This window comes from Misgurnus anguillicaudatus, chromosome 17, assembly GCF_027580225.2.
Source record: "Misgurnus anguillicaudatus chromosome 17, ASM2758022v2, whole genome shotgun sequence".
Classification (NCBI taxonomy): Eukaryota; Metazoa; Chordata; class Actinopteri; order Cypriniformes; family Cobitidae; genus Misgurnus; species Misgurnus anguillicaudatus.
Window position 1 is genome coordinate 14257564 of NC_073353.2, and position 144179 is coordinate 14401742.

The following is a 144179-nucleotide window of genomic DNA, read 5'->3' on the forward strand; positions in this document are numbered from 1 at the left end:
GGTCTGTTTGTCTCAGTGTCCTCGGGTCGAGGACGGGACAGGGAAAGAGATACAGAATCCTATTAGCGTTGGGGCCGTTCACATGTAATGCAAGTGTCATACAGTATTGTGGTTTAAATCAGCTCGGTTCCAGACAGGCTAACTATTGCGGCATAAGTATATTACCCAGATGAGTTATGTGAATGCTTTGTTCAGGACAAACTAACTATTGTGGAATAAGTACATTTACTGGACATTTTATGTGAATGCTTTGTTAAAGAAGAATGTCTTTAATAAAGCGAATATGGCAGTTACCTCAAAAAGTCACTATGAACTGTACTTTCAGGTCAGATGGTATGGTTCACATCATATGAATAAGTATATACGGAGCGATCTGCTCTCCAATTACTTTTGTGCTGCCCAAATGGCTCACACGCAAATCAGTTTGCGCAGCACACATGACATTTAAACACACCAAAACAGCCATAAACTCAAGATTACGATGAAATCCATTGCCCATATCTTCCAGTTGCATCTTTTAATGATGTTATCGTACTTGGGTAGGAATCATAAAGTGTTGTGTGAGTGTAGATGAGCGGGGGAGTGAGGATGGGGGACAATCGTACTCGAGTATGGTTTGGTCTGGTAATGTACATACGCCAGTCATTCATAGAAAATACTTCAACAACTTTCAATAAGTCAGTCAGTTTCCCTGAGGTTTACACAGTTATCTCCAGTAGACAAAGGTGAAGTTCATCACATTAACTATGCGCATGTTCAGCTTACATTTGACAACCCGAAAATGTCCAGGTTTTGTTTGAACTTTTTTTATATTTTAACTGTTGTTGCCTAAAAACTTTTGGCAACTGTATCATACTTATAAATGTGCTACATGAACAAAGTCATAGATATCACACACAGCTGATTTTTTTTCAGAGGTGAACGCCCAGGCTGGCAGGCTGATAGATGTTTGACTTAAAGCCGCCCAGTGTGGTGGATGTGAGGCTATAATTGAGCAGGAATCTCCCTTTTCATGACATGATATATGGATGCACTTTACGTCTGTATAATGTACACAGTGTTGTAAACTCTGTACAAACTTTAGTTGTACATTCTTTATACAGTAAAGAATGCTATGTATCAATGCTTAACAGATCTATCGTAGCAGAATACAATGTCTGTCGTAATAAAAATGTGATTCACGTGTAACTGGATGGCACCCACTGGAAGTGTTAAAATCGTTTTCTATAAAAGTTGCTGTGATTTTGCTTTGATTTTTTTATAACTTGCTAATTAAGTTCAGTTAATTTCGGGTTCTGTGGTTTACTGGAAATGAAAACGATTGCATCAGTCTGGTTAGCAGTTTTGTCAGAGCATGACATGTCTTTCAGCGAGGCTCAATCTCTGTGTTGTGGTCTTTCACCTGGGGCCGTATGTCGGGCAGACAGAAGCATAGATTGGAATGGATAGTCCATGACTGTTACCTGTTGACTTTATCTTATAGATTGCCCTATATTATCTTAAGCTGGCAGACGTTGACTCACACACTTACGTAACCAGCCTGAGGTCATAAAAACAAAAGCGTAAGCAGGGTCCTCCATCAGATACACAGAACATCCCAAAATGTTATTGCTCAGAGGTTGCTGATTCATTACTCGGAAGACAAAGTGCAGTTATATCACAAAAAAAGCCCTTTAGGGAAGTCATGCTACTAAGCGTCTGTTTGCAATGCCTCTGGGCAGTTATTTTAGTAATGCAAGATCTTCTGGAATGGGCAAAGACAGATATCAATGTACCAGAACTTTGGTTTCTTAAGAATAAATTGTGCTAAACACACCTTTATCATTGGCAAGCACCTCGCGTGTCTCTGTATAGAGGCCCTCCCTCAGATAATTGTCAGTCTTTACTGATTAATGATTGGTTCTTTTAACTGAAAGGCGGGACTGCCGTCCCCAGAGCGGCCATATTGAGTGTTGCATTGTCCCCTATTCGTAGTAATAGGACTGCTCAAACTTCTTATAGAAGGTTTCATCGGATGCATTTGCGGTGACGCGATTATGCGTCTGGTCGGAACTTTACTTCCAGTTTCTGTTTGTTTAATTGTCTGACTAGTGTCTTAACCAGGGGTGGGCAATTCTGGTCCTGGAGGGCCACATTCCTGCAGAGTTTAGCTCAAACCCTAATCAAGCACACCAAGGCCCTCCAGGAGCAGAATTGCCCACCCCTGGTCTAAACTGAACTCTTGAACAAATACCTCGCTGAAAATAACAAATGTTTTGGTTTCCCATGTAATCTACGTGTTGTTTATTTTGCTTGTTATATAAATAAACTACTTTAAAAGGACTTTGTTGTTGTTTATTTTTTAGCTGAGTTTACCGGAAGATACATGTTTTCCATGAAAGCCGCTTGTTTATGTTGTTACTGCTGAAACCGTCTATATTCAATATCTTTGGTTTTGTTTCATTTTTTTTCTACAAAATTAAATCTTAAAAAAAGGGGTCAAATAATAAAAGTAAATTCAATTAAAAAACTGTTGACAAACTGTATAGTGTAGACAGTAGTACGCTTCTTATATAAGTATGTCAAATTATTTGGTCTTGAACAAATTTGATGAGAAATGAGTTCACATTGAAATCTCTTTTGGTATCCCAGCCTGATTTCACAAGAATTCGTACATATTTTACAAGTTGGCTAATTCGTATGAATTTGTATGAAGTAAATCGTGCAAAAACGTATAATTAACAGAAAAAAATTAAATCCCACCACTAACCCCAACGTCATAGGGGTCAACGCAAATCGTACAAAAATGTACAGATGTGGTCTTACAAATGAATATGAATTAGCCACCTCATAAAATACATACAAATTGCCATTAGATAGCGTTGGGTATCCTTGCAGTCTCTGACATTATTTAGATATCCTCTGTAACACTGAGGTATATATGTTTGTAGCAATAACCAAAAATGCATTGTATTGGTCAAAATTATCGATATTTCGGTAGTACTTTATTTTACAGTACTTGTACTTACCTTGTACATATATGGTAAATATGTTGTACTTACAGACAAATGTGTTGTACTTATACCTTTAAATATCTACATGGTAATTAAATAGTATCATTACTGTACTTTCCAGGGGTACATACTTGGTAACTCTAGATAAGTACTGGGTAATACCAGATACATACTTATAGTGTAGGTATACAGTAACTAACAAGAAACACTACTGTACTTCCAAATTAATGTACAATATAAGTTCTCCACAACAATGCATCTTATTTTATGATCTTACTAGTTAAAGGTATAGCGGAAGATTTCCGTTTTCCGGGTGGATCATCAAGACTATTGGTCATCCCAGATGTCAATCATTCTGATGATATGTTGACGTATAACCGTCGTACGTGCTCGCCTCTAGGTTCGCTTGCTGCACTTGCGCACTTTCACGTGTATGTGTGTTGTGCTACGGTTTCAACCATTCATTGAAGCTCGCGTTCTCGCTGTGTTTTTTTTTTCAAAATGTCTGAGGGTCGCAAGAGAAAAAGTGTCTACGAATTGTATGACAAGAAGAGAAAGGACTATAAAGAAAGAAACAAGACCAGAGTGTTTATGGGAGACTATTTCACACACTGGCGTGAGCTAAAAGGACAGGTTGGGCTTCCCATGCGAAGTTTCTACTGGAAAGGTATTTTGTCATGCTATTTGGAGAATCAATTTAAAATCACTGCTAGTAAAAGTTGATGTAAGCTATGATTAGCGATGCTAGCCCTGGCACAAGTCACGAACCGCACAGACACGGTAAACATGCCGACAGAAACTTGTAAACAGAGCGAAGAGAAGAACTGAGCTCTCTCTCTCTCTCTCTGTCTCGTGCACGCGTTTAACAGGCGTTCCCTCTCGGGAGTGTTGCGTGTGCATTTTTTTAAAAATATCGAGGGGCGGTTCTTTTAAATAATTCGGTAAAATCTTCCGCTATACCTTTAATATAACTTATAGTGGCATGTATACTTACCATGCTATATCTTAGGTGGTAGGTCTTGTGTCATAACTGCGTAAAATACAGCACTTTATTTACAGTCCTGTTTCCATGCAGTTACTATTGATGTACTAGTGAATGTACCCAGAATTTAATGCGTACGGTATTCAATGCTTAGGTTTAAAGGGTACAATAAATAAGAAAGATATTAAGTACAAAAATTGAACATCACTTACCATGTATATAGAATTTGTAAGTACAGTAGTGTTTCACGTTAGTTACAGAATACATACACTATATGTGCCAGTCATTAACTTACACTGGCCTGTATGTACTACACACTACCCATGTACATACAATTTGTAAGTACAGTAGTGTTTGTAATTAGTTATAATATTATGCACAATATAAGTACCTGTCATTAACCCACACTTGCCTATAAGTACGAAATACTTAATTGTACATTCATTTGTAAGTACAGTAGTGTTTCTTGTTAGTTACAGTATACCTATACTATACTGTAAGTATGCATCTGGTATTACCCAGTACTTATCTAGAGTTACATAATAACTACCAAGTATGTACCCCTGGTAAATACAATAATGATACCATTTAATTACCATGTGGATACATAAAAGTAAGTACCACACATTTGTCACATATTTACCATATATGTACAAGGTAAATATACTGTAAAATAAAGTGCTACTGATTGTTCTTTTATGCCAAAAATCATTAGAATATTATGTAAAGATCTTGTTGCATAAAAATATTTACTACTGTAAATATATCAAAACCTTTATTTTTGTGAGTAGATGCAGTGCTAAGGACTTCATTTGAACAACGTTAAAACCTTATTTATTTTTATTTCTGGTTTTGTGGTCCAGGTTCACACATAAGATTACTGGGGTGTTTTTAAGAAAAATCTGAGAAACAGTTGCCATTCATTCTCTAAAACATCACAGTGTGGAGGAAACTTCTGAGATAATTAATAGGGTATTTTCTTTTCTCATAAGGTTTTCCTGTTACATGTTATTTGGACTAACAAAGAATATTTAATAAATATAAACGTAAAAAATAAAAGTTGCTCTCGAATTAATCTCACTGCGGTCATGGCGTAATAACTGAGATCTCATCTGTTATTCTTTCTTACCCACATCCCATGATCATAACCCAGACCGTCCAGACCTCCACTGTTTCCCTTCAAACTGTTGTACCCATCCTTACTGTAATTTTATCCATTACCTAAAACATTTGCTACACATATTATCCTATAAACCATGACCGCTGTCCTGCTGAAATAGTCTTTGACTCAGGTCACAATGACATCACAAAAACATATAAACCATGCCTGACCATTCATGTAACCATGGATATAGTCAAGCCCTTCACTGAAAATGCTTAGAAAGCCTTCAGTGATCTGTGTTTAAAACTGAACCACATTTTAGGAGTATTATAGACTCAGCCAATCCACAGCTAAGCGATGTTTGATCTATAAATACACATAAAAATGAGACAAACATGTTGGGCCAAGATTCACCATCATGCAGCTGTGAGTGTGTAAATCTGTGTGTGTGTGTGTGTGTGTGTGTGTGTGTGTGTGTGTGTGTGTGTGTGTGTGTGTGTGTGTGTGTGTGTGTGTGTGTGTTGTAGACACACCCATGTTGCTACACTGTTAAAAATGAAGGTTTCTTGTCAAGCTGAATGGTTTCTTTAAGAACCTTTAACATCTACAGAAGGTACTTTGTTGTGTATAAATGTTGTACCAACTAAAAATGGTAAGAAACAAATTGCTTTTTTAAGAACCTTTCACTGAATGGTTCTTTGGGGAACCAGATATGGTTCGTCTTTGGCATCACTGTGAAGAACCTTTTAGGCATCTTTATTTTTAAGGGTGTATATAAACAATAAGACTCATATGCAACAAAGCCATGACCTTAAGGGGATAGTTCACGCAAAACTATGCTTCTCAATTGAAAGGCTGGTCGAAGGACGTTGACTTTGGAGGACGCAGCCTTCGAATTGGCGAAAAGAATTCAACTTCTGAAATTTTCAGGTAAGTAGATAATAATCTTTAAATGTTCATGTATTTATTCATTTGTTTATGTGTTCATTTTATTTAAAGAAAACTTTAAATATATATTTTAACTCAAAATAAAAAAGAATACGTTTTGGTGCAAATTGCTGCCACTGCCTGGATTGAAATTTTTACACGTGGTAATTGTGTCCCATTGGGTACATAATTTTTACATGCACAGTCGGAATCTTCACGCCCACTAGAACACAGGAAATACATCATGTAAGTAGTCAAGTGGTCAAGTGCAAAGACCACAAGTGTTGTTATTTGGACGCAGCTTGAGTCTCTGCATTACAGCTAATAAAGTTGTAAATAGCGTTAAATTTCTTGCAAAAACTGATTGGTTGGCTTCACAAGAAGTCAATATGTCACCAATATGTGATCAGGAGTCATAAGGGATTACACAGCAAAATGTCTAGTGTTAAATTAACTCTTAATTTTTACCTCTCTGTTAAAATTGGCACGTTGTAGGTGTGAGCAAAATATGCACATGAGCTGATGAAATGCAAACACTGGTCACCATGATGGTGACTTTAAACGAAACACCCAACATCTAAACCAAAATCTAAAGTTAAAGGGGTCATAGCATGACTTTTTTAATGTTTAATAATTGGGTTCCCAGTGCATCTATCAACCTAGAAAATGCAAAAAAGAACAACCAAGCAACTTTGTTTTGGTAAACCATTCTGTTCAAGCATGTGAATAATAGGTCGTTCAGATTTCGCCTGTTTTGTGATGTAGGTAGCAAGGCCAATCAGTGGCGTGTTTACCATTTTGGGGGCCCTAAACAAAGTCCAAGAACCAGGGCCCCCCATGCCCCAGCATTGCCCAAGGTTTTTCATTTGAATTGCACAACAATAATATTCAGTATATAGAATTAAGTGAGATATATATAAACCGGGTATATATTGTTTTACACTGCTTAAAATTGCAAGCAAACATTTGCCATTTTTGTGTGTCCATTAAAATGTAAATATGCTGTTGACACTGGTCATAATGATGACTCTTAATTTTGCTGTGGGGTTCAGATAAGGACAAAACAAGTTTTTAAAGTTTATAAAAGTTAATTTAAAATAAAATAATTTAGTTTTACTTACCGTTCAATCTGCTGAACACATGAAAACGAAAAACTGAAATGTGTGGGCAGAGTGTAAGTTGGGTTAACACTGGCATGATTAACTCTGTCAACTCCGAACAACAATTTGCTCTAAATATGTTACATTTACTTAGGTGTTGAATTCAACTAAAAAATGTTTAACACTAAAATTTTAATGCTTCAAATTTTGCAGTGTACTTTCGTATTGGATATATCTGCTTTTTGAACTCTTAAGGGGATCGCACACCGGCCGCGCAGCTCAGTGTATTCGAATTTCTTTAGAACGGCGCGGCGCTGCACCTTTAAGTGGCAAAAACCGTAGACTTGCATTATATGAATCACAGAGAACTGCAGTTTCTGCAAAACATCTTTTTTTATTGTTCTGCTGAAGACAAAATGTCATCAACATATCGGATGGCCTGAGGGTGAGTAAATAAACAGCAAAAAAAATTTGTGGGGGGTAAACTATCCCTTTTAATAAATATATAACTGGTCCAAAATTTTAAATCTACAATGTTAAAGCTCACGTAACACACTCTGTTTCTGCATTTCTGATGTTAATCTGGAGTACCTATAGAGTAATATTACATCCTTTATATTTCCAAAGAGTCTTTAGTTTAATCAGATTTATAAAAGAAAGATTAGCTTTACAGAATCTTTCCGATAATGTACGAAAAAATGAAGAAGGAGGAGTTACTACCGCAGGAGGAGCGAGTACGAGTCATGCAACACTATACAACACTTATAACTTATGATTCACTACATATTTGTGTCATTTATATAATATGCAAGCGCCTATTTCCAACATAAAGCAGAAGTCTTACTTACCGCGTGCAACTCGTCATGACCCGGTTGGGAAAATCCAGCACATCAAACACACAAGCAAAACTATCCTCTGCTACCCCGGATAATAAACTATATCCATTGTTTCCATAAGGCTGACTTTCTTCTCCTTACATCCAAAAACACACTTCTTCTTTCGTGCCATTGTTGAGTTTCGAAATGAAACAAAGCTGTGTCGCGTGATAAGATGTTTGCAAGCTCTAGCGCAGAGGTCTTTAACCTTTTTTAGGCCAGGGGCCCCTTAATGGATAGAGAGGTGGAGCAGGGACCCCCAGTACATGTATCAAATTAGTTTATGGATTAACATACTTTTTATGACGGTTACCTAACAAAGATATTAAAACCAAGATATTAAAACGTATAACATTTTAAATTTACTATATTAAAATGAATGCTCCCCATTTTTATCAAGTTTTATATAATTTTATACGGAAACCATCATTTCAGTCAAGTTTTTTTTTTTCATTTCTATTATTAGACTTTTAATGAATTTTTGTTGGATGACTAATTTCATTCAAAATAATAATTCATTTAAACGATATTTGAAGGCCCCCCAGTAATACCACCACGGACCCCAAGGGGCCCCGGACCCCCTGTTGAGAACCCATGCTCTAGCGTCTCCCGCTGATTGACGGGTGGGCGGGGTTTTCCGGGGGAAGTGCCCATATAAAGAAGTGATACATATACCCCTGAAACGTCAGCTGGACCTGTAATCAAAAAAAAACTTTCCGAAAATTGTACGAACCCTGGCGAAGTGCATTCGGCACAGAAATAACACGCCCAACTGCTTTTTTGACACTTTGCCTACGTTTAGCATGAGGAAACCACTCTATAACTGTCTTAATAAGTCTGAATGCTTGAAATACCATTGAATCCCCCCCTTTATGCATTGCATCCATATTGCATAAACTGTAAAAGGTTTCAGGAAGAGAAATATTGTACATTTAAAAAAATTGCTCAACAAAATGTGAGAACAGGAAAACCAAAATGCTACATTTACTCTAAGCCTGACTAAGCAGGCTCTGAGCCAAAACCACCCTTATATGAAGTATTACCCATTCCCAACCGTCTGTCTTTTGACTTTTTTTGTACAATCTGTAAAGAATTTCCCAAAGTCTGCAAAATGTCCATGACTAAAGTCAGTAATCCATTTACTCAGAGTTCTCATCCGAACACACAAACACACTCATATACACCACTGCCAGGATCAGGGTAAGTTTCTCCTTATCTTTTTCCACTCTTCCATGTCTTTCCCACCCACTGCCTAAACTTTTCTTTTTAACCCTTTAAGGACCTCCATTTCCTCCTGCCTCTCTAATTCTCACTTTCCCCTATAATTTTCCTCTCTCTTTTCATTTACCTCCCTGACTCCTTCAACTCGGTCTCTGTTTTTCTTTTCTTTCATGGGAGACATTTCTTCCTCAGTTCCTCTCCATGCAGCGCAGACGTGCAGACAGACAGGACTGCTGTGTTTCACTCATCACATGGCCCGTGTGTAATCGATTACAGAGACCAGTCTGCCTTCCTCTGTGCCAGCAATCAGCTCTTCACGCTTATATTTCATTATTTATTGAGCAAACCCGCTCTCTGCTATTCTTTCTGGGTCTACGGGCTACACTTATACACTCAAATATTTTACTACACAAACCTCAGAAGAGGTCTTGCGCTGTGGTGTGGGAAATGACAGAGGGTCTATAAACAATAATGCCAAGCAGTGACAGCCTTGGCTGCGTGCAAGTGTAAGTCATTTTGTATGGTTTCGTGTGTGCGTGTGTGTTCCTTTTCTGAGGCAAATTTGCTAAACAGTTGCAGGATTTCAACCCAAAATCTGCGTCTTATCCATCACAATTCAGTTTAATCAGACTCCATCGTATTCTAGAATCGCAATGCCCTGTGAGTATTTAAATTAAGTCACTGTCATTTCTTTAAGCACGTTAACAACTCCATTCTTTGTTAATAGGGCCTCATTGTGTTGGGGGGGCAATTGCGTTTGGGCACGGTTCGGTCCGGTTAGGTATAATATAAGTCAGTGTTAATTTTGACAGCAAATTCTGATATAGTCTTAGTCTTTTGAATAACACACAATTTAGTTTTAGTCTTATCCCTGCTGAAAAAACAGCATCAAACCAGCATGGACCAGCATGGGAATTATGTTGGTTTTGCTGGTATGACTGATGCTGGTGCTAATGCTGGTTTAGTGCTGGAATAGCTGGTGCTAATGCTGGTTTGGTGCTGGTTTAGCTGGTGCTAATGCTGGTGCTGGTTTGATGCTGGTTTAGCTGGTGTTCACTAGCAAACCAGCACCAAAACACAACATATGCTGGTCTTGCTTGTATGCTGCTTTTTTCAGCAGGGATTTTAGTCATCTAAAAATCTTTTAGTCTTAGTCTAGTTTTAGTCGACTATGGGGCGGTTTCCCAGACAGGGTTTAGGTTAATTCAGGACTGGGCCTTATTAATATTAGGTGATTTAAGACGTTTTTACAAACATACCTTACAAAAACACGACAGGTGTGCATCTTAAGACAAAACAATGTGAATGAAAAATGTTACAATTAAACAAAACAAGGTGTTTTTAAATTAAAGCAGCTCAAACATGCATTTTAGTACAGGACTAGTATAAGCCCTGTCGGGGAAACCGCTCCTAAATATCATAAGAGTTTTAATCTTAGTCTAGTCTTACGGGTTTTAGTCATTGGAAGTATCCTCAGTCTGTTATTACGGAGTGGTATTAAGGTTTGAATATGCAATACAGACACAGATTTAAAGCTGCGGTCGGCAACTTATTTGATCATATTTTTTGATCATATTCACTGAAACCAACACTATGCTCCGATAGAACAACATAAATTAGACTGTTTAAGAAAAAACCCCGCGCTTCTAGCTCCACCTGGAGCCTGTTATTTGTTTTGCAAAAATCCACCGCTCCCGGTTCATTTGGTCCAATCAGCGCAGGCTGGTTCATTTGGTCCAATCAGCGCAGGGCTGTGTAAAATCTGCCTGTCAATCACAGTACCTGCAAGCGCCACATATCCCCATCGCGCGCGTTACAATATCACGTGTATCCGCCTGAATTCATAGGTGTTTTGGTTTGAACAGCGTGATGGCGGAGAGAACTTTCAGTAACAAACTTCAGATTTCTCGGTTAACAACTAGAGCTGGAAAACAACCAATGAAAAGAAGGAAACAAAGATAGAAAGCGACTGTGACTGTAATAAAACTAGGATCAATATCGGACCGGCATTTGAAAGGAATCTACGAGATTACAAGCTGGATGCAGAGCTTGCCACATTTCTTCTCAACAGGTAATTGTGCTTTATCAACCATTGATTGTATTTCGGAGTGTTATGTAAGTAATCTAAGTATTCTTGCTAAGTATGCGTTCACAATAATACTTTTGCACACGCGCTGACGAGAACGAGCTCTGAGGGAGGTTGCTCGGAGGTAGTGGGGGAGGGACATGAAATTGTAAACATTTGGAAACTGCTCAATCCTCCAGAGTTGCCGACGGCAGCTTTAATGTTTGTTATAGAAAACACGTATTTTATGTTATTCTTAATGTCAAAAACACGGACCGTGGCTTTTTCACAAAAGATAATCTGATAAATAACCTTAGCGTGTATGTTTACCTTCGCATGTATTTCTGGATGAGTCGTCTTTACAGGCAGTCTAGTTGTCCTTTTTGTCATATTTAAAGTGTGGCCAGATTAGACGTTAGCTCTGACATTTTTGTTTAGCCATGTTTCCATCCACATGTTTTTATCCGAATTAAGTGATATCGAATGAAAAATGCGTTATGGAAACAATAAAATTCGATTGAATTTCATGAATATCGACTCAAAAGAAATACGTTCGATCTCATCGGATTTTATCTTGATCGATATATGGCTTATCCGATAAACGCTGATGGAAACGTTATTTGCCGAATAAATAATGATTTGCGATTAAGGTTTAGGTCCTTTTATGGTTGCAAAGAAGAAAAAGTTTTAGGTCATTTCCGCTCTGGTGGCACACATGGCGTGTGTCAACAAAGTCAGATGTAAGTGGACAAACGACGAGACGAGATTAATTTTAAATTTAATTTATCAGAGAAAATAATGGCTATTTTAGAGCTAAAGATCTTTGCCCGAACCCGACGGGCTCGGTCGGATTCGGGCTTCATTTCTAACATTTTACACGGGCTCGTGCTCCGCCTTTGCACGGTAGGCTAAATGAGCGGTCAAGTTCAATGCTGCTGCTGAATATAAGCGCAGGACCACGCTGAAGCCATTTACAGTGGATTTAATAATTTCCTCAACAAAAATGTAGCCTAATCTTGGTGAGTAAAGGTTTTTTAATGTATAACTTAATATTACTTAGTCTTAAATACATAATTTAGACAGAGGATATAGACTAATGTTGGCATTAATGTAAAGAAAGTGCCGAAGCAAATACCACGGAACCTTTATCTTAATTTCGTTATTCCCAAATAACCATCTTATTCAGAATGTATTATCTTAATTTAATTCGTTAAGAAATAATTGTTTTTATTGGCATGTTGGCCTATAATGTTGCATATGCCTATTTAGAACGAGATGTTACGATGTTACAGATGACTTTTTTTTCTTTGTTTCAACTTCCAAGTGACGTGTAGCCCAGTTAGTCATTAATAAATAATGTTAAAACCTGTGTAAATTACTCATTCTTGATAAAAGCTGTTTGAGTGCGCAAATTTAAATAATGTATGGCTGTAAACGAGTTCGGGCTTTTAAAAAGCTGTCAATCTAAATGTACTTTCGGGTTCGGGCTGCATTCAGTCGGGCTCCGGTCATTTCAGGCCTGATTGCAGCTCTATTTTAGATAGCAAAAATCTAAGAAATGCCATAATTTATCAGGAACTGGCGAAGGAAATGTCCAACAATGGTTATGACAAGACGTGGGACGTCCTCCGGAGTAAATGAGGCGCAAATCTGTCTAGCAAAACTTTATTCGAAAATGTTTGCTTGAATATTGTGCGATTCAGTGCGAAAATGAATGGAAACACCTTCAAATGTCTCAAATCAATTCGATATACCAATTTGATCGCAAACCAGCATGTTACGTCATTACGCACAGGTTTTTATTCGCTTTAAAGCCGTTGGATGGAAACACACTTTCACCAGCTTTATTCGCATAAGTTTTTTTACCGAACTTTAGATAATTCGATTGACAAGTGGATGGAAACTTAGCTAATGAAACATGTCTTTGGGCCGGGTGTACTGCAAAACGTTAGCGTGTTGCTAATGAGCAACGTCAACTGAAATCAGCCATAGCTGGGTAACTAAGACTGTACAACTAAATATAATGTAAACAACCTGTTGTGAAAACGAACTTTGCCTTGGCTTTTTAAAATGGCTCTGCTGCCTGCATCTGCATAGATCAACCTACCCTTTAAAGATTCGTTCTGATTGAATCTCTTCTCCATTCGTCCCTCCCTAACATTTTTGTCTTATTTTTATTCGTTGACTAAAGTATCAGTTATATTTTGTTACAGTCTTCATCATAACTGACTTTTATTTAGTTTTTGTCCGTGAAAAAGGTTCGTTGACGAATATTTTCCGTCTTTGTCAATGAAATTTACACTGATGCCCTTAAGTACTGTTTGAGCACGGCCTAAAACAACATAGAAAGCGTATGCAAGTAAACAACACTATCAGTGGGTGCAATTCAATCTCCTTTGTGTGTGGCAGTGTGTGTGTTAGATCTCATTAAGGGACGTCTGCATGTTTTTTCTTCACACCACTCTATCCAATCTCCTGTGTCTGATAACTGCTTCAGGATTTTCCGTCTGTTTTATAACTCGCCGTGGCCCTTTGGTCTGCCACAGAATTCAGCAGAGGAACATTTACATTTAACACTGAGGTGATAAACTTACTGTAAATGCTGTCAACAGTTTTACTTGTAAAATACTGAAGACATGGTTCTCCAAAATGAGGTCCTATAAAAATAGTATATAAGAGAAAAAGAAAACAAGAAATAGCTCATTTCCTAATAAGATTTCTCCTTCCCATTTGTATTACAACTAATAAAGGCACTTAAAGCAAATTTTTAAGAAGTTCCAAAATGGGCAAACCCATGACGTACTCCCGGAGAAACCCCAGCTTCCCATGAAGCAGATCCCTTAGCTGTATGTTGTGGGTGTTGAAGATGAACTTAAGCTTCCTGTATCTACACCACAAACTGAGTCACGCATAGCTTGTTATCTCTCTGTACCATATCCCCTTGGTGACTCTGAAAGCCCCCATCACACAAATACCCATCGACATCCGTCTACATCACCTCACATGAATCTTTGACCAATAAATATTCAAGTGGGATACTTTAATGATTCATCAATTTTTTAAGTTGGTCACCAAGTATTTAAGTTCTGCCAAATGTGGAAAAGCCACAGAGGTTACTGCATATGTCTGGTGAACTTCCTGTCTTGATCTCCCATAAAGCTTGTTTTTTACTCTATTTAAGATGAAGAGAGCAGTATATCAGAGATTACTTTCTATTTATATGCGTATAAGACTTTGCTTATTGCTTTATGGGCCAAATAATATACAAAATGTTTCAATGTTTTACTGTTAAATTGCACCGGAGAGTTCAAATCCTCACACAGCGTTATGTTAGCGAGACAAAGAAATAGAAGTTCTCCATTGTTTATTGGCAATTATGTATATACATGAAATTTAATAGCTTTTATGATTATCAGCCTGGGATTTAAAACCACACGTATGTTTGTTTTTAGAGGAGAAAAGCCATATGCCGTATAATCCACAGCACACAAATCTCATACATTATTCCTGAATGTTCCCTGAGGCCACATGATGAAGTTTTATTGGATGTCACATCTTTAACTTGCTCTAACAATGGTTCCATTGACTCTTGTAGATTCCACGTGGGACGCTAAATGCTAAGGCGCTAACAGGTTGGCTTTAAAGGAGTGCTAATTTATCACGTGAGTGTGTTGACATCTTTGTTCCTTGCTCAGCTTCTTGTCGGGTTGGCTTTGTCTCAAGGTCAAAGGACACTTGGAGAAAAGAACAAGAGAGGAGGAAAGAAAGAGATTCTCAAAGGTCACTTTGTATGTTAACTTGTAGCGACTCGTCTCCTGTTGAATGGATTTGAAATGTCTGTAATTACGCCGTTCTCCGGATAGGATAAGGAGCGGTGTATGTTTCCGTTCTGTCCGTCCCATGAGTACCTCATAGCTCATTTTACACATAAACATCTCCTGCGTTCTTACAGATCTGTTCTTTCTTGTTCGATTTTTAACACGAAAGGTCTTCCATTTGCATGACTTTTGCATTTGTAATCCAATATCTTATTTGAACCATTAATTCTTAAGAGCTTCTGCTTTATATTTCCTGAAAGATCTTTAGTGTTCTCCTAAATCAGGCATGGGGAAATGCACAAGTTGAGTTAATTTCTACCTATCTGGGAAACAACTTTATTTAAAGTGATCTACAGTACAGAATATTTAAGCTATACATTTAAGCAGTATGTTTATTCAGAGACTAATGCAATCCCAGCAAACATACAGTAGGTCGGACGGCAACGTCGTCTACCCCGGCCAAAAGGGGTCGCCGCAGGATGGCACGAATGTTGTACTATTGGTCCGAAATCAACGTCGTCTCCCCGTCTAAAATTAGTTGCGTCTGAACGGCACAAATGCACAACATGTCCTAAAATGCATTTATATAGATGTACGCTTGTATACATTTGTATATGTCTATATTTGAGGTTGCATGTATTCAAAATTTTATGTACGAGTTTTATATATTAACGTCCAGAAAAGGACATTTTTAGACATGCACGGACCTTGCAGAAAAGACGTGTGATTCACGGTCAGATGACGTCAAAGACGTCGGTTGGAATTTTATTTTGAAACTATGTTTCAACCATGACGGGACGTGACGGAGGGACATATTTTCAACGGTAATCAGACGTCTAAATGTTTGCTGGAATGCTTTGAATTTAATTAAAATTTTGGAATAATCCTGAGATGTTGTTTACAGTGTTTATCAACGTATGGGACAATGTACAAGCAAATAAATAAAATTCAAAGCCCAAGAGGCGGTTCACATTTTGCGTCTTTTGCATGCGCACATACATGCTCAAATAGAGAGCAACATGGTTGCGGTGCCCTTTTTTTAGGCAAATCAGCACCACAGTAGTGGTGGCTCATGACTGCTCATCCCAGGGGCGCAAATTCAAAATAAGTGTTCGGAGTGTCATGTGTGTTGCTTGCGTTTTCAAAATATGTGTTTGTTGCGTCATGTCAACCATGTGCATCACATGTTTTGTCAAAATAAGTGCCTGCTGCACACGCGTCAAAACCGTTTATGATAAAAGAGAAGCTCACGTTCACAAAATACACGCTAGACACTCACTTAACAGTAAACTCTGACTATGCACAAGATTATGCGAGTATCTGGCAAACGCGAGTGTCTCTTTTATCATAAACCCTTTAGACGCATCTGCAGCAGGCACTTATTTTGACGAGACACGTGATGCACACAGGATCACTTGAAATTACGAACCACACACATGATGGGCTACATACATGTTGCGACGAACTTCGCATCGATCGCCCTCGAAAAAAGTCACCGGCTGCCACTGCACCACAGTGAGTTGAAAATACTGAAAATATTCAGTCTTGTTTTGCCTTTAGACGCAAATTATGAACCGCCCCTAAGAGGTCATTTATACAACTACTTTTCAACAGACAATGGTAAATATTTTATGCGTTATGGTTGTTAGGTAACATGACAATGGTATTTTCTTTTAAAAATGGGTTTCACCATACATGTATGTTTAAAACACAGACTTTATTGTTTCTGTGTAAATGACATAAACGCAAATCTGCGAAAACAGGGATATAATATAAATGCGTAGTAATAAACCTACCTCGTTGTCCATCTAAACAAAACTGCTTCATGGATTTATCGTCTTAATTGTTTATATTTATTACTCTGTAAAATAATGTGTATGTGTGCAGAAATAGTGCTTCTTTACAAAGTTACAGCGCCATCTACTTGCCTGGAACACATAATGCAGTGTTTTTTGACGGTTCTGCAGATCTGTGTAAACGTGGATCTTTTTCATAATGTTGTCGAGTCTATGTGGAAACGTAAAAGAAAAGCTGTCTTGAAAATGTAGCCTAAATTTCCATTTAAAGGTCCCGTTCTTTCTGTGTTTTTGAAGCTTTGATTGTGTTTACAGTGCGCAATATAACATGTGTTCATGTTTCACGTGTAAAAAACATGGTATTTTTCACAAAATTTACTTATCTGCATATCGCTGTTTTCACTGTCCTTAAAATGGGCTGATGTCTTCCTTGTTCTATGAAGTCCCTCCTTCAGAAATACGTACTGAGTTCTGATTGTGTAATTTGTTTAGTGTGTTTTGATTCGATAGCAGCTTAGCTTGCCGTTATCTGACGTATTCCTGTGGGCGGAGGTTAGTTAAAAAAAGTGACGTCATTAATCAGCTGCCTTTTGCTTTTTGGGTTGGGCATTTACTACACAGAGCCGTAGTTCACTGACACGAGGCGAAATACCGCATTAATAATCGCGGATGAATCGCCTGCGATTATGAATGCAATATTTCCCCACCTGGCAGTGAACTTTGAGCTTTATCATTTTACAGATATTATTTATGCTATTATAGCAACATTACAGAGTTTAAAAAATGGGATCAGGAGAACGTGACCTTTAAAAAAGGGTTTCTTTATAGATGAAAAAATAAAAGCCACAAAGTCAAACAAATGCACACATCACTAATTAGGATATCATTGATTCTTTTAGAATTAGCTGTCTGTAACAGTATCACGTCAAATGTGACTGTAAACGTCTAGGTTTGTTTATGTATTACCGGAAATGTCTGTGCTGGAAAAGTTAGGACAGGAACTTGATAAGGTGGATCCCCTGTAGAGCTCGCCTAACATTTTCATCCCCTGCGGAGCAGCAATTGCAAAGAGCTTATCTAGATGTGCCCATGCTGGCCCTTGAAGTTGTGGTTAAAGCTGATGTGCCAGAAAAAAGTTTTTTTTCCCTGAGGAACAAGACTCACCCCATCTTTATCTCCTTTGGTCTTTGAGATTTGCATGTCGGAACGTGACAGATGGGTGTCAAGCTGCTTTCGTCCTTTTCTTGCCAAGATCTTCCTCTGGTGTTTATATCAAACTAAATGGGATGGTCGTCGCAGCGGAAGCTATTCCCTCAGATGGGATTGGTTTGGGTCAGCGGGTTGTTTCATGGCAAGAGAAAAGACTAAATGGAAGAAAATCTGAAGCTCTGATAATCTCATTTTAGTAAACACAGTATGAACTGAAAGTTACACTAGAACGCTTTTCACACAGACATTACGGAAAATACACGGAAAATGCATCCAGTTTTGTCCAGTATTGTTTAATTTTTGGTTTATTAACAATGCCAATGATTTTCCGGAATCTGTGTGTGCGTTCACAAGACGTGACGTGTTTAAAGTCCTGCACTTGATAGTGTTTTTCATGTTGCAATGACACTCGTGTCCTCACTGCGGCACACCCCTTACGGCCTTGTTTTTTCGTCTCATTCACACAGATGGCTTTGCATGTATCTTACGGCATTGTTACTAGGTCCTCTTTCTGTGGTTGGGTAAAATATGGACATTTTGTAGGTTAATTTGAACCCAATAGTTAGATTCTGGTTTTGGATCATGGTTTCTATCTTTTTGAAATGCAGATTCTGGTTTTAAGTACAGTAAAAATTCTAGTTTTGAGTACAGGTTCTGGTTTTGAATGCAGATTCTGGTTTTGAATGCAGATTCTGGTTCTAAATGCAGATTCTGGTTTTGAATGCAGATTCTGGTTTTAAATGCAGATTCTGGTTCTAATTGCCATGTCATAACTAAATAAAAGCGATTAAAACATCATTGGCAGTTCCTAAATCATTTTCCATCAAGACATTAACAAGCCAATATACACTTTTTGATCTTGCACACATGAAAAGAAAAACACATGCCATTCAACCAATACAAAAGTGCTTCATAATTTGAAAAGGGTACCGTAAATAAACAACAAATGTCTAAAAGACTCGATCAAAGGGTCATTAGATAGTAAGAGTACTTACACTACCACACATTGAAAGACTTAGAGTAATACACTTTGTATTTAAAGCTCACCAAATCATTGTTAATATACACATAGTTTAAACTTGATAATATGTGGGGGTTTTTTGCATTGTGGTAATTGTTTTGTGGTTCAGTGTGTTTACTAGCTTTTACCAAACAGAAATAATCCTGTTTCCTTTTGCCAGATTTGTCTTTAAACCTTCTCTGTGCTTCTTCATCCACATTTTTATTTCATTTGTATTTTAAAACCTACACAAAAAGTCGGTTGAAGTTTCTGGAGAGAGAATTGTTTATCTAAAGTATACATGTGATTGTACAGTTTGCCTTTTGCAATATGGGTCACCATAAAGGCCAAATGAATTTCCTGAGAAAATGTGGGACACCATTGCTGCTGAAATATAAGCCTGTTGATGCATTAGTAGAAATAAATGAAAAGTCAATTCAATTAATTGCAAAGTATTTACATATACACTCACCTAAAGGATTATAAGGAACACCTGTTCAATTTCTAATAAATGTAATGGTGTAATGGTGTGGGAGATGTTTTCTTGGCACACTTTAGGCCCCTTAGTGCCAATTGGGCATCGTTTAAATGCCACGGCCTACCTGAGCATTGTTTCTGACCATGTCCATCCTTTTATGCCCACCATGTACTCATCCTCAGATGGCTATTTCCAGCATGATAATGCACCATGTCTCAAAGCTCGAATTATTTCAAATTGGTTTCTTGAACATGACAGTGAGTTCACTGTACTAAAATAGCCCCCAAAGTCACCAGATCTCAACCCAATAGAGCATCTGTGGGATGTGGTGGAACGGGAGCTTCGTGCCCTGGATGTGCATCCCACAAATCTCCATCAACTGCAAGATGCTATCCTATCAATATGGGCCAACATTTCTAAAGAATGCTTTCAGCACCTTGTTGAATTAATGCCACGTAGAATTAAGGCAGTTCTGAAGGGGAAAGGGGGTCAAACACAGTATTAGTATGGTGTTCCTAATAATTTAGGCGAGTGTATATTTTTTGCTCTTTTTACAATGTTACATTGTCTCAAAAAAATTAAAAAGATTAAATATGTAGAATACATAGAATGCATAAAAATTTGGGTATAAAAACGTGAATTCAGTTTGCCGTTCATCACTCCTGTTCAAAATGCTAAAACATCTAGGACTCTCTAAAATGAAAAGAGTCCACATTAAAGCACTTCACCATGCTGGGCGATCTTTGAGGTCTAATACATTTGCAAAGCATTGTACATAAGAAACTTGTTTACATAACATAAAATCTAGAGCTGTAAAATGAATGTGGATAGAAAACCCACACTGTGATCCTCAAAGCAACAACTTTTCCTTTACAAACTCTCCATCACACCCAACACAGAGCATTCAAAAGAAATCACTTCACAAGAAAAGAAAACTTTCCATCTATGTTCCTCTTTAAATGCTCATCTATGATATCTGACAATTACTCATATTTGCCTTTCGACACTATTCAACTGATGTCAGTGTAACCATAATGCAATAAATCTTACAATAAATTGTTACATTTGTGGAAGTAAAATTGTGAATGTTTCCCTTTTCTTTGCATAGCTGCTTATTTTTCAGTTAAAAGTGAAGGTTTATAGACAGGTCAGCCTGTCAATTTAGATGATCATGCAAGTTGGAATCATTAAACTGACATTTGCAAAGTGGTGTTTCATTCAAGTATGAACTTTGTCTTAGATGTATCTTTTAAATCTGAAGAATAGAAATGGATACAACTGTTACGACATATATTAAGAGTACAGATCTGAATTAAGCCGTCTAAAACATGGTGTAATGATACGTATGAGGCAGAAGCAATTGCAGGTGAAAATATAAACAATGTTTATTAAATGTAAACAAAGAGAGAGTATTCAGAGTCAATGCGGAAGTAATCCAGTCCGGTGTTGTGGTGGGCAATGGTGACGATGACTACGGTGGAAGTTGGTGTTTTGAGTGCGACGTTGGTGGAGTGGTGAGCAGTGGTGAAATCCAGGCTGACACAGAACATCCACACGAAGACGACGACGACAATACACATCCAACTGTAACACGTAATCCAAAGCACACGAAACAACCAAGCAACACGGAGACTGAGCAAACATAAGAATCTGGCAGGGAACAGAAAGTCAGGTGAGTATATATGGAGATGATGTAATGATGAACAGCTGGAGCGAGACAATCAACACACAGGTGAATGGGATTGCTCTAATGAGCACATGGCAGGGGTAAGTGAACAACACACACACACAAACATGACACGGAGGAAAACAATGGATTTTCCTACCGTGACAGTACCCCCTCCCCTAGGAACGCCCCTCGGCGTTCCCAGCCTGCTTTACCTGTTGATTGAAATCCTCAATAAGGCGGTGATCCAGTATGTCCCGAGCAGGAACCCACCTTCTCTCCTCCTGACCGTAACCTTCCCAATCCACCAAGTACTGAAATCCGCGTCCCCTCCGTCTGGAGTCCAGAATACGGTTAACCGAATATGTGGTTTCCCCATTAACGATACGAGGCGGAGGGGGAACCGGGACAGGCGGATTAAGACGGGAAAAAATCACCGGTTTAATTTTGGAAACGTGAAAGACGGGGTGAACCCTCCTGTACGCAGGAGGAAGGCTAAGACGCACTGTTACCGGATTAATGATCTTGGTAACAGAAAACGGGCCAATAAATTTGGGAGCAAGTTTATTCGAGACGGAACGCATCGGAATATTCTGTGTTGAAATCCACACTCTTTGGCCGACGACGTATCGGGGAGGCTTCGACCGGTGGCGATCGTCCTTGGCCTTGGTGCGTGACCTTGCCTGGAGCAGAGCTCTGCGAGCTCTGGTCCAGGTGCGGTGACACCTCTGGACTAGTGCGTTTGCGGAGGGAACCGACACCTCGGATTCAGTACTGACAAAATTAGGTGGTTGGTACCCTAAACTACACTTAAATGGAGACATGCCCGTAGATGACACCGGCAGAGAATTGTGTGCGTACTCCACAATTGAGAGTTGCTGACACCAGGACGAAGGATTCTTGGAAACCAGACATCGCAACACCCTTTCGACGTCCTGATTGGCTCGCTCGGTTTGACCGTTGCTCTGGGGATGAAACCCGGACGAAAGACTAACAGTCGCCCCTAGCAATTTGCAGAACTCTCGCCAAAATTTGGACACAAACTGGGGACCCCTGTCAGAGACCACGTCTGTCGGGAGGCCATGTATACGGAAGACGTGGTCAATGACAGCTACCGCTGTTTCCTTGGCTGATGGTAAAATGGGCTCGGGAGTAGCAGTACGATCGGAACGCTCAAAAAGACGGGATAAAGCATCGGGTTTGATGTTTTTGGAACCCGGCCGGTAAGAAAGTGTCAAATCGAAACGACCGAAAAACAATGCCCACCGAGCCTGCCTGGAGTTAAGTCTTTTGGCAGTTCTAATGTATTCGAGATTCTTATGGTCCGTCCATACAATGAAAGGTACACCCGACCCTTCAAGCCAGTGACGCCATTCTTCCAGTGCTAGCTTGACCGCCAACAACTCTCAATTGCCAATGTCATAGTTAACTTCCGCAGGAGATAAACAATGAGAATAATACGCGCAAGGATGAACCTTTCCGTCTGAGGATGCGCGCTGGGACAACACTGCTCCTACCCCCACCTCTGACGCGTCGACCTCCACTATGAATTGACGTGAACGATCAGGGGTAACGAGAATGGGAGCTGAAACAAAGCAGCTTCTCAGTTTGGCAAACGCAGCCTCAGCTGCGTCTGACCACCTGAACGTCAAACCAGGGGAGGTCAAAGCGGTCAGAGGTGCGGCTAGTTGGCTGAAATTGCAAATGAAACGCCGGTAAAAATTGGCGAACCCCAGAAATCTCTGCAGGGCCTTGCGAGATTCTGGGGATGGCCAATCTACCACAGCCTTAACTTTCTCAGGATCCATGCGAACACCCTCAGTCGAAATGATGTGTCCTAAAAAAGAAACAGCCTGTGCATGAAAAACGCATTTCTCCGCCTTGACAAAAAGCCCATTCTCTAGCAACCGCAGAAGCACTCGTCGTACGTGTTGCAAATGTTCCTGGAGAGACGAAGAAAAAATCAATATGTCATCCAGGTAAACATATATGAACTGATCTACCATGTCTCGCAACACGTCATTAACGAGTGCTTGGAAGACTGCCGGCGAGTTCGTGAGACCGAAAGGCATCACGCAGTACTCAAAATGGCCACGAGGGGTGTTAAACGCAGTCTTCCATTCATCCCCCTTCCTGATGCGAACCAAATGATATGCATTACGTAAGTCCAATTTAGTGAAGACGGACGCTCCCTGCAACCTCTCGAAGGCTGAAGACATCAACGGCAAAGGATAGGTATTCTTTACCGTGATGTTGTTCAACCCTCGGTAGTCAATACAAGGTCGCAAGGATCCGTCCTTCTTCCCCACAAAAAATAACCCCGCCCCCGCTGGAGAAGAAGAAGGGCGAATGAACCCCGTTGCCAGAGAATCAGAAATATATTTCTCCATGGCCTCCATCTCCGGAACGGACAGAGAGTATAATTTGCCCTTAGGCGGAAACGTACCTGGCAATAAATCTATCATAGGGACGATGAGGAGGAAGAGAATCAGCCCGCGACTTACTGAACACCTCCTTCAGGTCGTGGTACTCCGCGGGCACGTTAGACAAATCCACTGCTTTCCCCTGAAACAGAGACTCAGACACAGAAACACAAGCAGAGACAAGACAGGACTTATGACACTCCTCGCTCCAGCTGGTAACAGAACCCAGTTTCCAGTCAATTCTTGGGTTATGGGAATGAAGCCAAGGGTGTCCAAGAACTATGGGGGAGAGAGTAGTGTCAGTAATAAAAAATGAAATAGTCTCTGTGTGGTTTCCGGAAGTGATGAGTGTGATGGGTGCTGTGGTGTACTTGATAGTGGGTAACTGATGTCCATTGAGGGCGAAGGGCGCAATCTGGTGGGTGAGTGACATGAAAGGTAACTTGAGCTTACGTGCAAGTGAGCTGTCGATGAAGTTGCCCTCCGCCCCCGAATCCAGAAGTGCGTGCCCTGAGTGCGACATAGTGGACCACCGTAGTCTCACCGGAAGGAGAGTGGATGTAGTAGAGGTCTTCTGTGCGGAGATCCCGCCCGATAGTAGCCTCTGTTTTACTATCGGGCTTGGTCTTTTACCGGGCACCTCTGACATTGGTGCCCCGGCTCGCCACAATACATACAGAGACCCAGGGATCTCCGCCGCTTCCTCTCCTCCCGGGGTAACCGAGCTCGACCCACCTGCATGGGTTCCGGATCTGAGAGACCACCGGCGGAAACTTCGTTGGACGGATCCGTAGACTCCGCTTGACGTAGGGACGGACCTTGAGTCTTCCTCTTGGCAGCGGTGGAAAGGCGTGCGTCAACCCGGATCGCCAAATCCACCAACCCGTTAAGCGACTTCGGTAACTCCGCCGTGATGATCTCTCAATGGATCCGATCCGCCAACCCATGCAGGAAATGATCCCACTGCGCTTCCTCGTTCCACCTGCACTCCGCCGCCAGGGTGCGGAACTCGATGGCATAGTCCGAGACCGACCGCTCCCCCTGCTGGAGATCCGTGAGGAGACGGGCGGCCTCCCTCCCGGCAACGGAGCGATCGAAAACCCTCCTCATCTCTTCAGCAAGCGAGGCGAACGAGGAACAACAGCTGTCTTTGTTTTCCCATACCGCCGTCCCCCAGAGGGCAGCCTTGCCTGTGAGTAGTGAGAGCGTAAACGCCACTTTCGTCTCCTCGAGAAAGAACGACCGGGGCTGTTGGGCGAAGTGTAAAGAACAATGAGAGAGAAAAGTACGGCAATAGTTGGGCTCACCAGCGTACTTCTCTGGGATAGGAAGTCTTGGTTCCGGGGTGAAGCTACCCCCTGGAGGTGAAGATGGTGCGGGCGGCATGGGTGGCGCAGTGGGAAGCGTGATGTCCGGAGATTGCTGAGAGAGCTCGGAAACCTTCGCCACCATTACCTGGACGGCCTTCCGCATATCTTCGATGGTTTTATCCTGATGATCCATAAGAGCCAGAGATCGCTGGAGAAACTCCTCCAACGCGGAGATCGGTTGACCACCTGCTGCTTCCATGTTGGCCAGATTCTTCTGTAATGATACGTATGAGGCAGAAGCAATTGCAGGTGAAAATATAAACAATGTTTATTAAATGTAAACAAAGAGAGAGTATTCAGAGTCAATGCGGAAGTAATCCAGTCCGGTGTTGTGGTGGGCAATGGTGACGATGACTACGGTGGAAGTTGGTGTTTTGAGTGCGACGTTGGTGGAGTGGTGAGCAGTGGTGAAATCCAGGCTGACACGGAACATCCACACGAACACGACGACGACAATACACATCAGACTATAACACCTAATCCAAAGCACACGAAACAACCAAGCAACACGGAGACTGAGCAAACATAAGAATCTGGCAGGGAACAGAAAGTCAGGTGAGTATATATGGAGATGATGTACTGTAATGATGAACAGCTGGAGCGAGACAATCAACACACAGGTGAATGGGATTGCTCTAATGAGCACATGGCAGGGGTAAGTGAACAACACACACACACAAACATGACACGGAGGAAAACAATGGATTTTCCTACCGTGACACATGGGAGGAACTTTTCCATTAGCTCTCCATTTAATCTTAAAATATGCTGTGGCCTCGGATTGGATTTTTCTCCAGACTGAGATGAAATTAATCAACCTAATATCTTATGGTCAATTTGAATATTTACTAAACAAATATCAGAGTAAATCAATGTGTAAATGAGTGTAAATGTTTTTAATTTGTATTATTTCATATGTATGTAACGGTGTTGGTTGTATGTTTGTTATTTGTAACTTTGTAAGTTGTAACTAAAACTGGCTATGTAAACTGAATTGTCTATCTTGGCGAGGACACTCCCGCAAAAGAGATTTTAATCTCAGTGAGTTTTTATCTCCTGGTTAAATATCTCATTTATGATTTGATTTGTAATGTAAAATTGATACAGGATTTAAACCTTAAATTTAAGGCCTGGACTTATGCTGATTAATGCTAACAAATGAATATTTACGCTGTCTGTAAATCTCTCCCAATCTCAAACACATACAAACTTAAAAACATCAAACTCAGTGCTTAAACATAACAGAGAATTTAATCTGCGAGAACCTTAGCATTATAAATTAAACAGGATGAATGTTTAGACAAAGCTTATCTTTTAGGCAAGTGGGTGAGAATTGGACCCTTAGGCCCTGTTTACACCTAGTATTAACATTCGTAGTCATACAAGACAGATTACAGTTTACACCTGGCATAACAGTAACATGGATTTCAAATGCATATCCAGTGATCTATTTATTTTATAGTTTTACATTTTACATTGTTTTGTATGGTAAAATGTCATGTTCTTACATCTGATATGGCACTAGATAGAAAAATCTATCCATCTGTGACGAGACCCAGAATTACCCACAACCATAAACCCAAAACACATTTGAATCGGTCTGTGATATCTTTGGCTGCTTCTCTGTTGGAAGAAAGAAAAACAAGAGCGATTCCCTCCCTTTCCACAACACTTCTTCTTCACTGGCACTACAGATGTGGATAAAGATTGCAGTTTTCAAAGAAAGTTAAAAAGCAAAGAAAAAAACCTGGAAAAGATCAAGCCAGTAACTTTTTTGGTAAACAATTCAATGCAAGCATGTGAAAAAATAGGTAATTGAATTTTGTCTCCCCTTGTGATGTCAGAACCCATAGTTGCATAACAACACCAACTCAACATTGGTTCATTTTTATTTATTCCAACATTTACCCAGCATGGGTTAAAATTAACCCAGCCATTTTTAGAGTGTAGATGTGATGAAAGTGTCCATCAAATGGTGAGACCCTTATATTGGATCAGTATGAGATATATAAAAATACCAAATTTTACACCAAAATCATTCATGACATGAATGTAACACAAAGGGTTTTCTTGTTTTTTTGGCATTTTGCAACCAGTTTCTATTGTAGGCTTCATCCAGATGTGCTGGTATGGAAATTCAATGGTTCAGTTTGTCAGAGCAATAAAGAACTCAACACATTTTCCTCTGTGTGCCTGTCAGTCTGCACTATTGAATTTCCAAAAGAAGGAAGTTCACTCATTACTAACACTGGAATTCCGTAGCACCATCTGGAATGACGTGCAGGTGTCTCAGGGTTTCCACTCAAATTGCACAGCAACGCTTTGGATGACATAACATTGGTAAAATGTTATTTCCACTAAGGCACCTCCTTCTTTCAGTGGCTTCTGTTGCAGGATTTCTACAGAATTATTTTTTACATCTATGGTCATTCATGGTCTATCATAAAAAAATGTACTACCAGTTTTACTAAAATGCATCTTAGGATTCTGTACAATTATCCAAATCAAGATCAAGCAATGTGCATCTGGAAAATGTTTAAGCATCAAGATGTTAGGATATAAATCTGTAAAGCTCTGTAAACTCATAAATGTAAACCAAACAAGTAATCAATAATTTTCCAGTGTACTGTGGGAGGGACACTGCATTATTTGACAGAAAACTTCATCAAATACAACAACTCAAAAACAAAAAGCTAAACATGTCACATATCTTTGGAAAGCTGAAATGCTTGTGATGCGAATTATGTAAACCATTTTAAGATACAATCAACACAGCAGGTACAATTTGTGTCCTTTTTAGTCATTTTTAAGCCTTTTCAGGAATTCTAATGGGAGTTATACACAATCTTTAAGAAATAGTTGCCAAACTTGCCATAGATCAACTTCAACCACTAACTAAGCCTCCTCTACACGGCGGACCCTGTACCGAGTCCAAAATTACTTATTATGACTTAATATAAAATATTCCTTTAATATTTAATGGTCTGTCATTGACTCAGTACCACATATGAGATACTGTTTGAAAGCTTAGAGTCTCTACTTTCTGCAGATATGCATCACTTTGACATAATTTTAAGCCATTATGTAAATATATTGCATTTATTCAACTGTATGTGGTTATGGGGACACTTCAAATATTTTAGGCGGAAATTGAATACAAAAAGAGTATTATTAAGTTAGAATAAAATAACTTTTGCATAGATTATGATAGAGAAAAAAATAATTTTCTTCTGTAAGCTGACATTTGCTGGAATCAAATAAAACTGTCTGCAGGTTGCTGGAGCACTCAGGGCCAGAGTTATACACTTTTAAATACAGACTTAAGAAAAAAAAACAATCAAAAAGTGCCTTCCTTTTTTGTGTTTAATAGTTGACACATACAACCATGTTTAGCACTTTAAACAGTTTTATGTCATTTCTAAGGGTTTCCTGTAAAATGATACAAAACTTTTATATGTTCACCTCTGCATGTGGGTACAGTATGGGAAGATTTTGAAATTGGGTAGGCCCGATCCAGGCGGAAATCCCCAAAATAGCCTTCATGCTTAAGAGGCTAAGGGACTCACAAAACTCGAAGGTAAATCCTTGCATTGCCTGTACATTATTACTTAAACGACTCACTTAAAAATGTGGTATCGGTTTATATTTAGCGCAATATTATTTCTATTGAAGATGTTCTTGTTTATGTGATAGCTATTAAAGTTCGTTCAGGATTTAAAGTAAATTTAAATGTTGCTCCAGAGTAACAATCCTGTATAAATTTCTTTGATTTGCTGAACGCGAACAGAGATATTTTGGGGAATGTTTGTGACCAAACTGATCAGAGGCCCCATTGACTTCCCCAGTATTTTTTTCTGATCAGTTGGCCACAAACATTCCTCAGGATTTCTTCCTTTGTGTTCATCTGAACAAAGAAATACATACAGATTTGTATCTACATGAGGGCGAGTTAATGATGACAGGCTTGGCTGAACTATCCCTATAGGCTAGGGGAGGATAGAGCCAAAATGCCAGCAATGATTTCCTCTCTCCCTGTAACTCCCTGTGTAGGTGTGGGTCAGGTAAGTGACCTGCCTAAATCAGATCATCTAACAGCACAGAAATAACCCGCTGTTGTTTCAGTCTGGAATGAGATTGGGATCAGTGATGATTATGGATAAAGGGTCACCTTATCATCTCAGCAGGGGCTCTGTTGAATTCACCCTGGTCTCATTTGAGCTGTTTTTCCTCTCCGCCCGTTCCTCTTTCCACAAAACATCTCTATTGTTGCAAAACGCTGTATTTGTGGTTTGTTCACTCCACCCCGAATTGTGTTGGGAAACTTTTCTTTTCTTTGGTACTTTGGTTGAAATTTATTTTTGTCCTCTGTTTATAAACTTTAAAATTCTGTTTGTGGTCATAGAGACCTGTATGTCTTTCTATAAAAAACATTTAAACTGATACATTTTGAAATTTCAACGTGTTATGAAACAACATTTCAACAAATGTCCTCCATGGAAAATGTTACATTTACTTATGTTTGGGTTCTCATAAACCACAGGTATTAAAACATAATAAAAAATGTTGTCCTTAGTTTAGACTCTCTAATTGCTGTACACACTGTAAAAATACATCACAAATTTGCATGTTGCTGCATCAAACTGACCACAAAAACATGTTATTTGGATAACTGTGACATTTGTGATGCGTACAGGTCTACCGTGTAAGAAAGTTTTGGAAATATCTGTCTAGATAAAGGTTTAGTTACACTGTAAAAATATAAAGATTTGTTGGTTCAACTTAAAAAATTAAGTTACTTGGTAGCCTTAAAATATTTTGTGTCAACTAATATTTTTAAGTTGAATTAACTTAAAACTTTTTTTATACAGTGATTATAACTATACATAAATAAATCTGAATATAACATGAGGGTTAATAAAGGCCAGGCTATAACTCACAAATCACCCTCAGATTTTATTCTGGCTTCCACAAATCTCTGGGTGTAGTGCTTTGTTGCCTTTCAGCAAAGCTTTGAGGGGAACATTTCCACCCACAAACATCATACATTTTTGTCTGTATGAGATTTTTTCTGATATGATGATCGTGTTTCACAAAAGATAAATGTCCTCTTTATGACTCAACAACTTAGTAAGCATTTGCTGTGATTTTCTAAGTGTGTTTTGGTGTAACTAGGGATACACTCCTTCATCTTTGCAACGTTTCATTTTGGTTAGCAGTCTATGGAACGGTAATTCTGAGACATCACTTAACTACAACTGGGTTGTCATAGTGATGAACCAGCGAATCTGTTCTTAGCTAGAAGTTTACAGTAAACAGCATCTGTAAATTCCAAATTTCAAGATATAATGAGTCTTCCCAGATTCTGAGTTCCTTGGCATTCGAGGAAAAATCCCATTACTTTCATTCTATATTCACCAACTTAACTTTTGGTAACTCCATAGTAAAACCAACAGAGATCACACAAACACCAGCACATGTGTGTACAGTACTGTATGTGCACACTCGTGAACACAACATAGAGATGCATACAATAATGACATCACACAGGATGTTGCTTTGGCATGATAGACAGTTTGTTTAAATAAACAAATGCCCTTCTAATGGTATCTAAGTTAAAACTTCCTCTGGTTCCTCTGGCAAGTCATTTTGTGGCTTCCTTTGCTTTTAGCCTGTGAGAGCACATCTGGCAAATTCATAGATGATAATCTATAGATGCACACAAAAATTATGTTTTCGTAGTTGTCTGTTTGGTCAGAGGAATACTGGAGGAATTTGATGAAAATCAAACCATTTTCATTTATACTTTTTTATACACAGTAGAGACTGTAGTCCACTAAACACAGTAAAAAGAAAATGTTCCTGGTCCAGGAAGTTATATCTGGTTTGATGTTTAGATTTAGTGGGGGTTGCAGGAGTTTAGTGGTGTCTGGGTTAAACTGATGGGGGTTGCAGCTGTACTCCGCCCGTGTCCTCTGGGACGATGATGTCATACTCTAGAGCGGAGATGCAGATATTAGGTTTAGACTAGCCGTTACCAAAGTCCCTTCAAGGCAAAGTTAGTTCACTTGGCCACCATCTTGGCAATGCCCCTTGTGAGACATTTTTTATCTAGTCCATAAGCATACAGTTCTACTTAAATGAGAATAGACCATCTCCAAAACCATTTTACAAGATTACATTTTAATAAAGCACATCAGCAATAAAAATGTGATTATAATGTATATTGTAACTTTTGCTTGTTTTTTCTTGTAGCTCACTTGGTACAGCATTGTGTTGCAACACAAAGATCATGGGTTTGATGCCTAAAAAACACATGTGATGTATTACTAAATACACAGATTTTATGCCTGTGAAACAGACAGTAGTAATCTCAGCGTGTTGTATAAAAAATCCTCACAGTGGGCTTAGAAACCAAAGACTATAAAAAAGTGTTTCTTCAGACTCCCACAAGACCAAATGTCATATTTTTTACACAGTCTTATGTCAAAAATGTTCTCAGTTTGTCACTTATGTCTCATTTGAGTCTGTTTTCATTTTAGGAGAGGAGAACTTAATTAAGGGGTCGTTTACACAACACCATTTTTAACTTAACTCACTGAAAGTCGTGTTATAGTCACAAAAAATGTGATTAATTTATTTGTGTCCATGGCACGAAATTCAGCTTTATTGTTCCTTAAGCATGAATGTCTTTTTCGTGTCACTCGCACACATTTCTAAATAGTTTTTCTTGTCTGTGGTGGCATGACTTTTATTTTTGTGTCATTTTTTGTATTGTTTTCTCATTTCCCCCCATTTTTAAATCATTGTTGCTTGGGGTTAGATTTGGGGTTTGGGTTAGGACGGACTTTTATGTATTGGTTTCTACATGTTTTTCTTCCGCTTTTAAAATTATTCTCGCCTGGAGTTGGGGTTAGAGATGGGGTTTGGGTTAGGATGTCTAAAAATGTAGTGATTCTGACCTCAACCCCAAGCGACAATGGTAAGAAAATAGGAAGAAAACAATGAGAAAAAACAATGCATAAAATGACACGAAAAAGAAATTCGTGTCACGGACACAAAAAAACTATTTATAGAAATTCATGCTGAGTGACAGTGTTGGGGGTAACGCATTACAAGTAACGTGCATTACGTAATAATAATATTACTTTTCTGAAGTAACGAATAAAGTAACGCATTACTTTATAAATGCAAACATAAATATTTGAGAAACATGAGTTACTTTTCAGTTTAATTTATTAGATTAAAAAAAAATTTACTGAATTAAACTGAATGTATTCATGTAAAATTATGCACTCTTTGTGCCTGAGCGGGAACAGTTTGAGTCAGAAACGGAGATGGCAGGACAGAGCTTGACATTTTTGCAATGGAAATATGCAGTTTCTGAATGCAGAATTTCTCAGTCATAAAAACACCTGCAAGGTCTGCAATTAAGAAGTAGTAACGCAAAAGTAACTTAAAAGTAACGTAAGCATTACTTTCCATGAAAAGTAACTTAGTAACGCAATTAGTTACTTTTTTTGGGGTAGTAACTTAATATTTTAATGCATTACTTTTAAAAGTAACTTTCCCCAACACTGCTGAGTGACACAAAAAAGACATAGACATTTGTTCTCAATGGCACGAAAAAAGCTGAATTTCATCCATGGACACAAATAAATTAATGCAATTTTTCGTGACTATGCACAGTTTTGAAAATGAGTTTTAAAGTGCAAGTTTTTGAGGACTGCACACTCATCTTAGTGTAAACTACAAAAGTGTGAATTCTTAAAAATTGTGATGTCTTGCACATACGTTTTTAGACATCATATAATATTGCCAACTTCTGGTTTGACATACTGTACATAATACAGGGTTTTTAGTTGTTTTGCGGTTCTGTTTGAATATGGATCTTTTATACAATGTTGTCATCTTTACATGAAAACACAATTGTAAAACAATTTTTACATCCATGTTTATCTTTATGCAAACTTACCTTTAGTTGCTTTAATGAAGCATCTGCCTCATTAAATATTAATATAAAAAATGTACTTATTCAATCTCATCTCATCACCCTAATACCGTCTCATATGTTATTTACATACATTGTTCTGATGAACACAAAGGAAGATATTTTGAGAAATTTTTGTAACCAAATCGTTTGTAAGCCCCATTCACTTCCTTAGTAGGAAAAAATAACACTATGGAAGTAAATGGGGCTCACAAACTGTTTGATTACGAACATTCCTTAAAATGTCTTTATTCGTGTTCATCAGAACAAAGAAATTTATACAGGTTCGTAACAACACAAGAGTGTGTAAATGATGCCAGAATTTTCATTTTTGGGTGAACTATCCCTTTAAGTAGCAGCTTTCACTTTTTACAGTGTATCTGCTTATATAGAAACACCACATTATTTCTCTTTCAATAATTCCCAGCTTGTTGTATTTGAAACTTCAAGCACATCTCTGCTGTCATATGTAGAGCAGAGTTTACTTAAATTTGGTCGTGCAGCTATGCACAAAAACACTGGCTTTGAGTCATTCATTGACTCATAGCAAATGTAGCCAGATGTTCTCACACATCAAAATCTCAGATCTCCTTATGGGTTCACTGCTTTACCTCACTGACTCAGCTATAGACTCAAGCTCTTTAAAATTTCTCCATTCCACCAAAAATTCCCAACAAAATTTGTTTTGCCAGCAACTACTGTTAGTGATTTAATATACTGACATCCAATTATCTGATTCATAAATAACTTCACCACTAAAGCAACATGTTAATAGAGTCATCCAAATTGAAAGCAGTAATGCTGCGGGTTAACTGAGCGTTAAGCTGTTTAAAAATGTCATTAAAACTCTGTGGACAGAACTGCTTATAAACCCCTTAAGGAGAAAGATATCTCGCATATCAGCTCATAAGCATAGATTGCACTTATCCTGGGGGAGGGGGAGAGAGACTCGTGGGCGGAGCAAAGAGGGAGTACTGGGGAGACATGTAAGAAAATAACATGAGTCAAACCAAACATCTGGCCTGCTGACAGAAATCATTGAATCATCTGTTAAGGGCCAAGCCGTCTCATGCCATCATATAAGGGATTAAACACGAATGTGTGGTGTGTTTGTAAGAAACAAATGAAGCACCGAACACAAAGTCTAATGAGGATTAAATAGGACATCTCTCAACACAGTAACGTCCATTCACAGACAGAGGAGTACAGTTTACAATGAAATGGTGATGATGACATCAGCCCTACTTTTGAATAACCTTAGGGATCAAAAATATGGACTGTCTAGATTTACCTGTAACAGAAACATAACAAGAAAAGATGTAGGACTATTTGTAAACATAATAAATATGGAAAAGGCCATTTGACATCCGAACAGAACTGAATTGTCTTTACCGTCTGTCTTATGATTTCACTTAACTTCTTTCTGAGGGGAAAATTTAACGGAGTATTACTTTATTTTACCAGCAAGAAAGTATTATTGAAGTTTGGAGTTTGTATAAGAGGATTCAGATGGGTGCCGCATCCTGTGCCAAGGAACATCTACTAACAGATCATTGTTGGATTAATAGTCATACTGTTTTTTAAGAAATACTTTGAAACAGATGCATTTCTGGTCTCTTATTAAACACTGAGGTAGACAGATACATACACTGCAAAATAATCTATTTTATACTGTGTTTTTGGACTTCTTGTCAAATACAATTATCTAAATATTCTTAAAACAGGACTGTATATAAGCAAAATAAGACAATATTATGTATTGCTTTCAAAAAATATGTGTTTTGGTGTAATACAAGGAAAAGCTGTTTGCAAAGGGGTAAGAAATAAAACAAAAGAAAAAAAACAAGATACATTTTTCTTAATCCATTGGTTAGCATATTTTTCTTATTTAAAGCTTCCCAGTTACATATATTTCGTTTGAAGGATGTTTAGATTATTGTGTTTGAAAACAAAACCAAAAAACTGAGTAAGACTTAATTTTTTGCAGTGTCACGTGTGTAAAACAGTAAGCGCATTGACCTTGCATTCGTAATTACTCTCCAACCTTTACGCAAAAGATGGGATAGGGTTTTTGTGTGGCTGACGCGTTTGTGGGGTAGATCCTCCTCCTTACTGAAGGAATGTGGAGGTAAAATAAAAGCCTTCACACATCCGAGTTCTCCGCAGAGGTGCGCAAGAGAGCAGAACGCACGGAGGGAAACTTGGAGAGGCTGTGGGAAACCCGAAATCCGCAGCGTGTAAAGTAGTGCGTCTCCTCAAGTCTTTACCCCGAAGAAGGAAGGTTTAACTACTGGTGTGCAACTTTTGTTTCATCTCGTCTGTGAAAATGTCCGGTGGTCCTTTGGGCACGGCGCTGGCAGTGACTTTGCTCGCCTGCGCTGTGCAGTGTATGCCGAAAGTAACGGGGAAACATAGGAGACAAGCGCGCGAGCCTTCGGTGTCCCAAGAAGGTAGGTTGAGGTGCTATCACGCGTTTGTCTGTTTATGTTTTGATACATTGTTGCGGTATTATGGAGTTGTAGGCGAATCATTTTAATTTTTACGCAAAGCAACTTCACTAAATGATAAATAATTTTAGGACACTGTTTGTCTTTGTGTTATCAAGAGTGAAATGAAATATTGTAGAACTCAAAAGAGTGCTTGTGCCTGTGCAGATGGATGTGTTGAAAATAGTCGCTATCATCGAGTTGGAGAGCAGTGGGAACGAAGCTATCTGGGCAGCATGTTGGTCTGCACTTGTCATGGAGCGTCTGGTATTAAGTGTAAATCAAAACCAGAAGCTGAGCTTCTCATTACCTAAAAATGAAAGAAAGTTTTCTTCCTTATTTGAAAAACATACAGTTTTCTATCAATTTTGCATAGAAATAGCAAAAACTGAAAACTGTAAGCAGTAATTAATTAAGTTTTTTTAATACCAAAACGTACACGTATGTTCACAGCTGAGGAGACCTGCTATGATAAAGTGACCGGACAGTCCTATCGAGTTGGAGAGACTTATGAAAGGCCCAAAGATGGGATGATCTGGGACTGCACATGCATTGGCTCCGGTCGAGGGAAAATCAGTTGCACCATTGCAAGTGGGTAGACTGGAACTTTCCGTCATTCTACCGTATGACAGTTTGGGAATTACACTTTTCGGAGGTTTGCTTCTGTTTACCTTCTTGGCCTCTGTTCCAGACCGCTGTCACGAGGGAGGTCAATCCTACAAGATTGGAGACACCTGGAGGAGGCCCCATGATACTGGAGACTACATGCTCGAGTGCGTCTGTTTGGGCAATGGGAAAGGAGAATGGACGTGCAAACCCGTTGGTAAGTAATGTTGATCTTGGACTTTATGTAACAGAATTGAAATTCTCGCTGCTTATTCAGTACAGATGTTAAAATATTATCTGCACTTCTTCCTAATAGCGGAGCGCTGTTATGACAACACTGCTGGTACATCTTACATGGTTGGTGAGACCTGGGAGAAGCCCTACCAAGGCTGGATGATCGTGGACTGCACCTGTCTAGGAGAAGGAAGTGGACGCATCACATGCACATCTAGAAGTAAGCAAAAAACTGCACCCTTTTGGAAAAGTGGAACAGTCCAAATCACATCTCCATCTGTTTAGCTCGATTTCACTTTAATTATTCATTTAGAAAATATGCCCAGTGCAGTTAAATCCATTGGCATCAGTACTAAGACATCAGTTAGTAGGAAAAAGGATAAACTTTTAACTTTTTTTTTTTTACTATTTCGTTAATAAGGACGAACTGCTATGTGGTTCTGATGTGTGGTTTCTCTGATTTTTTTCATGTTGTCCATTACAGACCGTTGTAATGACCAGGACACACGCACCTCTTACCGCATCGGAGACACGTGGAGCAAGACAGATTCTCGCGGACACATGTTGCAATGTTTGTGTACTGGTAACGGCCGTGGAGAGTGGAAGTGTGAGAGACACGCGTCACTGCACACCACCAGCCTGGGTAACAACCACGTTGAAGTTCTTTTTAGGGGGACAGTTTACCCGAAACAGAAAATGTTTGGTTGTTTCAATAAAATTTTCATCTTTGTTATTTCGTCCATTAGGTACGGGGTCTCGTGTGGTAACCAACGTCCAGCCCGGCGTGTTCCAGCCTCTGCCGCTACCTGAAAGCCCATTAGAGGGAACATGTGTGACGGACGCTGGCGTTTCATACTCGTTGGGCATGCGCTGGATCAAGACACAAGGCAGCAAACAGATGCTGTGTACCTGCTTGGGGAACGGCGTTAGCTGTGAAGAATGGGGTTAGAGTCTTTATTCACATTAGATCATTCTGGCAGAATTGGCAGGTGTGTTTGTTTAAGTTCAAATGCTGTGCTTATAGCTCAGTTGTTTTACATTGTGTGTAAGCAGATAGCAAGACTCAGGTGTATGGTGGAAATTCAGGCGGGCAGCCTTGTGTTTTCCCGTTTGTGTTCATGGGAAAAACGTTTCATTCCTGCATTTCTGAGGGGCGCAGTGATGGACAGCTCTGGTGTAGCACCTCGTCTGACTTTGAGAAAGATTACAAGTTCTCCTTTTGTACTGGAAAGAATGGTAAGATTAAGTTACATGACTTTTGTTGATATTAAAGAACCATAGTATTAATATTGGTTTTACTAATATGGACAAACCCAACTGTCGGTTTAAATTGACCTGGAAAGTGTCGATATCTGATGTACTGTGCGCTGAAACTTAGCATTTTGGGTAGAAAAGTGATCATTTAAAACCATTCAAAACAGTTGTGTTTCTCTATATTTTACCCAACCAATTTTTTTTTGTGCATTGCGGGGGAGGACACTACTTAAGTATTTTTACTTTCTACATAAAAGTAAATTTTTAAGTATTTGTATTTTATCAGTGTTTTTCTTTGGGAAACATACATTCCAAAGCATATTATCATAATTTTTACTTTACTACATTTCATAACTTCACATTTTTGTTTATGTTTATATTTAGGATTTAAGTACCTTACACATCTAGTATTTTTTGTACTTTAACTCAAGAAAAGTTAAAGTACACAATTTTTATATAATTAGGTATTAAATCAATTTTAAAATGCAATATAAAAGGAATACACAGTATGATTCTATGCTTTAGAATGTAGTGAACATTTTTTAGTGAAGTAAAGTAAAACATTTTCCACAGATGCTTGGAAAATTTACTTAAAATACTCAAGTAGTGTCCGCCTCTGGTGCATTGATAGTATTAAAAGATAGCTGTGATTTCCCGAACAGGGCGTATCCTTGTCCCTGACCAAAATGCATGTTTTGAGTTGCCTTAATTTAAAAACATATTGCACTGAAATATCTAAACATACATCAGTGCCTTTGTTTTTTGTCTCAAAATGCACATTAGTAATGTTTTTTGTAAGGTATGTTTGTAAAAACTACTTAAAAGTCCTAAAATAGCTAAGGCCTATTCCTGGATTAATCTAAACCAGGGGTCTCCAACGTGTTTTCCGCGTATGTTAAACAATACTAAAACGTATCAACAAGTAAAATAAAATAAAGTCAACAAGTAAAACAAAAAAGTTTTGAGTAGACTATATCAAAAAGTAGCCCTCCAGATTGTTTTATCCATTGTGGTAACCCTTGCCCACAAAAAGGTTGGAGACCTCTGAACTAAACCCTGTCTGGAAAAACTGCCCCGTAATATCTGCATACTGAATTCTGATTGAATTTTAAACTGCTTGTTTCTTACTGATGTTTTAATATCTTCATTTTCAGGTTTAATAACAACCAGAGGAGGAAACTCCAATGGTGCCTTGTGTCATTTCCCTTTCCTCTACAACGGTCGTAATTACACTGACTGCACTGCTGATGGCAGAAGAGATGGTATGAAATGGTGCGGCACCACTTATAACTTTGACGGGGAGCAGCGGTTTGGCTTCTGTCCCATGGCAGGTAAGTGCCAGTTTTACACCAGCAATAAATGTTGGAGCCAGAGAAAGGAGCGGGTTAGGATTTGACTGCAACTTGGCAGTAAGATGGAGCATTATATTGAATTATATTATTAAATCAATTTAGGTCTTAACGAAATAACTTGCTGTAAGCAAAACATTTTATTCATCAAACTTTGATGCTCCTAATCTCACCATTAGATTACAAGACGTTAGCTCGAATTTCACAGACAGGGACACAATTGTTTACCTGAAGAGTTTGGAAGCTTATGCAATAAACATCTTGATTTCAACAGGGAGCATTGCCCCCTTCTTTAAGTATATTAGAAAAAGATTGAATAGATAACAGATGTTGTTAAATACGACATCTCACAGTCTTTTCAATTACCTTGAGGTCTGTGAGGGAGGAGATCCTGATCAGTTAAGATCAGGATGTTAACAATGTGAAACAAAAGATCACTCAGCACCTAATCAGCCATATTAACATCAACACCTCATTCTGACTGAACTTTGATGGGTGATGCTGACACTGAGGTGACATTTGAGCTCGGGTGAATTCTGGGGAGTTTATTGATAGTGGAGACATGCATGAAAACATTGTGTTGCTATCCAGTGTTTATTTTGTAGGAGGTCCGTATTTTTTGTATTAACAAAAGTAAACTACTGAACGTATCTTTTGATTGTGAAAGGGAACAAATTTACGTCCGTGTCACTAAATGAAGTTGGACTGAACCAGAGTCTATCTGGCAGTGGAGTTAATTTATCTGGCTGTCCTCCAGGGCAGCTGTTCTCAGAGCAGTGTCCTCCTCCAGTCTTAACCTTGAAGCTCTTTCACCATTATCATCCTCTTTCTATGACTCTGATATACCAATCGGCTTTATCACAGTGAAAGCAAGGGCTTTTATAAACTAGCTTTATTGAAGTCAGCGGATCTTTTAACCCACCCTGATCTTTTTGGCTCCAGCAATAGTTACAAGAATAGTTCACCCAATTGTCTATGAAAACCCAGCTAAAGGCTTTTTAGTGATTTGCTGTTTTCTACATAAAATCATTCTACATAATGTAACACAAGCACATCATTTTATATTATTGGTCACACATAGACATGCATAGCTGTAGCTTACTAGTAGTATCATACGCTTTGATCGTCTGCTTTCATATGACTGATGTATGACTTCTCTATATCAACTTTATGTCTGTTAGCTCATGAGGAGGTGTGCACCGCTAGTGAGGGTGTGATGTATCGTGTGGGTGATCAGTGGGACAGACGGCACGAAGTTTTGGGTCATATGATGCGCTGCACGTGCGTCGGTAATGGACGTGGAGAATGGAGCTGCGTCGCCTACTCGCAACTCAAAGGTCAGAGGTCGCAGCTAACTGTATCTGAAGCATTGTCATTTCCTAAGATTTGGAAGTCAAGTCGCATGACTAGTAAAGGAATCCTTATGTAAACGTTATGTATGTCTTCTCATCCTCCAGACCAGTGCATTGTGGATGGTTTGACCTACGAAGTGAATCAGACTTTCACCAAACAACACGAAGAGGGCTACCTGATGAACTGCACCTGTTTCGGTCAAGGCCGTGGACGTTGGAAGTGTGACGCTATCGGTGAGAAAGTTATCTTTATTGACAGTTTGCTTTAATTACAAGATAGAGAGACATTGTGATTTGGGTTTAGGGAAGAACGCGCTGAAGAACCAGTTTGCTGTCATTTGCTTAACTGACCATTTATCCTTAAAATTGTGGCCTTAAGTTCATACAATTTAGCCTTGTTTCCAATTATTGACCATGTTACTCTGATTTACATTTGTAGATCAATGTCAGGAGCCGGAGACCAGAGTGTTTTATCAGATCGGAGATTCCTGGGACAAACTTATTCAAGGGATCCACTACAAATGTTACTGTTATGGAAATGGCATTGGAGAATTAAGCTGCGAGCCTCAACAGTCTTTCCCTGGTGAGTAAACGGGAGATATTTTATGGGGCATGTGTTCCCTCGCTGGTGCACACGCATACACGCAGTATGTGGGTCACGTTGTGTATTGCTATAAGTAGTCTTGTGGGCATGGGTGGGGAGAGGTTTAAAAGTCAAAGCTTTCCAGATGTTTGCTGAGAGCACGAGCGCTGTTTGCCTTTTCTCCCAGGTGTTTGGTTGAAGTGACGAATCGCGTTCGCTCCTTCTTGTGATCTTTACTTTTACAACTCCCAACAAATGCTCGTGTTTGAAATCAAGGATGTTGGCTTTAAGGTGCCCACACCTTGATTCGGGTGGGTCAACGTTTGCCGTCTGTCCTTTGAAGTTCTTTGGATAGGGAAAGACACGCGGCCAATTAACACAGCTGTCTCCATCACCCCAAGACCCTTTTGGCGTTGTTTGTTTGTTTTTGAGTGTTCTTCATCCTGTGACGGAATTTCGTTTGATATTCAATCTTGCAAACTTGTTGCACTTTTCGCTTGTCTTACCATCGTGCAATGATTACGTGGTTTCCATTGTTAACGGTTTACTCAGGTCTCCAAACATTTTATGAAATGAAAATGAAAACTGTGCTGTTTGTCTTAAGCCAATGGAGATTTTCGATTCACATGCAATTTTATACACTGCCCTCGTTTTGCCAAATCCAGAAGTGTGCATTAAAAACGTTTCCTCTCTGTTTCTGAGAGCTTGTTGAGGTAAGAAGTGGTTCCTTTTGCTCAATGCGAGTTTAGGCAACCCCAGAGCAATAACCCTGGGTAATGGCGCCCAGCTGTGAGATGGCTGGGAACAGTGGGGGGTTACCCTGGCGCTGGCTAGCGGAAAGTAATGCAGACTTAAGTGAGCTTTAAGTGCTGCGTACAGACTACCCAGCCAGTGGGCTGTCATGGCAATAATTGAGAGAAATGGAGACCAGATTGTAATGAAAGCCTGGGATCACAAGCAATTCGGTGACATTGCCATATGAGACTATGAGAAACTTGAAGGGAAATTCATTTTAAAGGCAGTGTAGGGAAATTGGCTGTATTCGTAATATGAAAGATTTAACACTTTAGAAATGTAACATACTGAGGTTTCCAGATTTGTTCTTGGTTTAAAAGCGTGAGACAGTAGCGGTCTTCTTTTACTTTGGTCTGAAACGGCGGTAAGAATCTCACAGAGTCATGCTAAGTTTCCCATTTGTGCATTTCTCAAAGTGAACAGGACACACCATCATGCTATAAACATTTTTTACTTGATCTTAAAACACTTTTGACATTCTGTATATACGTATCTTCTTTACTCAGAAAACATCTCACTTTGTCCTCAATATGCCAGTTGTTGTCTTTCACCTATGCAAACACTGTCTACTATATTATAACAAATATTTGATGTTTAAGCAATTTTAAAACATGGGGTTACTAGAATGATATAGTCTCGTCTAGCCAGATCTTTCACTAAACAGCATGGTCTGGTTCACATGGCAGCCCAGAGTTGCCTCTCTAAATTGGATGGGACTGTCTGAACAACAAATGGCGCTTTTCCATTGCATAGTACCCCACGATTTGGGTCGGGTCAGCTCACTTTGGGGGGCTTTTCCACTAGATACAGTACGTAGTAACTGAGCTGATACTAAAACGTTATGTGAGAACTCTGAAGATCACGGATTGGTCTAAGAGAATCGTCACTACCAGCGTCATAAAGTGATACTAAACTTGATGGTAAAGCTAACCAAGCCAAAGTGAAGTGAGCTGACCATACCTGACACGTGGGGTACTATGCAATGGAAAAGCGCCAATATAAAGTGACGTATCGTTTTTCTGTAGCCTTATAATAAAAGTCCCTTAATTGGCAAAAAAGTTTTTACGCTCGATTGAGGTGGTTTTGACTTAGAGTAAATTTTAATAATTAGAGATGGAAACACGTTTGCAGAATAAATTCTGACGTAGCGAACATTAAACCCATGGGAATGACCATCTAGCTGTTTCTGCTGATGTTGTATTTACCATATATGTGGCTCGATGTCAACTTAATGTCCTTGCTGCTAGTGCCTGTATCAACAATGCTGCATTCCTTCTTCTGTGCACAGCATTTAGTTTGGCAGTTACAAGCTGCACTGCTAATAAATGAATAACTTGCCCCATCGTGACTACATGCAGTCCTGTCTCCATGTCTTGTTTTATTTACTGTTGGTTACTAGGTTACCAATACCACCGTCATTCACTCGAACAACTTGATGGAAATGCACCTAATTCGCATTTGTTTGTTTTTTTCGTATTTGCGAATTTTGAGAAAAATCACTTCACGTTTGGATGGAAACCCAGCTTGTGAAATCTAAGTCTCTCGTAATGTAATTATGAAATAAGAACAAGCATCAAAATTAGATTTCATTAATCGCTCTCAATCTTTGACATTATCTTAGTCAGACAATATTAAAGATATCAGGGTTATATTTTCACAGAATGTTCTTTACAGCGAACCTAATAAATTAACTAGCACATCCAGTTAATTTCACCATGTAAAGCACCCAGACAAGTAAACACTACATTTCCAGGCATACTCCTTAAAAAACAAGTATGCCTTTATTTAAATAGAAGTTGCGTAAATTTAACGAATCAGATTATAGCTTTCCAGATCAGTAAAGTACTTGACAGTTTTGTTTGACAGATCCATCGATGTACAGGAAGCGTACGGATCGTAGGCATTATGGGGCGTACACAACAAACGCAAATTAAATAATTTGCGGGAGTAGATTGCATACAAAGTAAGTGCAAAGACGCAAACAGGGCGATGTGAATGACGCATATAGACGGTTTCATTGGACACACGTGCGCTTATGCGATACACGTCTGGATCCGAACTTTACTTTCGGTTTGGTTTTTTTAATGGTCTGACTAGTTGCTAAACTGATCTCTTGAACAAATGCCTCGTTGAAAATAACAGATGTTTTGGTTTCCTATGTAATCTATATGTTGTTTTTTTGCTTGTTATATAAATAGCAGAGTTTACCAGAAGTTACGCGCGGACCACGACAGTCGCTCGTTTATGTTGTTACTGCTGAAACCGTCCATAGGGTGGCGCTTTTGCCCCGAAAATGTGCTATTTGCCTCAAATGCGTCTTCCCCAGGCAAGTTTGCATCTATTTTCGTTTATTTGCATCTATTGGCGTTTTTGCATTGACTTTGTATGTAATCTACTCTCGCAAATCGTTGAATTCATGTTTGGTGTGTACGCCCCATTAGTTTTTAACAAAGAGAACAAAAACAGCTGTTATGTTTATTTTTTAGTATGTAATTAGCCTATATTATTTTTTTGCTAGTATGTATGCTAACAAATAAAATACTACCGTTTATCACATTTATTTATTTGTTTTGTTTATAAAGTAGAAAGTAACAGCTAACCAAAACACTTACAAGTGTATAAACATACATTTGTGTTGTTTGCTGTCATGCTCTCAAGCTGACTCCAGTCAGGTGGCTCTCACACTATGTATTATGGGAAATAGGCAGTTAGCAAAGGGTACACTCGCATTTTACCCGCATTCTGGGAGTGAACGAATCCCGGGATTTACTATTGTACCCCTACAAAATAGCTGACAACGTAGAGCCTAATACAGGAGATTTCGGATGAAGTAGTACACACTGTCCACAGTATCGATTATAGTTTGCAAATAAATGCAGGTTCTATGTAAATGCGATTTTATATTTTAAAGTAACCTATTTTGTGTCCTGTATGAGTGTACTGAGATATTATTATCTGTATTTATCAGGTGGTCATCGTCCAGTTCAGGTGATTATAACCGAATCTGGCAACCAGCCCAACTCTCACCCGATCCAATGGAACACTTCTCCTTCTGCACACATCACACAGTACATACTCAAATGGAGACAGGTGAGCCACTTCTGTGATGCTGTTCACTTTAGTGACCCTTTTACTTTTTAAATTCATGAGTTTTGGTTACATTGTATACAGTATGATCTTTGTCTCATTCATAAAAATTGTATGTGATTTGCGTACTGACAATTTGCTAATTTTTGAACAGAAAAACACTAATAGCCGTTGGATGGAGGTCAATATTCCAGGGCATCTGAACTCTTACACCATTGCTGGACTGAAGCCAGGAATCACCTATGAGGGTCAACTCATCAGCATTCTGCGTTTCGGACGTAGAGAAGTCACACGCTTTGACTTTACCACAAACTATGGTTCATGTAAGACAGCATTGTATCTAAAGTCTTGTTCAGTGTTTTGAAGCTCTCGCAGTTTGCCATTATTGTAGTTTTGACGACGTTTCCTCTAATTTTCCTCCCTAGTGTCACCTTTTGAGGGAGAGACCACCCAGCCCCCTCCGGTCGTGGATACCTCTGAATCTGTGACTGAGATCACATCCAGCAGTTTTGTCATCTCTTGGATGTCTGCGTCCGACACAGTGTCTGGATTCAGGATTGAATATGAGCTGAGTGAGGAGGGTGGTCAGACTGGACAGCCCATTGTTTTGGGTCAGTATATGCATCGGCGGTGTGGTTGCATTTACAACCATTGGTATTGATTTATTGATTAAAAATCTGTTGAGGTGTTTTGTTTAAGCTTGTTTTTCTGTTTCCAGACCTGCCTCATACGGCTACATCGGTGAATATTAGTGAACTTCTCCCAGGAAGGAAGTACACAGTTAATGTGTATGAAGTGACCAACCAAGGAGAACCGAATCTGATTCTTACCACTTCACAGACTACAGGTAAATCCCAGAGTGTAGTCCTTTTTTAATGTGCATGTGAACGTACACGCGCATACGTGTATACAGACGTTCGATGCATGCGCACTGCGATGACAATGCAATGCTTATTTTGGGCTACATAATAAATGCGCCTGTACGTGTATGCGCAACCTATGCATACAAAGTACGCTCGTTTATAATAATCTGGCGGTGCGCATGCATTGCGCGTTTATTATGATGATGATAAAAAATTCGCTTACAGGGACTATTCCACACATGAAAGGGTTTATAATAAAAAAGACGCTCACGTTTACTAAATACTTGCAAGACACTAACTTAACGCTAAACTCTGTTTACACATTAGATTAAGCGATTATCTGGCAAATGCGAGCATCACTTTTATCATAAACCCATTAGGCGCGTGTGCAGCAGGCACTTATTTTGACACGACGCATGATGGCCATGGTTCACATGACGCGCCGAACACACATTTTGACATGACGAGCCACACACATGACGGGCTAAATACATGTTGTGGTGATTTTTGCATCGTGTGCATTTGAAAAAGAAGTAAAGTTTTTTTCTAAGGCACATTTATAAAAGCTATTTAAATTTAGTTTGGATTGTAAGAAGTAGGCAGTGATTAATTGGTTAATATTTTCATTTGTCCTCATGGCTTTAATTTTTTCTCAGCAATAAAGTTTGTTTTAGAGCCAAAAAAGAGCATTTTTCTTTATAATAACATGCACTATAAACACTATTATTATACGGCTCATTGGAATGCTTAATTCTGACTGGCCAGTCGCGCAATTGGCAGGTTTGTTATTCCCAGATAACAATCGATCAAAACAAATAACACATGGTAACCTGGATGCTGTAAATCATTTTGACAAGTACAGTTTAATATTTCACAAAAATTAAATATAAATATGACATTATGTTTACAATAATTTGCGCCTGATCAGACTGTTTGGACTTATTTTTGCAATAACAACCGGCTGTATATTCATTATCCCTTACTTATTCATTATATACTTATTATATACTTTTTTTTGTAAAGTTAAAATGTTAAATACTAAAAGTATCTACTATTGACTATTTGCTTTATTTGACCATCCTATTTCATTTCCTCGCTTTCTGTTTTGTTTGTTTCATAGCTCCTGATGCTCCTACTGACCATGAAGTGGATAATGTGGAGGATACAGCCATTGTTATCAGTTGGTCAAAACCTCAGGCTCCTATCACGGGTAGGAATGTGCTCCTTTATTGAAACAAGACATACACAAACTACACACTAAAGGTCAGATGTTGACGGGTACATATCTTGTTTTCAGGTTATCGTGTGGTGTACACACCATCAGAAGAGGGCAGTTCTGGCAGTACTGAACTGAATTTGCCTAACACTGCCACCTCAGTGACCCTGAGTGACCTTCGGCCGGGTCGCCTCTATAACATCAGTATCTACTCTGTTGAAGAAAGTTTAGAGAGTGAACCGGTTTTTGTTCAGGTCACCACTACTGGGGAACCACTGTCAGGTACATACACTATATGTGAATCTTATGAGAAAATGACATCACAAAATTAAAAGAAATTACATTTTGCATATATTAACCCAGGTGAAAAATTATTCTATTAAAAATATACTTTATAAAAGTGTACTAAGTATATTTTCTACATTTTGTACTATTTTCGTCAGATCCAACTATAGTTAAGTGTATTCAGTTATGTATTAACTTCAACTTAACATCTATTTGACGACACTTCAAGTGTAAATAGTATACTAAAATGGAACAACTTTTTTTAAACTTTAAGTGCACTAAAATACACTACTGAAAATTAAGATTCATGAGCAATTAAGACCCTTACAGAACTGTACAATTGCATTGTATTGCTATTTTTAATGGAAATACACTTAAAAAGGCATTGCAGCGCAAATTATAGTTACTGTAGTACATTTTGTGCGTACATTAAAAGTATACTTTTAAAAAAGACATATTAAATACTCTTTAAATAAAGCACAACAAGTAGAAGCATACTTGTTTAATACTTCATGTACTCTTTTACCTGTGAAAGTAGGATTGTATTTTGTTTTTGGAGGATAAAAAATTATTTTATATATTGATAGAAGTGTATCCAGACATTTAACTTTCTTGTTGTCTTTCTAATTTATAGTTTCTAAATTCTCATTATTGTAATATCATTGTATCATAATGAAAAAAAAAATTATATGGGCATAATTAAAATTATTATTATTTTTTAGGGGTGCAAAATAACCCAAATGTCATCAACATGCAAACTATTTACATAAAAAGCAATTATAAAATATTTAAAATAATGTAACGTATTATATAATAATGTTACTATAAATTATGTAACATATTTTCTGTTTTTTTTATTTTTGCTCTACCAAAGTTTCAAGACACATCTGAAAATTATAGTCTCTATATAACAAAGAGTCTGAATTCGGATAAAACATTGTATGATGTAAGCAAACCATAAATGTCTGTTTTATTTGGAGTAGGTGTTTTGTCTGGCAGCCCAAAGACAAGATCACATTGTAGTTCACTCAGATAGCACGAGACCAAATGGCTGTTTATCCTTATAGGGTAACGTGTTGAGATTTTGGTTTTATGAGGACTGGCTGTGAGAAACCCTTAGACGTCTGACTGTTTCATACTAAATCTATCAAATCAGCAAACATTGCAACTCAGTCTGGACCTCAATGTGATGATGTCTATCTGGTATTCACTATTTAAAATTATTCTGTACTGATTCATGCGTTGCGTCATATGGAAAGTGCATAAAAAAATCAACAACCGTTCACTTGAAGTTATAAAGTTTTTGATGTCTGTTGAAACATTATAGCCGGTCTGTCTGAAAGCATGTTTTTCTGTCTGGCAGGTCAGCTGGTGGTGTCTGAATGCCTTTGCTCAGATTAGCAAGTTTAACACAACGATAAAACATAGATTGCTATGATAAGGCCTTCAAAGAGTGTGACTCAGAAGATAAATGATATGGTTATGCATATATACAATTTTAGTTTTATCTATCCACAGAGGAAGTCCCTTCTCCAACTGATCTGCAGTTCTTTGAAGTGTCTGACTCCAAAATCACAATCACTTGGACCAGTCCATCCACAGCTGTCTCCGGCTATCGTGTATCTGTAGCTGAAGTAGGTCCAGACGGACTGACAGAGAAAGAGACGCCGCTGCCAGTAACACGCAATGCTTACGCTGAGGTCATGAACCTCCGGCCTGGAACCCTGTACCGTTTCTTCATCTTTGCTCTCGTATCAGGGGGAGAAAGTGAACCACTGGTTGGGGAGCAAGCTACAAGTGAGTAGAAAAACCGATTGTACATTTTTCAAATGATATTCCTATACTATAGTAAATATGTCTTGTTTTAAGGATGTTTAGATTTGCTTTGGCTAAAGGTGAAGTTTTGCATTTCATCTCTTTATTCTCTTATTGTTGGGCACACTAACTCTCTACACTACATTTTTCTTTACAAAGCCCGATTCACCCACCAATGTCCAGTTTACTGATGTTACTGAGGACAGCGCTGTGATCCTCTGGTCTGCTCCTAGAGCTGAAATCACAGGTTACCGACTCTTCCTCACTTTTGGGGGCTCGAACCCCAAACAGCTGCGTATTCCTGCCCACCTGTCACAGTACACCCTCCTCAACCTCGTGCCAGATACTGAATACACCGCCACCCTACACGCAGAGAAAAACAATGTGCTCAGCGAGGGCTCCTTAGCCACTTTCACCACAAGTGAGTAAATCATCATTAAGATCAAGATTAAATTTAAGTTCAGTCCTATCCTGAGTTCTGCCTTCTATCCAAAAGCAACATGGTGGGATTCCAGCTTTAAATCATTTGTCAAAACTGCTGATAAGAAGTTATATGATGCTTAGTTTCTGGATATGTAAGCAGGATTTGGACCAATGAGACTAAATAATACAATACAAACCAGCGATAGAAGTATATTAGATTATTTTGTAGTTCTGAAACATATTTCCTTGTTATGATCATATCTTGTGTTGACAACAAAGTAGTAAATCAAAGCCTTGTATTTTCTGTCTTTTAGTTCATCCAATGGGAAATGCTCCTCACTTCAACACTGATGTCACAGACACTGCCATCATCATCACCTGGTCTCCTGTTCCTAAAACTGGATACAAGGTACTGTTCAAACATACCATTGATGAACAGCTATAATTCATAAATTTTAGCTGTCAAAAGTGATATCTGACACATGTGAAAGTGCTTTTAACAACTTAAGCACCTTACAACACGATTCACACTGAAACACATTTTTACACATAATTGCTCTATCAAAGACACTTTTTTATTCTGCACTTTAGTTGACTGTAAGGCCCAGCCAAGGTGGTGAAGCCCCAAGAGACGAGACTTCAGAGTCTGGTACTATCTTCATCTCAGGCCTGAAACCTGGAGTTGAGTACACATACAGTGTTCAGCCAATCATCAACGGTCATCAGCACGGCAACCCCATCACCCAACAAGTGGTCACCCGTAAGTCATAAAACATCTGCTCTTTTTTAGCAAGTTAAATAATTTTTGAGGATGTGAAAGAGAGGTTGGGCAGTTGTCAAATCCTATCTATCCTACCTATCCTGTCTTTCTCACATGTGTCAAATACAAGGCCCACGGCCCAAAGTAGGCCAGCTGCGCATTTCTATCTGTCCCGCTCAATGATATAAGATTTTAAGTTGATCTTGGCCCACTTCCATTCGGAACATGCAGCATTGCACTACGAATCCCAGCATGCACTGTGGATTGATGACCTCCTTGTCTTTCATGGGACAGCTGTGGTCCAGCACACTGTCAGTGGCTGCGTTTGAAATCTCTAAAAGGCATCAAGGCATGTCTGAATCCATTGTTTGGACTCTATTCGTGGATGTGTGCAGGAATTGTGATTAGTCAAGCCTGGTCAAGTTCGAATAAAAAAGAAAGCGGCTGCATTACAAATTTAGTGTAAATAAGGTTATATTTTCACTTTTTACACGTTTTGATTGCATTTCTAGTGAGAAATTAGTATTACATTTTTTAAATATTGGATTAGTTATCACAAAGGCCGTCTCTGTGTATATTTCAAACAGAATTCGATTACGCTGCCTGTGAAGGCTGTCAGATTGCGTTTCCCGGAGCTGCCTTCATGCCTCTGAAGTTATTGCCTCATGTGTCAGCGAGGCATCAAGTCAACTGGCTAAGGTTTTGGATGTAGACAGTGTTTCAGGAGCACCAGTGGCCCTTAATTATTAAAGACGGCTTATTCAGTCTTCATCGTGTCCAAAAAACAAACAAACTAAAAATTAAACTTCACAGGCGGATATTTCAGGAGATATAGAAAGGATTTTTTTTCTGTGTCAGTGGATGACCGATATGTTTGGCCGTATGAGATGCACGCGGACATAAATACACATTGCCTTATATCTTTTATGAGGCATACCTAGTTTTATGTTCATTTCAAGATGACCATTTAAAGTAGTGCAATGCAGTTTTTTACTTATGAGCAGTTTATGGCCTATTTTGCTCTCATAAGGGGATTTTTTTCCGATCTGACCCTCAGCCTTTAAATGGTTTTGACACCCCTGGTCTATCTGCAGCTCTTTCTCCACCTATTGATCCATTAACCAGTGTTAACAAATACAACCTTGTTGTTTACAGTGTGACCCATTTTTGTTTAAATTTCCTTGTAAATATATATAAAAAAATTGGATCCGAACTTTACTTCCGGTTTCGTTTTTTTAATGGTCTGACTAGTTGCTAAACTCATCTCTTGAACAAATGCCTCGTCGAAAATAACAAATGTTTTGGTTTCCTACGTAATCTATGTGTTGTTTTTTTGCTTGTTATATAAATAAACTACGTTTAAAGAACTTTGTTGTTATTTATTCTTAGCAGAGTTTACCGGAAGTTACGTGCAGACCACGAAAGCCGCTTTTTTATGTTGTTACTGCTGGTCTATAGGTCTTGTTTAAGGATGTTTAGATGTATTTGCTTTGGCTAAAAGTGAAGTTTTGCATTGTAGTTGCTTAATCATGGAGTCTAATAATTCTGCAATACAAAACATCTCATCTCTTTATTCCCTCTTATTGTTGGGCACACTAACTCTCTATTTTTTTTTTCACAGAGCCCGATTCACCCACCAATATCCACTTTACTAACGTTACTGGGGACAGCGCTGTGATCCTCTGGTCTGCTCCTAGAGCTGAAATCACAGGTTACCGTCTCTTCCTTACTTATGAGGGCTCGAGCCCCAGACAACTGCGTATTCCTGCCCACCTGTCACAGTACAACCTCATCAACCTCCTGCCAGATACTGAATACACCGCCACCCTACACGCAGAGAAAAACAATGTGCTCAGCAAGGGCTCCTCAGCCACTTTCACCACAAGTAAGTAAATCAGCATTGAAGAATAAATCTCAAGTTCTAGATTAAGCTTAAATTTAAGTTGCATCCTATCCTAAGTTCTTACTCCTGTCCAATAGCAGATTTCCAGCTTTAAATCATTTGTCAAAACTGCTGTGTGATGTGGCACTTTCACAGCCAATCAGAAGTTATATGCTGCTTGGTTTCTGGTTATGTAAAGCAGGATTAAGAACATATTTTCGTTCTTTCAGTTCCCCCAATAGGAAATGCTCCTCACTTCAACACTGATGTCACAGACACTGCCATCATCATCACCTGGTTGCCTGTTCCTAAAATTGGATACAAGGTACTGTTTAAACACACCAGAGTCATTGATGAACAGCTATAATCCATTGAAAAGTGATATCTGACACATGTGAAAGTTCCCTTAACAACTAGTTAAAGGAACGGTATGTAAGAAATGTACATCTATTAATCATAAAATGGCCCTGATATGTCACTAGACATTAAGAAATCATTTTCATTTCAAATACTTATATCACTGACAACAGTGGTCCGGCCAGGATATTGTCATTTAAAAAGTGGAGTTGCAGCCCTTAACTGATGTTTATGTTGTCATGTTGTGTATTGGCCACAAGTTTTGTGATTGCAATACCAGTTTTGGCCACAATCCTACATATCATTCTTTAAACTAGTACCTTACAACAGGATTCATACTGAAACACATTTTTACACATGATTACTTAATCAAGTCAAATACTTTTATTCTGTCTTGTAGTTGACCGTAAGGCCCAGCCAAGGTGGAGAAGCCCCAAGAGACGAGACTTCAGAGTCTGGTACTATCTTCATCTCAGGCCTGACACCTGGAGTTGAGTACACATACAGTGTTCAGCCGGTCATCAATGGTCATGAGCATGGCAACCCTATCACCCACCGAGTGGTCACCCGTAAGTGTTAAATATCTGCTCTTTTTTAGCGAGTTAAATAATATTTGAAGATGAGAAAGAGAGGTTGGGCAGTTGTCTTATGACCGTCTATTGTATAGCGTTTACAGTGATACCCATGTGTACATTTTCTTCAAATTATATGTAATTATCCTATATTATTTTGTTTCTCAGGTAAATCTTGTTTTAAGGATGTTTAGATATATTTGCTATGGGTAAAGGTGAAGTTTTGCATTGTAGTTGCTTAATCATGAGAGCTTTTCACACTTGAAATAGTTAACACTGGGTTATTCTAAACACCAGGTTAAAGGCGAAGTGCACAATGTTTGAAAAACGCTTTGGAAAAGGAGACGGGCCGACTACCAAAACACACTTATAGCCAATCAGCAGTAAGGAGCGATGTCTACTAAACGTCATCCTTGCCGGGTTGCATATGTGTGGGGCGGGTCTTTTAAAAGAAGGTCCAGATTCTATTGGGGTAGGGGCGTGTTTGTTTAGGTGATTTCAAATATCAACATTGGCTTTCAAACATTGTGCACTCCGCCTTTAACAGAATCCTGGGTTATCTATTTCACGTTTCACACTGTTCATACTTAACCAGGGGTTAATATATAAACCTGTGTATTCTGACGTTTCACACTGTGTGTGCATTCCTAAACCATGGGTTAACATTTTTATTTGCATATTTGTGGTGTCATGATTGGATAAAAAGCGATTTAAATAAAACTGTTGCTTTAAATAACCGCTTGTCTCGCGCTTCCATGTCAGTGACAAAACAAGTCGCAATGTAAAGCTCTCTTGGCTGTTTTAAAGGGCCGCCAACCCAGGTGTTTTCAGCAATATAAAAATATATGGTATCCCCAGAATTTGTCTGTAAAGTTTCACCACCGATCTTTCATTATATGATGTTGAACATGGCCATTTGTGGCTGCAATAAAAAACGCAAAGAAAGCTTCTGTTCCCCTCCCCGTATGCAAAGTAGGGGGTAGAGCGCTTACACATGTGCTCTGGACTACATCAAAACATGTGTCTCTGCCTTATGAGCGCGCAAGTTCAACCTTCTGCCAGAGTCTGTGAGAGGTTATGGATGGGGCATAGTTATGGATGGGGCATAATCAATGTGACCTCACATTGATAGGGGATCCCCAACAGCCTGTTTTGTGTGACTGTTGCGGTTTAAAGTGGATTACAGAAAGAAGAATAGATGGATTTGTATAATAACAGGACGTTTCTGCACACACACTGGCGACTCATTTTCTGCTAGAAACACATTTAAAAGTGCATTTTTTTTAGTTAGAGGGGCTTTAAGCTTCCTGTGAATAAATTTTTACTCCAATTCTGGTGTTTTCAGTACACAGATCATGATATGAGGTACGTGTTTCTGATTGGCTGTCTGTTGCTAAGCATTACATCATTACATTCTAACCCTGCTTTGTTTTACACTGCATGCATTTGGCAGGGTTAACTTGAAAAAAGCGGTGCTAACCCTGCTTTAGAGCAGGGTTTGACAGCCCTGTGTTAATTTCAGGGAAAACCCTGCTTCTAAATTGCATGTGTACACAAACCTTATCCTTATGATAAAAGCGGAGTTCAGAATGAAGATAACTCAAGGTTAAGCGCACTAGCGCAGTGTGAAAAGCCCTATGGAGTCTAATAATTAGCAATATAAAATATCTCATCTCTTTATTCTCTTATTGTTGGACACACTAACTCTCTACATTTTTTCTTCACAGAGCCCGATTCACCCACCAATATCCACTTCCGTAACGTTACTGGGGACAGCGCTGTGATCCTCTGGTCTGCTCCTACAGCTGAAATCACAGGTTACCGTCTCTTCATCACTTATGAGGGTTCAAGCCCCAGACAACTGCGTATTCCTGGCCACCTGTCACAGTACAACCTCATCAACCTCCTGCCAGATACTGAATACACCGCCACCCTACACGCAGAGAAAAACAATGTGCTCAGCGAGGGCTCCTCAGCCACTTTCACCACAAGTGAGTAAATCAGCATTCATATTAAGATTAAATTTAAGTTTAGTCCTATCCTGAGTTCTGCCTCCCTTTGTGACGTGGCACCTTCACAACCAATCAGAAGTTATATAATGCTTGATATCTAGTTATGTAAACAGGATTTGGACCAATGATATTTCCCTGTGAACAGGACTAAATAATACAATACAAACCCGTGATAGAAGTATATTAGATTATTTTTTAGTTCTGAAACATATTTCCTTGTCCTGATCATATCTTGTGTTTCCGTCTTTTTAGTTCATCCAATGGGAAATGTTCCTCACTTCAACACTGATGTCACAGACACTGCCATCATCATCACCTGGTCTCCTGTTCCTAAAATTGGATACAAAGTACTGTTCAAACATACCAGAGTCATTGATGAACAGCCATAATCCATTAATTTTAGGTTTAAAAAGTGATATCTGACACATGTCAAAGTGCTCTTAACAACTAGTTAAACAACATTTACAACAGGATTCATACTGAAACACATTTTTACACATGATTACTTAATCAAAGTCATTATTCTGCTCTTTAGTTGACTGTAAGGCCCAGCCAAGGTGGTGAAGCCCCAAGAGACGAGACTTCAGAGTCTGGTACTATCTTCATCTCAGGCCTGACACCTGGAGTTGAGTACACATACAGTGTTCAGCCGATCATCAACGGTCATCAGCACGGCAAACCCATCACCCAACATGTGGTCACCCGTAAGTCATAAAGCCTCTGCTCTTTTTTTAGCAAGTTAAATGTTAAATAATATTTGAGGATGTGAAAGAAAGGTTGGGTCTTATGACCGTCTATCTCATATGTGTCAAATACAAGGCCACAGGCCAAAGTAAGCCTGTTTCGTATTTGTATCTTACCCGCACAATGATCTTGGCCCACTTTCATTCAGAACGCACAGCATTGCACTACAAATCCCAGCAAGCACTGCACGAGACAGCTGTGGTCCAGCGCACTTTCAGTGTTTCAGCATATTAAATATTAAAGATGTGTAAGCTAGCTAGAGGTCAGTCAGTCAAAAAATGGCAAAAAGAAGGAAATTGTCCATGAAAGCAGGGCGTTCATGTCAGGTGCGAATTTGTACTTATTTACTTACTTGTATTTATTTTTTTCCTTAAAGAAAAAACAGAGGATTTAATGTTATATTCTTTCATTACAGCTTAATCAGTCTTGAATGTGTTAAAAAAATTAAATAATAATAATAAATTACACTTCACAGGCAGATATTTCAGGAGATAGAGAAAACTCAAAATATACTGTATTAATATCAATAAAATTATTGCAGCATAAAGCCATTTTAGAGAGAGAATTATAAATATTTGGCAATGCAGTATAAACCCAGTCTGTAACATTTTCTTTCCTTAGCTAATTTGTACTCAATAGTGTTCAAAATGTTTGTTTGCCAATGACAATAAAATTTAAAAAGGCATAATTGGGTTTATGTTTATTTCAAGATGACTTATTAAACTAGTTAAATGCAATTCTTTCCTCATGAGCACTTTTGACCTAGTTGTCTTTTAGTTTGTATTGTTAATGTAAGCATGATAAAATTTGGCTTCCATAAGGGAATTTTTTTCAGATCCGTCCCTCGGCCTAAATGGTTTTGACACCCCTGGTCTACCTGCAGCTCTTTCTTCACCCACTGATCCACTTACCAATGTTACAAATACAACCTTATTGTACAGTGTGACTTATTTTTATTTTATTTTACATGTAAAATATGTAAACGTTATGGTATGGGTAGCCTATGACAATTTAAAGGTGCAGTGTGTAACTTTTAGAAGAATCTCTTGACAGAAATGCAATATAATATACAAAACTATATTATCAGGGGTGTATAAAGACCTTTTATAATGAACCGTTATGTGTTTCTTAACTTGGAACGAGACCTTTTTATCTACATACACAGAGGGTCCCCTTACATGGAAGTCGCCATTTTGTGCCGCCATGTTTCTACAACAACCCTTAATGGACACACTTTTTTTTTAGTAATTTGTCTCCAACGATGACATGTTTTTACTGTGGGGGCTACCGTAGCTTCTCTATGCGTTTCGGTGAACGGTGGACTGAGTGTTGGTTGCAATTCGCAACCTCAACACTAGATGCCGCTAAAATTTACACACTGCACCTTTAAAAGGTATCATGTGGGTTTTTTAGCAGCATCTAGCAGTGAGATTGCAAATTGCAACAAACCTCTTTTTTGAAATACAATAAGAAGCTACAGTACGGTAGCTGCCACAGGACAAACATGTCGTTATCTGAGACACTGTATGGATGAAACTTGCTCTGTACAACAGTTTGTCCATTTAGGGCTAATGAATAAACATGGCGGCGACTTCCATGTAAGCTGAATGTAGATAAAAACGTCTCATTCTTGGGTAATAAAAACAATACAGTTTATTACGTAAGGTCTTTATACACCACTGATAATATAGTTATGTTAATTATATTGCTTTTCTGTCAAGAGATCCTTCTAAAAGTCCCACATTGCACCTTTAACGTACAATTAAAAACAAAGATATGCAAGATATAAGAAAAATAATTAAGTATTGTTCACTGTTATTAATGTATACAGCATCTCATCTCTTTATACTCTTATTGTTGGGCACACTAACTCTGTACATTTTTTTTCTTCACAGAGCCCGACTCACCCACCAATATCCACTTCCGCAACGTTACTGGGGACAGCGCTGTGATCCTCTGGTCTGCTCCTACAGCTGAAATCACAGGTTACCGTCTCTTCATCACTTATGAGGGCTCGAGCCCCAGACAACTGCGTATTCCTGCCCGCCTGTCACAGTACAACCTCATCAACCTCCTGCCAGATACTGAATACACCGCCACCCTACATGCAGAGAAAAACAATGTTCTCAGCGAGGGCTCTTCAGCCACTTTCACCACAAGTGAGTAAATCAGCATTCAGATTAAACTTAAATTTGAGTCCTATCCCAAGTTCTGCCTCCAATCCAATAGCAACATGGCGGTTTTCAGCTTTAAATCATTTGTCAAAACTACTATGTCACGTGGCACTTTTACAGCCAGTAAGAGGTTATATGAGCTTGGCTTTTGGTTATGTAAAGCAGGATTTAAACCAATGAGATTACCCTGTGAATGGGACTAAATAATAAAATACAAACCAGTGATAGAAGTACATAAGATTATTTTGTAGTTCTGAAACACATATCTTTGTCCTGATCATATCTTGTGGTGTTTAGTTCATCCAATGGGAAATGTTCCTCACTTCAACACTGATGTCACAGACACTGCCATCATCATCAGCTGGTCTCCTGTACCTAAAATTGGATACAAGGTACTGTTCAAACATACTAGAGTCATTGATGAACACCTATAATTCATAAATTTTAGCTTTAAAAGTGATATCTGACACATGTGAAAGTGCTCTTAACAACTAGTAAAACTTTCACCTTACAACATAATTCACACTGCTGCAGTGCCTTTATTATAAAAGGCAATTGCCTCTATTAACAGTAAGATTGGACTTTTATTCTGTACTTTAGTTGACCGTAAGGCCCAGCCAAGGTGGTGAAGCCCCAAGAGACGAGACCTCAGAGTCTGGTACTATCTTCATCTCAGGCCTGACACCTGGAGTTGAGTACACATACAGTGTTCAGCCGGTCATCAACGGTCATCAGCACGGCAACCCCATCACCCGACATGTGGTCACCCGTAAGTGTTAAAACATCTGCTCTTTTTTAGAGTTAAATGTTAAATAATTTTTGAGGATGTGAAAGAGAGGTTGGGTCTTATGACCGTCTATCTCATATGTGTCAAATAGCCGCAGGCTGTTAGTTCATGTACACAGCATCTCATCTCTTTATACTCTTATTGTTGGACGCACTAACTCTCTAAATTTTTTCTTCACAGAGCCCGATTCACCCACCAATATCCACTTCCGTAACGTTACTGGGGACAGCGCTGTGATCCTCTGGTCTGCTCCTACAGCTGAAATCACAGGTTACCGTCTCTTCCTTACTTATGAGGGCTCGAGCCCCAGACAACTGCGTATTCCTGGCCACCTGTCACAGTACAACATCATCAACCTCCTACCAGATACTGAATACACCGCCACCCTACACGCAGAGAAAAACAATGTGCTCAGCGAGGGCTCCTCAGCCACTTTCACAACAAGTGAGTAAATCGGCATTGAAGAATAAATCTCAAATTCTAGATTAAGATTAAATTTAAATTGAGTCCTATCTTGAATTATTCCTCCTATCCAATAGCAACATGGTGTATTTCAGCTTTAAATAATTTGTCAAAACTGCTGGGTAATCAGAAGTTATATGATGCTTCGTATCTGGTTATGTAAAGCAGGATTTGCACCAATGGGATTTCCCTGTGAACAGGACTAAATAATACAATACAAACCCGTGAAAGAAGTATATTAGATTATTTTAGACATCTTGTGTTTAAAACAAAGTTGTAAATCAAAGTCTTGTATTTTCTGTCTTTTAGTTCATCCAATGGGAAATGTTCCTCACTTCAACACTGATGTCACAGACACTGCCATCATCATCAGCTGGTCTCCTGTTCCTAAAATTGGATACAAGGTACTGTTCTAACATACCATTGATGAACAGCTATAATCCATTAATTTTAGGTTTTAAAAGTGATATCTGACACATGTGAAAGTGCTCTTAACAACTAGTAAAACTATTCTGTACTGTAGTTGACTGTAAGGCCCAGCCAAGGTGGTGAAGCCCCAAGAGACGAGACCTCAGAGTCTGGTACTATCTTCATCTCAGGCCTGAAACCTGGAGTTGAGTACACATACAGTGTTCAGCCAATCATCAACGGTCATCAGCACGGCAACCCCATCACCCAACATGTGGTCACCCGTAAGTGTTAAAACATCTGCTCTTTTTTAGCGAGTTAAATAATATTTGAGGATGTGAAAGAAGTTGGGTCTTATGACCATCTATATGTGTCAAATACAAGGCCTGCGGGCCAAAGTAAGCCTGTTGTGCGTTTGTATCTTACCCGCGCAATGATCTTGGCCCACTTCCATTCAGAGTGTGCAGCATTGTACTATACTGTATATCCCAGCAAGCACTGTGGATGAGTGACCTCCTTGTCTCAGCTGTGGTCCAGCACACTGTCAGTTTTTTAGCAGCATTTTTTTTTTGACACCCTTGGTCTACCTGCAGCTTTTCTCCACCCACTGATCCAATTACCAATGTTACAAATACAACCTTATTGTACAGTGTGACTAATTTTTGTTTTATTTACCATGTAAAATATGTAAACGTTATGGTATGGGTATGACAAATTTAAAGGTGTCATGTGGGTTTTTTAGCAGCATCTACAGTAGCAGTGAGATTGCAAATTGCAACAAACCTCAATTTCGAAATGCAATGAGAAGCTACAGTACGGTAGCTGCCACAGGACAAACATGTCATCATCTGAGACAATGTATGGATGAATCTTGCTCTCTACAACAGTTTGTCCATTTAGGGCTAATGTATGAACATGGCGGCGACTTCCATCTAAGGTGTATGTACTGTAGATCAAAGCAGTTATGTTTATTTTATTGGATTTCTTTCAAGATATCCTTCTAAGTCCCACATTGCATCTTTAACATACAATAAAAACAATAATTTTTCTTATATCTTGCAGACTGGTTTCTGTAGAAGTATCAATCATTGTTAGTTCATGTATAAAACATCTCCGCTCTTTATTCCTCTTATTGTTGGACACACTAACTCTCTACATTTTTTTTCTTCACAGAGCCCGATTCACCCACCAATATCCACTTCCGTAACATAACTGGGGACAGCGCTGTGATCCTCTGGTCTGCTCCTAGAGCTGAAATCACAGGTTACCGACTCTTCATCACTTATGAGGGCTCGAGCCCCAGACAACTGCGTATTCCTAGCCACCTTTCACAGTACAAGCTCATCAACCTCCTACCAGATACTGAATACACCGCCACCCTACACGCAGAGAAAAACAATGTGCTCAGCGAGGGCTCTTCAGCCACTTTCACCACAAGTAAGTAAATCAGCATTCAGATTAAAGTTAAATTTGAGTCCTATCCCGAGTTCTGCCTTCAATCCAATTGTGTTTGCAGCTTTAATAATTGCAAAAATAATTTGCTAAAACTGCTGTGTGACAATCAGATGTAATATGATGCTTGGTATCTGGTTATGTTAAGCAGGATTTGGACCAATGAGATGTCCCTGTGAACAGGACTAAATAATGAAATACAAACCAGTGATAGAAGTATATTAGATTATTTTTTAGTTCTGAAACACATTTCCTGGTCATGATCATATCTTATGTTTAAACAAAGCAGTAAATCAAAGTCTTGTATTTTCTGTCTTTTAGTTCATCCAATGGGAAATGTTCCTCAGTTCAACACTGATGTCACAGACACTGCCATCATCATCAGCTGGGCTCTTGTACCTAAAATTGGATACAAGGTACTGTTCAAACATACTAGAGTCATTGATAAACAGACAAAAGTGATATGTGAAAGTGCTCTTAACAACTAGTTAATGTATTATGTACTGTAGTTGACCGTAAGGCCCAGCCAAGGTGGTGAAGCCCCAAGAGATGAAACCTCAGAGTCTGGGACTATCTTCATCTCAGGCCTGACACCTGGAGTTGAGTACACATACAGTGTTCAGCCGGTCATCAATGGTCATGAGCACGGCAACCCCATCACCCGACACGTGGTCACTCGTAAGTGTTAAACATCTGCGCTTTTTTAGCGAGTTAAATAATATTTGAGGATGAGAAAGAGAGGTTGGGTCTTATGACCATCTATGTGTGTCAAATACAAGGCCCGCGGGCCAAAGTAAGCCTGTTGTGCATTTTTATCTTTACAGAGCCCGATTCACCCACCAATGTCCACTTCCGTAACGTAACTGGGGACAGCGCTGTGATCCTCTGGTCTGCTCCTAGAGCTGAAATCACAGGTTACCGTCTCTTCATCACTTATGAGGGTTCAAGCCCCAGACAACTGCGTATTCCTGCCCACCTGTCACAGTACAACCTTATCAACCTCCTGCCAGATACTGAATACACCGCCACCCTACACGCAGAGAAAAACAATGTGCTCAGCGAGGGCTCCTCAGCCACTTTCACCACAAGTGAGTTAATCGTCATTCAAATTAAGATTAAATTTAAATTCAGTCCTATCCTGAGTTATTCCTCCTATCCAAAAGCAATATGGTGCTGTGTGACAATCAGATGTTATATGATGCTTGGTATCTGGTTATGTAAAGAAGGATTTGGACCAATGAGATGTCCCTGTGAACAGGACTAAATAATAAAATACAAACCAGTGATAGAAGTTTAAAAGATTATTTTGTAGTTCTGAACACATTTCCTGGTCATGATCATAACTTGTGTTTAAACAAAGTAGTAAATCAAACCTTGTATTTTCTGTATTTTTAGTTCATCCAATGGAAAATGCTCCTCACTTCGACACTGATGTCACAGACACTGCCATCATCATCACCTGGTCTCCTGTTCCTAAAATTGGATACAAGGTACTGTTCAAACATACTAGAGTCATTAAGAGAAGTCAGCTTTATGTGGCAGCCATATTGTAATGGTGATGCCTCTCAGGCATGTATTTCTAGTCTTGCATTTATATATATATATTTGTTGAATGGTGAATAATCAAAATTGCCAGAACTGATGGTCTAGATCAGTGTTTCTTAATTAGGGGTCTGGAGACTTCCAAGTGATCTTTGATGTAATGCCAGACGCCCATTAAAAATATCTGAGTAGCATATCATAAATATTTTTATATTTGGGAAGTGTTCCCATAAAGGATAAAGCCAATATAACATTATACTTGATTGCATTTGATTGTCACAAAAACATCAATGAGACGATTTTGTTATGGGGTCCTTGGTTGGTTCCAAATATAATGGGGGGTCTTGTAATCAAACAGTTTTGTAGATGATGTACTAATAACATGTTCAAATCAGGAATAAAAATATAGATTGGTGCTATATTGTAAATGCACATTCTTTAGCTCAGATAAAAAACTTTTAAGGCTTGTCCAGCTAATCCACTTGCCTGTTTTGCTCTTTTAACTGTAATGATGCCATGTAAAGTGGTGTAATGCCTTTATTAATATGGGACTTTTATTCTGCACTCTAGTTGACCGTAAGGCCCAGCCAAGGTGGTGAAGCCCCAAGAGATGAGACTTCAGAGTCTGGTACTATCTACATCTCAGGCCTGAAACCTGGAGTTGAGTACACATACAGTGTTCAGCCGGTCATCAACGGTCATCAGCATGGCAACCCCATCACCCAACATGTGGTCACCCGTAAGTGTTAAAACATCTGCTCTTTTTCTAGCAAGTTAAATGGAGTGAGGCTCTTAATAAAACATTAACGCCAAATATACTGTATTGTAAGAAAAGGAACAGGAAAAAGATGTTGGACATTCCTAATAGCCATCACTGTACTGGCCATCTCTCATTCTCTGGAAAAGTGAGCAATTCGGAAAAATAAATGCATTGTGAACAGCCCCTGGGTATTAAGCCACAATGTTGGAAATTAGGGTTGTCAAAAATAACTAGACCACACCTTTACAGCACCACTGTGCATCCCGCCAGTTGTTATTTAATGCAAAAGTAATGGTTTCTGCTGGCGCAAGCTGTTCATAAATCTGACCCTAACTCTCTACATTTTTTCTTCACAGAGCCTGATTCACCCACCAATGTCCACTTTACTAACGTTACTGGGGACAGCGCTGTGATCCTCTGGTCTGCTCCTAGAGCTGAAATCACAGGTTACCGGCTCTTCATCACTTATGAGGGCTCGACCCCCAGACAACTGCGTATTCCTGCCCACCTGTCACAGTACAACCTCATCAACCTCCTGCCAGATACTGAATACACCGCCACCCTACACGCAGAGAAAAACAATGTGCTCAGCAAGGGCTCCTCAGCCACTTTCACCACAAGTGAGTAAATCATCATTGAAGAATAAATCTCAAGTTTTAGATTAAATTTAAGTTGAGTCCTATGCTGAGTTCTGCCTCCTATAAAATAGCACCATATTGGGGGGATTCCAGCTTTAAATCATTTGTCTCACCACATTGAAACTAAAACTGCTGTGTGACGGGCCACTTACACAGCCAATCAGAAGTTATGTGATGCATGGTATCTAGTTTTGTACAGCAGGATTTGGACCATTGAGATTTTCTTGTGAACATGACTAAATAATACAAACCTGTGATAGACGTATATTAGATTTCTTTGTAGAACACATTGCCTGTTCGTGATCATATCTTGTGTTTAAAACAAAGTAGTAAATCAATCCTTGTATTTTCTGTCTTTTAGTTCATCCAATGGAAATTGTTCCTCACTTCATCACTGAGGTCACAGACACTGCCATCATCATCAGCTGGTCTCCTGTACCTAAAATTGGATACAAGGTACTGTTTAAACATACCAGAGTTATTAAGAGAAGTCAACTTTATGTGGCAGCCATATTGTATTGGTGATGCCTCTCAGGCATGTATTTCTAGTCTTGCATTTATAATTTCTTGATTGGATAATGATCAAAATTGCCAGAACTGATGGTCTAGATCAGTGTTTCTTAATTGGTGGTCTGGAGACTCCCAAGTGATATTTGATGTAATGCCAGAGGTCCATTAAAAAATATCTGAGTAGTATATTTTTTTTAAATATTTTGATATATGATGCATTCCCATAAAAGATAAAGCCAATATAACATTATACTTGATTGCATTTGATTGTCACAAAAACATCAACGAGCCAATTTTTTTATGGGGTCCTTGGTTGGTTCCAAATATAATGAGGGTCCAGTTAGTAGATTATGTACAAATAACATGTTCAAATCAGGAATAAAAATATAGAATGATTTTATACTGTAAATGCACATTCTTTAGCTCATATAAAAATAACTTTTAAGGCTTGTCCAGCTAATCCACTTGCCTGTTTTGCTCTTTTAACTGTTATGATGCCATGTAGAGTGGTGCAATGCCTCTATTAATATGGGACTTTTATTTTCTTCACTCTAGTTGACCGTAAGGCCCAGCCAAGGTGGAGAAGCCCCAAGAGATGAGACTTCAGAGTCTGGTACTATCTACATCTCAGGCCTGAAACCTGGAGTTGAGTACACATACAGTGTTCAGCCGGTCATCAACGGTCATCAGCGTGGCAACCCAATCACCCAACATGTGGTCACACGTAAGTCATAAAACACCACACTTTTACAGCACCAGTGCGCATCCCGGCAGTCGTTATTTCACGGCAACATGATGGTTTGTGCTGGCACAAGCTGTTTGTAAATCTGACCCTTACTCTCTAAATTTTTTTCTTCACACAGCCTGATTCACCCACCAATGTCCAGTTTACTGATGTTACTGAGGACAGCGCTGTGATCCTCTGGTCTGCTCCTAGAGCTGAAATCACAGGTTACCGTCTCTTCCTCACTTATGAGGGCTCGAACCCAAAACAGCTGCGCATTCCTGCCCGCCTCTCACAGTACACCCTCCTCAACCTCGTGCCAGATACTGAATACACCGCCACCCTACACGCAGAGAAAAACAATGTGCTCAGCGAGGGCTCCTCAGCCACTTTCACCACAAGTAAGTAAATCATCATTGAAGAATAAATCTCAAGTTTTAGATTAAGCTTAAATTTAAGTTGAGTCCTATCCTGAGTTCTGTAACTTATTTCCTTGTCCCGATCATATCTTCTGTTAAAAAAAGTAGTAAATCAAAGCCTTGTATTTTCTGTCTTTTAGTTCATCCGATGGGAAATGTTCCTCACTTCAACACTGATGTCACAGACACTGCCATCATCATCAGCTGGTCTCCTGCACCTAAAATTGGATACAAGGTACTGTTTAAACACACCAGAGTCATTGATGAACAGCTATAATCCATTAATTTAGCCTTAAAAAGTGATATCTGACACATGTGAAAGTGCTCTTAACACTTAGTTAAACTGTCACCTTACAACATAATTCACACTGCTGCAATTGCCTCTATTAACAGTAAGATGGGACTTTTATTTTGCACCCTAGTTGACCGTAAGGCCCAGCCAAGGTGGTGAAGCCCCAAGAGACGAGACCTCAGAGTCTGGTACTATCTTCATCTCAGGCCTGACACCTGGAGTTGAGTACACATACAGTGTTCAGCCGATCATCAACGGTCATGAGCATGGCAACCCCATCACCCACCGAGTGGTCACCCGTAAGTCATAAAACATCTGCTCTTTTTCTAGAGTTAAATGTTAAATAATATTTGAGGATGTGAAAGAGAGGTTAGGCAGTTGTCTTATGACTGTCTATCTGCAGCTCTTTCTCCACCTACTGATCTGAACTTGGTCTCCAACCCAAACACCGGCGAGGTGATCGTTCAGTGGAACGATGCCAAAACTCCAGGTTAGCACCATGCCTTTTCTCATTAGAAATATTTGAAACATACTATAAAATGTTTCTAAAATTCACACATGCATGCTTATGGATAGAGTGATAATTCATTTATAGTAATCTTTTAATTAAATCGTATACACTATGACAATGTGCTACAGCTTCAGCTAAAGTCGGTGACTAATTTACTCTTTTCTAAATAAAATCCTCCTAAAACTTTCTGTGAAGTCTTGAGTCCTTGAGTCCATGTCAAATTAATGATTGAAACTTTGATGCTTCCAATCTCAGAATTAAATTATCAGACCTCAGTATGGATTTCACAGACAGGGTCATACATATTTAGTTCTCATATTCACTATGGTACTGCTCTGTCTTACAATACAACACTTGCTTTGATCCCTCAGACATCACTGGATACAGAGTAACTTGTACCCCCACGAGTGGGCAAGAGGGGAACTCACTGGAAGAGTTTGTGAAGGCAGGACAGAACTCGTGTACTTTAGATAAACTGAGTCCAGGAGTGGAGTACAATGTCAGCGTGTACACTGTGAAAGACGACATGGAGAGCGTTCCTGTCTCCACCACAGTCACTCCGGGTAGGTGTTAAAACTCATGAAGATGCAAATGACTCCTCACTTCTTTCACTGCAGGAGTCTGGCAGTTCATAAATTTTCAATTACAGGAAATGAGTCAAACACGATAATTTGCAATTCGTCTCACTACTTACACTATGCATTACTGTGAAAGCATGTGTATTGAAATCATTTTAATAATTGATTTAATGTCTGAAACATTAAATACAGATAACATTGATGTAGATTACTGAAAACACATTGCTTTCAATAATGTTTAGTTTGTGTTTCTGCTGACATTATGGATATTGGTAACACTACAATGAGGTTGTATTTGTTAACATTAGTTAAAGGGATAGTTGATCCAAAAATGAAAGTCCTGTCATCATTTACTCACCCTAAACGTGTATGAGTTTCTGTTGAACACAAAAGATGATTGATAAATGATGGTAAGCACACAGTTGACGATACCCATTGACTACCATAGTATTTTTCATGCTTTGAAAGTCAGTGGTTAGTGTCAACTGTCTGGAAACCATCATTTATCAAAGTATCATCTTTTGTGTTTAACAGAAACTCATACATGTTTACAACAACATAAGGGTGAGTAACTTATGTTAACAAATACAACATCTGAGCTCTTTGTTCATCTCATAGTTTTACATAACTGATCAATTTGTGCTATTCTCATATCACAAATGCCCGGTGCTCATATCCATGGTTTGGTATTGTTTACAATATGAACCATGAAGGATCTATTCGTCTAAATAGATGACTTACACATCGCCTCTCGGTCTTCTGGCAACTTCCCTCTTCCAGATGTGCCAAAAATAACTGACCTTAACTTTATCAACATCACTGACTCAACCATTGGCGTCACATGGAAGCCTCTGAACTCCACGGCTGTCACCGGGTACCGCATCACAGTGGTGGCTGCTGGGGACAGTCTGCCCATTCTTGTTGAATATGTGGAGCCCACGACAGGCGTCTATACCGTGCATGGTTTGGAGCCAGGGATTGATTATAATATCACCATCACCACACTCACAGAAAATGGCGAGAGCGAGCCCGTTACCACCATCCAACATACAGGTGAGTGTGTGTGCAGTAACTATATTTTTAATGACAAAGTAGCTAAATCTCCAAAAAAAAATATTTTTTTACGTTTTTGTTATTTTGTTAGTTATTTAATATTGTTTCTTTTTTTAATTAGACATGTAATGCTGTGAATGTAACTAACTGTTGGCTTAACTAAAGCAACCCTTGACTTCATACTTGTTGTTATAATATCTCTATCATATTATGTGAGACATATGGAAGCCATGTCCTCGTTTGAAGGCTGATTTCAGAAGAAACAAGCATCTGGGTCTTGTTTCAAGGCTCTTTTAGTTGTAATGAAAAGACCTGACATGTGTGATGTCTGCTTCATTCTCATAAACAGACTGTTAGTCAGATGGTTTTCTCACTCTTTCCATTACCAGTGGTTTTTACATCCTTATGTTTAAACAGGCTGTAAAAATGAAGGTTCAAGATGTTCACGTCTTTAGTTCTTTATGCCCTGGTGGGCACAGATTGCACGACAGCTCAGGGCTTCATTATACTTGAGAAATACATCTACATTCTTCTTCTTCGTTTCTTCACAATATAGCTGTTCCCGTCCCATCTAATCTGTCATTCAAAGAAGTGACTGCAGACAGTATGAAGGTCACCTGGAATTCCCCTCAGGTGTCCATACCTTCCAATATCAACCGCTACATTGTGCGCTATCACCCTGTCGATGACGAAGACGACACCGTTGAGCACACTGTGAAGGGATACTCTAATTTTGTCAATCTTCAACGTACGTAACAGCACAATTCATCTATAGTTCATCTATGCTATACTTTATATCCTCTTAGTAATAACAATTCTGTGTCTTTTCAGATCTGGTGCCCAACACCGAGTATTTGGTGAGCGTTCAGTGTGTCTATGAGGGTAGGACAAGCTCACCTATTATTGGCACTAAGAGAACAGGTAAGTTTATTGCAGTCCATGTCAACCTGTGTCTATTAGCACTCAACTAGCAGTATAAAAAGTCTTTTCACTCCACAGTCCTGGATTCTCCCGTCGGCCTGCAATTCTCTGACGTCGGCACCAACTCCTTCACCGTGCGCTGGCAGGCTCCTCAAGCGGTTATCTCCGGATACCGTATCCACTATCAGATGACCAGCGGTGGGCGTGCCAAAGAGGAGAGATTGCCCCCATCGAGAAGCCATTTCACTCTTACAGGCCTGACCCCAGAGACGGAGTACAGCATTAGCATCTATGCCGTCAGCGGGCACCGCCAGAGCCTCCCTTTGACTGGAACTCAGTCTACAAGTATGATTGTTACTTCCTGTTACATCACTTCCTGTCTTTTGTTTTCTCAGTGTCTTACTGATCTTACCTATCTTTCTGTTTGATAGTCTCTGATGCACCCACTGATCTGGAAGTCATCTCCTCTACGCCAACCAGCATCACCGTTCGTTGGGACGCCCCCTCTGTCACTGTGAGGTACTACAGGATCACGCATGGCGAGTCAGGTGAGGGCAGTTTTTTCATCAAATACATTTTTGTCCAAATTATTGTGTAAAAATTGGTTGTCTAAATCAAGCCTAGTAGAGTCACAAAGATATTTTGGCTTAGGTTTTGCCAAAGGGTCTCTTCTAACATTTGATACATTTTGTTTACAATTTCCCATCCAGGAGGTTTTGATGCACCTCAGGAATTTACTGTCCCTGGCTCAGAGACCACTGCCACCATTGAAGGTCTCCGTCCCGGCACTGACTACACCATCACCGTTTATGCTGTGACCGGCAGAGGGGACAGTCCTGCCTCCAGTACCCCCATCCATCTTATACACAGAACAGGTACAACTGCAGTGCACCCGAGTTTGGCTACGGGCTGTTCGGTCAAACTTTCTTATGATTGAATAAAATGGGTTAAGAAATAAGGATAGTGTGGACAGACTGATCAGATTAAAATGAACATTTGTTTTCGTTATAGATATTGACTCTCCATCCGAGATGGAGGTGACCGATGTTAAGGACAATACTATTACTGTACGATGGACTCCAGCAGCTGGTCCAATCTCAGGGTATCGTGTCACAGGGACTCCACTAAATGGACAAGGACCCGTCTTCTCTGAAGTGGTGGCACCAGGTGATTATTATTTATTTTTTTTGACAGTCAATAGAAAGTTATTCTGTTCTCTCTTTTCTACATTGATATGAAGTAGGACACATCCAATGTCATCACAGAAGTTAAATAGATGTGCCTTTATGTGTAATTTCAGATCAAACGGAAATGACGTTCTCAGGCTTGATGCCAACAGCAGAGTACACAGTCAGCGTTTATGCGCTGGGTCAGAATGGAGAAAGCCCGCCATTGGTCGAAACTGTAGTCACAAGTAGGTGGACGAAATGACAAACAGTGTTTTGACTTTACAGTATCACATTAAATAAATTATCCTTAAGGTATCAGCTCCCTTATTCTTTAGTTTGTATTTGTAGTTTTCTTTTTATTTAGTTTTCTTTTTTAATTTTAAACTGAATTGTGATATTTTGGTGCCTTGCGCACACTATTACTGTATGTGGTTCATTGTAAACTCTCTAATAACTTGTAAAGCCAATTTAATTAAATGTAAAAATTAAGGCAGCTACATTTTTTTACATTATATCACCTTAAAGGAGACATATCATGAAAATCTGACTTTTTCCATGTTTATTTTGCTATTGTTGGGTCCCCAGTGCTTCTATCAACCTAGAAAATGTGAAAAAGATCAACCCAGTAACTAAGTTTTGGTAAACCATTCTCTGCTAGCATGTAAAAAATATGTAATTGAAATGTGGCTCCCCTTGTGATGTCAGAAGGGGATTATACCGCCCCTTTATCTGCACTTTATCCAACCACAGCACTGCCATTTAGTACAGAGATCAACTCATTTGCATTTAAAAGGACACACCCAAAACGGCCATTTTTTGATTACACATAGTGGCAATTTAAACACATTATAAAAAAAATTATCTACAGTATATGGTATTCTGAGCTAAAACTTTACATATGTACTCTGGGGACACCAAAGTTTTATTTGGCATATTAAAAAAGTCTTGTGAAATATCCACTTTAAATGGAATTTCCAAATCCTTTAATAACCTCAGATTTGGTCAAAAAAGAAATAATTGTAAATATTTCTCTGTTTTAGCTGTGGACAAACCCAAGGACCTGACCTTCTCTGACGTTGACTCGACCTCCATGCGCATCTCCTGGGAGAGTCCTGATGGTGTGGTCACCTCTTACAGAGTGTTATTTTACAGTCCAGAGGAGGGCGAGAGAGAGCTGTTCCCTGCCCCGCGTGGAGATGCGGAGTCTGCGGAGATTCACGACCTCAGACCTGGCACAGAGTACACGGTTAAAGTCATTGCATTGCATGACCGGACCCTGAGCACACCTCTGGTGGGCACCCAAACAACAGGTATTGTATTAGAAGAACAACTGTTCAGTTACTGCCACTTCTGTGCTTTGTGATCAGACATCCGACAAGAATAGCATACGGCAGTCCTTAAAAGACTTTTTATGACAATCTAGCAACCTCTAAAGCCCAAAGTATAGTCTGTATTTTTACATGTATGTGAATGTATGCGCACAGCATCGCAAAGTGTACATATGTACACAGACACTCAATGCATGTACGCAGGGTTTCTAACATCTAGAGGTTTGCGTACAATTTGCACGCACTATTCTGATGACGAAAAATTTCGTCACATGCACCGTATGCGTAAAAAATGGAACATACTTTGGCCTTAAAGGGACACTTCACTTTTTTGGAAAATATGCTCATTTTCCAGCTCCCCTAGAGTTAAACATTTGATTTTTACCGTTGTGGAATCTATTCCGCTGATCTCCGGGTCTGGCGCTAGCACTTTTAGCATAGCTTAGCATAATCCATTGAATCTGATTAGACCATTAGCATCGCACTTAAAAATAACCAAAGAGTTTCGAGTTCCTCTGCTATTGAAAGTTACCAAGGGGACTACTTTCAGGTGCTACGTAATATCATTGCGCCTGCTGCAGCCATGGTACGACAACAAAGTCCTTGATTATTACGCCAGAATAAGATAATAGTTCCTAGCCATATCTGCCTAGAAAATCGCAACTTTTAATTTTGCGGCTACGATGTAACTACAGAAGAGTTCGGTTTTAAATAAGAAAAATATCTAAACTCTAATTATTTATGATTATTTTTTGAGCGCCATGCTAATGGTCTAATCAGATTCAATGGATTGTGCTAAGCTATGCTAAAAGTGCTAGCGCCAGCCCGGAGATCAGCTGAATGGATTCCAAAACGGTAAAAATCAAATGTTTAACTCTAGGGGAGCTGGTAAATGAGCATATTTAAAAAAATGGAGTGTCCCTTTAAGATTACTCTACAACCTTAATAGCAGTAGTTTATTTGCAACCATAATGTTTAAATATGACTTAAATGGCATCATTGAGTAATATACTGTAAATTTCTACATAACACAGTAATGTTTTCCTGTAGCTCAGTTGGTAGTGCAAAGCTAATTGGTTCAGTCCCAGAAAACACACTTACTAATAAAGAAAGTTTATTGACTAAATGCTTTGTAAGTCACTTCGGATAAAAGCGCCTGCCAAATGCATAACTTTGATAAACACTATATGACCACATTAAACGTTTATTACTTAATGTTTTCATCTCTTCCTGTAGCAATTCCTGGACCCACCAGTGTGAATTTCTCCAAAGTGAGTCCTACATCCTTTACCATTTCCTGGCCTTCTTCCAACGTCAAGCTCACTGGTTACCGCGTAGCCATCACCCCCAAGAGCAAAAGTGGCCCTACTAAGGAGGTCAACATCGCCCCCGACTCCACCGAGTTTCATGCAACCGGACTCATGGTAAATAAACATCTCACAGCGAAGAAGTTCATTCTCACAGTACTTTAACCTTGCCGATATTAGTCATGGTGTATGTAGTACCATCCCTTTGTGGAGGAGTTTCACTGTTATGTCCAAAAGTTGCTTCTAAAAATGCAGAACTGGGAGATTTCATAGATAAATCTTATTGAAACAGCTGTACTCTGGCCTTGCTAACCCCTTTCTTTGATTTGTTGCTGTGGTTTACTGATAGCATGAGAGCCAGACGAACCTCAAACATTACACCAACCCTGTTTTTATGGTCATTGTGTTGATCAGAGAATTATAAAATAATTCTATGATATTTTTGGGAGCATGTTTTCCAGACTTGGCTTCATTTTCTTTGTCCTGTATGTGTGTTTATAGCCCGGCACTGATTATGAAGTCGAGGTTTACGGTGTAAAGGATTCCCTCACCAGCAATCGTGTGAAGGCAGAAGTTACGACACCCGACAGTAAGACATCTTCCTTTAAACATCTCTGAATCTGATTCACACCAATCAAATTGCGCTATTTGCTGACTGACATTAAAATATAGATGATGTAATTTTCACAGACATCAGTCCACCTCGACGTGTTCGTATATCTAACGTAAAAGACTCCTCCATCACTCTCACCTGGCGCTCTAAGATTGAATCTATCTCTGGCTTCCTGGTAGAAGCCACGCCCACCACTGGCGGCCATAATCCTGTCCAGAGAATCATTGAACCTGATACACGCACGTACACTATTACAGGTACAACATGTTTAGACATAATATGAATAAATATCATGGGCTGTAGTGTTTTTAAGGCACTACTTCAAGCCATGCTTGGCCAATAATCAATTTTTTTAATCATATCCCTTTTTTTCTATAGGTCTGGAGCCGGGAACCAACTATAAGATCAATATGTACACTCTGAATGGAAATTCACGCAGTGAGCCATTCACCCTTACAGCTACTACAGCTAAATATTTCTTGTTAAATGTTAGAAATGCCAATACAATTTTTGTTATACATTTACATTTATGCATTTGGCAGATATTTGTATACAACTTACTTGCAAAATGTAAAAAAAAGTTTATTTGCTGTTATGATTTGGTTTGCTTATTTTATATCTAATGCAATAAAATAATTATATATTTTAAGTGTGATTAAAATGTTACTGTGTCAAAAGTAATTTTTATATTTATATATTAAATATTTTTCCTCAGCTAAACCAGTAATTAGTCCTCCTACAAACATTCGCTTTACTGATTTGACCTCCAACACAATCTCCTTTACCTGGGAGCCTCCACGAAGCACCATCACCGGGTACTACATCACTTATGAGGAGGCTGGAGATATTCCAAAAGAGTTGATCCCTAGACCTCAGGCTGGCAGGACCTTTGCTTTTATCTCTGGTAAAGCTCTCTAAATGTTGTTTTTATGTTGCCTCTTTGCACCATAATCGTTCTATTTTATTTTACAGAATTAACCCGTTAATCCTCTTTTTATTAAGCATTGTCATGTTTGTGGTCTCCACTTGCAGGTTTGAAACCAGGCACTGAATACGTTATTAAGATTGTTGCTTTAAATAATGCCCAGAGAAGCACTCCACTGGTTGGAAAGGCAAGAACCCGTAAGTAAATCTGTTACATATGAAGAGCTAAAGAGGCTAGGATTAAGCAGATTTTTAAGTAAAGGTATTTGATGAACGTATATAAAACGTGCTGATAGCATTCGTCGATTTTATTATGTCATTTTTGATACGAGTGGTGTTTAGCGGATTTTGCACCTGAGCTCATCATATTAAAATGTGTATTAAAGCAACACTATGTAAGATCTGCTCACGGTTCCCCCATGTGGTTGATAAGTGCAATTGTCTGTTAGTGTCGTAAATACTGTTATTGTATAAGCTTCCCTGTGGGCAGGACAATACACACAAATTTGTTGGTTTCTCGCTGCATATCGTCCGTTTCTTTCAATGAGGCGTTTCTAAATCTGGTTGTCATAAATGAGTACCGTTCACTCCAGTAACTTACAAGAGAAGGATGAGGTAAAATCAACTGCTTCGCTCCCATTGGTAATGGCTCCCAAAAATCGCTCATCATTTGCAAAAAGTTAAACTTTTTTAACTTTCTTGCAGATTACTTTACTTAGATTGATGTGTATGGAAACACAAATTACATTTCATGTGAAATCCAACCTAGGCAAATTACAAATCATTATTATAGGCTTACCGTTTTAAAATTGTGGTAAGATATGGAGACAGTGTTTGTTTTTTATATTTATGTACATGCCCAACACCTGATTTTTGTTAATTTTTATTCAAATAAATTAATGGATTGCAGCTTTAATACATAGCAAAGCTGGCCCTTTTGTTATTTATACACAAATTCTTTCATTTTAATAACTTTTTTTTTATTTCTATAATGCAAAGCAGTGGCGGCCGGTGACTTCTTTTTTCAAGGGCCCTCGATGCGAAGTTTGTCACAACATGTATGTAGCCCTTCATGTGTGTGGTTCGTAATTTCAAAATATGTGTTCTGTGGGTCGAGTGAACCTATGTGCATTTCGTGTCTTGTCAAAATAAGTGCCTGCTACAGACGCGTCTAAAGGGTTTATGATAAAAGAGACGCTCGTGTTTGCCAGATACTCGCATAATCTGATGCGTAATCACAGTTTACTGTTAAGTGAGTGTCTTGCGTGTATTTTGTGAATGTGAGCGTCTCTTTTATCATAAACGGTTTTGACGCATGTGCAGCAAGCACATATTTTGACAAAACATGTGATGCACATGATTTACATGACGCAACAAACGCATATTTTGAAAACACAAGCAACACACATGACACACATTTTGAATTTGCACCCCTCGGATGAGCAGTCACGAGCCGCCACTGATGCAAAGTATATAAAGGTTGGGCTTGTCTAACCAAAGCAAAAGTTATAAGCACCTTACATACAGTGCCCTCTTCTGGCAAAAAGTGCAATTGCTTTACTCATCAACATATTTTTCCTGTTAGAAGCAGAAAGTCTTCCACTGCCACCTCAGCTGCCCGAACCCAACCGACCCCGTATTGATATCTTGGATGTCCCAGAAGTAAATGACAACTTCAACAACTATGTGCATGTGTTGGGGCCAGACAGACACAACACACAGGGACAGCAGGGCCAACACGTCTACACTGAATATCAGAGCCTCAACTTGGGCCAGCACCCCCATGCTCCAAACCACCGCGAGCCCCTAGTCTACATCCCCCTGGCAGGAGCCGACGGTCAGAGAGTTCCAGTGGTGAGGGTTAATGAGGGTCCTGAACCAGGCTTCCCATTTATAGACCTTTACAATGAAACAAACCTGCCCCAGGAAGCTCAGACACAGACCACAATTATTTGGCAGCCTGTGCCACACACTTCAGAATATGTTGTGTCCTGCAGTCCCATTACAGAGATCAATGACAAGAGCTTTCAGGTGAGTTAACAAGTCTACCGTATCTGAATTTACATGGGTTTAATGTCAGGGCTTGGGAAACCAGGCTATTAGTCTATTATATCAACCTATTACAACATATTATGTTTTGAGGGAAAGTTATGGTCAAGGTTAGAACTGTGCTTCATTGACAGGAATTTTCCATATTCATAATATACACATAAATCAATTTCAATTGGCTGATGCACATTACAATAATGCATTGCAAGTAAGTGCTACTTTTAAGCTTAAATTCCTTCTTATTGACTGTGCATATTATCAAGTGGTTGTAATGTAATTATTTGTACTGATTTATATAGGCCTCTTTAAATAGATATGTGTACTGAAACAAACCGATTCACAGGTGGCAAAAGTTAAAGGGTTAATAGAGGGTATGCACATGACATCACCGTCGGTGAGAGGGACTGTGGTTACGCCCAGAGTCGTATAATAAGAGAGTTACGACACTCACATAGACGTCCGTTGTAAGAATGGAATGCGGAAGTAACATGGTGTCATGTAGTGACCCATAGATCCAAACGCAGCACTGAAGTAGAGCCCTGCACGGGCCTGAAATCTATATGATATGTATATTATATATATATATATATATATATATATATATATATATATATATATATATATATATATATATATATATATATATATATATATATATATATATATATATATATATATATTATATAAAACTCTATGGTCGTGACAGCACATTATCCATTATCTGTTGGTTCATGTTGGTCCAGTTTAATTCAGGGTAATCCTTTAATAAAATGTATAATATAGTTATAAAATATTTTATTGTTTTGTAATATTCACAGCGCACATTCTCTCGGATCGTTTTAAAACATTTTAAATCATTCTGCAAAATTCCGCATAAGTTTTGCAAAAGAAATACAAAGAAATAGCAAAAAAATAACTCCTTACACAGCCTGTACAGCTGTACTCTTGCAGCAATTAAAGCAGTTCAGTTTTGTTTTAAATGGCAAAATAGTTATATTTCTTTTTTATTTACATTTTAGAGCAGTTTTTGTTTAAGTTTTTTATGATAACCAACAAGCGGTTAGCAGCCGACAGCAAGTTGACGACATTTTTGATGAATTGAGCCTCTCAAATCTCACTTGCCTATAATAACAACTATATAAAATATATATTTTCAGCATATCACAGTGTTAGTTTAAACGTTTATTATCAACACACACTATTTTTAAAAAGCGAAGGCAGGTTGCTCTGCTGCTCCCAGTTGCAACGGGTGCAGAAATAAAAAAATAAAAAGAGCTATACAAAACGAAACGAAATAAACATGAAACAGAATAAACATGCATGTTGCCTTATCTTACAACTTCGCTTTTGCATACATTTTTTTTAAAATGTAAGGACTTACCACAGAACATGGCAATTCATATATCCATCCAACAGTTAAACTAAGAAAAAAATTCGATCCATACACAAACAAGAAATAAAGACACACCCTTCTTACACGAAATTACTACAGGGAGAAGTCTTTTATAGATTATGTCTTGGATGCTGTTTGCATAGATTATGAGCAGTATCCAAGGTTTTAATCTAGTCCTCCATTTATATTTTTTCCTGGTGCGCTGAAGGTCCTGCTGTTATGCAACAGCTGCATTGTAAATATGTGGCTGTGCGTAGCGGACTCATGCGATAGGTTAAACGCCTTCCTATGTTTGTTTTGCAATCATCAATGTCTGTCAAAAAAAGGTTCTTTTAATTAAATTGAAAAATATAAAAATATGGAGAAGCCTAAATAAGCCTGAGGTCCGGCCCGCGTATCTGCTGTGACGTTAAAGTTGGCCCGAAACCCGACCCGAAGGGCGTAAACAGGTCGGGCCCCGTCGGGCTGCAATGGAGGGCTCTACACTGAAGCCCATTCATTTCAATGACACCTGCTGGTAAATCAATGAAATTACTGTTTCTCTTTACATTTTCGGACATTTCCTGAATATTGTCAACAGTGATATTTTATTAACTCTGCTGTAGGTAATGATTATCGTTAATAATAACTAGTTAAAATTTTATATTTTAATGAGTTGTGTATAATGTGTGAATAATATAGATTTAATGGTTTAATATTTTATTACTGGTGGCCATCTACTTTAATATATACTCATCATATCTTTTTTTATCTATTATGAGTAACACTAGGGGGCAACAGCGAGAAGCTAAATGCCTCATAAGAAAGTCACACTGCTTCACAATGCTGCTATGTGTTTCATTGTGTTTGGTAGGTAATACAAGTGATGTTGGTGATATTTTTTGTGATTTTAATATAGTAAAAGTGTAGGAATTATGTTTTTAGCATATTGATAGCCATTTATATAGCCATATTTTTGCTACAAAAATAAAAGATAAACTGTGTTGCTGTAGTTGCTATAGATAACCACAGTTATCTTTGGGTCACCATTAACTGGTTGTCTTTATTAACTGATTTACTCCATCACTCCCTAGTAAAAAAAACAAAAAAATTACAAGCTAATATTTACCTAAAATAGCTGAAAACCTATGCAAACAGATTGACAGCCCAGCTTGGTTTGGAACTGTAGACCGTTACATGAATCACGTGACCGCGCGGCGGCAAGATCAAAGCGTGTCGCTACTCTGTCTTTATACGACTCTGGTTATGCCCACTGAGTGGCAAAAGACAGAGCGGCAGCATTTGATTACAGTGTGACATCGGCGAAAACACAGTGAAAACGCGTCAAAATCGGAAAAAGCTGTTGTGGGATAGACTGTACTAACAGATTAACAAGAATTCGGAGCTATTGTTTTACAGACTGCCAAAATACACAGAAAGGAGAAGTAAATAGATTGTTCATGCCTACGTCCACAGACCACAGATGGGTTAATAAGTTGCTAGGGTCAATATCAAGCAGAGGTTTTATTTTCTACTTACAAATACTTGAAAAATACTTTTATTTTATTCATGTTTTTCTATGGAAAACATACATTCCAAAGCATATTATCATAATTTTTACTCTATTTCATTTCATAAATAAAAAGTTTTTGTTTTACATTTAATATTTAAGTACATTAACATACTTTAACTCAAGTAAAAGTACACAATTAAATGTAATTAGGTATTAAATAAATTTTAATATGAAATATTAAAGAATACACAGCATGATTATATGCTTTAGTTTAGACTGTAGTGAAGTAATGTTTTTCCCAATACAAACACCCTAATAAAATGTAGCTTATGTAACCAAGACAGTATTGTCCACCTCTGCTATCAAGTCCAACTAAATTCAATTTAAGCTAATAATAGTCAGTTTAGTGGCATTTTTGCAGCAGCCCCTATGAAAACCAGCCATTTTGTTGCACGTTTTGCCACTCAACCGGGCGTGCTCTCGCATGGTCACGTGGAAAAGTGACGTCAATGCATACACTCTATACTGTATAAAAAGGAAACAAGTCCAAACTGACCTGAGTTTTGTTTTTTTCAATGAATGGACATTTTCAATGATTGTTAGCTCATCTCTCTTTCTCTCTGTCTCTTTCAGATGCGTCTGCCTGGTACGTCCAACAGCGCCACACTGATCGGCCTCACTTCTGGTGCTTCCTACAATGTTGTTGTGGAGTCCATCAATGGAGAACAAACACAAAAAGTTTTAGAAGATGTGGTGACTGCCGGAAACAGCGGTAAAGCTTCCCTAAATGAAACATTTGTAACTGCATTTCTATAGAATACAAACAGTAGTGGCCAAAAGTGATGTAGTCCAACTTTTAACAATTGAATTGACATCTTTGCTCTTTATTTAAATGACAAGTTCGGTGTTTTGCACTTGAAGCCCTGTTTTCAGATTGTTTGTGATGAAATAGAACGGTTTTGACTGAAATTTCGACATATGCGGCTGCCCCGAGAGTTTTCGGGTGTTTGTGTTTCACCTCCCACCTTTACAAAGAGTTTATAGGTGCACTGGAACAATCCTTCCTAAAATGCATTAAACTTTCATTTACAAAGACGTGAAACTCACCGAGTGGTCAGGGGCGTTCACCGATATGCCCACACAAAAATCGCTGCAAAATTCACATTCCAACAGGTTTTATCGTAGTTTTTGTCAACTCCATTGACTTGCATTAGATGTGCTGTGAGGTACGGTATTACTCCGCGCCGGGAACTTTGTTTCTATTCTTGCATTTGGATTAGCACCACCACCTGGGCTGGAGTGTCTATTATTCAAGCTCTCGGTGGAAGAATATACGGGTGTGAGGCGTTTGGAAAAATAGCTCCACAAGTTAACAACGAATGGTAAAACACCTGTTGGAATGCGTCTCTTGCAGCGATCTTCGCGTGAGCACATCAGTGCCCACCCCCGACCACTCGGCGAGTTTCACGTCTTTGTAAACGAAAGTTTAATGCATTTTAGGAAGGATTGTTCCTGTGCACCTATACACCCATTGTAGAGGTGGGACGTGAAACACAAACACCCGAAAATTCTCGGGGCAGCCGCATATGTCGAAATTTCAGTCAAAAGCGTTCTATTGCACCGTGAACAATCTGAAAGCAGGGCTTTAGGTGTAAAATACCGAACTTGTCCTTTAAATATTTTAATAAAGATGCATGGAAAATTATTTATTTTTAAAATTATTAAAAACAAATTATGTTGCATTGGTGTGTTAAACTAAAGCTCAGCTTTGAGAAAAATTTAAGGAGCCTTTACAAAAAATGACACATGTGCAAAGTTTATAATAGCCCAGGACAATGACTACAAAACATTACCACAGAGGAAGATTAGCAAATATTAATAACATATTGTAGTCAGTCTATGCTTTGTTAGCTGCAAGCCTTTTGTATCTTTCCGTATATTCGAAAAAAAAACAGATTCCCTAATACGCTATAGTTTTCCTTTTTAGTAAATGACATTGACCAATAAATACTGTAAAAGTTTGCCATTTTGTACCATTCGCCTCATATTTTGATGGTTTAATCCAGTGGTCGTCAACATGGTGCCCACGGGCACCAGGTTGCCCGCACGGAGTCTGTGAGTTGCCCGCCAAAGGACATTCTATTAATAGCCTAAATTTATTAGCTTGGCTTCTTTTATGCATGTTATCAACAGGTAAAGTAAAATAAAATCAGCAAGTAAAACAAAAAGGTTTTGAGGAGACGTTGGCTGCGTCCAAAAACTCTAAATTGCTGCCTTCTGCGACAATTCAATGCGTGTGCGCGCATGGAGAATGTGATTGGTCGAGCCTGGTCAAGTTCGAAAAAATAAAATGCCGGCCAAGAAAGCGGCTAGAGCACAAATTTAGTGTTAATAAATGTATATTTTCACTTTTTACACCTTTTAATTGCATTTCTAGCGAGAAATTGGTATTGTAGTTTTCAAATATCTGATTAGTTATCACAAAGGTGCTCTCTGTTTATATTTCAAACACGCTGCTTTTGAAGTGTGTCCAAAAGTGTTTCTTTTAGCTGCCTTCATGCCTCCGAAGTCATTGCCTCACTTAGGCAGCGAGGCAACAAGTCAGCTGCCTACGTTTTTGGACGCAGCCCGTATCAAAAAAGTAGCCCTCCAGATTATTTTATTCATTGTGGTAGCCCTTGCTCACAAAAAGGTTTGAGACACCTGGTTTAATCTAACTTGAAAGGGCATTAAAAGCAAATAACATCACATTTGGCCATTACTGTAGTTATTGTTTTTAAAGCATTGCTGTGTATATTAGCATCAATGCTTATTCATATGTTCATTTGCTTTAGTTCCAGGGGCTGGAATGATTCCCACAAGAAAGGATGTGTGTTATGACACATTCACCGCCACCTACCACGAGGTGGGAGCGGAGTGGGAGCGAATGTCAGAGAGCGGCTTTAAACTGTGGTGCAAGTGTCTCGGCCTCGGCAGTGGCCATTTCAGATGTGATTCAGCCAGTGAGTGAATGGACAGCGCTGCTCCATGCTAAACCAAACCTTGCGAGAGCATGGGTGACAGTTTTGCATCAAAATTATTATAAACTTGCATAAACGCTGGTTTGCTGGTCTATACTAGTCTTACAGTCTGGTCATGCTTATCTGGTTTGCTGGTTTGTAAAAAGGGGTTTGGGTACTGAATAAGCAACTGAATACCAGCTTGGTTAGACAGGGTGACTATCTAGACCAGCTTAGACTAGTTTACTATAGGCTAATACCTTATAAGAATTAAACCATGGTTAATTCTTATAAGGGGCCTGTCATCCATGCTAGCATTACTTGATATGCATGTCAAAGTCATCAACCATGAGGTGGCTTACATCTCAGATTTGTATTGTCCAACTTTAACCAGACGATATTAAACTCTGAGAGAAGCTCAACCACTGTATGAATGACTGTGTGTTTATGAAAGATGAAGTGCACCTACGAAATGTCTTTTTTCATGTGCAGAAGACTTAAAGTGTTATAATGTGTATAATGCTAACCAACACACTTATCTCTTATTGTGCAGAGTGGTGCCATGACAACGGCCACAACTACAGAATTGGTGAGAAGTGGGACCGTCGTGCCGAGAACGGTCACATGATGAGCTGCACATGTCTGGGCAATGGAAAAGGAGAATTTAAGTGTGAACCTCGTAAGTTTAAGAGTTTTTTTATGTTATACAGTTTTACGCTGTTTTGGTTGCATGTCTGACCTCTTACATGTGATCTGCTGTAGATGAGTCCAGCTGCTATGATGAAGGAAAGCTGTACCAGGTGGGCAACCAATGGCAGAAGGAGTATCTCGGAGCCATTTGCACCTGTACCTGTTTTGGAGGACAACAGGTAACAGAAAACTTTTCCCCGTTTTATAACGGGGCTATGTGCTTTCTTTGTACAGCTCACTGTTGTTTATTATACATTGTCATTGCTGAGTGTTTAAAATCATGCCTGTTTCTTCAGGGCTGGCGTTGCGAGAACTGCCGTCGACCGGGTGCCGAAGTTGACATGGACCTCATTCAACCGCCTGTGCGCACAGATGCTTTTGACCGCTACAGGGAGAACGCCCTACGTAAACTAGTAAGTCTTTATAAACATTTGGGAACCATTAGAAGATAGAATGAGATCAATCTCCCCTGAAGATAAGTTTAGCCCTAGTGAATAAGGACTTTTATTGCTTTCAATTGACAAATGACTAGTTTTGTGGTCCAGGGTCACATAAGTAGCACTTGTATATTTGTAGCAAAAGCCAAAAATACATTGAATCCCATCAAACATTTGGACGTCAAATTACTGTTGAAAATACGTCCCTCCGTCACGTCCCGTCATGGTTGAAAAAATAGTTCCAAAATGAAAATCCAACCGACGTCTTTGACGTCATCTGACCGTGAATCACACGTCTTTTCTGCACGGTCCGTGCACGTCTAAAAATGTCCTCTTCTGGACGTTAATACATAAAACCCGTACATAAAATTTTGAATACACGCAACCTCAGACAAATATAGTCATATACAAATATATACAAGCGCATATAAATGCATTTTAGGACATGTTGTGCATTTGTGCCGTCCAGCCGTGACTAATTTTGGACGGGGAGACGGCGTTGATTTCGGACCAATAGTACAACATTTGTGCCATCCTGCGGCGACCCCTTTTGCCCGGGGAGACAACGTTTCAGTCCGACCTATGTTTGCTGGGATGGGTCAAAATTATCAATTTTTTGTGCCAAAAATCATTAGGATATTAGGTAAAGATCATGATCCATGAAGATATTTTGTAAAGAAAGTTGGTTTTAAAAGCAGACCAGTTGGTAAATTTTGATAATAGATAAGACAAACTAAGAAGAATTGGGTGCACAATTGAAGCAAAAAGTGCACATATCTGGGAGGCACAAAACTCAATCAGGTTGCACGATTACAAAAAATCAATAACTCAACAGAAATGTTGACACACCACAGCTCCAAAATAGATTTTTTATTGCATGTTCTCACCACAGGTGACATTTTCAAACCATGTGGCTCTATATCAGACTATGCACACAATGTCAACTATGTGCTTGTATACTGCACAACTGAATTAAACACATTAAGGACACCAGATCAGTTTTAAAATGTGTTTGCAGCCTATTTGGATTTGTCTAACATGTATGTTTTCCTGTTTCCTACAGAACATCCAATGCCCCATCGAGTGCCTCAGACCAGAACTGCTAGCAGATGCCCAGAGCCCTCAAGAATAAATGTACATATCAGCTTTGAGAGGACATGGCCCTTAGAGACTGTTTTAGCTCCTTTAATGTCCTTCTCTTCACCCACACTGCAAATTCTGTCCTGCTGCTTCCGCCCATCTGTGACATCACGCCCCCAAGACCCTTCTTCCAATTGGTTGAAACCTCAGCCAGTTGGTTGGTTGATTCTTTACCTCTCACTGTTTAGAGGTAATCCAAAGAAAGGAGAGCCGCCATATACATCAAGACTCCAAAGTTTTGTGGTTCTTCTCCACTATACATCAATGAAACCTTCCACGTCCTATAGGAATCAACACATCTTGCCTTTTTGTTTCTCAGTATTATCACCTGATGTCTGATTGCAATGATTTTATATGCATTTTGTGACTTTGTGTATTTTTGTCAGAGATCAAAACGTTTATTGGTGTCCTCTTCTAAAACAAGCACTGTCTTACAATGAAAACCTTTGTGCCTTGTAGGCATCTTTTTTTGTACCCCTCTTTAATCTGATAGTTGGTTAAAATCTGTGGCCTTTGTATCCTTCAGGAGACAAAGGAAAGCACTGTTTTAATGAAGTAATATTTTTTTCTTTATTTATCCCTTTTATGTTTGAGTTTTGATGGAATTCAGATTATGGGTGTATGCGGTTTTGTTTTTGTGTTTTAGGTGCCAAAGTCTTAACTACTGTGGACAAAAATACTTTTTGATAAAACATTTTTAGAAAAAAAAGTTTGTGACTTCTTTTATTTTTTGTAAACAGCCTAGAGACTTCAATAATGTTAGAAATAACACAAGCTGTACTGAATGATGAAGTAAGATAATAAGCGTCACACATAATACACAAAGCATTAACATAAAACCACTTTATTTAGACACAGTTTGGACCTATTTTGCTCAAACTAATAAAAACGGCCGTAGCCTCTATATAACATCACACATAAATACAGTAAAAAGATACAATCATGAAACATCTCAATGCTGTTATACTATCACTTAAAACCCCTCACATTCCCCGAATACAACACAGATTACCTTCTAAAAGATGATACATGTACACTTTTTTACATAACTATTCATCCACCACTTGTCCCTGTTGGGGGCACAGAAAGTGCCAAAGCCTTTCAGGCCATGGACTCACCCGCTACAGGTTTATCATAGGGTTTACATAACCTTATAAAGTATATTTTCTCAGACAAAAATATTTTGCTGCATTCAACTTTAAGTATAAGGAGCCCCTAAGGAGACATGGAGCAAAAATTAAATACAATTTGAAACTTTCATGTTGAAACTATTGTGTGCGCACATGAAAGCGAAAGTTGAAGGTTTCGCATGAGCACGTGAAACTAAACTTTATTTTTTTTACTCCAATGTCACCTTAGGGGCTCGATATAAGTATAATCTGAAATTGCTTAACATATTTTAATTAGTTTATGTAAAAACAAATGTGCTGGGGTCTTATTTATAAAGCGTGAGTACGGCAGTTCTCACGCAAAGGTTGAGATCTATCAAAAACAAACTTGACGGGAGAATGAGCTTGCATTGTGGGATCTAAGGATGATTTATTATATGTATGCACACTTGCAGGTGATCTATAAAGGGGACATTGCTTTGTTTTATGAGTCTTAATATTTATTGCCGTATGCCATTTTTTACCAAGCCCCTAAGGTGACACTGGAGTAAAAAAAATCTAAAGTTTACTTTCATGTGCTCACGTAAAACTTTCCTGTGCTCACACGAAGCCTTCATGTGCAGAATTTTTTGTTTTAAGTTTAGTGAAACTATCCCACACAAACGTGAAATTATCACATACGCACGTGAAAGTGAAAGTTTCATGTGCGCACGCGAAAGTTTCGAGTGGAGCAAAATTTTAATAAAGTTTAGTTGCGCATGTGAAACTAAACTTTATTTAATTTTTGCTCCATGTCCCCTTAGGGGCTCCGTAATTTTTGGCTTCTGTGCATACGTAGACTTTTAGTAAGGATCCTACACACAGTTTTATAAATGAGACTCCTGGTGTTTTACTATTACAGTACACTGTTGGTTTATTTACCACATTCCCTCATTCAATGTTGAATAATTCTTATTTTCTATTTCATATTCCAGCTTATCATGCATTGAATGCTTCAGCAAAATGTGTTTATTTCATAATTTTTAAGATGGTTAATGTTATTAGGAAATAAGTTCTCATCAGTAACTGATTATTGGTTACTGTGTAACTAACTTTTTATGCAAGTACTAACAGGGAAAATCAAGCCTTATGTTTTTTCTTGAGTGGGGGTGATTTGATTTTTCCACATCAGTCTTACTGTACCAGTTAAGGAGGTGCACGAATGAAAGATGTTGATATCCAGTGTATTAATTCTACTGCTATGGTTTGTAATGAAGACTGATGCCTTGCCAAACAGGTGAGTTCTTTAAACTTTGTATTAAACTACAAAAAATTACTACACAAAATAGATTTATTCCTTTACAAAGTGTATGGAAGTGAGAATTTCAACTTCTTACACTGTCAGGAAAAAAACATTTGTACCTTTACAGGTATATTTAACATAATACTATGTTGTACCTACAGTATATGGGTACATTACTGTACCTTAAGGATCTATTGTGTACATTAAAAGGTACAGTTAACTGTTTTGTACCCGTAAAATTTAACTGGTATCACATGTTCCTTAAAGTGTATATAATTCTTGTATCCCAAAAGGTACAACATTTCAATGTTTTGTAACCTATAAAATACAAAAAATAACCTTTGCGAGAACCACCCCAGTTACAGAAAAAGTATAGTTTTGTAGCCTATACCTTTTTTTCAGAAAGTGTATTTGTGAGGAAAATAAATATTTAATTTTAGTCAGAAAAAAAAACGGCGTCATGCTTGGGATGATCACTCAGGATCACTTGTGTGTTCATTATAATACAAGATAACATCAGGATAGTGAACCGCTCATATTAGATTTACCTCTGTTTGTTGTATATTGCAAAATATTTTTAAAATGTAACATTTAAAATGTATTTAATATTATGATGTCTTATAATATCTACTTAATGTACATATCCTCTTTAATAACAATTGGCACATACACCCTGTATAAAATATTTCAATTCTACTTTGCCTTTCTTTAATGTTGTTTAAATCCTTCTTTTATTGAAATGATACATATAACAATATGTCTGAAGAAATTATAAAGTACTGTTTCGAAAAATGTTAAGCTCATAAAATAAATGCAGCCTTAATCTGTTAATTCAGCCAGAATTTATAATAACCCATAATGCACACATTTTGTTTGCATCAAATACACCAAATAAACTGTGTATGTTGATGACAACAAATTCATATATCTTATATTTCTAGGACATTTTGGGGTACTTTTAACTTCATAGTAATTTTTAACCAATAATTAGGTAAAGAACAACTCAGCAAGCTGGGGTCAAACCTGCAACTCAGCCATTGCAGGTCAAAATAATCATGGGTCAGCACTGAGTTTGTTAATAATCCAGCAACTGGATTATTTTTTACTAGAAAAGCTTTTAATGTATATTTCACAATGAATATAATGGGTATTACGCTCTAAAAATGTTGGGTTATTTTTAACCCAGCGTTGGTTCAAGGGATGAACCCAACCCATTAAGTTGTAATTTAACCTACATTATAAAACTATGCAAGATTTTTGTCAAGTCAACATATTTCTTTCAAGTTTAAGTAACATAAAAATATAAGTTAAACATTTTTTTAGCCAAAACTTAAAATAGTAGGTTGAATTGACTTGTAAAACCAAGTTGTTTTAACTTTGTGCTGCATATTTTTTTACAGTGAACACAGAATTTTTTTCACTTAAATGTTTGTTTAATCAACTTGGATTTACAAAGTCATTTTAACTGTGTTGTCTAGTGATGAGTTGCTGTAACTTAAAAATAAATTGACATAACTAATGCAAATTCAACTTGATTAAATAAATTACAGCAACTCACCACTTGTCAAGATAGTTTAAATGACTTAAAAATCCTAGTTGATTAAACTTAAAAATGTATATGCAAAAAGATTTTTATACCATGCATGATGGGATGTTTCAACCCAAAATGCTGGGTTGTTTTAGCCCATTGTTGTGTCAAATATAATAATTTTTTAGTTAATAACCCAACACCTGGGTTTGTCCCTTTTTGACCCAACACTGAGTTGAAAATAACCCAGCATTTTACACACAATAGTAAACACCTATGATGCTGATTTTTATTATCACCTAAAGTAACTCTTTACATTATCATCCTAGCAGTTCGGGGGTTGAAAAATCAACTTTGGAGTATGAATACAACAAGTACCACCCTATGTCTGAGGTAAAAGAGTTTATCCAATGTCTTCACTTCAAATATAGGCCAGAGCTAAAACAGATCAGGTAATTCGAATAATGTCCAATGTTTAAGAATACTCTCCATTCCCTTATAGATTTATGCCTGGATTGATCAAATTGTTGAGGAAAATACAGGAGTTGTGACTTCATCAGTATTTGGACGGACATTTGAAGGCAGAAACATGACCTATTTGAAGGTGAGGTACCAACTGAGTATTTTGTTTGTTTATTGTTAACCTCATTTTAGCATTTATTTTAATGGTTATATTGCCTGACTAAAATTCATATCAAACGTCAAACAGGACCTTTAACTCCTTGTATATCTGCACAGGTGTGATTCATCTGTTCATCAATTTCATTATATGCATTTAGCCAAAGCTTTACAGCATCAGTGCATTCATGCTACACATTTTATCAGTATGTGTGTTTCCTGGGAATTGAACCCATGACTTTGCACTACAAACGCAATGGTCTGCCAACTGAGCTACACGAAAATTTGTCATATACACAAATATTTTGTCATAATATCATTTTAGTAGTTTCTGTAGTGGAGTGATGCAAAATAGGAAAGCATCCCAGTCCTGTTCAAACATCAGCACGTCTCATCCAATCAGATTTCAAGGCCAGGTTTGTGTTGGTGCTGATTCATATCAGATGAAAAAGTGACTTGTGATGGAAATTACAGACATGTAATTCTGTAATAAGTCTGTTTGAATGCTCTCAGATTAGTGTGAATCCTGATGGCAAACAGAAGAAAGCTATTTGGATGGACTGTGGAATCCATGCCAGGGAGTGGATTGCTCCTGCAGTCTGCCAATGGTTTGTCAAAGAGGTAAGTGTTTCAATCCAAGAAACCTCACAGCTGTTCAAAATCTGTACATTGCAAAAAATTATTTTCAAGAAAAAAATTCTTAGTATTTTTGTCTTGTTTTCAGTAAAAATATCTAAACATTCGTAAATTAAGATGCTTTTTCTTGATGAGCAAAACCACCCAAGAAAATAATTCTAGTTTTTAGACCAAAAATATCAAATTTAAGTGATTTTGTGCATAACACAAGCAAAAAAATCTGCAAATTTTTCTTGATTTTTTTCTTGAATTTAGTGTTTAAGAAAAAAATGTAAGATTTTTTCGCTTACCCCATTGGCAGATTTTTTTTTTTTGCTTGTTTCATGCACAAAATCACTTAAATTTGACTTAATTTCTTGGGTCATTTTACTCTTCAGGAAAAAGCATCTACATTTAAGAATTTTTAGATATTTTTACTAAAAAAAGACAAAAATACTAATAATTGTTTTCTTGAAAATCTTTTTTTGCAGTGTAAGGGCCAATAGCATGATTTTCAGGTCACATATGACAGTGGTTCCCAACCTTTTTTACTTCAAGACCCCTTAGTTGCCCACAATATTTGAAGGACCCCACTTACTCAATTTTTTCAAAATAAAAGTAACTAGACATATGTATATTCACTACTAAAATGGAAAAAAAGAAACATCTTGATTTTCTGATTGTTTTATCTTATTTTAAAGGTCACGTTCTTTCTGATCATATTTTTAAACCCTAGTTAGTATGTAATGTTGCTATAATAGCATAAATAATAGTAAAATTATAAAGCTCACTGCCACGCGATATATTTTCTTAAACAGAATTCGTATTTTAAAGCCTACAGCGAACGGCCAATTTGGACTACAGCCCTCTACTTTCTGCTTTAATGACGTCAACTAGAACAGTTTTCTGACTAAACTCCGCCCACAGTAATACGTCAGTCGCCAGCTAAGCTAACGGCAAGCTAAGCTGCTATCGAATCACAACACACTAAACAAACTACACAATCAGAACTCGTTAAGTATTTTTGAAGGAGGGACTTCATAGAACAAGGAAGCCATCAGCCCGTTTTGAGGACAGTGAAAACAGCGATATACAGATAAGTAAATTGTGTGAAAAATACAGCGTTTTTTCTTTACACGTGAAACATGAACACATGTTATATTGCGCACTGTGAACACAATCAAAGCTTCAAAAATACAGAAAAAATGGGACCTTTATTGTTTTGTCCAGTTTTTATCATTAATCTTAAGTCATCTTGAGACCCCATTGGAAATCTGCTGAGGCCACAATGTGGGCCCCGGACCCCTGGTTGGGAAACACTGCTGAATGTGATTGTCTCCCTTATTTGAAAGCAGCTTATTTATGGTATGAAAGAGAAAGATTGAAATGAAAGCAGTCATTAAGTAACCACATTACTCGCATGTCACCTATACAGATTTTGAGAACTTTCAAAACCGATAAGAAGCTCAACAAAATGGTCCAAAACCTGGATTTCTATGTGATGCCTGTATTAAACATTGATGGCTATGTATTTTCATGGACCAATAAGACAGTAAGCTGGCCTTATTTCTTCATCAGTACAACATTGGACACACAGCATTCCCTTTATTAAGCAGTTTAATTTGAATTCAAGATCAAATGTTTCATTTTTACCACTATGGCACCAAAACAAAATTGCAATCTTTTTACGCTGGCTCACCCACACTTTTTAAAATAAAGTTTCTATAAGGGTTCCTCACAATGATGCCATAAAAGAATCCTATCAGTCCAACAACATTTTTTAGTTAACACAACCTTTATCTACAAAGAAACTTGTGTGTAACAAAAATGTGACCCTGGACTACAAAACCAGTCATAAAGCAATATTGAGTTGAATAAATCAGCTTTCCATTGACGTATGGTTTGTTAGATTACAGAGATACAAATTCTGGAATCCGAGGGTGCAAAAAAATCTAAATAATGAGAAAATCGCCTTTAAAGTTGTCCAAATAAAGTCCTTAGCAACTCATATTACTAAAGATAATACATTTTAATATATAAATTAATAGCAGGAAAATATCTTGATGAAACATAATCTTTACTTAATATCGTAATGATTTTTGGCATACAAAAATCAATAATTTTGACCCATACAATGTATTGTTCGCTTTTGCTACCAAATATACCCTTGTGACTAATGACTGGCTTTGTGATCCAGAGTCACAAATGTTGTGTGGATATTAAAGGTTCTTTGTGAAATCAAACGACCTATAGGCTAATAATCTTTCAGCCTTTATTTTTAAGTGAGCAATGACATGAGTTTAGAGTGTGTCCATTTGATTTGTCTGAACAAATGGGTGGGATGGGAGTCATTCTTTTTGCAATTCTGTTTGGTGCCACTATTTCCCCAGAAATGACACAGATCACTTTCATGATCATGTTAGATAAGATGCTTAGATGAATATCTGTGTTCACTATATTTCAGACTCGTTTATGGAGAAAATCAAGATCAGCTCCACCTGATGACTGTGATTGTTATGGTGTTGACCTCAACCGCAATTTTAACTTCCTGTGGGGCAGTAAGACTCAATTGATGAAATATAGATGCTTTCAGCAGTAACAACATAAACAAATGGTTTTCATGGAACAAACGTAACTTCTGGTAAACTCTGCAAAGAATCAATAACAACAGAAAGCAGGATTAACTTCAGCGAAACCCTGAACTTTAATAAGAGTTAGTTCAATCAACCTCCTACTGGTAACTGAGAGCTAATGCGCGCACATGGGAAATACATAAAGACAATTTCAAACATATCCGGGTATGTCACAAAACCAGATTTCTGGAATACCCCCTAGAGTCATATTTGAGTAGTTTAATTCTGATAAGCAATCAAATGTTTAACTCTAGGGGAGCTGGAAAATATACATTTAAAAAAAAACATTTCTTATTTTCTATGAGGTATTTGTTCCAGAGGCCAGTTTTGTCACTAGTCAGACTATTAAACAAACTGAGACCGGAAGTTAAGTTCCATCCAGAAGCGTATCTGTGACAATGCGCGTGCCTCTGATAAAAGCGTCTATAATATGGATGCAATAAGATGCAATGTGGTATTTTTCTCTTCTGTCTCTTTCATACTGTAGCGGTTGGAGTCTCATTTAATTGCTGTGCTTCTACTTATCCTGGTTCAGCTGCAGTCTCAGAGACAGAGTCCCAGGCCCTAACCAAGTTTCTGTCAAATAGGACAGATGAAATCCTCGGCTATTTTACCATTCACTCTTACAGTCAAAAGATTCTGCTTCCATATGGGCATCCAAATGTTTCAGCACCAAACTACAATGAACTGGTGATTTCATCATTGGATTCAATTCAGAACTAGATATGATTTGTTTGTATGTCTTTGTAAATAGAGATGTAAATACATCAGTGCATTGAGTTTAAATCTAATACTTTGATTTTAAAAAAAATATACAATTATTATGACGCAACAAACTGTGATAATTTCTAGTTTTAAACTGTTTACCTTTTTGGTTCTCAGCCCATTTCATCATCTCGTTTGAATTGTTTTGAAATGTACCAAAATAATCCAATTGGATTGATTTATGAGCAAATTCCATGATGTATTGCATTGTTTAATCAGAATCACAATGGAATCTAATCATTGTCAGAGCTGTGAAAGATTTGTTTGGATTATTGTCTTCTCTGATTTCCGTGACATGAACAGATGAAGGTTGGCTTGGCTGCAGCTAAAGCCATGAAGTCTGTACACGGGATGGAGTATGAAGTGGGAAACAGTGCAACTATTCTTTGTGAGTGACGATAATACCACTTCTCGATGGGTGGCTATGAGAGAAGCTGACGTGATTTCTGTAACTTTCTCTTGAAACAGATCCATTCTCTGGTAACTCTCAGGATTGGGCTCGTTTGATGGGAATCCCATTTTCCTTCACCTTTGAGCTGCGGGACAAAGGAACATTTGCCTTTGAGCTTCCGGAGGACCAGATCCAGCCTGTGTGTGAAGAGGTTTATGTAGGGGTGTATCACATTATTAAGTATATCCATGACAAAACCTTTCATAATGCTGCAGATTCGGGAGCAGTTTTATGCAGCTTTATGATGTGGACCATTGTGATGTGTTCCTACATTACTTTGACTACACTGCTGTAAACAGCCCAATGCCTGACTTTAACATTGATAAATAGGCTATATTTCATTTAGGTGTTTGCCAAAATGCAAACACTTACTGTACGTGCACAATACAAGACAAATTCAGTATACAAGACACACTTTTAAAAATAAAGGTGCTTAAAAGATGCTTCACAGCGATGCCATACAAACCTTTTTTGGTTTCTGAAAGAACCATTTAGTCAAACCATTTCTTTATACATTTTTATAATTTGAAGAACCGGGACATATCATGAAAATCTGACTTTTTCCATGTTTAAGTGCTATAATTGGGTCTCCAGTGCTTCTATCAACCTAGAAAATGTGAAAAAGTTCAACCCAGTAACTTAGTTTTGGTAAACCATTCTCTGCAAGCACGTGAAAAAATAGGTAATTAAAATGTGTCTCCCGCTGTGATGTCAGAAGGGGATAATACCGCCCCTTAATCTGCACTATCCAACCACAACACTGCCATTTAGTGCAGAGGTCAGCTCATTTGCATTTTAAAAGACACATCCAAAACGGCACATTTTTGCTCATACCTACAAGGTGGCAAATTTAGCATGCTAATATATGATACTTTGAGCTAAAAATTCACATATGTACACTGGGAACACCAAATATTTATTTTACATCTTAATAAAGTCTTGTAAAATGTCCCATTTAAAGAACCTTTGATGCTTTAAAACTCATTATTAGATTATGAGGCTTTTCACAATCTCACCACTGGATGTCACTACAATCTACACACAGCACCTTTTGTAGTGCATTTTGAATGTGAAATGAACTGCTTTGCCAAGCTGAAAGTTGGTTATGAGAACTGTGTGAAGAGTTTAGCAAAAGTGACCTAAGTATTGAGAAATGTGTCCTAGCGTCTGTAAAAAACTGTAAAGTAAAACTACAGGCGTGCAGAATAGCCTAGGTGTTTACACCATGTTGATATACAAGAATAACAGCATAACTGAGTGTGATATTGCTTTTATAGAATAGTTGAAAACTTTGAATTGGTGTAGATAAGTAAGAAAACTAAAGGAGTAAGTGACTAAAGAGTTTTGGCAGTTGATTCAGCGTCTGCTCTTGAATGTTCAAGTGATGTGTTCAGGCCAGTCGAATCATAGCTGTGCTAATATGTAAGTGTCATTTTCCATTATTAAATTACCTTTCTGGGAAGTTTGTCTTTGTGACTATATGCTAACACTTTCCATGTTTTATTTTCATGTGAGATGCTGTTCAGATCCAAACCCAATGTTCATGCTGTATCTTAAGATGAAATCTTATGCTATAACATTTCAACAATTACTGGTTGAAAATATAACAATACATAACTAAATATGCCTGACTACATTAGATTACACAAACTTTTTTTAAGGGTCAGATAATGATGAAATCCTTAAGCCAGCAATGCATGAAAATGTTTGGAAAAATTGCATCTTGAATTGCACATGTAGTTTTTATCTTTCTACATCAGAGGGCAGTATTGCTCTTTACACAGTCAGAAATTGCACTTGCCATCTTCACCATGTTTCTCCGGTGTATTTGTTTCAAAGAACAAACACTTGCATTTAATGTTTATTGTTTTTCTCTGACATTTATTGCATAATTGTTTCATTCAGTACATGAGTTGCAGTGGATGGATCAGTGGGTTTGGATCATGGTTATTACCCCAGATCATTCAGATGTATCGCTACATTATTGACCTAGGTTGGTCTTATTCCCTTTGTTATTAGACCCAACCCGGTTCATCTAAAAAACGAAACATGGTCAGGTTGACCGAGGTTCAGCCAAGGAAATCACAGCAGACTAAACCACATCTGAATCTCTATAACGGAAATGTCTGATTTCATTAGCCATCATTAAAATGCATTTATTACCACAGGTTTTTGTATGAGTATTGCTTGGCAGAACTAAAGGGGTTTTAGTGAATAGTACAGCAGTTCACTCTTGCCTGTGAACTCTGTCCCCTTTGAAAGTAACACCAAAGTATACTGTTCGTAAAATAATGTAGCTCATTTATTCTGCATTGATGTTATTTTAAAAGTGTCCTATAATCTTAAAAGGACATTTATAACTGTAATGAGAGATCCATAGGTTCGTTTTAAATTAAAAGGATGTTGTTTGAAGCCGCAGAGCATTTTGTAATATTTGAAAAGCTTGTAAGACATGAAACAGTAATTTCCATATAGTGTTTGAGCTTGAGATTAAATCCCTCCATTGCCAATACTCTCATCCATCTTTAGGAATGTGATTGATTAGTCTGCGTATCCCAGCTTGTCCATCAATTAATTTATATGCCATTTGGGTGTATGACCAACATATCTCTATTAATCTTTCCTTGCACTCTTACTGTTTTCCTGGACTCGTGCATTCAAGTATGGAAGTGATCAATGGCCCGTGGTTTTGTGTAAAAACTGTTGAGATTTATGAGTCTGCTGTGGTGTGAGTGATGAATGCTTTCTGCTCTGTGCTTTGCCATTCTGTAGCTCGTCATTACATGTGATTGGTATAAATGATTATGATCAATATTAGCTCTGAAAAGAACCTATTCTTATGACTGACCAACCTAAAACCATACAAACTTTAAACGAAAACCCTGATGAGAGGGTTGATCAGAAGCCTACTGAAATATAATAACTATAATACAATCAGCTCTGAATGTATGTATGTATGTATGTATGTATTGCTTGATGTGTGGATGTATATATATATATGCATATATGTGTGTGGGTGTGTGTGTGCGTGCGTACTTTATATATACATCCTTTAGGTGAGTGTATATACTGTATATATATATACTGTATATAGTATATACACTCACCTAAAGGATTATTAGGAAGACCCAGTCGGGTCTTCCGCTGTTGTAGCACATCGGCCTCAAGGTTGTGCTTGTTGTGGCTTCACAAATGCTTTGCTGCATACCTCGGTTGTATCGAGTGGTTATTTCAGTCAAAGTTTCTCTTCTATCAGCTTAAATCAGTTGGCCCATTCTCCTCTGACCTCTAGCATCAACAAGGCATTTTCGCCCACAGGACTGCTGCATACTGGATGTTTTTCCCTTTTCACACCATTCTTTGTAAACCCTAGAAATGGTTGTGCGTGAAAATCCCAGTAACTGAGCAGATTGTGAAATACTCAGACCGGCCTGTCTGGCACCAACAACCATCCCATGCTCAAAATTGCTTAAATCACCTTTCTTTCCCATTCTGACATTCAGTTTGGAGTTCAGGAGATTGTCTTGACCAGGATCACACCCCTAAATGTATTGAAGCAACTGAAATATGATTGGTTGATTAGATAATTGCATTAATGAGAAATTGAACAGATGTTCCAAATCCTTCAGGTAAGTGTACAGTACTGTGCAAAAGTCTTAGGCCACCATGCTACCATTAGATTGTTTTTGCAATGTTATAGTGATCATATATATAATTATTTCTGAGTCTCTTTATTAGAATTCAACCAGAAAATACAGGAAATGTGTATATAGTATTAAAAACAGTATAAAAGTATAAGCTGAAGTGTCAAGTATTTAGGGTAAACTTGAGCAATAGCAGGCAACTGCAGGATCTCTTAAACCTAATGTATGTATGGATGGATATGGATGGATGTGTATGTACTGCATGTATGTACGTACGTATGTATGTATGCATGGATGGAGTATATGTATGCTTGGATGGATGGATGGATGGATGGATGGATGGATGGATGGATGGATATATGTATGTATAGATGGATATAGGGATGGATGTGTATGTATGTATGTATGTGGATGTATTGATGGATATATGTATGCATTCATGGATGGATGGATGGTTGTATAGATGGATGGATGTGTATGTACTGTATGCATGAGTTAATGTATGTATGTATGTATGGATGGATGGATATATGTATGTATGAATGGATATAGGGATGGATGTGTATGTATGTATGTGGATGTATGGATGGATATATGTATGCATTCATGTATGTATGTATGGACTGATGGATGGATGTGTATGTACTGTATGCATGAATGGATGGATGGATAACATTGTATTTGTTTATTTATGACATCATAACATAATATTTTCTATCTTTTATCGCCACCAAAGTTCAACATTTTAGTACAACAAACATTTGTTTGATTTAATAAGTCATGCATCAAATGACCTTTTCAGTTGTGAAATTTACTGATTGTGTTCATTTTGTTCAGTGATGATTTATATTTGCTTGTTTATTTCCTAAATTGCATTATCAGCACAGTGAATATCTTGGAATCACCGGCGTGTCCGATGCATCTGCAACTCGTGTCATTGCACTAATTCAATTCTCCATTCATTTCCGTACTGCCTGCTTCTTCGGATTTTAATCAAGAAAAATGAACTGTATATCAGAGGTGTTAAGTCAATTAACTTTAACTGGTTTATGTCTTCTTAGTCTTCTGGCTTATGTCTTCAAGCAAGTAATCAACTTTTTTTTTAACTTACCTTATGCGAGTTGTAAATACACTTGTACCCAAGTGTAGTAAACAAAACTCAACATTCAGATTTCTCAAACCGAGTTCATTCTCTCGAAGCTTAACGGGTTACATACTGTAGCATGTGATGAGATTTGGTCTGTCTACAGTACATCAATGTGACAACAACACTGGTGTCCCAGAGAGACAAGAGGGGTTATAGACCCCATACCCCCCTTGTGTCTGACTGTAACAGGTCTTGATAGATTACTCACAGAGCGTTTTGGCTGCTGGCCTGTTATTCGAGCCCTGTGAGGCGGTCTCGCCCTCCGGCTGGTGATTTACTGCCTTCTGCCTCTGTAAATCAATCTGCGGTGAGTCTTTGGGCCTTCCTCTCTTTCCCGCCACGACTCGCTGAGCTACTTAATGTCACATGCTCCGTGATGTATGGAGGACCAAATATTTAATTTGGCAAAGCGCTCAAAAATGATGCAAATCCCTACACTGTCTTTTGGTAGAAGTTAGTGTTTAACAAATTGGTTATTATTTTGCAAAATTGATTTAAAGGGATACTCCGGGGAAATCCAATATATAGAATTTCAATGCATTTCAGTAATTTGCTTCATTTTATGATTGGTGGATTTGAACTTATTTAACGTTATACTACAGGGGTGGGTGGTAAAAATTGTTCCACTGGGGCGTTCCTCTTTTAAATAGTACACCTTTGCACCTAAATAATTCATATTTAGTACCTCACGGGTACATATTGGTACCAAATGCATACATAGATTTACCTAAGTGGAACTTTTTTAAAGGGTACAACCCTAGTGACAGCTTGGGACCACTTTTTGGGCCCTATTTTAACGATCTAAGCGCATTGTCTAAAGCGCACAGCGCAACGTCTAAATGGGTGTGTCCGAATCCACTTTTGCTAATTTAACGACGGGAAAAATCGTTTTTGCGCCGAGCGCATGGTCGAAAAGGGTAGGTCCTATTGTAATGGGAGTATTTTGGGCGTAACGTGCAGTAAACCAATGAGAGTCACAGCTCTCATCCCCTTTAAAAGCAAGTTGCGCTGGCGCTATGTCTAATCCCTATTTAGATGACGGACTTTGTAAACTGAAAAACTAAGCGGAGGTAGAAGATCCCCAGTTTAAGATTAATGTTAAATAATTGTGTTGTTTTTCCCTTATATTGAAATTGTTATTTTTTTTATTAAAACCTTTAAAATCCGTTTTCTTTTAGTCATGGAAGTAAAAAGCAGGCGTGTAATTGCTTTAAATGTATAGCTTTCCAATATCATCGAAACATATTTTACAAGTATGTAAGATATGTTTTGTACTCTAAAAATAATTTATTTGTAACAAACAGGAGATAAATAAATTACAAACGGCTCTCCTCACGTTTCAGCACTTTGGACAGCGTTTTTTTTAGCAAAGAGTTTTTTTAAGCATTACTTACAAATGTTTCTCATCTCGCCATATCCACAGCTACATCATATACAATAAATCCGTGAGGTAGCATTAAAAAAAAAACATTTAAAAACAGACGCATTTGTTTAAAGCAAAGCATTTATTTACTTATCAGGCTGCAGGTAAAGCAGCTCTTTGCGCCTTCTAACGTCTCATAATCAGTCCTCGTTTATAAATATGTCCAAGAGACTCAATAATAATCTCTTAAATTCAATCCTTTAATCTTTCATATTTAAAAGCATTTTTGTGCTGCTGCGCATTTATGTACTTTGTGATAAGCAAACCCGCGTTGTCCTCCCGTTTATAGGCGCATATTACTAATGCGCTCTTTAAATAACATAAAACACATTGCGCCATTGACTTTAGACTTTAGACCAGGTTTTTGTTGGTCAATGGCGTAGTCTATTTTAGTTGCCTCAAAATAGCAACGCGCCAACAATGCGCCTGAACACACCTCGTTTTTCAGACCAGAACGCCCATGGGCGCAAAGGGGGCGCAAATGCATTTGCTATTTAAACAACGCGGCGCCAAACGTGAAAATTAGGGTGGAAACTAGCGAAAGACACTTGCGTCGCGCATTGCGCTGCATTGCGCCGGGTGTAAGATAGAGCCCTTTGACTTTTTTTACAATGCACTCATTGCCAATGTAAAATCAGTTGAGAACCATCATCTTGATGTTAATAAATACATGAAGACTATGAAACTATACTGTATATATTTGTCACATGAATAATAATACTTATGCACGGTGCTAGCAAGTAGTGATGCAAAGCAGCTCTCCTCAGCTAAAATGTCTGAAATAATAATAATTTGTATGATTATTTGTGAATTAAAGTTAGGGTTAAATGCAAATGTTTTAACATGAAATGTGACTGTAGAAGTCCTTAACATGTTTATCAGTAGAATCAAATAGTAATGTAATATGACTCTACTGCAAAATTCATGCCATTATCCAGTACATATAGCCTCTTCCATCATATGCGAGCCAAAGTCTAGCAATTTTTTCTGTTTTACCCAGCAGGCCCATATCTAAGATTTATGCAGCAGAATATGGACAGATAACCCTTCATCTGTTCACCGTGTGAATTATTCTCTTCTCTCACTATCTCGCTCACCCTACACAGCCAGGCTTCATATGCCTGCATGGCAGAGGGAAGAAATCATGTCCTTCACAGCATCATGGCCAGCAGCTGAGATTGTGTACAGTATGTGTGTGTGTGTGGCCTGCCGGCTGAAATGTGTCAGTTGGTCTCTCCTGACTTTCCATTCTCTCCAGATTGCAGCACAGACTGTGAGAAGCTAACGTATTCACGCCACATTTTCATTTCTTCCTGCAGAAGTGTCATGAAACAGGGTATTAAGACATTATCTGAGGGAGTTTCATCTCTGAAATGAAACAGAGAATCAAGAGAATTGTTTTGCTTGTAACGGGTTACTTTGCGAATTTTGCGGTTTGAATGACCTGTTGTGAAATGGAAAAAAAGGCAGGGGTTTCTTTGTCTGTTTGGCAACAAATCAGTGGGGGCCGGTGACTTCTTCTTGCGAGGGCGGACAATGTGAAGTTCGTCACAACATGTATGTAGCCCGTCATGTGTGTGGTTCGTAATTTCAAAAAGTGTTTGGCGCGTCGAGTGAACCTGTGTGCATCACGTGTCTTGTCAAAATAAGTGCCTGCTATAAAGGGTTTATGATAAAAGAGACGCTCGCGTTTGCCAGATACTCGCATAATCTCATGCGTTATCAGAGTTTACTGTTAAGGCCGGGAGTGTCTTGCGTGTATTTTGTGAATGTGAGCGTCTCTTTATCATAAACGGTTTTGACGTGTGTGCAGCAGGCACTTATTTTGACAAAACATGTTATGCACATGGTTCACATGACGCAACAAACACCACAAGCAACACACAATGAACACTCCGAACACTTATTTTGAATTTGCGCCCCTTGGAAGAGAAGTCACGAGCAGCCACTGCTACAAATCTAAATGACTCAACTTTTAATTTTAGCTGACCCCAGCTTAGTATTTCTGACTGTTCACATATTTTGGTGTCTACCCATAACTGAACTTTAGGTGCTCAGTAATTCTTCACTCAACAAATGTCTTAACACATAATTCACACATAATAATGTGTTTAAATTAAACATTTAAATTATATAAAGACTATAGGTACATCATTTTGTTTTATACAATACTGAGTCTCATGGAGACATAGTTACTAGACACTGTCATTAAAGACACAGTGTTTAATATTTTTGCAGTAAAATATCCTACAGTGTTTAATATTTTGTTCACATGTATTCTTACAATATAAGTCAGAGAATTCACTATTGTAATCGATGCTCTGCCCCTGTTTATAGAATCACTCCTAATGTTATTCGTGTTTTGCTGCCATAAAAGCCATAGGTGCCTTTGACTCCATTTGGCACCGAGCAGGCCGACTGGCACGTGACATCAAAATATCACAAAAGTAATACTGTTGTGTTACTTTTGTGATACTTTGATGTTATACGCCAATCGATCTGTGCAGTGTGGCATGTTGATGTACAGTGCCATATTGGCATCCTTGGTAAATATGAGTAAAGAAGGCTGTGAAAAAAGTTAAGCTTTTGATTTTTTCCTCAAAATATTAACAAATATTGACTTTCTGAACCCAAGACCCGACTAACTTTGATCCTTGTCGATTTGTATCCACTCTATCCATCTATCTTGTTGGGACAAGATGGATACATGTCCTCTTCCAGGCCGATTCATGACTTAAATTTCTTTATTATTGCCCTGATGGTGCAAATTGGCATTTTCAGTGTTTTACTATTTTCTTATAGCCACTTCCCATTTTATGATGCTTAACAACCTTTTGCTGCACATCACAGCTATGTTATTTGGCCCTTTGTGTTGAATGACTAAGGGCCTATGTGTGTAAACTTATATTTGTACCCCTGTGAAACAGGTTGAACAATTTAATATTTTGCTTATGTGAATTCATTTCAAATTCATTCAAATTGTACTAAAAAGCATTTTCCAGGTTACTATTGTACATGCACACACACTTTAAAAAATGAGTTGTTTCAATCAATGGTTGGGTAAAAACAGGTTGACATGTAACCCAACCAACATGATCTCACGTAAAGTTGTGTTATAGTCATGAAAAATTTAAGTAATTTATTTGTGTGCATGGTGCAAAATGGTTTTTGTGTGTGTGTGTGTCACTCGCACAAATTTCTATAAATAGTTTTCGTATCCGCGTGGCACGTCTTTTTTGTGTCATTTTATGTATTGTCCCCCCCCCCCCCATTTTTAAATTATTGTCGATTGGGGTTCGGGTTAGATTTGGGGTTTGGATTAGAATGTACTTTTATGTATTGGTTTCTACATGTTTTTCTTCCACTTTTAAAACTATTCTCGTCTGGAGTTGGGGTTAGAGTTTGGGTTAGGACAGGGATGGGCAACTTCGGTCCTGGAGGGCCGGTGTCCTGCAGAGTTTAGCTCCAACTTGCCTCAGCACACCTGCCTAAAAGTTTCTAGTATGCCTAGTAAGACCTTGATTGGCTGCTTCGGGTGTGTTTAATTATGGTTGGAGCTAAAGTCTGCAGGACACCGGCCCTCCAGGACCGAAGTTGTCCATCACTGGGTTAGGATGTCTAAAATGTAACAGAAAGTTATTCTAACCCTAACCCCAAGCGACAATGGTAAGAAAATAAAAAAACAATGAGAAAACAATACATAAAATGACACGAAAAAGAAGTCGTGCAACGGACACGAAAAACTATTTATAGAAATTTGTGTGAGGGACACATAAAACACATTCGTGCTCAAGGCACAAAAAAATGAATTTCGTGCCATGGACACAAATAAATGAATCAATTTTTTTACTATAACACCACTTTCCGTGAGATCAGTCTTGACCCAACACTTGGTTTTGTTCATATTTTACTCAGCCATGGGTCTTCTCTTCTGCGTCTGTTGTGAAGCGCATGCGCAAGACATAAGTCACGTGACTCCAGTGATGCGGATGACGTACAAGGCAGCTGACGTGTTATCTGGTGTGCCCAGGGGCGCGGGAAGTGGGGGTGCTGCAGGTGCTGCAGCACCCCCTGGTGGCAGAGATTTAAAACTGCGATGACAGTAAAATTATATCTTATAAATATCTCTTGATTTTGGTTTTCTGTACAAAGACATTTTGTATGCCATGTTTGGGTGTGTGATAAGGAGAGGGATAATTTTAGTAATTTTAAAATGATTTAATTTATTTCAGTGTGTATTAGCCAGATTCTATCAGATTCTGTCTTGACGACGTGATTGCATTCAGCCGATATGCTGTAATAGGCATAAGCATAACACACAAGCACGCACACTCACAGCCACATACTGAACGCCGAATGAGTTTATCTATCAGCTTCGCAATGTCTCAAAAGAGAATTTTGGATTTTTTTTCAATCACAGAACGCAAAATTCCCGAGGACTATATTAAGGCATGTATTGCTAATACATTTTTACAATGATTCGCATTGATTTACAATGGTCGCACTATATAAATAACATTTTAGTTTGCATGCGTAAAAAGGTGTGCATGCAACAATGAAACGCATATAAAACGAACAAGAATGAACTGTGGAGTGTGGTTGGCTTATATGAGAAGGTCTACTACTTTTAAAATAATTTAGCATGGTTTTAGAATATATTTTAATCAAAATATGTTGGCCCATTTTGATATTTTAAACATATTCCGATGGAAAAATGCGTCCAAGCTAAGCTAGGTTCAGTAAACGATTTTCTAGTTCGTCATCTTTTCAAAAATATTTTAAAATATAGCCAAATTGTTTTGCGGTGTTTAACGCACTTGTAAATGTTACAGAAAATGTGATTTATTGAATGAAAGTATAAACGGTTTAATTAAATTATTAAAACGACGTAAACGGAACTAAATTATATATGTACAATAAGGAACATGCATGCGACATTTAAAAGGTATTTCAAAAAAATAATATAAATTATTCCCATGCATCGATTTTAATGTTAAACGTCTATAAATTCAAATGAATCCATTTGGAATATATTCCGACAATTTAGGACATGATTTTTGAATTTTAAAGTCGAAAAATATCTTATTTTTACACCGCAGGAGGCATGACAAAGTGAAACAAAACTTCAAATATTACATTTACGTGTAAAAATAGAATTAAATGAAACCCGTGAATTGAAAGGTCCACTATAATCGGCTTAACTCGAGTAATGTCAATAAAGTTATTATGTTAGAGTTTAGAAATATTAAAAACTTAACCAAAGGACAACAAAAAAGGCGTACTACTGGGACCAGTGAGAATGCATATGTGTACATAAACTGGTTCCATACCTCCGACTTTCCTCCAAACTTGCTCAAAGTTAATTCTCCTGTTTTTCTTTTTTCTTTACATCTTCAAACTCCATGTTGCACTTAAGCTCCACCATACCGCACAGCATGCCCGGTGCGTGATGCGTGCCAGAGGAGACTCCGCACCTGACTCGCGTTGCATTTTGTAACTTTTACAAATCATTTTGTAATTTGTGTAACTTTTTGGAGACATTTGTTACTTTGGCCTAAATATAGTCTATATATAATATTTCTGATTATATGGCATAGCTTTCTCCCTAATTGGGCTAAGTAGCCTAATGATTAAAAATATGCTTATATCGGCCCGGCCCGAGGATAGTAGCGGAAAATAACGTCCTGGGCAGAGAATCTCTACTATGTTGCAATAGGCTATGTTTGTTTGCCTCGTCAGCTCAGCTGTAGGCTACTTTATGGATGGGAGGGGCGAGTGATTTTTTAAAAAGAAGACATAGGTAGAGTGGTCTGCAGAATACAGAGCTTGTGAACAACATTAGAATTCTATAACTCTACGTTCCATAACCCCCCCCCCCCCCCCCCCCCCGCACCCGCACCCCCTACCGAAAATATCTTCCCGCGCCTCTGGGTGTGCCCCAGCTTTTTTTGTGCGCCCGGGTTTCGTTTACAGTCTGAGGGAGATGCACGCTGTTAGTTTGAAAAAAAAAAACACACCATCCGCGTTATTGCAGTGACTTTAGTCTTGAGCATGCGCTTCACAACAGACGCGGAAGAGAAGATAATGCTGAATAAAGTCGTAATTTTTGTTATTTTTGGACCAAAATGTATTTTCGATGCTTCAACACATTCTAACTGACCCACTGATGTCACATAGACTACTTTGATTATGTTTTTATTACCTTTCTGGACATAGACAGAATACCATACATAGATTTTCAATGAAGGGTCAACAAGCTCTCGGACTAAATATAAAACATCTTAAACTTTGTCCTACGAGTTTGGAACGACATGATGGTGAGTCATTAATGACATTATTTTCATTTTTGGGTGAACTATCCCTTTAATCTCTGTACTCTTTGATATTACATACAGGATCAATGGTCGATAAGTAAGTGCTATACGAGGGCAACCTTCCGATCTCTCTGATGAAGCCAATACGAAAGTCAATTAAACTGCAATTCATCGACTGGCAGCTAGAGGCAGGCTCCAAAAGGGAGTCAATTCCTATAGACCCCCGTGTTTAAATGCCCAAATTAAAGGGACACTTCACCCATTTGCATTAATCTTTGTATAGTTAGAGACCCAGTCATGTTTTTGAATGGTCGTGCATTATTTCCTCAGTTACCGCTGAGACAGGAGAAATACAGATTTCAGTGTTGCACTTCCTTCTTTCAATGATGTAAAAATCATCATATTGCATCATTGAAAGAAGGAAGTGCTAAATCTTTGTTGAGGGAGTGAGACTACAAACACCCCTTTTCTTGGTCAAATAGGCACCAAATTCGAAATGTATCTTACATATCAACTACAAATATAACACACTTTCAATAATGATTAATGTTTTTATGGGTGAAATGCTCCTTTAACAGCAGAAATTATTGTTTACAGCCTGGTACAAAAAGTGATTTTGGTCTAAATAGCTAATTTTTTCCTTCATGACAACTGTGAGGGGGGTGTTTTTTTTGTAACTCATCCATTTAAATGATATTAACCCTTAAAGTTCTGCATAATAAAGGGCATGGCCACTTGAGTGACAGGTGATCTGCCACTGCTGTTGTCAGAGGTCGGAGCGGACCACCCCTATCGTGTGTCACGCTCCTCACTCAGTTTCCACCCCAAGGAGGTCCCAAAATGCCCCAAGGACCAAACAGACGAGAGGAGATAAAACATAGCAATATTTATTTTTTTAAAAAGAGGGAAAGGGGAAGGGGGAAGAGTCTTTAAAAGAAACAGGTTTCTGGAACTTGGAGGATCGTATCCGAGTTGCTTCTGACTCTCCACGTGGCCACAGGTAAGTCCTTCCGACTTCCTCTCCTTCTGGTGTACCCGTGAACTGCAGGTAAGTATTCTCAGCTCCTTCTCCTTGCGTATCACAAGTTAACTGCAGGTATGTATTTCCAGCTTCTCCTCCTGGACTCAGAAGGGCGAACACAGGTAAGCACACTGGTAAGTAGGCTGGTAAGTATCCTGGCCGGTGACACCGGGTATACAGGGTGGGTCTACAAGTGGATACGCTTGGCTTGAAGCTTTGGGGCATACAGGGAGGTATACAGGTGAGTATCCTTGACTTATAGCTTTAAACGGACAGGGAGGTATACAGGGGAGTACACTTGGCTTGTAGCTCTGGTCGCACAGGGATGTATACAAGTGAATACAACTGGCCTTCAGCTTGGGCATGCAGGGGTGTACACAGGTGAGTACAACTGGGCTTTTAGCTTGGGCGTACAGGGATGTACACAGGTGGGGGGGGGGCTTGTACAGCACAGCGTATCTCCAGAGCAGAGTCAGCCACTTCGAATCTTCTTTCCTTCAGACCGCCAGACAGAAGGTGTGGACATAAACGGACATCTGGAAACACTCGACACGTGTAGGGTTATACACAACCACAGTAGGTATACTTCTCCCCCACTACAGGTAAGTACAGGTTTTACCTCTGTAGATGTTAACCACAATATTCACAGCCAGTCCTTACTTGCTACAGTTGAGGCGCCACCACAGGCGGGAAGGGGGTTTGATCGATCTCAGTCATGTAGGTATAAAGACAGCTGTCCAGTGCCACCACCAAGGCCGCCTTAATGCACGGGCTTACCTGGGCTGAAGCCCAGGGGCCTCCCAAGTTCAAGGGCCTCCCAGGTTTGCGTTCATGATGAGCTGAAAAGGTCATGTTGTTTTGTAACTTGTCAGGTTTTCTGTCAATCACTCTAATTGCACTTTACATGGCTGCTGATTGGTCCGTTGTAACTTAACGTGAAATAAAATGTTAGACGTAACATATTTTTTATTCCGCGTAATGTAATTAAGTGCGCGTTGTCAACTTGACATTCCTGCACGTTAGACTGAGCGTGACAGAAAAACGGGAAATAATCCACCAACAAATGAAAGAGTAATTTCTGAAATTTCATAATAAGCACTAGTGAGGTGCAGGTCTCTCTCTCTTTCGTGCGCGCGCTCGCTCGTTCGCTCTCTCTGTGCTCATGCAGCTGTCTGAGTCTCTGGCATGCAGAAGTCTCTCCAAACGTGCCCAAGAAACTGTGCCGCTAAATTAAGAAAGGAGTTCCCGCACATAATGCTGTTAGTTGTTATAAAGTTTAAGTTTACTCGCGTTTATATCAGTGACGCGTGCGCAGCTGGAGCGATGTAGTTTGACGCGACGTTAGCTCACAGTACACACATCTGTTGGTTTAGAAAGACGAGAAAGAGACGCAACGGTAAAGGTGCAAGTCTAAGAAAGTAAAGAGCGACAAGACCATCTCAAATGATCATCCCCTGATAGCACCATTATAATCTCATTATCTAAAGATCTTATATACAGGTATGTTCCCTGTCTGTCTTGTGCATATTCATACTTGGTCGTTTTACATGCTTATGTATGCATAAATACTAAATACAATGCATACTATATCTTCAATATCCTACAAAATAAACTGATTAAAAAACAAGATTCTGTCTATGAAGACTTATCTTTTGTTATCATTAATGCATTTAACAAGATTCTGTCTATAAAGACTTATCTTTTGTTATTATTAATGCATTTTCACTTTAAAACTAACTTTAACTTATTATATTTTTAAAACTGTGGTGAACATTTAGTTAGTGAGTGGCAATTTTCTGCAAATTTGTATATTCCAAAAACTATATAAATATAAAGCTTATAAACATATATACTTTCACACATTTTGGTTTTATTATCACCACATGTTGTTGTGTGTGGTTGTGAAAAAAAGGGTCTTGTGTTTATGCTCAAGTGGACTCAGTGATATGTTAATAACAATATTATGGTGTTTTCTGGCTCAAAGAGGGAAAACTCACTGTTGTATGTCTCGAAAGAAACTAATGCATTTTGTGATGTAGATTACCTAGATATTACACTAAAAAAAAAAATTTGACTATAAATCGAGGGGAAGGGGGGCCTACAAAACCTCTTAGCCCCGGGGCCTCACATTAGGTTAAGGCGGCCCTGGCCACCACTCTGCTCTTCGTAGACAGGGCTCTTTCTTCAGCCTAGAAAATGATCACTGACAACACTGATAATGCACAGCATTCTAATAATCCAAGTGTACACTCTCAAAAATAATCACACACCGCACTCCACACACTCACAGTGACGTAGGGTCAGTGTCACCACATTTGACCGGATTCAGAGTCCTGAATCGTCGGATGACTAGGGCAGAAGAAAACCAAGTGTAAACGTCAAGGCCACGACTACGAGAACTCCTCCTTCCTCTTCTCAGCCAGCTCTAGCACACCAATGGATCCTCGCAATGGGCTGGGTGGCTAACACACTCAAAAAGCGGACTGAGATAACAAGATTAATGGCGTTGCAAATGACAGAGCAATAGCAAGACGAATTCCAAACGTTACACACTGTTCCTTTAACTTCTTATTACTTCCCTTGTCCGTGTAGATGTCCCAAGCATCCGAAGCCTTGTTTACACGGGTCCCTCCATTTCTTCCGACGGATCCCTTTCAACATGCACAGTAGGATCAACAACACAGCACAACAGTATGGATGATTTTCCACACTTATCTTCGTCTTTGTTTCAGCCCAATCCTCTCTTCTAACTTCACCCAGCCTGCAAATCCACACAAACACCTCTCCAAGCACACCACAATCCTCCGCCACACTCACAGTGATCGCCGGGATAAGCAACGCACCTTCCGTTATTCTGAGCGCCATATTTATAAGCAGGGTGCGATTTGTGAAAAAAACAGAGGGGGGGATGTTTTCATAGGCGTCGATTTCGGCGACGGTGGGTACCCATCATATTTCGTCATGAGTCATTTTGTACCCACCACTAGTTTTAACTATTTTGACTGTTTTCAGTGGTTATGAAGAGCAATATGAGAGAGAAATTTGGTAAACATTGTCCGACCTAAACAAAAATCCATTATAATATTATTATTATTTTTTATATATTTCTAATTAAAATATTTCTAATATTCAGAAATGCTCTCTCCGCTCACGAGCTCTGATCGGAACAAACCCGAACCTCACTGTCTGCTTAACTTGCGCAGAAACATAAAAATATAACCAGCTTTTCAAAATGGTTTTAAAACTAAACATTTATACTATTTTAGCACAAATTATGAGCTTATATTGACGATTTTTTTTTATAATTCTTGACATAATGCGTCTCTGTCCACAGCACATTTCAAAACATTTTAATTCATAAAAATAAATCATGAGAACATGAACTCATCACTGCATTTGCAGTAATTGTAAAATCTTTTTTCTTATTAACTCATGAAGCAGCCTAACGCAATATTTTTACTCTAATAGTTTATCTTTCCCCACACATATGAACTTTGATCATGCACAACGAAAAAAACACGCAAGAATTAAATCTTGAATGGCAAAACTATATATATGTTAAACATTAAACATAAATATGAACAATGTATTGATTGCAAAGTTAAACCATTACAGTAGAAACTGTTTTAATGCTGCTTTTAAAGTAATAACATTAACTTTACACCGAGATGCTGAGCTACAGTGAAATGATAGAAAAGTCAGATGCATTATGTGTTAGTCACTTATTCTCATTTGCGCAAACTGGACACGCCCGCACCTCGCTAAACGCCTCATCGGCATTTATCATGTGTAACTTCGGCCATTCTCAGTGGTGTGACTGGGACACTAACTCTGCTTGTCATCATAAACAGATAATCAGATTGTGATGTTTATTCCCGCTTTATTAATATGCGGCTGAATATGCCGCATTTCATCGTTTCGACACACAGGACCATAACCATCTCCAAGTGTTGATAGGCTATTACTCGTGAGGTGTAACCAATCAGATAGCGCCGTGGGCGGGACATTGATAAAGTCTTCAGAGTGGTGAATACAGAGAGGCTGCGCGGCAGCTGTATCAGAGCCAGCCAAAGTAGCGCATTTTAAAACAAAATTGACTTTAAAAAAGTTTTGTGATCCGTCTCGCCACTATAGTGTAGTAGCACTGATTACTTTGAGGGGGGGATAAATTTATCCCCACCGGGGATAAAAATAATTAAGCAGAGGCAGGGATACATTGACCAGAAAGGGGGAAATCCCACGCATCCCCCCCGGCAAATCGCACCCTGTTTATAAGCATCTCCTTCCCTTCAGTGGCCAATCACTCCTCGCCACGCTCGCTTTGCACACCTGAGCCCGATAATACCTGATTTATTTGTCCGGAGTTGGCCGGAATCTGCCTGGTGTTACGGCGAAATGGGTCCGGGCAGAACAAGTTCCGCCATTTTGGTTCTGCCAATGTAAAGTCACTCCGTGACACTGTCACTACCATCGAGCTAGGCGGGCGTGGTTTCACCAACCAGCCACCTTAAGTTCACCCACGTCGCGCCTATTTACCCATTTTTGGTTATCCGTGAGTGATGCACAGCGACGCACTGCCAAGATGCCGACGGCAGGCTCTGACAACTATTGGCTTCAAAAAAGCTCTTCACAAACCTATGGGTGACGTCATGGACACTACGTCCTTATTTTTACAGTCTATATCACGTGCAGCACACACTGTTACATTACATGCTATAGACTGCAACCTGAAAGACAAAGGCCGACAATCCGGCCCTTCAAAAGAAAACCCAACCAATTCAAAAGAAAAGCACTTTTTCTTTGTCTTTGAAGGGATTTTGTCAAAGAGCTCCAGTTGGATAATGACACATCCCTGTTTTGCATTTATATTTTAACAACGCTATTACATTTGGGTTTTTTTATGTGACATAATAGTTTTGCCACCTCATTTATTCTCTTATTGCTTTGTTTTTCAGACACGTTTAGGTTTTTTTCTATCAGTTATGCGTATTTGTTTAATTCGGGGTGACAAATGCCAAGTTACTTTTTAATTACACATATGAATCGCTATGTTATTAAAAAACACATTTGTTCCCAGATTGAGGGTATAATGAGCATTATTAGGCAGTTTCATTAGTGAAATTCAATCTTGCTTTGACCAGTGGGGGAAAATAACCTTCCAGCTCACACAATCTGAAAGCCACTTTGATATCCCTGCAGTCTAAACATGTTGCTTTTGGAATTTCGACCGCAGTTTGAACATAAATTTGCATTTAGACAAAACATCATCCTAAAACAGAGAAGTCTCACATGTTATCCTGCATCTAAATGGCTGTTTGGCTCCAGCGTGGACTGTAGTGTGCAGCAGGCTATTAGTCTGATGAATTTTGGTTTAATCCTATGCGGAGACATTAGGGCGCCATTTATTTTTCCAACGCTGACATTCATCTCCCTCCTACCTCTGCTTTCCCCACCACATCACCGCATGCTGACATCCGTCACCTTTATGTACGAGGCATCTGACATTTTTAATGTCATGCATAATCTTGACAAACAGTCGTTTTCCATCCACATGGGAATAGACGCATGAAAATAAAGAGGCGGGGTTGCTGTTACTTCACCTGTGGTGTATTACTTGAAACTGAGATGGTCATGATGATAATGACGATTACTATCTCTCCATCTGGCTCAACATTACAGGGAAAAATTTTATAACAGCATTTACCAGTACCTCTCACACCCAGCCAGAGTCTACACGGCCCACCTTAAGCTGTTTGGGTTTTATCTCATTACACATTTTTAATTTTGCTCGGCACATTCATTAAACTAGGAGAGGAACGAACAAAGGCAAGTAATTAAAGCTAACAGGGCGGATCTAGTCACTATTCAGTTCAACTTTAATACACCTGAAGAATAAATAATTAAAGCATGATATTAAAAATGAAAAGATAAAAGCCAAAGTGTCTATCATGCTCAGGGACGTGTTGAAAATAAAACAAAGAGAAAAGGGGTTACAGGTAAGCTGTCAGTGAAACTGAAAATTAGCTGATAAGATTGATAAGTGGATAAGCACATGCAGGTACATTATGAAAAAATATTGTGGAAAAACAGGTCAGTAATGCACACTGGGTAATTCTGATTTGAAAACAGACCGGTGGGTTCCTATCGCATCATTAGATTATGAGACTTTAGTCTGGATTTCACACAAAGGGTCACATTTTACATTCAAAGTGACTTACAGTGCATTCAAACTATGCATTTTGTTATTCTATTTAAATCAATAACAATTTTGCAAGATATACAGTAAAATCTTTCTGAGGGTAATCCATACTGGTTGTTACCCCATTTGCTTGCATGGTCGACCACATGTACTCTTAATTTCAGACTTTCATGTTATTGGTCAGTGGCAGTGCTGTGGTCGGGGTCGCTTAATGGGTTTGAGATGGCTGGTAAGGCTTCAGTAAACAACCATTCTTAAACATTCTTAAACTCATACACTTGAACCTTTAAAGTAAACCTCCCACAGGAGACAGAACAAGCTGTAATATAGCTGAAAGTCAAACAGCAAGAGGTTCTGTACATGAAAACATTTGTTTTCATAGTATCCATGTATCCATTTTTGTGTCTTTAAACGCTCGTTTTTTGGGGTCGACAGCTTATAAAAACTTATTTACAGATTAAACTTAAAAACAGAATAATACCTAAAAGCTGCTGTGTGACAAGGTGTAAAAATAAAAAGCCAAAAAAAAAAATAAATAATTTTTCATAAGCTGTCGACCTCAAAAAACGAGCGCCCAGACACAGAAATGGAAACAGGCAACTCCTCACAGCACCACCACCAGCAAAACTGCGTCCAATAGGGGGAAACGCAATCGGCGATCCACTTTATTCTCCTTAAAGACTGGGTTTTACGGCTCGACAGCTTATAAAAACTTATTTCTGTGTTCTTTGGCTTGTTAGCTGTACATATTGTCCCAAAGCAGCTTTTAGGCATTATTCAGTTTTTTGTTATAAGCCAGAAATGACAAGGAGGCGGCCTTTTGCAATACAAAGTCAATGGAGACTGTTGGATTGCTTTCCCCCCCGGTGGGCGTGGTTTTCAGGTTGTGACGCGCTGCGCTCTGTCTCTATGGCAGTGCCGTGGTTGGATAGTGCAGATTATGGGGCGGTATTATCTTCTTCTGACATCACAAGGAGAGCCAAATTCCAATTACCTATTTTTGTCACATGCTTCCAGAAAATGGTTTACCAAAACTAAATTACTGGGTTGATCACATTTTCTAGGTTGATAAGCACTGTGGATCCAACTATAGCACTTAAACATGGAAAAATCAGATTCTTTCATGATATATCCTTTTTAATGCGGCAGATCATTTTCTGTACAAGGACATTGTCCGTGTGCTGGCAGTTTGATCACATCAACACCTTACATATGAAAGCCATTACATTAACATTTCCAGAGCCATGATGTGTGCTTGGGTAGATTATTACATGTGGAGTTGGTTTCAATCAAGGCTGCTTTGAAATGTTTATTAATGTGCCAGATGTCTTATGCTTGTTTTTTATTGCTGTGGTGTCTTGCAGTCTTCAAACCAAAAATGATATAAATACATAATATGGACACAGGCCCATGTGGTTTAGTGATGGTTAAAGGATTTATATTTACAGTGGTGTGAAAAAGTGTTGGGTCCCCTCCAGATTTCTTATGTTTCTTATGTTTTTCCAACCTTATAATGTTTGAATATGGGGTCTACCTCCTTCATGCCCCCAAAAATGTGCATCCATCCTTCACAAAAGTAATCCAAATGGCTTCAGGGGGATAAACACAGGCCTTCTGAGGGTAATCGATGCAATTTTGTAAGAGAAATATCCATATTTACCAGCGAAAACAACTGGTCACACTGCAAACCAGCATTAGGTGTTAACAGACAGATTGCTTGTCACTTTAAACTTATCGCATTGCATCTGGTTAGACACATGACTAACAGTCCTTCAACAGGACAATGAGTGTTTTTCTGAGTAAAAGAGCAGTACTGAAATAGAAAGCAAGAGAGACAGGGAGGACGTGGGGTGTGTTAAGCATTGTGTTTCAGATTGAGGGTCCCTGTGGTGGGATGCTGGACTGTTATGATTGGAAAAGTAATTATTGGTTTGTGCAGGGCAGGAGGGTGAGTGACAAGTTGGGCCAAGGGTGGATGGGATGTATGGTAGACTGTGTCAACTTCCTTTACTGACACAGAGCCCAGTCTCTACGGGAATGTCAAAACTGGCCTATATCCCTAACCCCATTGACATCATTTCAAGCAGAACGGCTTATTCATTTTGCTACGTTTGCCCTTAAATCACTTAAATATTGCCCTTAATAAAAAGGGATATGGGCACATCAGGGTGTAGGACTGAAGATCTGTAGCGGCACAAGAGGTGAAACGGGTGCCCTCTAGGTAAGAATGAGTGACAACACAACTTTTGAGTAAAGTGTCACCATTCACAAAACAGAGACTATGCTCACTTATGTTCTACAAAAAGCATCAGACTATAAACTTAAAATTGCCTTGATGAAATCCATGCTGTTATCTTGAAAATACTCTGAGGTCATAATGGTTTGCATGCACTTTTTTCTTTAAAACATTATATAATAGTGGATTTCTTATTAAAATACTCTAAAGCGGATTAAGCTCCTGTATACAGTGGTGTGAAAAAGTGTTGCCCCCCTCCAGATTTCTTATGTTATTGCATATTTGTCACACTTTAATGTTTCAGATCATCAACTAATTTAAATATTAGTCGAAGATAACACAAGTAAACCCAACATGGAGTTTTTAACTTGCCTGACAAAGTGAAGTAGACTAAAAGATCCTCAAAAGCCAGCCATCATGCCGAGATCCTAGCCTGACTACGTCAGACTTCGTACGTCCGCTCAATTTCATTTCGCTTCTGACTTAGTCTGAGATATCTCCTATTATAACTGTTTTCCTCCGGCACCAAAACGGCTGGCTATGGCAAGCATTTTTAGCATTTAACAGCTAAACTGGATATGTGTTGCAGATATCTGTATTTCAGTTTTGCCTCGTCAAAAAGAACATTTCAGATATCCGCAACTACATTCTTCCTATCCATAATTGTCATTTCAGATATCCACAAAGACATTCTTCCTAGGACAAATGACATCACTTTTGCCATTCATTTGTATGGGGTTTATCATTACAGATATCTACAATTCAGCTGCAGACATCCACTATGTAAATTACAGATATCTGTAACTGAATTGTTGACATCTTTAATTCCAGCCTAAGATATCCACAACTTGATTCCGACCAGTCACAACTCCAGTTCAAGACATCTTTAATTCAACTCAATTCAAGATATCTACATGTTCCTTTTCAGATATCTTAAATTAAGTTTTGACTAGGCGAAATGACGTTGTAGATATCTGTAACTGGAATTATGACTAGTCAAAATGACGTTGTAGATATCTCAAACTGGAAATAGGGATAGTCATAATTTAATTGTAGATATCTATTATCAAGTTATAGATATCTTGAAATGAATTTTGATTAGAGATATCTGAAATTTGAGATATCTGTAACTTTTATTCCGCCTAGTCAAAATGTAATTACAGATATCTTGAATTAGAGTTTTGACTAGGCGAAATGACGTTGCAGATATCTGTATGCAAATTAGGCCCGCATCACACGAGCGTGTTCTTCTAATCATTCGGATAATTGTCTCTCAGTTTAATTTTCTGTTCTGCGTGTTTGGGTTTTGCTTCAGAATTTTATTTTTTTAACAAACACAAAAATATCTATTATTTTAATTTTCCATTTCTGTGTTTGCGCTGGCGATTGGATCGTACCATTATCGCTGGGGTGGAGGTGTACAAAGTGGCTGAGCCAGAGGAGCGTCCGGGTGCCATGCCAATGCTACTTTCACTCCATCCAATAATTCACTTCCCGTTAATCGCCGTGTTTATTTCGCCGTGTGGCAGCGCAACAAATTATTAAAAACAAAGTTTACGAGAATATTAAAATATATTTGCAAATACGATATATTTGGCTGATATCTAATTGTCTTCCCGTGGACTGAATAAAGTTATATAGTAATATATTGGCCTTTCTTTGTCTGTATTCAATGTTTTCATTGCCAGCCTTGAATTGAAAACGTAACGCGCATACTCACAGATAGCGCGTGCACAGCCAGAGCTTTAAACGAGTGCATGTTTGCGTCTTTTTTGGCTTAAACGGTCAAATGCTCTAATGTTAAAATAGCTGTCTTTGTGAGTACTGAGTATCATAGTAATCAATGGGTTACTGCGTATTTTATTGCATTCGGTCTTATAATAAGCCTAACTGTGTCTTTGTCATTAAGTAATTAAATAAGAAAAGACTGACTAACTTCTGTAACTTCGTAAAAAAAAGATTATATTTTTACTTTTTAAATAAATTACTTTTTTGCCAAAAAAAATCCTTTGTGCCGAGCTCTGCTATCTGAAGTATCATGGAGTTTAGATCTCCTGAACAACTTATGAAAGTTACTGCAGTTAAAATGAGATATCTTTCTTCTTTTGCTTAGAGCTATTCTGCCCTCCAAAGGCTAAGTGCAGTATCTACGCAAACACTGAAACTGAGAAAAATGGCTTTAAAGTTTTTTACACCAGCCAGTCAAACATGTTACTGCAATTTTGGCACACACATTTCTCTGAAATGGGACAAAATTTAACCAGGAGACTTTGTCACAAGACACAACAGACCTCACAAAGCCCATTTTAACCCTTAACTCAATTTTGACCAAATGCGTAGTTACTGCGCTTTCGCTTTGTAGGGCAGTATTGTACATTATGTTTACATCAAGTAATGCATATAGGAATATTTATCTAATGTGGCATAATGTGAAGTGTAATTTTTTGACACATTGTTACACATCTTTTTTTCTATAGACTTCCTTATAGCCTTGGCCACCCCATTAAAAAAATTCTAGTCCCGCCACTGGGCGTACAGTACTGTAGGCTATACTGTTTGTATCAGACCACCACCAGCTTTACACTTTAACAAGATTGTCTGAAACAAAGAGTGAGTTGAGTTCACATGATTCATATACAGTGGTGTTAAAAAAAAATAGCAGTGCAACGTCAGTAACCTAAACCATTGTTATTATTAGCAGTATTTCTGCATTGGAAATGATTTATAAACAGATGTAGTATGTAATAGAAAAACAATAGACCCATTTGTAATCATATCCACTTGTTCAGAGTTGTTCAGAGACTTATTTATTGAAAGTGGTGTGATCAAAATAATAGCAGTGTTAATTAGAAAATGAGTTCATTCTGTGAAAACAGCTTCTTTTGTCCTTTATTAAGAAATAGAGGAAGCAAATGTTTCGCCCATTGTTAGAAAAAATATCTGTTGCTGAGTTTTACTGAAAAGTAAAACGTTTCGTTCCAAACATTGCTCAGAGGAGCAATGCAATTTGATTAAAAAGTTGATTTGAGAGGGGAAAACGTATAAAGAAATGCAGCAAAATTGAGGATGCTCAGCTAAAATGATCTTAAATTATTCTAAATGGCAACAAAAACCCAAAGCACATGGAAGAAAACAAGCAACTACTGTTAAAACAGATCAATGAATAGTCAAGATGGCAACGATTCAACCTTTTATTACCGTTAGAAAGATCAAAGATGATGATCTGTGACAGTCACCTATTGAAGCTATTTGCAAGAAGTCCCAGTAAAGCACCACTGTTGAAAACAAACATCTGCAGAATTACATCAACACATCAACTGGCCCAAAGAAAAATGGTGTGACATTTTGTGGCCTGATGAGAGTAAAACTTTTCTATTTGGGGTCTAGACAGAACCTCAGGCGACCCCCTGGTACTCAATTCAAGCCACAGTACAATGTAAAGACAGGTAAGCATGGTGGTGTAAAAGTCATGGTATTGGGATGTTTTTCATACTACCATGTTGGTCCTATTTATCGTATACACGGGAACATGGATCCGTTTGAATACATCAGAATAGTTGAAGAGATTATGTTGCCCTTTGCAGAAGAGGAAATCCCCCTAAATGGGTGCTTCAACAAGACAACAACCCCAAAAACAGGTTATGGAGTGGCCAGCCCAATCCTCTTATCTCTATCCCATTGAAAACTTGTGGGGTGACATTGAAAATGCAGTTTCTGAAGCAAAACCTAAAAAATGACAAGAACTGTGGATCCTGGGCTGAAATATCTGTTTCTAGGTGCCACAAGTTGGTTGACTTGATTGTACACAAATGTGCAGAAGTTATTAACAACAATGGTTATGCAACTAAATATGAATAATTTAAAGTAAAGTTAAATCTTAAACAATTTCTTCAGTTTTAAGGGGTGGTTTTCCAGACAGAGTTTAGACTTTAGGCTTTAGTTATATTAGGGCATTTTACAAACAAACCTTACAAAAGAAATATGGTGTGCATCTTAATACCGGGCACTGATATGTGTTAAAATATGTCAGTGCAAGATGCTTTCAAATTAAGACAATTCAAACATGCATTTTAGTCTGGAACTATAAGCCCTCTCTGTAAGTGTCTACAGAGAAAAATGCAGACACTGCTATTTTTTACAGATTAAAATGTTTTTCTTTGCTTTCCTTTAAAAGAACAAGAAAGACTTGATCCATTTTGTTAATGGTTTGATTTTGAATTGGATGTGTATTTTTTTCAATACATTTTAAAGGTTTTTGCTTTTTACACTTTTATTAATACACTGCTATTTTTGCACTGTAAGTGTGATTCGTTGGTTGGTAGAAGAGCTGGGAATGGATAATACACTGTGTAGATATCTCAGATATTAATATGGCTAGTAAATTAGCCAATAGGTCACGGCGTAAGCATTCGCGGCTCATACTCTAATAAAGTTCATTAAAAAGGAAAACAAAAGTGAAAGTGACATGGTTGTCGAGTATGGAATGCATACAGTTAGTATTAAACACATACACACGCCTGTGCGCGCGCGGAGCAGTGGGCAACCAGTGCCCGGGGAGAAATTGGGGTTAAGGTACCTTGCGCAAGGGCACCTCAGTCACAACCGGCCGGCCATGAGACTCGAAACGGTAATTTTCAGGTTACAAGTCCAACTCGCTACCTCGTAATGTTTCGGGGTAACATGATTTAACATTTCGAGCCATATTATACAGACTGAACTGCGGCAGATAAGTTATCCATCACGTCTCGAGTGAATAAACTTACTGCCAAGGACGTTATCGCCATCTACTGATAAAAACCAAAACGGCAACCGAGGTCCTATAGATAAATGATAACATACTGACATTATTATTATTAAAATATATTTAATAAATGTGTAATATACATAGAGGAGATAAATATGGTCAGATCAGGTAAGCCTATTAACGCGATAGCGCTGTGGGTGCGTGACCGGCAGTAGACCCCCGGCCATAATGGTACGATCCAAACGCAAACAAACAGAAGTCATTTTTTATTTGTTTTTTCCAAAACCTGAAATTCTGAAACAACAAACTAAACACGTATAATTGCAAATTAAGACAATTATACTTTTGTGAACAATTGAAAATGATACATTTTGATGGTGCAAATTGAAAAAAAAAAAGAACTGCAAAGCGTTAAACGGGCCCGTCATGCACAATAGTTTGCACTAGTCATAATGACGTTTGAGATATCTTTAACTTTCATTCTGCCTAGGCAAAACTGAATTACAGATATCTGCAATTGTCATTTAAGATGTGTGACAAGTTGAATGTCGTTTTCAATGACGTCATTGCAGATATCTGTAATTCAGTTTTGCCTAGGCAGAACTGCATTACAGATATCTATATCTGTCGTTTCGACTAGTCACAATTACGTTACAGATATCTTGAATGACAATTCCAACTATCCAAAATGTAATTACGACTAGTCAGAAAGACGTTGTTGATATCTACAATGTTAATTCCAGATAGTCAAACTTAACTTTTAAATGTTAAAATGGCTTGCGATAGCTGGCCAAATCAACGAACAGAGGGCTGGCTGAGAGCCGTGACGTAGACTCCATACCTGTCAAGTATCCCGTTTTGGCCGGGAAAGTCCCGTATTTTACCCTTCTTTCCCGGCGTCCTCCCGTATTAGTATTTTCCCGTAAATCTCCCGTATTTTAACCTGCGTTATTACAAAAATAATAATGCCCGGGCGGAGTAATAAAAAACATTCCCAATCCCAGATCGCTAAAGATCCACTGATTCCGCTAATCCACTTCGTGTTTTACCACCCGCTCCGCAGCATCTCGGTGTGCACTCTCTGCCAGGAGAGCGAAGACGACAGTTTCTGTCTGAAGTTTGTTGCATTAACAGGTAGATTTATTACATAATATATCAGTTGTTAAACCGCAGAATTACTAATTTGGAAGTTTATTTATGTATTTCTTTGGTTAATGATTTGCTGTCGGTGTTCTAAAAGTGCTAACAAGTTAGCAAGCAAACAGCAACAAAATATCCACATTATTATCGTTACAATGCTTGTCTAATGAATTAAATGTTCCCGGTCAGATCTAAGTTAACATAAAAACTTAATTTGCTGTTGTTGGCACACTTTGTAGACAAAAAATACCAAAAACACCAATGCCTTCACAAAATCAAGACAGAGAACGGAAAGGGAGGCTGGTAAAGGCAGTTCAACATTGCAAACATTGATTCAAAGCTCCATCAAGCCAGCAGGTAAATCATATTGAATATCTATTGTCACACTTTAATTCTTGTTATTATATTTTCCCATTATAATCACTTGTAATCACTTGTCTAAGTTGATGCTAGTAATATAGTAACACATCATTTATTTATAATACTATATTAAAACCATACTATAGTACCACCCCCATAGTGCCCTTTTTGGTTTGGGCCACTGCCCCATCTAGCATTTTCATTTTCTAAATGACAGTTCTCATTACAAAGAAAAGTGAATGGTTTATAAATAATTTTGGCATGAAGGTATAATGCAAAAGAAGTTAAAATAAGGCTTTTCAAACTAAGGCCATTGGGTTTTGTACAGATGCAAATTTGTGTGTATAGTATTTACAGTATGAGTGTGACTTATGAAATGTAGTTTTCACAGAGCTGTGTGTTTCACTAGTTTTCTTGCTAATGAATTAGTTTGTTTAGTTAATTTTAACACAATTATCAGCACTAAGGTTTAAAAAATATTATCCGGCCCTCACCAGTCTTAAAATCTAAGGAATACTGGAGCTTGTTTGGGTTGGTGGTGGGACTGTTCGCGGTGGGCGCCGGAAAATTTCCCTTATTTTCAAATCCAAAACTTGACAGGTATGGACGTAGACGCTAAGCACCAAATGTAAGATTGTAGTTTTCAGCAGACATGGAGACACAAAATGCTATTTGCTCTGTTGTGGAGAACCGGCATTTGTCAACTGAAGCCCAAAAAGAAGAGTGTTTGTTAAAATTTTAAATGGAGAGGATGTTGTTGCCCTACCTTCCAACAGGTTTTGGGAAAAGTTAAATTGATCAACTATTACCAATCATCAGCAAGAAACTGGGGAGGCCAAAGGGTGGCAAGGCAATAGTGGTGATTGTGTCCCCCTTGGTTGCTCTCATGGAGGATCAGTTTAACCTGATAAGGAACACTGTGCCGTACACGGCACACCCCCTCCCTTGCACATGAGGCTGCATAAACGTCATTGTAACTTTGAAGCATTAAATCTTCAAAATATAAGGTCATGCGGCACATTGTTTGAAAGCTTAGACTTTCGGGATTCCATTAAGCGCACACACAAAGCATCATATGATTTATAGCAGTCATAAAACTGTAATCTAGTTGTTAGTTACCTGAACCGGGCAGCGCCAATTTAGGATATTTACTTGCCTTCAAAAGCTTCCCTTTATCCACCTTGGTGAAATTGTCCAAAACAAATTGTTCATAAATCCCTAAAAGTCCAAGGAAATGGAATATCCAAGCCTTTTAATCCAAAACGATTTGTTCATCTCACATTCTTGACGTTTCTGACCAAATTAAGATATAAATACTGTATATAATTAGTTCACTAACGGACATTCGTTCGAATCTCACTTTTCATTCACGATTTATAATGAATATATTCGGATGTCACGTTTATTGTGCAACGTCTGAGGAACAAATACGCCCCCTTGTGGAATTTCAGCGGTTCCATAAGAGGCTACAAAGCAGCAAAACTCGATCTTTGTGATGCACAGCTTGGCGTGCACAATGATCGAGAAATCATGGAGGGGAATTTCATTGTTCACCGTTAATGGTGGAGGACACGTAGGCAAACATTCTTTGGTGACGTTCCTGGTTAACCAGAAAATAAGGTAGGAAGATTTCATTTAATTTAATTTACATTATGGTTAGGACTGTCTGGTGGAAGAGTTTTTGATTTTGGGAGGAGTGAGGGTTCAACTAGCTCTGGCCCGAATTACTTTACATAATCTGCAAAAGTTGTTTACAGCCATGTTCACTCCAGTATTTCGCTCGATGGATTTGTTTTCGCATCATACATGTGTTTACAGCGGAAGCTCGACGCGGCTGAGCCGGCGCATAACACATGTCACTGTAATTTACACTGTAATTTGTATTCATTTCTACAACCCCTTTAGTTCATTTTTGTACAATTTGCCTTTGCCCTGTGACGTTGAGGTTAGGTGCACATTAATGGGCGGGATTTCGTTATTGTTTTTTTATTATTATAATTGTATGTTTTCGCACAATTAACTTCATACGATTACGAATTAGTCAACTCATAAATTATGTATGAATTCTCATGAGATCGGGCTGGAACGTTGCACTGAAAAAAATAACGTCTGGACATTGGTTGCACATAATTAAATTAGGTTTTCTTAAAATGAAATTAACATTAATTAAAATGAATTTCATTTTAAGAAAACTTGAATCAACCATGTTGAACTGGTGTACATAATTAAATTATGTAGATCTAACAATTAAAAAAAATATATATTTTAAGAAAACTTAATTCAATCACGTGCAACCGATTTTTTTTAGTGTGTCATCTTTTTCATATTTAGTATTGTTGTATAATATTTGCACTGATTTAATCATTATTGTCATAAAGATTTTATTAACCTGTTATAACCTGGCCTGCTTGGTAGCGAAACCAATAGCCCACCTTAAACCTAAAACCTAAACCCAGACATGTACTTGTCAACAGCATGCAGCAAAATAAGTGGTATTTAAAAAAAAAAATTCTTTTGTGATCAAAACAAAATGTTTATTTCATTGGGCGAATTCATACATTCAATATGCCTTTTAAGATGTGTTGCAGAAGTGACCTGTTTCTCGGTTTCTCCCATAAGATAGAATAAACCTTTAATGTTGATAGGAATCATTTAAATGTAACACATCATTCCTCAGTATAGCGTATCCATACCTTGCTGACTGCTGTATATGTTCACCACTGTGCTTCCTACATATTATTTGCTCAAATTTATCCCACACGTATTGATTTGTTGTTGCTGATATGCTGCCCCGTGGAGGTGAAAATAGAACTGTGTCAAAAAGAGAGAGACCAGACGTGTGAATGTGTCCATAATTTAAACTACTGTGCCAGAGGAAGAGGATTGAGTATGTGTGTGTGTGTGAAGATTAGGTTTTTGCTGATGTCCTGTCTTTTAAAAGCCAGGTTTGTGTATGACATTAAATTTGGCTTACTGTGGTACAGAGAAGATTAGAGAAGCAAACTGTCCAGAAAGCACTCTGGCTACTCTTTCCCTGCTATTCTGTTCCTTATGCACATTATATGGCCTTTCTCAAAAAGACTTAGATGTGAAAAAATGACTCTTTAATGGGGCTCTTCTCTGCCTCTGAAGTGTCTACCTTTAATGCTTTTATTTTGGCAATACAGTATAGTTTTTGATAAACTACAGGGCAAAGAGAGGGGAATGGGATGGGCACATGGCCTTGAGCCAGGAATCGAACTTGGGTCACGGGAAGTCCAGTTGTGCTATATGTCAAAGCACTGTCCATAATACATTAGGTCTCCAACAAAATGCTTTATACTGTATTTATATCTGTCTCATTATCGTGCTTTATATATGATTTTTCAATTTAGATGTTTTGCGAAAGAATCCAGCTTAGGAAAAGTGGAGTCTGGCGATGATTTCCATTGTAATTGACTCATAGGGGGTTTGCGGTGGGCTGACTAGGTACAATCCATTCCCTTGGGCATTCACTGTTTGCTCCTGTTTATTGTTTCATCTTTCCTTCAAAGAATCAATTTGAAGGGCTAAGATGGGATTTTTACTCTCTGGGGAAAAGAATGCTCGGGTGCCGAGAGAAAATCAAGAGCAGATTCTTCAGGACTGTGGAAAGCTTCAGAAAACCATTCAATCAATATTCAGACTCCACAGACAGTCAGACCGAGGGCTTTCACTAAAAGTCAAACACACACACAAAGTCTCTGCTATAGGTGTGCTCAGACATCTCACTCACAGTCTTCTGACTCAACTATGAAAATATCTCATAAGACATCTCTCTTACACGCACACATGCACTGTTTCCCGGAGATATTTGTGGGTTCTGTAAGACACATCAAAGGCCAATCAAAGCTGCCAGTTCACTTTTAACCACATGTGCTGAGTTTGTTTACCTATGTGGTTATGTTGACATTGATTTGGAGATCTGAGTGTTTATCAGGTTGCAGTAAAACCGCTTCCCTGCATAATCAGTTTTATGGTTACAGAAAGGCCTGTTGGAAGGGAACCAAAGTAGGCAAAAGTTTTTTCGATTCTTTGTCATGTGATGGTGGGGTGCTTCATAAGGGAATTTCTTGGAGCGCGCAGCACTATGGATTACATCATCATTATGTTCACTCTATTTAACAGCACCTGGATTTTCTAAATGTGTGTTATAATTCACATTACTACATAGATGTCTAAACCTGGAGTGCGTTTCCCAAAAGCATCGTTAACCAACTATGGTCGCAGCATGCAGTGCATGCTATATCCATCACTCCATATACAAAGTCCAATTTACGTCTTTTAATTTGTAAATAGAATTAAAGCGCTGTTTTTGAAAAGTGCGCATGCAGGCTTTAAGGCTGCGTTCCAGGCAGATTTTTGAGCCCGTAAATCACGACTTCAAAGCCACGACTCACTATTCTCAACTGGGAGTACGCGTTCCAGGCAACCTGTAACCCGCGTTCGAAGTCGTGAGTTATAGTTTTAAAGTCGTAATTTACAGGTTACAAGTTGCCTGGAACGTGGCATAAGACTGTGGGGAGGAGTGACGTAAGTGGGAACTTGCGCATTAATGAAATATCTTGAAATAAAACAACTAAATCACAATAAAAAATATGTCTTCTGATGCAATGTACATTATTTACAGCAGTAATCTGACATTAAATCAATGAATTGGTACTCCACCTCCCACGTGACATCATCAACTATGTTGTTGAACCAACATGGTTCAACCAACGAATGTGTGACGAAGTTATATGTTTTCGAGGAAACACTCTTTAACTTGGTAGTTAGTTTCTCCAACTATGCATCGCACTATGATGGTTCAGCAGCGAGTTATGTTGTTGTTCGGGGAAACGCACCCCTGTTCAATTAAATAGAAACAGAAGTTCCAGGCTAAGTACATCTATGGATTAGATTTAAACAAGACAAACTTTATAATGTGTAAATCAATGTTTTCAATCACCATCATGCTTGATGTACATTATCCCACCTTTTACATGACTACTTGCCTTGTGAGTAAATATGTGACCCTAGACCACAAAACCAGTCATACAGTTCAGTTTTATGCAAAAGTTTAGGAACCTCTGACAATTTGACAAATTGACAAGGGTGCCCAAATATGCACCTGTCTTATTTTGTTTTGATGCATATTGCACATTTTCTGTTAATCCTACATAATTTCACTACTGAAATATTACTGTGTTCTTCAGTTATTTGATAGATCAAAATGAAATTGTTGATCCAAACATCCAAATATTTATAAATGAAAATCATGGAAATTGTCAGGGGTTCCCAAACTTTTGCATACGACTGCATATTTTTAGCAATAGCCCATAATACATTGTATGGTTCAAAATTATTGTTTTTATGCCAAAAATGATTAGGATATTAAAGAAACACTGAGACTTTTTGGGACTTTAGCTTATTCACCATATCCCTCGAGAGTTAGATAAGTCCATTTACCATTTTCATCTCTGTGTGTCCCATAACTCTGTCTGACGCACCCACCACTAGCCTAGCTTAGCACAAAGACTGGAAGTAAATAGCTCCAGCTAGCATACACCAATAAGTGACAAAACAACACCAACATTTCCTATTTATATGTTGCGATTTGTATAGTCACAGCGTGTATAGTCATTTGCTCGCAGCACCTGAGAAGCCCTGTGGTGAGGAGCAGAGAGTTTGCGCAAGTGTTGCGCTAGTCACTCGGCCCAAGTAGCAGTGCTTCGCCTTCTGAGAATATAGTTCCTAGTATGTAAATAGTTAAAAGATGGCTGTCTGTCATATGACCTTATTATTTGTGCACACTGTGACTATACAAATCACAACATATTAAATAGGAAAATGTTGGCGTTATTTTGTCACTTATTGAGCGCAGTATGCTATCTGGGGGTCGTTACATGGGAATAACAAAACTCTCAATGTCTCCACTGACCAATCAGAATCAAGCATTCCTGAGCACTGATTAAAAAGTCAAATATCAATTATTATGATTAAATTAAATTAAATTAAATTAAATTAAATTAAATTAAATTAAATTAAATTAAATTAAATTAAATAAGAATAAACATTGGTTTATTAAAGCAACACCAAAGAGTTTTTTTTACCTTAAAATAACGTTTCCAAAAAAGTTTCAGTCGTTCATCCACTAGAAACAGGGTGAACGGCACTTTCACATTCCCTTTGCAGCCCTCTATTGGCCAAAACCGCACTAAAGAAGTTTCCAACCGTCGGGTCGCGGTCCTGTAGTTCGAGTGAAAACGACAAAAACTTGCTGTACGGCAGACCTACAATCCAATCAAAGCCAGCTACTGTATGCTTCAGTATTTACGACAGTGGTAATGGACAATTACGCTTCTAACCTGTAGGGGGAGCAAAGAGCAAAAACTCTTTAGTGTTGCTTTAAACTAACTGTATATTGATGAGACCGCAAAGCCACTACCCAACAGCAAACCTGTGCATCTACTTTAAAGATTCAGATAACATTTGTATGCTATTCAATTGATATCAGTGCCCACATTTGTAACTTTACCATCTAACAAGTAACTACCTCCTTTTATGGTAATCTCGCTTAGATAAAGGTTAAACAAGAAATGCTAATTGACCTTCTCATGGCTATGATGATAGTCTCAGGAGAGTGCTTGTGTTTTGAAAGGTTTTTAGCACAACGTGTGATCGGACTGGTAATGTCAGGATTAAATAAAGTTCATTAGCATGGGCATCAGCTCTCTGACTGGTCCAGGATCAGTTCCCACCTCTACTGTTTAACCTTTTAAAGGCTCAGGAGTGGAGATAAATGCAGCAGAGGTAAATTTGCTGACCGTGATTGTTAAATGCAAATGCCAGGCCTTGTGTTTCGGGTTATCGATCCTGATTCATTAGTCATTAGGTGTGAGTGCCTGTAATTGCTGACTGTCCATAACAAATACAACTCCCTCTGGACATTTTCATAATGACAGAGCGACCGAGGTTGGACCTCGTGGTTATTATGAAAGACAGTTTGCAAAATCACAACTGACCAGAGAGAATATGTTTCAAATGTTCTTATTGGGTGTCATTCACTAACGTGTGTTAAAAGTTTTTTTGATTTCACTGAATTCAACATGTGCGTACAGATTTGTATGTCTTGAGCATGCATTGTGGAAGCTGCAATTGCGAAGCAAGTGAAATATTTAAACCCTAGTGAAATATTTAAGACCAGCCGTTCATTATCCTTTTACAAAAGCGCGATGAGAGAGACACACAAACACATCTGTTCGCTGCCGCAGGAGCTCCCACAAGAAATTGAAACTAAAACGTCTGTAAAATGTGCCAGACAAGGTTAACAAACAGCATACGGCTGACACAAGTCAAGCATCTCCCACCTGAACTCCCGACCGACTTTGACAAGCAGGAATGTGATGAGTCCTCATCTTAAAAAATGAACGTCTTTACAGTTCAGTGAATATTGCTGTGCATTTCCACCATAGGCATCAGAGCGAATACCTCATTAATTCCATTGTACATAACGTTCATGTTTTGAAAATGGGTGCCATTGAACGAGTCTATACTTAACAACTGTCTCTCATTAGTGGCTTCGGTTTTTCACGGATCCAACTGTAGATGATGGCTTTAGGGAGATACTACAGTACACTTCACTTCAGCCCTTGGTTTTCAAAACACATAATTTACAAATAAATCCACCCATTTTCCCACATTCATACCACAGCGGTTCTAGATTGGCCACACGTATGCATATATCTGGCCCCCGTGACGGGAAAAGCATTGTGCATGCCAAAAACATCTCTCTAATAGGGTCCTGTGCTCCATTTTCAATTGGATTTTGCTAATAGGATGTATATGGGCCCCTCGGGAGCTTCAAATTGGCTTCGTAGTGTCTCTAGCTTTGTTCCCAATAATCAGCACCCATCTGGCCCAGAGAATAGGAGGCAAATACTCCCCAAATGCAGCCCACCCCTCTTTCTCTCCACCGCCAGCTGCTCTGGGTCTCTTTAGCAAGAGTGGAAGATCTGATCAGCAGTAACCACTGTCCAGAGATACACCAGAACCACAATCACATGTGTTATATTGTAAATAAACAATATCTGTACTGTGGGTATGTGCGTACCAGAACAAGAGCATGTGGCAGAGATACAGTGAGTGGTGATGTGAACACCATTGGACCGTGGAGATGGTTTGTGATGTGTACATGTTGATTTTGGAAACTGTGTGTTGAATACTCAGCAAGGTAGGAAATCACAAATTCCAGATCTGAATTTATTTTTGGTTAGTGGTAAATAGCACTAAAAGTGATTCATTGGCTCGTAATTGATATAAACAATAGAAACAACCCTTTCATAATACCAAATAAGCAGAAGCAGCAGAGGAAGACATCTCCTAGTTTGGTATTGGTGATGCATTGATGTTGTTGTTTCCTATGCAAGACTCCTAATTGCCTTTGCATCCGAATCGTTCCCTCTGGCTTTTATCAATCGCTTTACAACATACAGCAGAATGATCATTGCTTTGCTTTACCATGAATTCAGCAGCTGATGGATGGGCCACAAAAATCAATAAGTGAGAAAATGTCAATTACACCTACTTCTTACAAATGCAGCAGCTTTATCATTAGCAGCCTAGTCAGCAAGGAAGTTCTCACTTACTTTGAAGTAACTTGGTTTGAGTACAGAGATGTAATGTTAATGTGGAAACCATAGCTTGCACAGTTTTAGAAGTTTTTTTCTAAGAAGAAAAACAGGAGAATCACGAGACTCAATGAATTATCTTTCAATCATAATAAAATCAAATGTATTTACTAGATTACCATTGCTGTCTAAAAGAAACAATTGAGATATTGACAACTAAGATATTGTTCCTGCAGCTCAATTTTTAGAACATTGCATTAGCAGTGCAAAGGTTGTGGGTTTGAGTTCCACACTGTCAGAAAAAAATATATAACTAAAGGTTGTGCCAAACTGTCACTAGGGCAGAACCCTTTAAAAAGATCCTAATATTTACTGTATGATTTAGGTACAAATATGCATTTCTTACATTTGAGGTACTAATGTGTACCTTTGATGTACCAACATGTACTTTTGAGGTACCAGCATTGTGAGGTACTAATATATCTACCAATATGTAGGCTACTTTGAGTTACCAATATATACTTTTGAAGTATCCATATGTAATTTTAAGGTACCAGCATGTATTGTAAGCTACTAATATATGAGTTACCAACATGTACTTTTACTTTTGACATACCAATATGTACTTTTGAAGTATTTTATATTTACTTATATGCACTTTTGTGGTAATAATATGTACTTTTGAGGTACTATATGTGTAGTTTTGAGGTACTAATATGTACTTTTGAGCTAACAATATGTGCTTTTGAGCTATCAACATGTACTTTTGAGGTACCAGCATGTATTGTGAGGTACTAATATATGTATGTACTTTTGAGGTACCAATACAGTATATACTTTTGAAGTATCCATATGTAATTTTAAGGTACCAGTATGTATTGTAGGGTACTAATATGTAGGCCTACACCAATATGTACTTTTGAGTTACCAACATGTACTTTTACTTTTGACATACCAATATGTGCTTTTGAGGTATTTTATAGTTACTTACAGTATATGTACTTTTGTGGTAATAATACGTACTTTTGAGGTACTATATGTGTAGTTTTGAGGTACTAATATGTACTTTTGAGGTAACAAAATGTGCTTTTGAGGTATCAACATGTACTTTTGAGGTACCAGCATGTATTGTGAGGTACTAATATATGTACCAATATGTACTTTTGAGGTAGCAATATATACTTTTAAAGTATCCATATGTAATTTTAAGGTACCAGCATGTTTGTAAGGTACTAGTATATGTACTTTTGAGTTACCAACATGAACTTTTACTTTTGACGTACGAATATGTACTTTTGAGGTACTAATATATACTTTGAGGTACCAATATGTGCTTTTGAGGTATTTTAGAGGTACTTATATGTACTTTTGTGGTAATAATATGTACTTTTTAGGTAACAATATGTGCTTTTGAGGTATCAACATGTACTTTTGAGGTACCAGCATGTATTGTGAGGTACTAAAATATGTACCAATATGTACATTTGAGGTACCAATATATACTTTTAAAGTATCCATATGTAATTTTAAAGCAACACTATGTAGTTTCCATGTAAAAATGACTTACAGCTTCCCCATGTGGTTGAAAAGCGCAACAGTGCCTGATATCAGACACTCTTCTGCAGGCAGGGGGAGGGGTGGGGCTGTGTTTCCTACCCTCCACCGCCACTTTCAGAGTGTGCTTGTAGCAGCTAGGAGGCTGCACAGGTTGCAGCAACAGTACAGTTTGTCCAGTTAAAAGTTGTTCTATCACTGAAATAATTTTAGAGACATTATTTAAAGGTAAAAAAAACTACATAGTGTTGCTTTAAGGTACCAGTATGTATTGTAAGGTACTAATATGTAGGCCTACAGCAATATGTACTTTTGAGTTACCAACATGTACTTTTACTTTTGACGTACCAATATGTACTTTTGAGGTACTAATATATACTTTGAGGTACCAATATGTGCTTTTGAGGTATGTTAGAGGTACTAATATATACTTTGAGGTACCAATATGTGCTTTTGAGGTATTTTAGAGGTTCTAATATGTACCTTTAGGGTAATAATACAGCAGGGAACTACACTGCGACCAAAAATTTTTAATGGGTCGCAAATGTGCTACCTAATGTTAGACAATATGCTATGATTTGCATTTATTAAAACAGAAATGTGGATTTTAAGAATGCGTTTTATAACGTGCTCTGAGTCTTCACACACGTTGGCTTCATTTTGCGTGAAAGCACGTTGTGTCTCTCCCTATGAGTGTGCGTTCCCGTGCTCTCTGTTTCTCAATTAATTTGGTGCGACGCGAAGCAAGCTCGGTGTCTTCCATGTTTCTGAACTTGAGCAGAGGTCTTTCTTCATTGAGGACGCGGGACCCGTATGGTTCCGGGTTTATATTTTAAATGGTCAGTCGGGTCCGGTTAGGACCTAGTTTAAATACTTTGGGTCCCAAGTCTGATTAATATTGTGTGTATAACTAGCCTGGGTGCCAGCCGATCTTAGCCCCGCCCACCACATTTGAAAAACGGGGAAGATGGGTCTGGGGATTCACCGTTGAGGAGCTACTATGCGAATACCAAAACCGGCCGACGAATCAAATTGTGAGGGCGGGCTTTATACGATGATGGACAGATGATCAACAGTAACGTATCAACCACATCACCAAAGAGCGCGTGTGTTCAATCTGTTTACAATGAAATGGCTGCCACTGGTGAATTCAGATGTGTGGATTCTGACATTGAGTCTGTTCTAAAAGATATCGACAGAGCATTGATTTAAAAAGAGGAACAGAGAAACGCGATCAAGGCATTTGTTTATGTTTTCGCCATCCTTTCTATGGAGGACAAAGTTAAAGAAGCAACTGAAATGGGTATCATGGCGATGCAACTCAGCGTGCACGACGAGATGGATATAATTAGCGGTCGTTGCCAGCTTCTTTTCGGAAGCCTGGAATCGTGACTGCTGAATAAGTGGAGGGACATGCTAGGCTCCGATATTTTTCAAGCCAACGTAATGGGTATCGTCGTGGATGAAGTTCACCTAACGTAAATGGTAAGAGATAGTCTTACTGTATGACTTAGTAAATACTTAATGTTGTGATATAAATGAAATGTTGTAAACATAGTAGGTGTTGATGTACCTTCGCTAACTCAGACTTAGTATAATTACAATGATGTTAGTATCATTGTAGCGAAATTACTAGCAGTTCGGTCAGGCTGCTAAAGACGCCATTTCAACATAAGTCACACACTCCGTTGCTCTGATTGGTCGTATGTCTATCCAATTGAGTGCAGAGGCATTTTTCGGTTGAGACTCACCTCATAATTTTAGCTCAATGGAGCGGTATCAGACTCAAATTCTGACTAGAATTGAGTATGACAACGTCAGGCTAGTGTATAACCTGAGTCGATCGGAAAACGGCCATGAGCGCTACGCTAAAGCTCGAGTGCAGTTTCAGCGTGCCTCCGGTTTCTATGGCAATGGTTCTTGTTACGACCACGCGCTGCATTTTCTTTCTCACATTTTTTAAATAATCTTATTATTAATAAACCATATCTTTTCCAAAACCATATCCATGTTTAAAAAGTTTGCACAGAGATTGTAGCAAAAAAGCAGTGCCAATGTCAAGCCCATGCACTGAACAAGCAAAGCTTAAGCTGACCCAGGATATAAAAATGGCAAGACAATGTAAAGTCTGTCATCGGGACAGCAAGTAGACTTTTAAATCTGAAATAATGAGTGGATTAAGCTTTTTTAATCGGCAAGAGAGAAATAGAAAGACTTTTACTGCTTCTGCTCTATCTAATAGAAATTATAACCATCATAACATCAGTCACATTTATAATCTATAGACCTGCACTGTCTATTAATATACTATACATAGTATTGTATTATATTGAGTTTGATAAAAGGGGTCTAATTGCTTCATATATCAGTGCAAAAACAGTAAGTGTTTTCGTGGTGCTTTGACAAACAGTGTCAGCTTTGTTTATTGCAAAGAAAGTTTGGGGTGGTTAGATTAATGAAATATAATGTGAAATTAATATTAATTTTCAATAAATCAAAGTATTGTGTTGTGTCACACATTATTAGTTCTTCTTCACATGTATAGTAGACCATTATTTGTCAGTGGGTAATGACCGGCTACCACCACAAGTAAATTTCAGATCTGTGGGAAACACTGCAACGTTTAAGAAAACAAGAAGGCATGTGGTTTAAAAGATGGCAAGTAAAATAAAAAGCATATCTGTATGCAATACAGTTTCATTATTGTTCATTATTATCCAGAGCCCCTTAATATAACTTGAAAAAAATATGTGCGACCAAATCATATTTTGCGCCAGTAACTGAAAAAGTTGGTAGCGCAAGTGCCACCAGTGGAAAAGGTTAGTGTAGTTCCCTGTACAGGCATGTACTTTTGAGGTACTAATAATGTGTACATTTGAGATATCAATATCTACCTTTAAGGTATGTACTATTACAGCTTATGTACTTTTGAGGTAATGCTCTAAACAGTCATTAAACATCTAAAATTATCTTTATTTGTACTTTTCCTGAGTGGTGTCCTAAATGCTTAATGCTGCATTTACACCAACCGCGTTTGAGGCGTCAAAATCGCGTCTACTGCGCCTAGTTTGCCACTTGAACAGTTTGAATGCATTTGCGCGTCTAGAGTGAAGTAGACGCGTGGAAAAAGTAAGCATATGATGCGCGTGAGAGGCAAAATCCGCTTGTGGGAGGGGCTATGTGGTTGTCTGTTTGCAAGATGACTGATGTTGATTGTGAATTTATCGAGAGAGTTACCGGTTTGTATTTGGTAACCTTACTATAGGGGGCAAATAAACTGCGCATCGCATCAATAAACGTCACTTGATTTAAAAGGGAAATGTGTATTTACAACTTACCAGGTTTGCCAATGTCCTCACTGACAGTCTTCCAAGCGAGGTCCTTTTTATTCCTGTCTCTATAGAAATAAGAACTATTGTCGTATAGCTCCGGGTGTCTGCTTACGGACAATATCAAGCGTACGTTCCTGGGTGAATGAGTGACTCTGGGCGGGGCTGCCATCACAGCAGCAAGCAGGCTCCTGATAAACTCCTGTTAACGCGGCGCAAAATTACGCCAAAGTTAAAAATTTTCAACTTAGGCGTCAGCCACAAATTTGCGTCAAACGCAAAATGCACAAAAAGCATCAGTCGTACGTACCGCGCCAGGCGCTCCATTCTCACCATTCGCACAAATTTAATGCGCGAAGACCTCCAGATGTGCATCAACGCGTCTTCGCATTGACTTAAAATTCAAATCACTCGCACTTCACGCCTCTACCGCAGCTGGTGTAAACGCAGCATTACAATGGTTGTCCACACACCCATCGGACATTTTGGTTTCGGTTTTAAAACGGAAATACATTTCGGAATTCGGAAATAAAATTCAGGACTTGCTTAATGGACTCAATATATAGACATCTACACAGAATTACAGTTTTTAAAATATCTTTTTGACAAGAATGTATGAAGATATAATCTTTAATGAATGTTTGGTTAACTGTTAGGAAAAAATATCTGATGTGTAACATTGTATTAGATTCTTGCATTAGATCTAAAAGCTGTCTGTCTCAATCAAACAATAAAAGAAAAAAGCTGAACATACTGTATATGTTTCCTATATTGTTTTTGACTTTGTGTGTGCCAAATCTATTAGTTTTACCAGTGATTTTAAGTTATGGATGCAGTGATTTTTTCTTAAAATTTACTTTGCTGACTCTACACTTCGTGTCACTTTTTGTCAGATTCCAACAAATCATACATTGTTTTCAAGTTTTTTGAATGGAGAATGTCAATATCAATAACTATTTTTTTAGACTCATTTTGCCAGCTCGTTTCCATGTACTAATATGCATTTGAGGGACCCATATGAACATTTGAAGTACCATATGTACATTTGAGGTAACAGCGTGTACCTTTAAGTGAACCAATATGTACTTTTGAAGTACCTTTGTCAATTCAACATATATTTTTGTGTTACTGTAACTTAAAAAATGTAGTTAAACAATTTCAACTTGATTTTATAAGTTATGTCAACTTTTCACAAGACAAAACTTAAAATAATAAATTTCATTGAATTGTTAACACCAAGTTGTTATAACTTCATGTTCACTATTTTTATTTAGTATACTAATATGAAGTCTTTAGGTGCAGGTGTACATTTTAAAATGGTACCGCCAAAGAAACAGCTACGCTGTTAAAAATACTTTGCTGCCTTAAAATGTTATGTTGAATCAACTTGGATTTACAAGTCATTTCAACTTACTATTATTTATCTTGACTAGAGATGAGTTGTTATAACTACAAGTGAGTTGTTATAACTTATAAATTTAAGTTGACTTTTCTCAACTATATTTGACTTGTAAATCTGAGTAGATTTAACAAAAAATTTTAAGGCAGCAAAGTTTTTTTTACAGTGTAGGGACCCTTTTTGACCATTTTTTGATAGTGCATGGAACACACACACAGATAAAATGTATACCTTGAATGCACCACAAGTTGCTTTGAATAAAAGCATCTGTCAAATGCATAAAATGCAAATGTGATATGTCTTTCATATGGGTGACTCCATATGTTCACCAAGTAAAATATGAAGATGAGTTTACATTTTCCTATTTGTTAATCTCTCTACACTCTTGCATGCCGATTGCGAGGATACAGTGAAACTTTGATGCGGTGAGGTCACGAGCGCTGTTTACTTTCTGCCACCTCAGTCGTAACACTGCATCAAGCACACATGCAAAAGTCATGCATCAAATTATGCATAAAACTTCAAGCCCAGGGGGCTGCGCTCTCCGGTACACAACAGAGGCCAAATTAATCTCTGTCATTACTAATGCAATCCCAGCCTCTTTGTTTAATAAACAGTTTGTCAGTGATTTATTGTTGGGTGACTGTAATTTGATTGCCACAGGAACAGGGCGGATATGCATATGGCAGCCGGTTCAGATAAACAGAATTATTAGTGCCTGTTAGCACGAAGCAGAGATCACAGTCACACCATACCGCAGCACTGAGGATGGGACGGGGGCCAGGAGGGGGGGCAATTACCCCCAAATTACATAATCAGCCCCTGACGGATGACTCTTCTCGCCGGTTACAGCCCCCGCAAAATGCATCCACACAAACGTAATAATGTCAAAGAAATGGAGGAATGCCTAATGACTTTTGCTGTGTTTGTGTCGCATTTCTCTCTCTCTCTCTCTCTTCCTTCTCGGCTTGATTTAAGTGCTGAGGCAGTAAGGTCTCTCTGTCTGGACTCAGTTAATGTAGTGAGGAATGATGATGACTTTTGAGCGTGCTTCTGAGGGGAAATGCACAATCAAACTCTCTGTTTACTTCACTACTGCCGAACTTTAAGAGCGTAGAGGGATCTCACAGGTACCATTCTTGTTTCTCCACTGAGGATTTGAGGCAGGTGTAAGCAAGAATTAAATTGGAAGGAGCAATGCGGTTTACCCACCTGTCAATCCGTTCCATTTGTATGCGTGCCCTGTCTAGAGTTTTGTTGTAGTACACAAATTCACGCAATTTTTGTCCTTTTTAGAGCTGGAGTTTGTCGTCACTATCTACAACAAAAAGTATGAGTTTGAGAACACTGTCATAGCATTTTAAAAATAAAGTCAGAATGTTTTGAAAATAACTTTATGGGGTGGTTTCCCAGACAGGGCTTATCCTAGTCCCAGACTATAATGCATCATTGAGCTGCCTTCATTTCAAATCATCTTGCACTGGCACATTTTAACATATACACTCACCTAAAGGACTATTAGGAACACCTGTTCAATTTCTCATTAATGTAATTATCTAATTAACCAATCACATGGCAGTTGCTTCAATGCATTTAGGGGTGTGGTTCTGGTCAAGACAATCTCCTGAACTCCAAACTGAATGTCAGAATGTGAAAGAAAGGTGATTTAAGCCATTTTGAGTGTGGCATGATTGTTGATGCCAGACGGGCCTGTCTGAGTATTTCACAATCTGCTCAGTTACTAGGATTTTCATGCACAATCATTTCTAGGGTTTACAAAGAATGGTGTGAAAAGGGAAAAACATCCAGTATGCGGCAGTCCTGTGGGTGAAAATGCCTTGTTGATGCTAGAGGTCAGAGGAGAATGGGCCGACTGATTCAAGCTGATAGAAGAGCAACTTTGACTGAAATAACCACTCGTTACAACCGAGGTATGCAGCAAAGCATTTGTGAAGCCACAACACGCATAACCTTGAGGCGGATGCACTACAGTAGCAGAAGACCCCACCGGGTACCACTCATCTCCACTACAAATAGGAAAAAGAGGCTGCAATTTGCACAAGCTCACCAAAATTGGACAGTTGAAGACTGAAAAATGTTGCCTGGTCTGATGAGTCTCGATTTCTTTTGAGACATTCAGATGGTAGAGTCAGAATTTGGCGTAAACGGAATGAGAACATGGATCCATCATGCCTTGTTACCACTGTGTAGGCTTGAGGTGGTGGTGTAATGGTGTGGGGGAGGTTTTCTTGGCACACTTTAGGCCCCTTAGTGCCAATTGGGCGGCATTTAAATGCCACGGCCTACATGAGCATTGTTTCTGACCATGTCCATCCCTTTATGACCACCATGTACCCATCCTCTGATGGCTACTTCCAGCAGAATAATACATCATGTCACAAAGCTCGAATCATTTCAAATTGGTTTCTTGAACATTCACTGTACTAAAATGGCCCCAACAGTCACCAGATCTCAACCCAACATAGCATCTTTGGGATGTGGTGGAACGGGAGCTTCGTGCCCTGGATATGCATCCCACAAATCTCCATCAACTGCAAGATGCTATCCTATCAATATGGGCCAACATTTCTAAAGAATGCTTTCAGCACCTTATTGAATCAATAGCCTCTTTCACACAGTAATTCTGGTAAATTACCATGAATTTACCAGAATGAATTTACCAGTAAATACAAAAATGTGCTGTTCACACATGCAGTGACATTCCGTCTTTTTACCAGTAAGACATAATTCACACATCAGTATCAAAATACCGGTAAATTCGTTGACAAAGCGGAAGTACCTGTGGCGCGCGTTGAGCTCAGTGTTGTATTTGAAAACAATCCACGTCGTTCATATCCACGGTCCGTATTTTGTTGTTTTTACGTCTGTGGTAAACTCTGACAGTCGCGAAGTTGTTCATGACCAAACAACATTGCATGAGGCGACGTCAAACCGAAAATGCATTTTAAACAACAGTACTGTTTGCACTTTAGGCTTCACAGAGAGCGTGCTAAGGACGTTGGCAATTTGGCAACTATGTGGTAAGCTGTTTTAAACAACTTTGGTGAAGAAATGTGGACGTAAACTTCAGGTGTGCTCGACTTTCAAGCAGCGTGTGTGTGCAAACATCTGTAAAACAGTGCGGGGGTAAACGCGTCATCTGTATTAAAACATTATGATTGGTCTGAAGCTGTCAGCGCCGTCTGACGTCGTCCGTTCTAAATGCCGGTAATCCTATAATTTTCGTTCACACATAGCGCTTACCGGTAAATTACTGGTAATCTTACAACCTGTCTTACTGGTAAATTGGGAGCACTGATTTACCGGAAAGGTTCTGTTCACACATGATATGTTAACTGCAATTTACCAGTAAATTACCAGTAAAGACTGCATGTGTGAAAGGGACTAATGCCACATAGAATTAAAGCAGTTCTGAATGCGAAAAGGGGGTCAAACAGAGTATTTGTATGGTGTTCCTAATAATCCTTTAGGTGAGTGTATCAGTGCCATTATTTTGTCTTAAAATGCACACCACAATAGTTTCTCTGTGTTAGTTAAAGTACTTAGTGCCCTTGTCAAATCCTAATATGTACCATTTAGGTATATGTATGTATACATTTGTACCCCTGAGGTACTAATATGCACTCTGTAGTGGGAAAGGTGTTCTTTTTGAAGGTGCTTCCCTAGTAAAAGATAGATCCAATTTTTTACCATTTTTCTGACACTGCACTAGATGTTGGAACATGGATACTCGAATTTACACCCATTTCAAAGGTAGAGATTTAAAGGAACACGCCCACACCTTGGGAATTCAGCCCATTCACCGCATCCCCCAGAGCCAGACAAGTCCACACACACCTCTCCCATCTCCGCGCGCGCTGCAACTCCGTCCGACGCAGCCCCCGCTAGCTTAGCTTAGCACAAAGACTGGAAATGCATGGCTCCAGCTAGTATACTGCTCCCAATAAGTGACAAAATAACGCGATCATTTTCCTATTTATGTGTTGTGATTTGTATAGTCAAACCGTGTACAAATAACAAGGTGATATGAGACACAGCGATCTTTTAACAGTATACATACTGAGAACTATATTCTCTGAAGACGAAGCACTGCCGCATGGGCGGAGTGATTTGCACAACTCTGACCGAACTCTCTGCTCCTCACCAGGGGCTTCTCGTGTGCTGCGAGCAGATCACTCCGCCCATGCGGCAGTGCTTCGTCTTCAGAGAATATAGTTCTCAGTATGTATACTGTTAAAAGATCGCTGTGTCTCATATCACCTTGTTATTTGTACACGGTTTGACTATACAAATCACAACACATAAATAGGAAAATGATCGCGTTTTTTTGTCACTTATTGGGAGCAGTATACTAGCTGGAGCCATGCATTTCCAGTCTTTGTGCTAAGCTAAGCTAGCGGGGGCTGCGTCAGACAGAGTTACAGCACGCACGGAGATGAGAGAGGTATGTATGGACTTATCTAACTCTGGGGGATACGGTGAATAAGCTAAATTCCCAAAATGTGGGCGTGTTCCTTTAAGGGGTCATATTATGAGATTTTTTTAAGGTGTAAAATAAGTCTTTGGTGTCCCCAGAGTGCATATGTGACGTTTTAGCTCAAAATACCCTACAGATAATTTATTATAGCATGTAAAAATTGCCACTTATAGTGTGCCGTTTTTGGGTGTGTCCATTAAAATGCAAATGAGCGGATGAAATTCAAACACTGGTCACAATGATGGTGGTTTGTTGCAATTGAAACTCAATTGTGCTGTCAATTTTTTTCTCTCTCTCTTTCTCTCTGCACTAAACGGCAGTGTTGTTATTGTAATTGGCTACCTACCTCACAAAACAAGCAAAATCTGAACGACCTAATTTTTCACATGCTTGCAAAGAATGGCTTACCCAAACAAAGTTACTGGGATGTTCTTTTTCACATTTTCTAGGTTGATAAAAACACTGGGGACCTAATTATAGGACTTAAACATGAAAAAGTCTGATTTTCACGCTATGACCCCCCTTTAAGCTTTTGATGCACACCAGACTCAGTAAATTATTTCTTTAAGAAGTATTGTCAGGGTGGAGCAGAAATGGCCCTCCATAAATAGTCGCTACAAATCTGGAAGCACACAACTCACCAGAATGTCATTGTATGCTGTAGCATTAAGATTTGTCTGTACTGGAATTATGGGCCTTGCCAGGCATCAGTTTAAATGATGCAACTTCATAATCCACTTCACCAGTCTTAAAATCTTCAGTAAGTTTCAAATTGTTGCTTAGTGTTCAAAATCAAAGTTTAACTTTAATAATAAGAGTATATGTAGATTGTATATGATGCAGTGACAATGCACAGCGTTCTTGACTTAAACATAGGAAAAAAAGAGGGAAAAATAAAAGGAAAAAAATTTAGGGAAAAATAAGAGGTCAATCATGCAACCATTCCACGCTGTATACAGTAGGGCTTCATAAAATGTATAATTACAATCATTTAAATAAAGTTTGATAATTTCATATATCTTGCAGCCCTACAATAGCAAAGGTCCACTGTACTTTTGCTCTTACGCTTTACCACTAGATGGCAATGTGTAACAGATAGGGTCACATCTCAAACAAGTGTGAGCGTGGATATGCGTGGATATATTCAGGTTCTAGGAATATCATCTGTTTAAATCCAGCAGTATAACACAATGACCTCGGGTGCCACCTCTGCCTCCGGCGACTTAAGTGTCCACTCTGATTTGCCGGAGGAAGTCTAATTTTGTGTTTGCAGGAAGTGCATTGACTTTACAGAAATAAATAAACCTTTGGATTCTGAATCCTTTAACGTAATGCATTCTCCAGCTAAAATTGAATAATGCATAAACATTGAGCAAACTGTGTACAAATATAGAACCTAATTTCCATCACTTTATACATTTCATGGATAAGTTATTTGAGACGTTGGTTGGAGGGGGAATCCTGATGTGAATGATATTTTAGTGATTACTGATCTATATTTTCATTTACTCTGTAATACATAATGTACTCATGCACTGTACATATCCATTTCTGATTAATGATGCCATAACATTTTGTAAAGAAGTTAACAAAAAAAAAATGATGCTGTCATTTACTAACATTTACTTACATTCTGTCATTTATTCACCTATATGTTGGTATGCTGTTAAACATATGTATGTGCTGGACAAAAAATGCAGTATGCAAAATCAGGCAGCTCTTTATAGTTTCCAAAAGACCAAAAATATATACACTCGTACTTAAGGTACTTAAAAGGTTCTTTACAGTGATGCCAAAAAATAACTTTTTTTGGTTCTTCAAAGAACCATTTAATCAAAGGTTCTTTAAAGAACCATTTCTTTATACATTTTATAATCTAAATAACCTTTTTTCACCTTAAAAAAACCTTTTGTGAAACAGAAATGGTCTTGAGATGTTACAGGTGCTTTAAAGAGTAACTTAGAAAGAAATAGTTCTTTTATGGCACCTTGTTAAGATTGTACTGTATAAGCACAACGAGTTGGGTTATCTATATGTCCAGTGCAAGTTTCCTGAAGCATTATGATAACTTTGTTTGAGAAACAGAAATTGTTTTTTGATGTTCATCTTGCCCTTGCACCTCAAAATGGTTCCCATGACTTAGCTTGGACATCAGTTACATCACATGCCATTGCACTTCACCAAACATTGCGATGCCAATGATGCACTGTCAGAAAACATGGTCACAAAATGGTCCTTTGCTGTCACTAGGGTGGTACCCTTTCAAAATGGACACCTTCACACCTAAAGAGTTTATATTAGTACCTCATACATATTGATACCAAATGTATATGTATACATTTACATTATATGTCCCTAAATGGTACAATCTGCTTTAGGACCTTTTAAAGAGGGTACTGCCCAGTGACAGCTTGGGACAATTGTTTTATCATTTTTTTTTCTGACAGTGCACCAATAGCTAAAATTAACTTAAGAAGACTTGTAATGTATTGTAGCACATACAAAACTTGCAACCTGTAACATTCATGATCCTTTCAGAGCTTATGCTGACTTTTTAATTTGACTTTAATTCTTAAAATATGACTTTCTGAACTCCAATAGCCACCTTTTATGTATTACATGTTTAATTTTGCAATACTAAAACTCGAACAGAGATTATCTCAAAACATTATGGTTTCCAGGAAAGGGAAAATAAACTACACTAAAATAAACCAAAGAGATGTCCAAACTGAAAACAACTTGCACTGACATATCTTAAAATACATCAGTGCCCTTTGTTTTGCCTCAAAATGCACGCCAGTAATGTTTTTATTAAGGCTTGTCTGTTAAAACAAGTTACAGTATATTTCATAATTAAACTAAGGCCTAGTCCTGGTTTAAGCTAATCCCTCCCTACTGAAAAATCCAGCTAAGACCAGCATAAGCTGGTGAGCTCGTTTTAGCTGGTCTCCCAGCTTGGTTTTAGCTGGACCTGGTTTTGCTGGTGTAGCAAGCTGGTCTAGCTGTGTTTTGGTCACTTTTTTAGATGGTCTAGCTGGACTTAGCTGGTCAGGCTGGGAGACCAGCTGACTCACCAGCTTGACC

At 38.5% G+C, this 144179-nt stretch overlaps 2 protein-coding genes across 15 annotated transcripts; both read left to right on the plus strand.

Annotated features, from left to right (window-relative positions):
• Nucleotides 1-35151: 35151 nt before the first annotated feature.
• fn1a (fibronectin 1a) lies at nucleotides 35152-85173 on the plus strand. 12 transcript variants are annotated; one of them, XM_073855003.1, is made up of 67 exons: nucleotides 35152-35462; nucleotides 35667-35790; nucleotides 35950-36089; nucleotides 36190-36321; nucleotides 36421-36558; nucleotides 36823-36981; nucleotides 37085-37282; nucleotides 37392-37574; nucleotides 38747-38923; nucleotides 40123-40278; nucleotides 40399-40527; nucleotides 40733-40876; nucleotides 44640-44761; nucleotides 44913-45081; nucleotides 45184-45369; nucleotides 45477-45605; nucleotides 46742-46831; nucleotides 46919-47119; nucleotides 48641-48914; nucleotides 49090-49358; nucleotides 49675-49769; nucleotides 49952-50120; nucleotides 51742-52005; nucleotides 52233-52327; nucleotides 52760-52928; nucleotides 54659-54922; nucleotides 55196-55290; nucleotides 55479-55647; nucleotides 57583-57846; nucleotides 58159-58253; nucleotides 58462-58630; nucleotides 58829-59092; nucleotides 59420-59514; nucleotides 59634-59802; nucleotides 60692-60955; nucleotides 61292-61386; nucleotides 61480-61648; nucleotides 61795-62058; nucleotides 62366-62460; nucleotides 63083-63251; nucleotides 63629-63892; nucleotides 65704-65798; nucleotides 65986-66154; nucleotides 66259-66345; nucleotides 66738-66929; nucleotides 67725-67997; nucleotides 68554-68745; nucleotides 68829-68918; nucleotides 68997-69263; nucleotides 69350-69466; nucleotides 69629-69793; nucleotides 69930-70085; nucleotides 70219-70332; nucleotides 71128-71397; nucleotides 72652-72839; nucleotides 73224-73311; nucleotides 73413-73592; nucleotides 73714-73800; nucleotides 74048-74239; nucleotides 74368-74457; nucleotides 75845-76290; nucleotides 79827-79965; nucleotides 82028-82195; nucleotides 82746-82871; nucleotides 82955-83061; nucleotides 83179-83295; nucleotides 84383-85173. In XM_073855003.1, exons 1-67 carry the CDS (start codon nucleotides 35339-35341, stop codon nucleotides 84449-84451), a joined length of 11124 nt encoding a protein of 3707 aa, XP_073711104.1. In that variant the 5' UTR covers nucleotides 35152-35338; the 3' UTR covers nucleotides 84452-85173. The 12 variants fall into 12 exon arrangements, with proteins under 12 accessions (XP_073711104.1, XP_073711103.1, XP_073711106.1 ...); XM_073855002.1 differs by lacking the exon at nucleotides 63629-63892 and adding an exon at nucleotides 65281-65545 and having other exon boundaries at nucleotides 63083-63250; XM_073855005.1 differs by lacking the exons at nucleotides 49090-49358; nucleotides 49675-49769; nucleotides 49952-50120; nucleotides 63629-63892 and adding an exon at nucleotides 65281-65545 and having other exon boundaries at nucleotides 48641-48919; nucleotides 63083-63250.
• A 1543-nt stretch (nucleotides 85174-86716) lies between these two features.
• Nucleotides 86717-93947, plus strand: LOC129452523 (carboxypeptidase O). Of its 3 annotated transcripts, none has more exons than XM_055216434.2 (9): nucleotides 86717-86844; nucleotides 88708-88771; nucleotides 88881-88982; nucleotides 89510-89617; nucleotides 91047-91163; nucleotides 92076-92169; nucleotides 92732-92934; nucleotides 93313-93397; nucleotides 93478-93947. In XM_055216434.2, the coding sequence occupies exons 1-9, from the start codon at nucleotides 86777-86779 to the stop codon at nucleotides 93753-93755; spliced, it is 1119 nt and encodes a 372-aa protein (XP_055072409.2). In that variant the 5' UTR covers nucleotides 86717-86776; the 3' UTR covers nucleotides 93756-93947. The 3 variants fall into 3 exon arrangements, with proteins under 3 accessions (XP_055072409.2, XP_073710906.1, XP_055072410.2); XM_055216435.2 differs by having other exon boundaries at nucleotides 86724-86844; nucleotides 88711-88771; XM_073854805.1 differs by lacking the exon at nucleotides 91047-91163.
• Nucleotides 93948-144179: the final 50232 nt, after the last annotated feature.

Excerpts from the sequence above, each read along its gene's own strand:
- LOC129452523 (XM_055216434.2), top strand. The coding sequence starts at position 86,777 with ATGTTGATATCCAGTGTATTAATTCTACTGCTATGGTTTGTAATGAAG. Across the intron at positions 91,164-92,075 it reads TTTCATGGACCAATAAGACA|ACTCGTTTATGGAGAAAATC; the intron begins GTAAGCTGGCCT and ends ACTATATTTCAG. Across the intron at positions 92,935-93,312 it reads CACCAAACTACAATGAACTG|ATGAAGGTTGGCTTGGCTGC; the intron begins GTGATTTCATCA and ends TGACATGAACAG.
- fn1a (XM_073855003.1), top strand. The coding sequence starts at position 35,339 with ATGTCCGGTGGTCCTTTGGGCACGGCGCTGGCAGTGACTTTGCTCGCC. Across the intron at positions 57,847-58,158 it reads TTCAGCCACTTTCACCACAA|TTCATCCAATGGGAAATGTT; the intron begins GTGAGTAAATCA and ends TGTGGTGTTTAG. Across the intron at positions 73,593-73,713 it reads ACGCACGTACACTATTACAG|GTCTGGAGCCGGGAACCAAC; the intron begins GTACAACATGTT and ends TTTTTTCTATAG.